Raw genomic sequence first — 144,179 nt, forward strand, 5'->3', positions numbered from 1 at the left:
GCTTCTGCCTCTTGTCCAGCCATCACACAGAGAAGTGGAGCATGACTTAGACACCCAGGAACACCAGCTGTACCTTCTAACACATCATTTCCCTAACAATGAGCTGGCAGTATGGTGCGCTGTGCAGGTCAGGGAAGCCAGCCCAGGATGACAAACTGCCACAGATGAGCTACTTGTCCGTGAGTTTCGTTAACTATCAGATAATACTGCTTTATGAAATAATGCCCTTAAAAATACAGGAACGCTTCATATGTTGCTAAAAGATTTAGTGTGAAGGAAAAGGCAGGCATAGAGAGAATATTTTCACAGAATATTTTTTATTACTCTACTCCTTGCACTATGTATGGAAACAGTACGGTTAATTTTTAAGTCCAAGAGAAGAGATAATTCACAGAGAGCCAGAATTCACTGACTGAAACATCCACCAGATTTCTTAATTTAAAATTAAAAAGTAATTTAACCGTAGGCAGCATCAGGTAGACTAGACTCCCATACTGGACCCCTACAAAACTAGGTTTTTGTCTATTAGAGAAGCCTCTTCTTGCCAGAACTGGTTTCCCTGCTCAGTAGGTTCCAGAGCGGGTCACCATATTGCTCGCTGGACCCCCGACAGCTGCCCGTGGTCTGCTAAGTGACGGAAGACAATACGACTAAGCCTCCAGCGCCGCTTTACACCACGTGGACGGGACGTCATAACACACCGATTTCGGATTCGAACAGGGCAGCTATCCCGGGGAAGGGCAGCAATTTCTCCATCGGCCACTTCCTAAGGGAAGTCACAACATTACTACACAGATCACATGCACACAGTTATTCCATATGCTTGAGTCAATGCTTAGAGTTAGGGAACAAAGGGCTAGATTCACTAATATAGCCAGTTTCCCCAAAGAACCTTAGACACAGTAGTGAACCTTAACCTCTGGGTAGAAACAAATAGACCGGAAAAAATGATAGAAATGTTTGGCATGCTCCCAAAACAATCTTTAAAAATTTTATAGAAATTTAACACAGATACACAAGAATCCACAAACCATTAAGTGTAAAGCTCATTCACTTTTAACAGGACATCTCTGTAATAAGCAACTGGAATGCAAACAAACATCAGCAGCACCCCAGGCCCCACGTGTGCCTCCTTTTAGACATTGACCACAGACACTGTTAGCCAGCAGCTCTCCTGATTACTAACATCACAGATGAGTTCTCCGTATTTAGATTTCATATAAATCTAACCATACAGTAGGCATTCTTTTTCATTCATTTCTCTTTGGCTTCTTTCATTCAATAATATGCTTGTGAGATTCATCCATACTATTGCATGTGTTGTAATCTGTTCATCCTCATTGGTGGTGATTTTCATCGTGTGAACATACCATAATTCATTTATCCATTCTACAGCTGATGGACATCTGGGTAGTTTCCAGTTTTGAGCTCTTATGAATAGGGCAGCTGCATCTTTTTTTTTTTTTTTTGAATCTTATTTCCATTGAAGTATAGTTGAAATATGGTTACATTAGTTTCAGGTGTGCAGCATAGTGATTTGCCAAGTCTCTACATGATGCTGTGCTCACCACATGTGTAGCTACCATCTACACATCTACCATGTGGTGAACATGGAAGTGTAGATGTCTTCTCAAATTACTATTTTCATTTTCTTCAGATACTCAGTAGACTGCTGCTGGACCATATGGATAGTTCACACCACACAACACTGTCACAGTACCATTGACTATATTCCCTGGGCTGCACCTTTCATCCCTATGACTTACTCATTCCATAACGGGAAGCCTGTACCTCCCACTCCCCTTCGCTCCTTGTGCCCATCTCTCCCCTCCAATCCCGGCAATCATCAGTTTCTTCTCTGTACATATGGGTCTGTTTCTGTATTTGTTTTGTTTTTTTTTTAGATTCCACATGTAAGTGAAATCTCATGGCATTTGTTTTTCTCTTATTTCACTTAGCATAATACTTTCTAGGTCCATCCATGCTGTTGCAAATGGCAAGATCTCATTTTTCTATGGCTGAATAATATTCCATTGTGCACACGCACGCACACCCCCCCACCCATCTTCTTTATCTATTTTTCTATTGATGGACACTTGTGTTGCTTCCATATCTTGGCTATTTGTAAATAATGCTGCAGTAAACCCTGGGGTGCATGTGTCTTTGAATTAGTGTTTTTGCTTACCATGGGTAAATACCCAGTAGTGGAATTACTGAATCATATGATAGTTCTATGTTTAATTACTTGCGCAGCCTCCATACTGTTTTCCACAGTGCCTATACCAATTTATATTCCCACTAACACACACGAAGTTTCCCTTTAATCCACATCCTTGCCCATACTTGTTGTCTTTTTACTTCTAACCATTCTGACAGGTGTGAGGTGACATCTCCTTGTAGTTTTGACTGGCATTTCCCTGATGATGACTGATGTGGAGAATCTTTTCATGTGTCTGTTGGCCACCTGGAAGTCTTCTTTGGAAAAACATCTATTCAGGTCCTCTGCCAACTTTTAAATTGGATTATTTGCTTTTTCGGGTGTTGAGTTGTAGAAGTTCTTTATGTATCTTGGCTACTAACCTCTTATCATTTGCAATGTTTCATTTGCAATATCTTCTCCTATTCAGTCGGATGTCTTCTTACTTTGTTGATGGTTTCCTTTGATGAGCAAAAGCTTTTATTGTGGTGTTAGTCCCAACAGTTTATTTGTGCTTTTGTTTCCCTTGCCTGAGGAGACATAGCTAGAAAAATGTTGATACAGTCGATGTCAAAAAAATTATTGCCTATATTTTCTTCTAAGAGTTTTATGCTCTCAGGTCTCACATTTATGTCTTTAACCCATTTTGAGTTTATTTTTACATATGGTATAAGTGGTCTTATAAGTTGTATTCTTTTGCATGTAGCTGTCCAGCTTCCCAACAGCATTTATTGAAGAGACTATCTTTTCCCCATTGTATATTCCTGCCTCTTTTGTTGTAGATTATTTCTGTGCTCTCTATTCTGTTCCAATGATCTATATGTCTATTTCAGTGTCAGTACTACACTGTTTTGATTATTATTGCTTTGTTGTATATCTTGAAATCTGGCACTGGGATACCTCCAGCTTTGTTACTTTGACTATCTGGGCTCTTATGCAGTTCCATAAAAATTTTAATATTATTTGTTCTAGTTCTGTGAAAAGTGCAGTTGGCATTTTGATAGGGATTGCACTGAATCTGTAGAATGCTTTGGGTAGTATGGATATTTTAACAATATTAATATTTCCAACCCATGAGCATGGAATATCTCTCCATTTATTTGTATTGTCTTCAATTTCTTTCGTTAGTGTTTATAGTTTTCAGAATACAGGTCTTTCATCTCCCTGGTTAAGTTTATTCCTAGGTATTTTATTGTTTTTGGTGCAACTGTAAATGAGACTGTTTTTTTAAATTTCTCTTTCTGCTACTTTGCCATGAGTGTATAGAAGTGTAAATAATTTCTGTATATTAATTTTATCTCCTGCAACTTTACTGAATTCATTTATTATCTCTAATAATTTTTTGGTGGAGTCTTTAGGGTTTTCTGTAGTATCATGTCACCTGCCAATAGTGACAGTTTAACTTCTTCCTTACCAATTTGGATGTCATTGATTCATTGTATGATTGCTGTGGCCAGGACTTCCAGTACTACGTAGAATAAAAGTGGCAAGAGTAGACATCCTTGTCTTGTTTTGGTTCTTACAGGAAAAGCCCCCAGTTTTTCACCACTATATACATTCTTGTTTAAGTCATTTGGAAAATATGTGAACATATTTCTGTTGTCTCCCCATGTTTTTTTCTCCAGCTTTATTGAGATATAACTGACATGTAACATCATGTAACACACTGTGATGATCTGATACATGTATACACTACAAAATAATTACCACAATAAGGCCTACTGAACACCTTCATCACCCCCAAATAATTACTTTTTTTGATGAGAACATTTAACATTTACTCTCTTAACAACTTTCAAACATACAATATTGTTAACTATAATTACCACTTTATATGTTAGATTCTCAGAACTTATTCATCTTATAGAGATAAGTTTGTACTCTTTGCCCGAGATCTCCCCATTTCCCCGACCTCCCAGCCACCAGTAACCACCATTCTAATCTGTTCCTATGAGTTCAACTAACTCCACATTCCATATGTAAGTGAAATCAAACAGTATTTGTCTTTCTCTGACTTATTTAACATAATACTCCCAAGGTATATTCAAGTTATTGCAAAAGGCAAAATACTATTACATATTGTGTGTGCCTGTGTGTACCACATTTTCTTTGAATAAGTATCACATTCATTTGCTAACACTTAGGTTGCTTCCATATCTTGGCTATTGTGAATAATGCTGTGGTGAACATGGAAGTGCAGATGTCTTCTCGAATTACTATTTTCATTTTCTTCAGATACTCAGAAGTAGACTGCTGCTGGACCATATGGATAGCTCTATTTTTAACTATTTGAGGAACCTCCAGTTTTCAATAATTAGTGCACCAATTTACATTCCCACCAACAGTGCACAAGGGTTCCCTTTTCCCCACATCCTCGCCAAAACTTATCCTTTGTCTTTTTGATAATAGTCATTCTAACAAGTATGAGGTGATATCTCATTGTGGTTTTGGTTTGCATTTCCCTGATCATAAGTGATATTGAGCATCTTTTCATGTACCTGTAGGGGACATTTGTAGGACTTCTTCGGAAATATGTCTATTTAGGTTCTCTGTTCATTTTTCAACTTAAGTGTTGATTTTTGGCTATTGAACTATAGGAGTTCCTTATATATTTTGGATATTACCCCTTTATCAGGTCTTTTATTGTGCAGAAGCATTTACTCTTATGTTTTGCTTTTTGTTGCTTGTGCTTTTGGTGTCATATCTAAACAATCACTGCCAAGACCAATGTCAAGGAGCTTTTCCCTTATGTTTTCTTCTAGAAGATTTATAGTTTCAGGTTTTAAAGTTTTCACACATTTTGAGTTAATTACTGTGAGGTGTAAGATAGGGGTCCGATTTCATTCTTTTGCACGTGAACATCCAGTTTCCCCAACACCATTTATTAAAGCAACTACTCTCTCTCCATTAAGTAGTTCGGGTTCCCTTGTTGAGTATTTGTTGACCATATATGAATGGGTTTATTCCTGGGCTCTTGGTTCTCTTCCATTGTTCTAGGTGTCTGTTTTTATGCAGTATACTACCTTGAATATTACAACTTTGTAATAAAGTTTTTTTCTTTAAAGATTTTATTTTTAAGTAATCTCAACACCCAACACAGGGCTTGAACTCATAACCCTAAGATCAAGAGTAGCATGCTCCACTGACTGAGCCAGCCAGGAGCCCCTATACTAAAGTTTTAAATTAGGAAGTGTGTTGCCTCCAGTTTTGTTCTTTCTCAGGACTGCTTTGGCTACTCAGGGCTCTTTTGTGATTCCATATGAATTTTAGGATTTTTTTTTTTTATTTCTGTGAAAAATGCCATTGGAATTTATCAAAAAGTCTATAAATGGCTTTGTGTAGTATGGACAGTTCCTTTTCTTTTCAAGACTTACTTATTTTAGAGAGAGAGAGAGAGAGGAGAGGCAGAGGGAGAGGGAGAGGGAAAGAGAGAATCCCAAGCAGATTCCCTGCAGAGCGTGGAGCCCAACATGGGTCTTGATCTCACGACCCTGAGATCATGACCTGAGTTGAAATCAAGAGTCAGACACTAAACAACTAAGCTATCCAGGTGCCCCAAGTATGGACATTTTAAAAATATTAATTCTTCTGACCCATGAACACAGGACATCTTTTCGTTTATGTCTCCTTCAATTTCTTTCATCAATGCCTTATAGTTTTCAGCATATGGATCTTTCCCCTCCTGAAGTTTATCCCTAAGTATTCTACTGATTTTGATGCTACTGTAACATGGGATTGTATTATTTCTTTTTCAGATATTTTGTTGTTAGTCTATACAAACACAACTGATTTTTATATCCTTCAACTTTACTGAATTCATTGGTCAGTTCTAACAGTATTTGGTGGAGTCCTTAGGATTTTCCATGTATAAGATCACATATGCAAACAGTTTTACCTCTTTTTTTTTTCCACACCCAATGTAGGACTTGAACTCATGACCTGAGAACAAGAGCACATGCTCCACCAACTGAGCCAGACAGGTGCCCCACTTCATTTCTGATTTGAATGCCTTTTTAAAAATTTTTCTTGCCTGAGTACTGTGGTGAATAGAAGAGCCAAGAGGGGGCATCCTTTCCCTGTTCCTGATCTTAAGGGAAAAGCTTTCAACCTTTCGCCACTGAGTATAATGTTAGCTCTGGGCTTATTATTTTGTTACACATTTCTTCTACACCCAATTTCTTGAGAGCTTTTATCATGAAATAATGTTGAATTCTGTCAAATGCTTTTTTGTATCTGTTGAGATGACCATATGATTTTTATATTTCATTCTATTAATGTGGTATATCATATTTGTTGATTTGCATATGTTGAACCATCTTTGCATCCCAGGGATACATCCCATTTGATCATGGTGGATGATACTGTTAATATGCTATTATATGATTTTGCTAGTATTTTGTTGAGAATTTTTACACCTACATATTTCAGGGATATTGGCCTATAGTCTTTTTCTTTCTTTTTTGAGAGGGAGGGAGGGTGGGGGGGAGAGAAGGAGAAAGGGGGAGGGAAGAAGAGAGAGAATCTTAAGCAGGCTCCTCACCCAGGGCGGAGCCCGACACGAGGCTCGATCTCACAACCGAGATGAAATCAAGAGTCAGAAGCTTAACCGAATGAGCCACCTAGGCACCCCTGTGTTTCTTTTCTTATAGTGTTCTTATCTGGCTTTGATAACAGGGTTATGCTGGCTTGATAAAATAAATCCGGAAGTGGTCCTTTGCCTCCAAGTTTTTGGAAGAGTTTGAGAAGTATTGGTATTAATCCACTTTTTTTTTTTAATGTTTCTAAAAAAAAAAATTTAGGAGAAGGGGGAGGGGTAGAGGAAGAGGGAGAGAATCCCAGCAGGCTCCACACCCTGAGATCATGACCCAAGCCAGAAATCAAGAGTCAGACACTTAACCAACTGAGCCACCCAGGCACCCTGGTATTAATTCACCTTTAAATGTTTGATGGAATTCACTCATGAAGCCATAGGGTCCTGGGTTTTTCTTTTCTGAAAGGTTTCTGATTACTAATTCAATAGCGTTATTCATTATTGGTCAGTTCAGATTTTCTATTTCTCCTCCAATTAGTCTTATTAGGCTGTATATTTCTAGGAATTTATCCATTTCTTCTAGGTTATCCAATCTGTTGGCATGTAATGGTTCATACCAGTTTTTTGTTTTTTTTTAAGATTTTATTTATTTGACAGAGAGCAAGAGAGCACTAGCAGGTGGAGCAGCAGAGGGAGAGGGAGAAGCAGGCTCCCCGCTAAGCAGGGAGCCCAATATGGGGCTCAATTGCAGGACCCTGGGATCATGACCTGAGCTGAAGGCAGACACTCAACTGACTGAGCCACCCAGGTGCCCCACCCAGTTCATATCAGTTTATGATACTTTGTATTTCTGTAATATCAGTTGTAATGTTTCCTTTTTCATTTGAGTTCTTGCTCTTTTTTACTTAGTTTAGCTAAAGATTTGCCAATTTTGTTTATCTTTTCAAAACATCAGCTCTTAGTTTCATTGGTCCTTAGTATGTTTCTGGTCTCTGTTTCATTTATTTCTGCTTTAATCCTTGATTTTTCTTTTTCTTTCCTTTTCTTCTTCTTTTTTTAATAGTAAGTTCTACACCCAATGTGGGGCTTGAATTCATGACCCCGAGATCAAGAGATGAATGTTCTACCGATTGAGCCAGCCAGGTGCCCGTTACTCCCTTTCTTTTGCTAACTTGGGCTTAGTTTACTCTCCTTTTTCTAGTTCCTTAAGGTATAAAGTTAGTTTATTTCCCATATGACTTATGAGTCATGAAAATTTGAAACCTCTGGGATGCAGATCAAATAAGAGGGAATGGGTTTGAGAGGAGGCTGGGAAAGGATAACAGAGCCCTGACACCTATGGTAAAGATTCTAACTGCTGGAGAAGCACAGATGAGGGATCAGATGAGATTTACATTTTTAAAAGATTATTTGCAATAGAGAGAATGAAGCTGGTAAGGGCAAAAGTGGTTGAGATGGAGGAAAAAGAAATTACTACAGAAGCTTGCATTAAGGATTTCTCAGTAGAGATTTATTCTTATATATGTGCATATTAGTGTGTGATTATATTCACTTAAATATGACAAGTATGATGGACCCTGTGCTAGACTGTGAGAAAGCACAGTAATTACTCTAACATATTATAAGTGCATAAATTAAATAAAATGCATATGAAAGCCACTAAATTAACACAAACTATTAAGCATTAAAGAATATTTCCTTGGTACTTCATTCTTTTTGGTGTAATTGTAAATGGATTGTTTTCTTAATTTCTCTTTTTGCTACTTCATTATTAATGTATAGAAATGCAATAGCTTTCTGTATATCAATTTTATAACTTGCATCTTTATTAAAATCATTTATCAGTTGTTAATAGTCTATGGTGGAGTCATTGGGTTTTTTTTTTAAGATTTTATTCATTTATTTTAGAGAGCGAGAGAGAACATGCACTGCATACAAGTGGGGGAAGGAGGAGAGGGGGAGGGAGAGCGAGAGAGGGAATCTCTGAAGCAGATCATGTGCTGAGCACCGAGCCTGACACGGGGCCCGATCTCATGATCCTGAGATCATGACCTGAGCCAAAACCAGGAGTGGAATGCTTAAGCAACTGAGCCACGCAGGTCCTCCTGGGTTTTCTCTATATAGTGTCAGGTCATCTGCAAACAGTGACAGTTTTTACTTTTTTTTTTTTTTTTTTAAAGATTTTAGTCATTTGACAAAGAGAGATAGCAAGAACAGGAACACAAGCAGGGGGAGTGGGAGAGGGAGAAGCAGGCTTCCTGCCGAGCAGGGAGCCCGATGCGGGGCTGGAACCCAGGACCGTGGAATCACGACCTGAGCCAAAGGCAGACGGCCAATGACTGAGCCACCCAGGCACCCCTTTACTACTTCTTTACCAATTTTGATGCCTCTTCTTTCTTTTCCTTGTGTGATTCCTGCAGTTGAGTACTATGTTGAATAAAAGTAGTGAAAGTGGACATCCTTGTCTTGTTTCCAAACTTAGTGCAAAAGCTTTCAATTTTTCACTGCTGAGTATGACGATGGCTGTAGATTTTTCATACATGGCTTTCATTATGTTGAGGTATGTTCCCTCTAAATCCACTTTGTTGAGTTTTGTCACGAATGGCTGTTATATTTTGTCAAATATATTTACTGAGATGATCACATGGTTTTTATCGTTTCCCTTGTTAAAGTATCATATTGATGGATTTGCCAAAAGTGAACTACCCTTGCATCCCTGAAAGAAATTCCTTTGACCGTGGTGAATGACCCTTTAATGTATGTTGACATTGCTTTGCTAATTTTTTTTTAACCTATGTTCATCAGAGATTTTGGTCTGTGGTTTTCTTTTTTTGTAGTGTCTCTGTCTGGTTTTTGTATCAGGTAATAGGGGCCATGTAGAATGAATCTGGAAGTTTCCCTTCCTCTTTTATTTACTGGAATAGTTTGAGAAGAATAGATATTAAGTCTTCTTCAAATGTTTGGTAGAATTCATCTGTGAAGACATCTGGTCCTGGAATTTTGTTTGTTGGGAGTTTTTTGATTACCAATTCATTTCTAGTAGTAAGTCTGTTCAAATTTTCTATCTTTTCCTGATTTGGTTGTGAGAAATTGCAGGTTTCTAGGAATTCATCCATTCCTTCTAGGTTGTCCAATTTGTTGGCATATAATTTTTCATATTCTCTTGTAATCAATTGTATTTCTGTAATGTCATTTGTTATTTCCTCTCATTTCTGATTTCATTCCTTCCTTTTTCTTGGTAAGTCTGGCTAAATGTCAATTTTATTTATCTTTAGAAAGAACTCAGCTCTATCATTGATCTTTTCTATTGTTTTTTTTTCCACGTCTGTTTCATTTATTTCTGTCCTGATCTTCATTATTTCCTCCCATTTACTAGCTTTGAGATTTGTTCTTTTTCTAGCTCCTTTAAGTGTTAGGTTAGGTTGTTTTGAGATTTTTGTTTCTTGGGGTAGGCCTGTATGACTTTAAACTTCCCTCTTAGAAATGCCTTTGCTGTGTCCTAAAGATTTTGGACTTCACTGTTTTCATTTATTATTTATTTGAGAGTGAGGGCAAGAGAGAGAGGAGAAGAGCAGGGAGAGGGAGGGAACCCTGAAGCACACTGTGAGCCCAACGATGCAGGGCTGGATCCCAGGACCCTGAGATCATGACCTGGGCTGAAATCAGGAGTCCGCTGCTTAATTGACTGAGCCACCCAGGAGCCCCAGTAAGACTCCTGAATGCAGGTATTCTATGTCACCAGGTAGGTGCAGGACCTTATGCTTAAGGAAGTCAAATAGGGTTGACATCCTCTTATTCAAGTTAAGGAGTACAAGAAAGTAAACCTAGAGGAAAGCCTCTCAGTACACAGAGGTGGGCAAAGGAGTTGAGAGAGGCAGGCTAGGAATTGCCCTGGGGGAGGAACAGTTTAGGCCACCTGGCTGGCCTCATGGATCAGCACAGCCTCCCAATGCCTTGATAGTTGAAAGAGTGGGAAGAATTTGGGGCGGGGGGAGATCTTAGGTCAAAATAACTGCCCAATTTGTGTGGTTACCATGCACCAGTCCTTTCTAAGGGTCATCTAGTGAAACAATTAAAAGGCTAGTTAGGAATGAATAGTTCTCTTTAGTCTGAAACTCACCAAAATCACTTCAAGGTTATTAATTTATATTGACTAGGGGGCGCTTGGGTGGCTCAGTTGGTTAAGCAACTGCCTTCGGCTCAGGTCATGATCTCAGGGTCCTGGGATCGAGGCCTGCATTGGGCTCCCTGCTCAGCGGGAAGCCTGCTTCTCCCTCTCCCACTCCCCCTGCTTGTGTTCCCTCTCTCGCTGTCTCTGTCAATTAAATAAATAAAATCTTTAAAAAAAAAAAATTATGTTGACTAGGATATCTTGATCATATTCTCCAGAAATTATATTGTTACTAAGTCACAACAGTATCAATTGTGCTCTGATTTGAGAATGATCTTGTGGTAGACAGGGTCTCATCTTAATTAGCTCACCTGAAGATCTTTTGGCAAAATGGTATTCTTCCTGAGTGAATTGATCCGTAGCCTCTCATCTGCATATTCATAGGCCATTTTTCGTCTCTTCACATCACGCAACATTTTCCAGTCTACGTAATAACCTCGAACTTGGCCTGAAGGTGATGAAGGAACCATCTAAAAAGATAAGGAACAAGGTGAAGGATCATCAGACCCAGGCTCTGCCAGTGTCTCTCATCCTGTGATACCTTTATTGACCATTTATGACCTAATAGTTTTTTTTCCTAGTAATTTTGGATCACTTTAATAGCTTAAACTAATAGACTCAATTCAAAATAAATAACTTCTACAAATGTACATTAATCCAAAATGGTGGTAACTAATAATGCCAATAAGGTGTGTTAGAGAATGAAATATTTTAAGATTTTTAAATATAATTGTTTGACCTTTACTTAGGCTAATAGCTATATGGTTCAAAAACCAAAAAATAAAAAGAAATAGTATAGACTCCCTCATCTCATCCCTTACCTGCCCAATGACCACCCCTCTACCTCCAAAGGTATCCACCATTACTAGATCCTGCGTATCCTTCCAGAGATCTTTGTCTATACAAATACATATACATACTTCCTCCCCCATATTTCATGCCCCCCCCTTTTCTCATTTAACAATATATCTTGAAGATCTTTCATATCCATATGTTAAAAAGTTTCTCCATTTTTTTTTAGGTTGCATATTCCACTGTCCATACAGTAGACTTGACAAGGTTCAGGGCACACGACCTCAAAATATGACACCTTGACATTATTGACTACATCAAGCACAAGGAATTTGAGAAACAGCAGGTGCAGGAAAGACTTTCTGACCTCCCCCTAAAGCAGGTGTTAAGACCTTCAGGTGAGAGGTGCCCTCCCTATACCTGACAGGGGTTTGGGAAGGGGGGTATGGGCAACGTTATCATTGAAGATGGAGGGACACCAAGAGGAATCAAAGAACAGGCCTTGCTGTTTGCGGAGTTTACCACACTTAGCTCATACTCTTATCACATTTCCCCACAACTTCCCACTTCACCAGACCTAGCATTAATATTCAGGTTTAACCCTTTGGTTATCACTTCCTTATAAAGGCTCATGTATCATGTAAAACTTACACATTTGTATGCTTTTCTTCTGTTCATGTATTTTGTTATAGGGGCCCCAGCTGAGAACTTAGAACAGAAGGAAATGATTTTTTCCTCCTCACAGATGCATCATTTATTTAATCTGGGACCTCCTGGCAGACATCTAGATCACACCTCACCATTTATCGTTAAAAACAACGCTGCACTGAGTAAACTCCTACATAAATTATTTCACATGCATTCCTATAGATCAGCAAGGTACATTCTTGGAAGCAGAATTGCTGGAGTAAAGGGTACTTTGAAATTATCACTGGACTAATATTTCTTAGCATAAGTTGTCTAGTAATAAGACAGTATGTTTCTCACTGTCACATGTTTACTTGGTAAAAAGAAAACCACAGGCCCCAAATGTCATCACTTAGGCTGGGTCCTCAAACAAGAACTTAATACCTAATCTACTTGCAGTTTCAACCTCCCCCAGAAAGTCTTAACTGATTAGGCAGGAATTTTCTGATGGGTGCCAATACGTGCCACCTAGGCCCCATCCCCCAAAGGAAGATGAGGCCGTCTGCGTTAAGACCCCCTGCTCCTCCCGCCAAGGGAAAGTGACCTTGTCTGAAGACAACTAATGATTTTCTTGCCCCACCCTTCCTATAAAAAAAACCCCTCCCATTCTGTACATTTCCTTAGAGCTCCCTTCTACTTGCTGCTGCCTGATAGTGAATCATTTAATAAAGCCAACTGGATCTCCAAATTTACTTGGTTAAATCTTGTTTTGTTTTAACAGATTTAGCCATAGCGTTGGGCTATGAATCGAACTTCTCATGGCATTCGGGGACAATGAGAAACCCATGGCACCCTGTGAACCCTTTTGAGTTTGGTTCTTCTTGCCATTTCTGAGAGCCACTGCTAAGCCCCCCTAGGTTTCAGCTTTGCTCCTCTTGCATTCGAGATACTTATCTAATATTGGCTTTCTAGTCCGGGGTTAATGGGTCCATTTAGACCAATGGGGATCCTAACCGAGTGCCTGTCCTTCTCACTTGGTTTAGTCTGCAATTCCACATTGGAATCCCTTCCCCAGTTCCAGTCTGCATTCCCCACTTACTGGGACTTACTGGTTTGGTCCTTTTCCCATTTCCTGTCAGCAGTCTCCCTGAATGGAGTCTGCTGGTTGGTTTAGTGCACATTGGTAACTGCTGATGGTGCACACGGTCTTCTGTTGGCCAGTCTGCAGTGACATGTTTTCATTAGTGCTGGTGTGGCGAGGTGCATGTTTGTTTATCTTGTTTTGTGTGTACCTAAAGGCTATAGCTAACAGGGATCTTGAAGACCAAAAAGCCACAAAAATTGGTGGGCACAAGTTGAGCATGTGAGAGCGTAGAGCGCTCGCCATCTAACTCAAAGACTCCTGTGTTAGGGGTAAGTGGTCACAGAAAGGGTTAGATGGACAGTAGGTCACCACCAACCTCAAGAAACTTCCATGCAATGAGATACTATGTAAAACACAGTTCCCAGCCCTGAAGCACACCCCTCCTACATAGGAGATTGGTTGAGAGACCCAAAGCGTAGCTAAAGCGGTCAATGTGCACATAAACAACAAAAACAAACCAACACTGGGTAGGGGTTTTCCTTTCTTCTTGTTCTCTGACCTAAGAGTTTGGCTTTGTGACTGATGAGAATATTCTCTGTGGTCTTCACCATCTGGAGGGTGCACTTACTGGGGTGCACATTTATGGCCAGTTGAACAGACTGGGGATCTGTTACAAGCAGCGCTCTCTTTGTTGGGCAGTGCTGGCTCTCAGGAGAGTTTGTCCTAAGAGGTCCCAGCCTATTAGGGGCCTTTGTCATAACCTGTGTTGCTTGTTAGTGCTAGAAAACCCATTCCAGACTACCTGCCTGGTATCACAGATTAGGCGGTTGTGACTAAAGGCGATTCACGTTTGTGGGAGACTGGAGACTGCGTGCACACATCATTCTTATCACCTGTGCAGTGAAGTCTTTGCCTTTTTTTTTTTTTTTTTAAGATTTTATTTATTTGACAGAGAAAGACACAGCGAGAGAGAGAACACAAGCAGGGGGAGTGGGAGAGGCAGAAGCAGGCTTCACGCCGAGCAGAGAGCCCGATGTGGGGCTCGATCCCAGGACCCTGGGACCACGACCTGAACCGAAGGCAAACGCTTAACGACTGAGCCACCCAGGCGCCCGAAGTCTTTGCTTTCTTAAACTATTCTTCGGAGTAAACTTTTGGATCAAGGTGGCTGCATTATCTATGCCCTCTGGATGCCCCTTGTCTTTGGGTAAGCCATAAAAGGCTTATTGGTATGAGTTGATATTAAAATGAATGAGACCCTACTTGTCAATGGCCAAATGATGGATCCTTTAAATTGGCTATATTTGGGGAAAAAAATATCTTTAGAAAGAGCTCTCAATTGCCTTATTAGTATAATGGCTGGCCCTAGGGACTCCCTTGACAAGAAAAAGAAAATAAGACAAATAATGTCCACATCCAATCAAAATTCCCCTCCTTAAAATCCAGCCCCATCTGCCAGTTTTAACTTCCCCTTTCCTACAAAATTTGCAGAGAGCACTCCAGCCTAATCTTTAGGTTCAAAGTATATATGCTACTTCTGTAAATGTGAAAAGCCAGAACGTGAATTTAGCAGAATCACTGGGAACTGTAGGGTTTGGTTTACTGTAACTAACCCCTCCCATCTTCACGCATTTTCACACAATGATCTTTGTAGATATAACCTAGACACTTCCTCCCCCAAAAGATTCATGTCCCCTGAAAAGCAGCAAATTTTTTAAGGTATAAAGCTAATACTTTATACAAATAGAAGTTAATAGATGCCAAGGTTGAATTGTATAACCAGAAAAAAAGGTCTCTATTGAATGGCTTTATTTTATACAGATTTTACAAAGACAGAAATCCTTTAGTTCTCATTTTAGTTAAAAATCTTCCTAATATGAAGAAAGAAATCTAGTTAAAAAGGTGGGCCGGTTCCTTGATATTCAGGCTGTAAATCCATTCCTTGGAGAATTAAAAACTGTCTCTGTCTTACAAATCTCTACAAAACCAGAAATGAAACTCCAGAAACAAGTCAAAACCCACCTATCTTTACCAATGCCCAAACCTCGCCTAATCCTCTCAAAATGTTGTAAAAGACCAGGATATTGAAACAAAATTGTCCTCTTAAGAAAAAGGGTAAATTTTAGGGGCCCCTGGGTGGCTCAGTCAGCTAAGTGTCTGCCTTGGGCTCAGGTCATGATCCCGGGGTCCTGGGATCAAGTCCTGAGTTGGGCTCCCCGCTGAGAGGGGAGGTGATAAATCTTATCACATCTCTGAAATGTAAGCACAGCCCATAATCACCTGAGACTGAAGGGGGAAAAAAGGGCCTTTTTTTTTTTTTTTTGAATGAGTGAGAGAGAGAGAGAGAGAGAGAGAGAGAGAGAGAGAGAGAGAATCCCAAGCAGACTTCCCACTGAGTGCAGAGCCCCTCGATGTGGGGCTTGAGCTCACCACCCAGAGATCATGACCTGAGCTGAAATCAAGGGTCTGATGCTTAACTGACTGAGCAGCCTGGGTGGGTGCTCCATGAGAGAGGTCCTTTCAAAATACAAACTGCTAAAAGGGTTCTTAGGCTCAGACTTCAGCACCTCTGATAACAGAGGGATAGACTCCAAATCTCCACCTTGAAGAAAATTTGGATACTTTCTCTGTAAATTTTCTACCCCTATCTTCTCCACGACCTAAGAGCAAATACAAAACTACAGGGAGAAGTTTTTCATCCAAAAAAACAAAAGAATACAGGGAGGTGTTTGGAAATCAGGCCTATATGTCCTCTCCACAAATATTAGTAAAAACAAATGCTATAAATTTTTGTTTACATCTTGTCTGTGTATTTGTGTCCATTTATGTTGTAAATATTAGATATTTTCTCTACCTCCACCTGGTACAGGTAAAATTATTTTGTAAAAGAGCTCTATTTAGTTGGTTTGAAGGCAAGTGCTTGTAAAATTTGTGCATTCTGAAACTCTAAGAAACTAACCCAAATGTGTTTTCGAGTTCATGTGATACGAAAAAATATTTGAAATCAAGACTAGTTTAAAACAGACATGTCTTGGGGCACCTGGATGGCTCAGTTGGTTAAGCAACTGCCTTCGGCTCAGGTCATGATCCCAGGGTCCTGGGATTGAGCCCTGCATTAGGCTCCCTGCTTTACAGGGGAGCCCGTTTCTCCTTATCCCTCTGCCTGCCACTCCCCATGCTTGTGCTCTGTCAAATAAATAAAATCTTAAAAAAAAGACACGTCTTTCAAGGTATCAACATTAAATATAAAACTTTATTCTACCTAAGCTATCTCTTACAACATCTGCCCACCAAAAAATAATACCTTAGGATAATGCTTTGTCTAATGTTTAATGAAGTTTTGGTAGGTAATCTAAACTTATTTAACAGACTAAATAGTTTTAAGTAAATTTTTAAAATAGTGTCCCCAAATCCTTTTGATAACTTGAAACCTTAAAGTTTTAAGTTAAATGAGTTAAGTTAAATTCATTAAATATCTAGATCATTTCCAAATAAGACAAAACACTAAAACATTAATTACTAAACATAGGTTTATCTACTTTTGGATTCTTATTACAGAAATCTAAAAGATATTTAGATGTGTTAATGGTACATGATAAAAATTAAAAAGGCATACATATGCTTCTACATAATATGAAATGTATCCATGAATTTGCAAATTTAAGGAATGCTGGTTAACAGACCATTCACAATTGCTTACCTTAGTTCTCACCACAAATTAAAGTTTCTAAAGTTAAAAACTTGAATTAATATTATGTAATTAAAGCTACTAAAAATAAGGGAAACATCTCCATATGCCAAAAAAGGGAGTAAAAAAAGTATGAGAAATAAAGATGAATTTTTTGTTAAGGGGAAAAAATTAATTTTGTCCTAAAATAAGGCTGGTTGTTTAAAGAAAAACAGGACAAAAATGGAATGTAGGGGGAAAAGAGTTATAAAAGGTTTGTGGAAAAGGAATCTTTGAAAAGGAATTTAAAATGTGGTCAAGCTGATTAAGATTAAAATGAATTTATTTAAAAAAATGAGTTTTGGGGTGCCTGGGTGAGACAGTCAGTTGAGCATCTGACCCTTGGTTTTGGCTCAGGTCGTGATCTCAGGGTTGTGAGATCAAGTGTGCTGGGCTCCATGCTCAGCGTAGAGTCTGTTTATTTTTTCTCCCTTCCCTCTGCCCCTCCCCTCTGTGCTCACATTCTCTCTAAAATAAATACATAAAAAAGGACACTCAACTGAACCACCCAGGTACCCCTGAATAAATAAAATCTTTAAAAAAAAAATGAGTTTTAAGGGGCACCTGGCTGGCTCAGTCCATACAGCATGTGACTCTTGATCTCGGGGTCATGAGTTCAAGCCGTTGGGTACAGAGCTTACTTTAAAAAAAAAAAAAAAAAAGAAAAAGAGGAGTGCCTGGGTGGCTCAGCTGGTTAAGTGTCCAACTCTTGATATCAGCTCAGGTCTGGATATCAGAGTCCTGAGTTCAAGCCCCACATTGGGCTCCATGCCCAGTGTGGAGCCTACTTAAAAAAAAAAAAAAAGTTTTAATATCAAAAGCTGATCCCGGGGGGTGTTTGGGTGGTTCGGCTGGTTAAGCATCAGACTCTTGATTTCAGCTCAGGTTATGATCTCAGGGTCTTGAGATTGAGCCCCGTGTGGGGATCCATGCTCAGCGGGGATTCTGCTTGAGATTCTCTCTCTCCCCTCTCTCATTCATACTCTCAATCTCTCTAATATGATCAAATAGCACCTGCATCACTCAGTTGGTTAAGCGTCTGCCTTTAAAAACAGTCTACCAGCAATGTCTGATCTGTTTGGGCCATAATCCTGGAAAAACTGTTTGTGCTCCCACAGGCTTCAGACCTCCTTATGTACCCTTTGAGCACCAGCAGCTGGACTTCATTTAACTGCTGCTTAGCATGGGTGATCAATGTTCTTGTTATTGTATGTGTGTTTTCTGAACGGGCTGAAGATTTCCCCCCTGCGGTATACTTTCCATGATCTCCAAAGACCAAAGCACCCACTTCACTGGGTAAATCATACAAACATTAACAAAAACCTTGTAAACCTTTTCGGATTCTATCAGAATATGATATTCTGCTGCTCTCTTGTTTTATCATGCTAGTATGACTAGCTACTGCAAATCGTTAATACCTTAAGCTAAACCCTATCATCAACAGGTAAATAAAGCTTTCTCTGAACCCCAGTTCAAAGGATCCTGTTGGTTACAGTCTGAAGCCTGAGGACTGGGCGTTTTAGAAACATCATCAGAGAAAAACAACTTTCAAGCCCCGCTGGAAAAGACCTTACCAAGTGCTCCTGACCAGTGACACTGCCGCAAAACTAAAAGGTATTAAGCCTTGGGTACCCACAGCTAAAAAAACACTCCACCTGACACCTGGTCCATACAGATGCTGCAGACCTCTAAACCGAACTGACAAGAGAAGTAACTGACACTGAGGTAGACTGCTTCCACTCAAGATGACAGATCAAGACTTCATACTATAAACATAAAGCCCATTCTCCTTTTCCTTTCCTTTAATCTGGCACTCCTTGGGAAGATTAACATCCTCAGGCCCTTGCTAAGAGGGGGTAACCTCTTTTACTTCAGGCTAGGAGAAAATCTAACTGTGCTCTTAACTTTTCACAAGTAAAGTAAGTCATCTAATTGGTCGCTTCCCCTGAATTCACACTGTTGAGTTAAAAAGGATCTACGAGGAGGCTTTCATGACTCAGGATTTATTCCTTTTGACAGGTCCGCATTTCTCTGGTTGGGGATAAACATAAATGAGGCTACGATCAAGAACTGCTCCTTAATTCTTAAAATTATTGCAAAATCTGGTGCTAAAGCAATTGCAGCCCAATAAAAATCCTTAAACTCTCTAGCCAAAGTTGCCCTTGATAGGAAAATAGCTCTTATCTTTTTTTTTCAGATTATATATTTATTTGACAGAGGGAGACACAGTGGGAGAGGGAGAAGCAGGCTTCCCACCGAGCAGGGAGCCCCATGCGGGGTTCCATCCCAGGACTCTGGGATCATGACCTGAGCCGAAGGCAGACACTTAACGACTGAGCCACCCAAGAGCCCTGCTCTTGATTATCTTTTATCTGAGCAAGATGTCTGTCCTTATGGCCCAACACCACCTGCTGTGCATGGGTTAACACTTCTGAGGAAGCTGAAACTCAGTTACGTTAAGATCATAGAACAGGTCACTTGGCTTAAAAAGATAGCTCCTTCCATGGGGTCTTTGACTTTTTAAATTTTGATTAGTTTGGGTCTTGGGGACTATAGCTCTATAGTACACTCCATACACTAGGAATTATCTTGCTTATATTAATCATAGTAATTCCCTGGTGCATTGTATTCTCTCAAAAGTTTTAAATGCATGTTCACAGCTGCTAACCATCTGGCAAATGATCTAAGACTTGAAACATCTGGGGGTGCCTGGCTGGCTCAGTCGGTACAGTGTGTGACTCTTGATCCTGGGGTTGTGAGTTTGAGCCCCACATCAGGCATAGAAATTACTTTAAAAATCTTTTTTAAAATTGAGAGAAGAGATTTCAAATCTAAGGAACAAAGAAAATGACCAACTTAAAAAACATGAACCTGAAGCCATGACCTGTGAATATCCCAGAGGTTAAGCCAAAATGTCATGACCTATGGATATCACACAAAGGAATAACAAAAAGTGCTATAACTTGAGGTTGGTCATTGAGTGGCGCTAAGGCCTTCAATTCAATTCAATTCACATTTGTTAAGCTGAGAGTTTGACCAAAAGGGGGTAATTGTAAAAAACAGAAAACCACAGACCCAAATGGCATTACTTAGGCCGAGTCCTCAAACCAGAGCTTAATACCTAATCTACTCAGTTTCAACTTCCCCCACAAAAGCAGTATTAACTGGTCAATCAGGAATTTTCTGATGGGCACCAGTAAGTGCCACATGGGCCCTCCATCCCCCAAATGAAGAGGAGGTAATTTGCATGATAAGACCCCCTGGCTCATCCCCCTAAGGGAAAGTGACCTTGCCTGGAACAATCCTTTTCTTTTGCTAATAACTTTCTTGCCCTACCCTCTTTCCTATAAAAACCTTCATTTTGTACAGTTCCTGGGAGTGCCCCTCTACTTGCTGGATGGGATGGTTCCTGATTCCAGAATCATTTAATGAAGCCAATTAGATCTTCAAATTTACGTAGCTCAGTTTTGTCTCTTAATATAGTGGAGGCATAGATTGTATAGGCCACTAAAACTCAAGTCTCTTTCAAACCAGAGCAAACATTCCATGTTAATTAAATTTCAGCTATGGAGGGACACCTGGGTGGCACAGTTGGTTAAGCATCCGACCCTTGGTTTGGGCGCAGGTTTTGATCTCAGGGTGAGATCAAGCCCTGAGTCGGGCTCTCTGCTCAGTGTGGAGTCCACTTGGGATTCTCTCTCCCTCTACCCCTTCACCCTTTCCCCACTCACTCACTGTCTCTTTCTAAAAGAAAGAAATCTTAAAAAAATTTTTCTGCTATGTAATGACTTCCAATAAAAGCTGTTTATAGAATATATATACAGCATTATAAAGAATATAAAACGAGATTACTAGAATGCCAAAATTTTTTCCATCTAATAAAAGATAAACTGAACACATTAAATGCTAAAAGTCTCATGGAGAAGGACAACACTTCTACAATCACCTTTGGAAATAAGACAAGCACAAATGGAATTTCAATACTGATTTGACACATGACTGAGTCAAATGAATACCATGGTCTCTGGGGCTGGAAACAAATGTTATGGAAGAGGGGGCTTCAGCAAAGCTTTGAAGGGACTGACAGGGTTTTGATACAGCTGGTGGGGGCAGGGGAGGGGAGAGAAGATGGTTTGTTCAAAGCAAACATGAACAAGGTAAGATTCATAAGACCAGGAGAGATCATTCTGGCTGAAAGAAACAATGTGTTGAGGGGCAACCCAAGGTTCACTTTTACCTATGAAACTGAAAGTTAGGGAGATTTAGAAAACAAAATTGCACATTTTCCTTCAATCCTTTTCCAAACTCTTCCTAATCAACTTCCTCTCTACCATCTCCTAACAGGTTTCTATTTATTTTTAAACATCTTTCATTCTTCTTTTGTATAACTTTTATGGTCAGAAAAAAAATACACTCTTAAAACATTTATTGCTCTATTACATTGTCTTCTGTGAATGTTTTATGTCCTTTGCCTACATTTAGACTGTCAATATTTTATCGGTTTCTAACAGTACTATATACATTAAGATTACAGTCTATTCTGTACACATCCTATCCCCCCCCTTAACCTGTCTTTACCTCCCAAAAAGCTTTCGGGGGGCCCTCTTCAACTCATGCTCTACAATCAAAATATTCTAAATCCTCAACTTCTTAACATCTTCAGATTTTTGCTCTAGCTGAATCCTGAATCCCTCCTGATGGCTTCCCCTGTAGTTTTTTCTACCGTGACTGGGCAAGGAGGTAGGGGAAGTGTATTCCTTGCTCTTCAGGGCAGCTCCCAAGTCTTTCTTCCTGAAAGGAAACTTTGACTCTCGTGCTTTTGGCTTCTATCTCCCATCACCCCTCACTCCTGCACTCATCTACCACAACCCCTCCCTTTCATTTGTCACTGAATCTAGATCCTGGCTCACTGTCACTCTCCAATATTCTTGTCCTAACTCCTGGTGATCTCAATGTACATGGAATTATCTCCTGATTTCTCTGTTCCTTGAACCCCTCTCCTCCAGGGATTTTTGTACTCCCTTCCATGCCCTAGGTCTTTTACTACCAGTAAGTGCAAGCTTTCTGTTATCTCAGTTTTGGTGCCTCGTTCTCTATCACTTCTTTCTGGCTTGCTCCTTCAAACACCCCAACAACAACCCGTGAGGTTTTTAATTCACTGATCCTACCACTTTTCACTCACAGCTTTTGATTTCCTGTCTCCCCCTTACCCAGCCTGAATTCCACAGGGGATAAATACAATGTTGTACTTCATACAATCTCAACTCCCTGGCCTCTCTCTCTCACATCACTGTATTTGCTCCAATTCTTGTCCCTAGTTTTCCTGTCTGCTCCTATTTCACACCATTTCCTCTTCCCTTAAATCCCTAACACCTGCTTCCACACCCTCACACTCCACTGATGACTTCTCTTTAATTAGAAAATTAGAAGCAATCAGGAGAGAATTTCCATAAACACCCACTACTACATCTACCCACTTACTAGTATCTGTAATCATATGCTGTACATTCTCTCCTGTTATTAAATATCCACTCTTATAGTAGCCGCTACCCACATATTGCTACTGAACATTTGAGATGTAACTAGTGCAACTGAGGAATGTAATTCCTAATGTTATTTAATTTTAATTCATTAAATAAACTGAAGCAGTTGTAAATATTAAACAACTTTACTGTTTTGGTGGGACATTTTCTATTTTAATGGTGGAAAATTTGACATCCAAACTGAGATGTGCTGTCAGTAAAATTCAAACGGGATCTTGAAGATCTAGTATGAAAAAAGAATGTAAATTTCTCACGTCATCTTCGTAGATTACATATTGAAATTAATTTGGATATGCTGGCTTCAAATATTTAAAATTAATTTCATGTTTCTTTTTACTTTTTTAACATGGCTACTAGAATATTTTATTTTTTTAAAAGATTTTATTTGTTTGAGAGCTAGTGAGAAAGAAAGCACGAACAGGGGCAGAGGCAAGGGGACAAGCAGACTGCCCTCTGATCAGGGAGCCCGACGTGGAGTTCGATCCCAGCAGCCCGGGATCATGACCCCAGCCAAAGGCAGACGCTTAACCGACTGAGCCACCCAGGTGCCCCTAGAATATGTTAAATTAACACACGCAGTTGGCATTATATTTCTGTTGGACAACACTACCACAGAGGATGAACTGTCCATGTTCTTAGACTAAACAATGGAACATGAGGTCCATCACCTCTTACCTACAAAAAGGTACAGCTCCACAATTATTCCTTGATTTTTCCCACGCTACAAGATCTTTCCCGTTAACATAAAAAGTTTTCTGACACGTGAAAAAACAAGGACACAAAACACCCACTCTTAACCCACCTCTCCTTCCAGCAGCTACCGACCCATTTTTCTGCTCCCCTTGCCTCAAAACATCAAAGCAAAGGTTTGTCTATACTCAGTCTCTCAATTTCTTTCCTCTCGTTCTCTCTCGAACGCTTTTGGCCCCCATCACGCCACTGAAACTGCTATGATGAAGACTCCCAACAACTTCCACGCTGCTAAAACCAACAGCCAATTCTCAGCCCTTTTAATTGGCCTGTCAACTTTGAGCACAGAGCTGACCACTCCCTGGTCCCTGAAATGCTGTCGTCGCCTGCGTCCGGGCCACCACACTCTCGGGGCTTTCCCTCTCCCTCGAGGAACTCCCGTCAAGTCTCCTTTGCTCGGCTCTCCTCGCTTAACATTGGAGTCCCTGGAGCCTCAATCCACGGACCCCCTTCTCTTCTCCATCTGCACTCACTTGTGTATAAATCGGCGGCAATCTGCAGCTTTCAATGCCTGTCAGAGGCTTACGAACATCAAATTTACATTTGCAGGTCAGACCTCCCTTGGGGCGGGTCCGCACTGGGTGCCACAGGTGGCCGAGTAGTAGAGGACCCGTAGGTTTGGGGATTCAGTGGGGAGGACGGGGCGTGGGGCTAAGGGCACGGGCCTGACCTGCCGGACGGTCCGCAGCAGAGAGCCCAGCATGGAGGCCGCCATGTTGTCCGCCGCAAACGCCGAACCGCGGGAATTTTATTGACTGCCGAATGCGGCGACGACGCGGGGGGCGGGGCCCGGGGCGCAGGGGGCGGGACGGAGGGCGGGTCTTTAGCCTACAGCTGGAGAGCTTACTTGCTGGCTTTGCGTTCTCGCGGTATTTCACGGAACATGAGCAAATTACAAGCCCGGGAGTTCGTCTTTGATACTGATGGTGCAGACTGGCGCTCCTCGCTTCTTGCTGCCGTTCCTTCAGCTTGAGATACTGTTAAACTACCTTCGTCCCTACCCACCTACTTTCCTTCCGCTCCCCTTCAGCTCTTCGTCACCAATTTCTCTTCCCCAGAGTCCTTCCCGGTCTCGCTCAACCTGCTCCTCCTCCTCCTGTGTCTTCCATCCAGTTTAGGGTGCTATTTGCCGTAAACCTAGAATTATTGCCAGCTCCTCCTTCTCTGTAATTACCCCTGTGGATTTTCGAATCTTTTCTGTCCACTAGAATGGCCATAATGATCGTATTGATGATTCCTGTTTATATGTCTAGGATTTTTATATACATTAAAACACTTGGGGTTTTGGAAGGGAGAGGAAGGAACATTGTCTTTTAAAAACTGCTTTTTTCAGGGGCGCCTGGCTGACTCAATTGGAAGAACATGCGACTTTTGATCTCCCAGTCATGAGTTTGAGCCCCACGTTTGGTGTAGAGATTACTTAAATATTTTTAAAAACTGCTGTTTTCAGTCTGTAGTACAGGGAACTTTTAGGTCATCTTCATAGCAAATGTCCTTGGTCTGGAATGAACACTTTGAGAGGCCCCTTTCCTTTGGATGTAAGGCTAGTACCAACTACCCACGGTTCTGGTAGAAGAGTATCAAGGAGTATGTATTAGCTTGGCACAGACCTGTATCTTAGATATGTTGATGGGCGAACTGAGGTGATGCCCATGTGCTATTTATAGTATCTTCTGGGAAGGAAGTTGAACGCAGACTCCTTTCTTTAAAGTTCCAAGTTTATTGGAACATATCTAATGGACAGGGGAGGAACTGACTGAGGTCAGCGGCAGCAAAGAACAACATGAGCCCCTGTCATGGTGGAATCAGAAAATTCCCGACCATGTCAGGTAAGCATCTATTCCTAATGTTAGCCCTTGCAATGCTTTTCTCTCCCCGCAATTGAGTCCTCTGTAATCAGCTCACAAAATGAGTGAGCCAGCTTTCTGTATGGTGGCCTTTTGCTTCCTTTCTGTAAAAATAGTTCTGAAAGCATCTTTAAACAGCATTAGTCACTTTAAAAAAATGTGGTAAAATATACACAATATAAAATTTCCCATCTTAATCATTTCTAAGTGTATAGTTACATGGTATTAAGTACATTCACATTATTGTACAACCACCACCACCATCCATCTCTAGAACTTTTTAATCCTCCCAAAACAAAATTCTATATCCATTAAACAGTAGCTCTCTATCTTCCCCCACCCCCATCCCCTGGCAACCACTCTTCTGCTTTTGGTCTTTATGAATTTAACTCCTCAACCTACCTCATGTAAGTGGAAGCATACAGTTGTCTTTTTGTGACGGGCTTCTTTCACTTAACATAATGTCTTCAAGTTTCATCCATGTTGTAGCATGTGTCTGTGCTTAATTACCTTCTATGGATGAATAATGCTCCATTGTATGGATAGACCACATTTGGTTTCTCTACTCCTCTGTTGATGGATATTTGCTTTGCTTCCACATGTTGGATATTGTGAATAATGCCACTCTGAACATGTATGTACAAATATCTTAAACAGCATTTGTATTTTATTAGGCTGTTTTTCACTTTAAGAAGTGATTAAAGCAATTTAATGGCTAGGAAGATAGGCAGCTCTCAGTAAGACTCCAGGGTCTTCTTTAATTAATAGTGTTGGTTTGGTAAAACAGCCTAAGATGTCTCCTCCAAGGCACTCTCCTCCATTAGTGTGTATGGAAGCTTGGCAAGGCTAAAGAAAGCTCATTTTACCTTGAGTTTTCCTAAGAAGTCTGTGATTCTCTGTGGCTATTTGACAGACGGTGGGGAAGGCTGTTGGCCATACTGTCCTGGAATTCTAGGATCAGAAGAACCATCATCATTCACACATTTATTCATCCAGTATATACATATGAAGTGCCTATTATGTACACCTGTTATGTATGTGTATGTGTGTGTAAGGTGGGGTAACAAGAGAATCCCTGAACTTCTGATGCTTATATTCAGCTGGAGATTACAGAGTTAGATAGAGGTGGAGGTAATTACCATTGTCAGGTATATTGCCTTTGCTTTTTCTGTATAGTCTTTCCTTTAGAGGCTAGAAGGTATTTTTTGGATGGATAGATAAAAATTTAATTGTTAAATATTTTGAGATTTGATTGGGAGAAAGTATTCTAGTCACCATGTTGATTCTGAGCCTAATGAAATAAGAACCATTGTATGGGTTATGAAATTGAGGCACAGAGTGGTTAGGTGACTTGCCAAGCTCACAGAGCTAGGCCCCAGACCAAGGCCCACACTCCTAAGCCTCACTCCACACTGTCCTCTGGAGGAGCAGCCACTCAAGGACAAAGGCCTGACTTCTGTTATGGAATCCTTGCTTATAAAACATATCCATTGGTTAATGTCCAGATTTCATGCCATTTCAATCAAAAATTCTAATGGGGAGGAAAAAACTTCCAATGAATTTTTTTTCTTAACAAAATAATTCTAAAATATATGTATAAGAATAACTTGGATGGGAATGGAATTTTTTTTTTTAAGATTTTATTTGTTTATTTGACAGAGAGAGAGACACAGCGAGAGAGGGAACACAGCAGGGGGAGTGGGAGAGGGAGAAGCAGGCTTCCCGCCGAGCAGGCAGTCCGCGGGGCTCGATCCAGGACCCTGGGATCATGACCTGAGCTGAAGGCAGACACTTAACAACTGAGCCACCCAGGCACCCTGGGAATGCAATTTTTGAAAAGGAAAAATAACAAATAGCCTTGCTTTACCTGATATTACAATGCCATATATTATAAAGCCATAGTGATTAAACTAGTGTGGTACTGGAACCAAAATCAGCAGACAGGTAAAGGAACTAAAGCAGGGAGGCCAAAAAGAAATCCCAACATAATTACAATTGCTTATATATTAAAGGAGGTGTAACAGTCATTGAACAAATGGTGGTAGAACAACTAGTTAAGGATTCAGGGGAAAAAAATTGTTTCTTTAAAGATTTTATTATTTTTTTTTAAGTAATCTCTACATCCAGGGTGGGGCTTGAACTCACAAACCCAAGATCAAGAGTCACATGCTCTACTGACTGAGCCAGCCAGGCACCCCAGGAAAGTGATGTTTAATTATATCTTTACCTCTTACCATAGGTAGATTAAGGAGTTAAATATTCACAAAGCTTAAAAAGAGAAACAGAAGAAAATATAGATGAATATCTTTTTATTTATTTTTAAAGATTTTATTTATTTATTTGACAGAGAGAGACACAGCGAGAGGGAACACAACTCGTGGGAGTGGGAGAAGCAGGCCTCCCGCCAAGCAGGGAGCCCGATGCGGGGCTCGATCCCAGGACCCTGGGATCATGACCTGAGCTGAAGGCAGACGCTCAACGACTGAGCCACCCAGGCGCCCCTCCCTATAATTTATGTTTTACCTTTAGACTCACAGAAATGTCGACATTGATTTAACAATATTAATCTGTCCTTTTCTTTTTATGCCTCTATTATTTCACCCAAAATATCCAAAATATGTGTTTCTCCAAGGACACAAAGGAAGGGGTCATGCCCTGGTCCCAGTCAATCTCCTCTGCTAATCCTTGGGGACACGTGCAGTCAGGACCCTGGACAAAGCAGGAGGAAATGAAGAAATCAGGGATGCTTGCTTCATTCATATTTAGTACTAAGTCATTCACTGTCCCTTTGGGCTTTGTTTCTCTGCTCCTCTGTGCCTACCATCAAAGTAGTAGTTCCTTTAGTGTCTAGTCTATAGCTAATAGAGGACTGATCATTTCCTTAACCTTTCTGCTTTGGGGGAGGATTAATTATTCCTTTCATTATTTTGTAACTGGTAAATACCGGGACTCCTTGGCTGCAGCCCCCGGAATCACAGAGGAAGAATATTTGTTTGGTGTGTGCCTATCCCTAGAGACCCTGTCTGGCCCAGGAGTCCAGACTGACTCATGCAGCTGATTCAGCAACTTCCTAGGACCTGAACACCCTCCTTGCTTTACCCCTGCAAAGCTTCTGGACCCTGGTGTTCTCCAGGAGGGACCTTGAGGGCCAGGCTGCCCACGTATGGAAAGCTGGATATGGTTTAACTCAAAGAACCAGAATTCTTGGGCTTTCAGTGGTCTGTGTGTTGGGACAGCTATGAGAGGGGGGAAAAGAAGAGGAAAGTAGGAGTGACGGAAAAGATCATATAGAAAGAAAGGCACAGGGAAGCACACGCATACACACACACACACACACACACACACACAAGTATTTTCAACCCTGGCTCTGAAATGGTGTGTATGGGTGATCTGCCTTCATTAAGCACCATCAGCTGAATAGTAACCCTATTGGTGTACTAGCTTGGCCGTAGAGTGTGGGTGGCCTGAGCACGCACTTGCAGGAAGCAGCTGCTGTGGTCCCCGCCTGGGAGTCTCCTTCTGGAGCTACGTGCTGTGCATTGATTGAACACAAGGTGGCAGTATTACCACGCGGAGCTCACATGCCCGCCAGGCCCTCCTCACCCCTTTCCCACACCCGGGGTCTGATGCAGACTGGAAACAAGGAAAACACACACGCACACGCGCGCGCGCGCGCGCACACACACACACACACACACACGTCCTCCAAATAAGATGATGACGTAATATGTTCAGGTAGGACCTGTGTTTAAAATTTTGTTTAAAATTTTACTTAAAATCAGGGGCGCCTGGGTGGCTCAGTCTGTTAAGCGTTGGACCTCAGCTCAGGTCTTGATCCCAGGGTCCTGGAATTGAACCCCGCATCGGGCTCCCTGCTCCGCGGGAAGCCTGCTTCTCCCTCCCCCACTCCCCCTGCTTGTGTTCCCTCTCTCGCTGTGTCTCTCTTTGTCAAATAAAATAAAATAAAATAAAAATTTATTTAAAACCAATTGACATACAGTGTATTATTAATTTCAGGGGTAGAATTTAGTGATTCATCAGTTGCATGTAACACCCAGTGCTCATTACGTCAGGTGCCCTCCTTAACGCCCATCACCCAGTTACCCCATCCCCCCAGCCACCTCCCAGGACCTGTGTTTTCAGTTGAGTTTGCCTCTTTTGTAGGCATCATAGGCAAGACAGGCTACATGACTAGTAGGGCCCAGTGCCAGATGAGAACGTAGGGCTCTTTGTTCAAAAAGCAGGAAAAAGTTGCTGTTAGAGGTTGTAAAATATAAGATTGAGCTCAGGCGCAGTGAGACAGTACCTCAAACTTACCTCAGGCACCTCTTGCTTACTGCTCTGTAGCTTCTCTGGGGTCAACATACAACACCTAAGGAAACGGGGGCCTGCTTCTCACTCACACAGACACAGTTACCAAGTGCAGGGCCGTGGATACCGGTGGGGACATCTCAAACCAATGGGGGTGGAAGCTTATGGAAGAGACATCTCCTGTGACTCCTTGTCCGGTGATTCCACAGGCTCAGCGATGTGGAGCTCCAGCCATGAATGGAAGGACACATCCTGACATTGTCTTTCCCTCCTTGCTCTTTCCACTTGCTCTGATACCTCACTCCTGCTCCCCAGGCTGGCTGTCCACATCTACTACTCGCACGTAAACCCCTGTCTTAGGGATTCTGCTTTTGGGGGTGATGGGGGAGTAGCAAGTAAATTCAGGCTAAGACAATAACGTCCCATCCAAACAGGTCATCTATGTCTTGTTGATTCTACTTCTTTTTAAACTTCTCCATTCCCACTCTGGCTCCTCTAGGTCAGACCCTCTTCATCTCTTGCCTGCATTAGTATCAGCTGGATTCCTAATTGAGCTTTTTCCCTACTCTCCTTGTATTTCTTTATTTAGTAATCTCTACACTCAACATGGGGCTCGAACTCACAACCCAGAGATCAAGAGTCACATGCTCTTCCAACTGAGCCAGTGAGGCACCCCTTGCTACTCCCCCCTTGTATTTACTTAACCTATCACTTTCCTCACAAAAACATCCCCTCTTTCCTGCTGCTAGAACACTACAACTCCTCATTCTTGGTAGCTCCCCATTGCCTACAGAATAAAGTCCAAACCAACCCCTTCTCTTGATACCCATGACTGTATCAGACCTCTGCACCATCTCCCTTCCCTGCCAAGCACCTCTGGCCACACTGGGTTCCCTGTCTTACAAGGTTCCCCTCCACGGTTCTTCCTTGTGAAGCCTTGATTTCAGACACCCTCTCCATTCAGTCCAGTTTAGTTCATCAGATGAGTAACTGAACACCAGATACACAGTCATTTCCACCATCCAAGAGGGCGAGGAGCAGGCGATGAGGTGGGTGGACCTGCTCGGTCTGCCAGGCCCCCCACTCCCTGGCTCACAGCTGCATTACTGTTCTATGATTCAGAGATGTCAAGTGAATTGGAGGTTGAGATACAAATGGTTTAGGATAGTCTTATTTATCAGTGAGGCAGTTCTGCAGATAATTCTCAACGCTTCTATCCAGCTCCCAGGGTTTATAATCTCAGACGTGGCCTTGGGATCGTCATTGGTCTGATCCTCTGAACTCAGGAAACTCCTAGAAACCTCTGCCTAACTATCAATTTTATCTTTTAGAAACTAATGAATTGCTGTGGCAAAAAGAAACATTTTGAGTAGGACCTGTAGGAGGATGCCTGCCCCCATGAATCATAAAGTGCCTGATGGTTCCCTAAGCTTCATTAAAATGTTAGAATCTCTGCCCAGGTTGGGGGGGTGGAATATAAGCATCACCTGCATAACATACAAAGTATGTATCGGCGTGTTTCTGAGTGTGCAGGTGCAACTTCATGCCTGCATATCACATGCCATGATGAGGGCTCCTTTTCTGAATATCCATCTGAAACTCTCACAAAAGGAGCCTACTCACCCCTTTATTTGGGGGGGGAGGGGTCATAGCTTTGGAGGTTATTCCCCGTATTCTCCTTATTTGCTGCACATAGGAGAACTATGTGAAGCAGCTCCACCTGGTTGTAGTCTGTCTGTAATCACCCAGGGAAGGGACCCCCGTTGGTTTGTAACGGTATCTGTGTGCAGAAGCTCATACTATGGACTCCTCTTTCCAACTGGGCTACCTAACCCCTTCCTCCAAGGCTGTTTGCTTTTCCTCATTGTATTCATTACCTGTGGTTGCTGCAACAAATTGCCACAAATTGGGTGACTTAAAACAACGGAAACGTGTCCTCTTACAGCTCTGGAGGCCACAGTCCAAAGTCAAGGTGTCGGCACAGTCACACTCCCTCCAGAGGCTCCAGGGGAGGCTCCTTCCCAGCCCCTTCCAGCTTCTGCTGGCTCCTGCATTCCTTGGCTTCTTGAGGCAGCGCCTTCCAATCTCTGCCTTTCCTCTTTCCCAGGCCTTCTCCCCCACCCGTGTCTTGGTGTTCAGACTCTTCTAAGAACACCTTCATTTGCATTTAGGCCGTCCTAAGCCAGAATGATTTCATCTCAATCCTTACCTTAATGACATTTGCAAACACTCCACTTTCAAATGCAGTCACACTCTGAGGCTGTGGGAGGACAGGAATTTGGGGAAAACTTTGGTCAGCCCACTGTGCTCATCTGCTTTCACTTTATTGAGTTGGCACCACCAGTGTCTCCACGTCTTCACCTCCTTTTCCGCTTCTTCCCTCCATCTTCCTCTTTTCCTACTTGACTCATTAGGGGTGACTCAAAATGTGTGTGCTCAGGACTCGGCCATCTACTTTCCAAAGAGATATACAAAGGCAAGTACATATTTATTAGAATCCTCATAGGGGAAGTCCAAGTCAGGGAGGGTGAGACTAATGTATTCACCTATACTCCCCCCTCCAAAGATTATTTATTTATTTATTTATTTATTTATTTATTTATTTATTTATTTAATTTGTCAGAGAGAGAGAGCACACAAACAGGGGGAGTGGTAGATAGGGGGAGAGGGAGAAGCAGACTCCCCTCTGAGCAGGGAGCCTGATGCAGGGCTCAGTCCCAGGCCCCTGGGATCATGACCTGAGCCGAAGGCAGATGCTTAATGACTGAGCCACCCAGGTGCCCCTCACCTTTACCTTCTTTCATAATGTACTTGTTTTACATGTTCCCCAAGCTGTCAAAAAAAAAATATATATATATATAGTTATATACTTGCTATATTGTTATATATTGTATATATTTATTATTATAAATATATATTACTATATATATTATTTGTATTAATTTCCTCAACTCATTTGAAAGTTCCTTAAGGCAATGTGTTGTTGTCAACTTCATACCCAAGTTCTTAGCAGAGCGTCTGGTGTATGTAGTAGCATAAATATTTATTGGATTGCAATAATTCAGACAATAATTCAGACTTTGTCCTTTGGCCATGTCCTAACCAGACACTGCCAATCTGAATGGGAGAGGACACAGACTGGCACAAAATTCTCTCCTCATCACTCATGGGCTTTTCCTTCAAGTCCAGCCTCTCTGGATACAACCTGCTGGCCTCGTATTTTAGAAAAAAAAGTGCCCTTCTGTCTCTCCCTTCCCAGGCATGACAGAGACCACACTCACAATGCTGGTGGGAATAATCGGAAACACTTTTGTCTTTTCCAGAGGAGAGGGCCTAGAGCTGCTTCGAGAGGATGCTGAGGGAGTGAAGGGCTCCGTGGGCCTCTCTGGAACATGGTCATAAAGTACGTGTTGTGGACTCCTGGAAAGAAAGTGAAGTCCATGGGGACAGAGATGAGGCTCAGCCTCTATATTCCTAGGATCAAGTATGGTGCCCTGCCCAGAGCCAGACCCAACAAACCCTGGATGATGATGACAATATTTATTCATCTGGCTGAAACCCAAGCAGATGTGGTCACTCTGCTCTTCCCTCGAATGCGAAAGAGAGCCTTGCCTGCTCCCTGGAGAGACACGGACCCCCAGGGCTACCTGGCCGTCCTGGGTTCCAGACCTCCGGCCTCAGCGGAATACTAGGAGAGCCACAGTGCTCGTGACCACTGGCCATGGTCCCCTGGGTTGTCAAGCGTATTCTGTTGCTTGTTCCTGCTCCTGCCCCTGCAGCTGTGTGGGTACCTCCCTCTTCCCTTACCAGAGGGAAGTTTACACTTATTCTGAGGGTTTGGACCCAACTCAGTGCTGTCCCAGGCGCTCTCCTCCAGCTGCTTGTGGCTCAGGCTGAAACAAAATGTTTCGTGTGGTTTCAGGGATGAGATCACACCCGTTTTCTGTTGCAATGTCCTTAATAGATTTTCACTTGGGGGGAATAAACAGTTGATAGGAAAGCAGCGTCTTCTTTCTTTGACATCCTTTCTCATTTTTCTTTCTTCTTTCTCCTCTTCCTAGTTTTTATAAATTCCAAACCCTGACAAAAAGGCAAAATGTTAGCATCTCATGAAAGTACATGGCTTTCAGTAGCTATGGGGACAAAAATATCAAAGAGCCAGAAGTTAATGGGACTCAAGCGTAGAAAACGTCTGCAAAGCCATAGGGTGAGTTCTCAAGGTGCCAGCACAAGGCAGAGGTGGGTTTTTCTGGAGAAGGCACATGGTCAGGTGACCCTGCAAGGCTGCCTAGCAGTCCTGGAACAGCAGAAATGTGTACCCCGTCCTTCTGTCCATAGTCCATGCTGGGGGTGGGTAGGAAGCAAGAGGAAAGCACACTCACTTTACATTCCATGTATGTCCGAGACTCTTCTCATTGGCTTTCTTCCAGAAACACAAGAATCCTTAAGTTCTACCCCATCAGCCCCGCCCCCACAAACACACACATAGACCCCTGCCACCATCTGCCAGCTGCCAGGCTAACTTGTATGAAAGAAAAATGTTCCTGGATGTGTCTTGTCTCCTGCTGAGTTTATTAGTTGTCAGTCAAACCAGGTGAATTTGAATTTTGTCCTGATTTATTGTAGAAAAGGAAATTAAAATTGTGTTCCTAGATTTTTTTTTAATCCTCTGCTCTTTGCTGTCATAAATAGCTGATACACTCTTTTGTGTTATTCACTAATTGTTTTGTGTCCTGTATCTGAGGTCACAACACTGTCTTGGATTTCTCGCAACGTACAGCACACAGTGGGCATTCTGTCCTCAGTAAACATCTTTTCATCAAGTAATTAAGTTGCCGGATTGAGTTTGATTTGCTAGACATCTGTTTTCAGGGATCCGTTTGGGGTTTTGTGTTTTTTTTCCTTCCTTGGATCTAATTCACAGGGAACAAGCACCCTCCGCTTCTCTGCTCAAGGAAGAGAAAGGGAAAAAAAGTGCAACAGTATCTACCTAAGTCACTGCATCGTCATGAAATGCAAGCTATAGGGTTATTAGTATCCTGTACAGCACGGGGAGATCTCGTGTGTATCCCCTGAAAGATACATGAAGAATACAAACTACCATTAATTCATTTACCTCTTTCATAGAGCTACAGGATGATACTTCATTAATATTGGTTCCCTTCTACTACAGGGAATGCTAGTCTCTCTTCCCCATAGAAATGTAAACTCTAGGAGGACAGTGATGATGATGATGCCAATGATCATTAGTCTGTTTTGTTCAATTGTATATCCCATCTCACAAAGCAGTGTCTGGCACACCGTAGACATTCAATAAGTATTTGAATCAATGGAGTTCAGGTTATATTCGGTATAACCTTATAGACTGTGGTAATCCACAAAGTAGAGATTAGACATGTCCTCTCATACATTTGAAATCTGTCCTTGAGGTTTGATGTCAGGCCAAGTGTCTCCCACTCTGAGTGGATCTGGGATTCTCTGAAAAACCTTAGCCTCATGCCTTCGATAACCATGACGGTCTGCTTCTGGAGTATTTGCAGTAAGGAAGAGGAATGGCAACCCGGTCGGAAAAGCTGATGTAATGAAGACAAGACACAGGCCCACACATGCGCATACTTCACCGCAGAATACATTCGTCTGTGTGGGATGTCCAGAGTGACCACAGAGGTCTTTGACAGGATTCTTTCTCCCTTTGGCTTCATTTAGTTATCCTTCACCCTTCTATGGTAATAGGTTGGGTTCTGACTAGTGTTGATTTTAATACTAGGGAAGAATCAGAGAGGATTGGCGAAAAATGGTCATTTGTGATGCTATTATTTGGAATCATAAATCTTGGTGATCATTGTTTCCTCTGAGAAGACCCGGAGTTCTCAGATACAGACATGAGTTTGTTAATCTTACAGTGCTTTCACGAGGCCGAGAGATCATTTGCTCCATTTTTCAGATGGTGAGACCAAACCATGGAAATTGACCTGAGGCCAACCATGCCTATCTCTTCTACCCTGGTCCCATATTGCCAGAAAACAGTAGGACCTTGACTTGCTGCTACTATCTGATGAAGAAAATGATGTGCTCCATGATTTCCAACATTATCATGTTTTTTTATGGCCTCTGTTTCTTACCACTGGAATAAAAGCCCAGACAAAAGTGATCGTCTATAAAGTCCTTTGAATTTAGGATCTGCCAATCCCTACAGGGAAACAGAGGGCATTAGGGGGAAATGAACTGGTGGATATTATATAACTAGAAAATTTTGAAATAATTACTGGTTTCTGGCCTGTACACTGGGATGTAAGCCCAAGATGTTTTGCCCTCAGTGTTCAGCCCCAAGGGTGGATTGCAGTAGAAGTTGCAGGCTCTGGAGCCAGACGGCTCCACCGTGTACTGGCTCTGGGAACTTGAGCAAGTTACATGACGTCTCTGTGCATCAGTTGAACTTCTCACTTGTAATAATACCCACCTCATTGGGTTATGGTGAGGATAAAATGATTTAGCACATTCCATACTTAAAGCCCTTAAAACAGCAATTGACACAGGGTGTGTGTTCAATAAATGCTCTCCAATGATTAAGATGATGGTGATTTTCCTTCTAACCATAGGCCACAGGTACCCTTTCCTTCAAATGACAATTTCTATATCTGATTGGCATCCAGTTTACTGGATCTTACCCCAAAATGAAACTCTTCTGGGTATTTCCAGCAAAGAAAAAGAAATAGAGTAAGATTTAGGAAGAAAGCAGAGGAATGGTTAGAGAGATACAAATAGAAAAACTGATTAATTCTTGTATTCACTCAACAATCTTTATTATGTACCTGCCATATTTAAAATAACATAGGACTGTGGGGACATATAGTAAATGCATGCATGCTCGTGCGTGCACACATGTGCACACACACACACAGTATTGTTTCTGCCCTCAGAGCACCCATACCCCTCTTCTTCAGGAGGCTTTCCCTGAAGGGACCCCAGGTAGGGCCAGGGCAGCTCCTCTGCACCCCATACCTCTGGTACTCATCATGTTAACAGATTTTTAATGGCTTGCTTGTCTGGAAAACTGTGTGCTTCCTGAATGCAGGAACCTTGTCTTTTTGTGTGTGTGTACCACTGAGCAGGGTGCTTGGTGCTGAGTGTTCTTGTTGGACTGGACAGTACTGGATGGAATGAGCAAAGGTTGCCTTTTTGGTGTGTGTCTTCCTCCCCACCCCCTTGCTTTGACGTCATACCTTAGCCTTAGACCTCATTTTTAAGCCCAGTTGTCATCCTTGACCTCTTCTTGGTCCCTCTTTGCCTGTGACTTTACCTCTGGCTTTTTTGCTTCCTTGATTCCACTGGACACATTGGAATCTCTTACCACTGAGCCAACAGAAAGAAGAGGTCTGTCTTCTCCAACAAGGTGCATGGTGAGGAAAGTTAGAGGGATCAACCAGAGGTATCTTGTGCTTCAGGGCATCAGCTACTTAAGTTCTGGCTTTTGCATCCCCCAGAGGCGGCATCTCTCTGCCTATTCACCCACGTTTCACTAGAAGAGAGGCCTGGCATAGAGTGAAACTGGAGGCTGAGGGTAGGGTTGGCCAAAGCTTAGATCAAAGAACCTGACATCCAACTGGGTTTACTTTGCTCTTTTCTTTCTTATTCTCCCCAACCAGGCTCCAGAGCACAGAGTTCTCAGGGCCAGCCCATTCCCCTGAGGGTAGCAGACATGTCCAGCTCATCTCCCAGTTGAGTCTTTGCAGCTTCTGGCTTCTGTCAGTGACTGGAAGCTTAGGGCTTTCTGCTTTCTGAAAGTAATGGCACAATGTGTATCTGCAAAGTGTTTATGCCAAGTGCAGTCTCATGCAGACATCCACAAACACGCTGCCAGTTACCAACCATCTCTGGTACTCTTTTGTTTTCTTAAGATTTTTATTTTTTTTTTTAAGTAATCTCTACACCCAACATGGGGCTTGAACCAAAAACCGCAGGATCAAGAGTTGCACACTCCACTGACTGAGCCAGTCAGGTGCCCCATTCCTGGTACTCTTTTCAACAGTCTGAATGGCCATTCATCTTTCCAGTCCACCCAGAGAGGCTCATCCTCCTGGGACACGCAGTCTCCCTAATACGTGCCACCCACCAAGGCATCTGCTGAGGTGCCTTACTAGACATTCAGGTTCACATACTCACCGCGCACCCTAATGCCTTCTGCAAAGACCCAGCTCACCTCCATCTCCCTCTGTGGTCATGTTTAGCCAGATTCTTCATTTGCAATTGTTTCTGAAGCTCAACCTTAAACTTCTCTTCAAACCACAGTGGTATGGTGGAAGGTGAGGCTGCCAGAGTTTAAAAGAAGGCACGTACTGAATGGAGTACTGGGTGTTATACGCAAACAATGAATCATGGAACACTACATCAAAAACTAATGATGTAATGTACGGTGATTAACATAACATAATAAAAAAATTCATAAAGTCTGTCTTCCCCTTGCCTCAGGCCATTTTCTTCTTCTTCTGGAACACTGTAATGGAAAGGCAGACAGACATTTTTCTACACTTGTCTGATGGCTCCTTCTGGAACATAAACTAACACATGGTCCATGTGGCGCTGAAGCTCTGCAACTGAGGCTCATCAGGGAGGCTATTGGATGACCTGCAGTTGGTTTTGGAGTTGGCTAAACCAAGAGGATTTCTGAAGGATGTTTTTTGGTCCTTTGTTATTGCTGAGGGGCTGTCTATAAGAACCAAGCACAAATAATGATGGCTTTTGAAATTCTGGGTTTTACCCTCCAGCTCCCTCAAGTCAGTAGTGACTTGGGTTAGACAATATATTTTTTGATGAGAAATATATTCTTAACAGGCCACTCTATACCTTCTATCTTCAAATCTTGATCTAAGCTTTGGCCAACCCTACCCTCAGAACTTAAGCCAGAACTTAAGTAGCTGATGCCCTTCGACTCACAGTGTTTCTCAATTCCCCTACAGGGCTGGGAGGCTCAACCAGGTACAATCAGTACATATATATATATATTTGTCATTCACCGCTTATCACGAAGGCCAAGGATCAAAAGTCAATTTCTTTGCCTTGTATTCAAGGACCTCCAAACTTTGGCTCCTTCTCACCACTTCAATGTATTATGCCCTTCTTTGAGCTCTTGCTTTGATCACAACAGCATTCCCTATTTCATGTAATCTGATATTCTTACTTACTCCTTTGACAGTTCCCTCTCAATCTCCTTTTAGGGCACCTCTTCCTCCATAAATATGGAGAGTTTTCCCAAGGTTTTGGTGTTGGTGTCTTTCTGCCCCTCTCATTCATACGTGTTCTCATTCACCTGATGGCTTCAACTACCCCCACTTAGTTCACATCTCTGTCTCTGTTCAGAAATTTCTCATGAATTCTAGACCCATATAATCTCACTGGATAACTTGGCTATCTCAGTGGATATGTCTAAAACTGAATTCGTATTTCTTTTTTTTTTTAAGATTTTATTTATTTATTTGACAGAGAGAGACACAGCGAGAGACGGAACACAAGCAGGTGGAGTGGGAGAGGGAGAAGCAGGTTTCCTGCTGAGCAGGGAGCCTGATGAGGAGCTCGATCCCAGGACCCTGGGATCATGACCTGCGCCGAGGGCAGACACTTAACCTACTGAGCCACCCAGGCGCCCCAAATTCATATTTCTTCTCAAGCTTAGTTCACCTTCTGTATTTTGTGCCTAAGAGAATGACCCCCAAGCCAAAATCTGACAATCACCCTATGTTTCACCCTCATCCTTGCTTCTCACCCCAAATTAGAACTCTTGATCCCACCCCCAACAAATGTTTCCTTCATGTCAGGAAATTATATCATGTATCCACCTGCTCAAGATAAAAACTCTCAAGGCCTTCTTGACAGCTCCCTTTCCATCATTCCCACATTTCGTCCATCAGCAAGTCCTATTAGTTCTATCTCCAAAATATCCCCCCAACCTCTGCTTCCTTGTTGAATGTATTCAAGAAGTCTCTAGGTTCTGTAGATTTGATACCATAACATCTTCCCTTCATCACTTTGCCCTTTTCCTAGGTATTCTTCCTCCTTTGTCCAGACTGTCATAATTCTCTCCTTGTTAGTCTGCCTGTCTTCAGTCTTACATCCTTTAAAGCCATGGTTGATTCATTCCAACAGGATTTATGGAATGGCCAATGTGCTTGGGAGACAGGTATGAACAAAGCAGACCTGATACCTGCCCTGTGGGACTGACATTCTGGTGAGGAAGACAAACATCAAACCCATACTTGTAGGTATGAACAGTGGTGGGAGAACCCCAGGGGCTGAGAATGTAGAAAGCGGAGACCTAGCCTAACCTTAGGGCTCAGGCAAGTCTTTTCAGTGAAGGAAAAGTTTCAACTGAAAACCAAGGAATGAACAGGAGACAACTAAGTGAAGGGGAAGAAGGTGAGGAGAAAGGAAGGGTATCCTACTCAGAAAAACATCACATGACAAATGTGTCATGAATTTCCACCACAGTTACCTGTTTAATCTTTCTATCTTCTTTCTTAAAACTTTTTTTTCTGATAAAAATTAATACACGTTCATTGCAGGGTATTTGGAAAATACTGAAAGATTTAGAAAGGAAAATAACCTTTATTCACAGCCTCACCAGCCAGAGACAAGCACTGTTTACCCTGAGGCGCATGTCCTTTAGGTTTGTTTATGCACACGTGCATTTCTGAAGTGATCTCCCCTCACTAAAAATCTCATCATATCATTTCCTTTCTGAGAAACAATTGGTAGGTTCTCCCAGTCTAGGAGCCCAAGTGCCTAGCTTACTGCTTACCAATAAATGTTTGTTGAATGGATGGCTAAACGCCTGAGTGAGCAAATAAATGTATGTGCACTCACCTCCATGTGCTCTTCCTCTTTTCCATTATCTGTTTGACAAAGTCTTGTCTTAGGGTATGACTCTATCCAGAGCCTTCCTCAAAGACTCCAACTCTCATGGCAATGCTTGTCTTCAAGCACCGATTGTGTTGCTTCTCAGATCCTTAGCAAAGGTTAACTGCCTTTGAATGTTATTTTTCTAAATTTACACTTTGAAGATTTTCAGGCTGAACTATCTGTTGATAACTGAACATCATTCTATTCTATCCCTTCTATATTCCACCCTTATTCAGGGGCTGGAACAACACTTCCCAGCATTCTTTGCTGGCAGCATTCCCAGCTAGAGTCCACCAAAGAAAGGCATTTGCCTGAAATATGGAATGTGAAAGAGAGGCAGAAATGTTAGTCCTCTGAGAATTTCTTACCTTGGTGCTTGAGGCAGTTGGGATCATCAACAGTGGATTACGGCAGCTCTGGAAGCTTCTGATTTTCTAAAAGGTAGAGGTGACCCTGAGAACCAACCTTTACTCTTCTGTCCTGCCCGGTCACCTTCTGTGTCAGTGCTTCTGTTTTCCTGACCAAAGCCTTGCTGAACATCTCCATGGGCAAGGCTGGTGGCCTGTGGCTGTTTGTACCTTCTGACCTGCACTGTACATTGCCTGGTTTAATCCCTTACTACATGTTTGCTGCTGCAGAGAACGACGGTAACACCTGAGACTTCATCCCTGTAGGCAAAACATCTATTTAATAGGCAGAGCTGTGTTTGTTTAGTGATTTCTCCTCTGCAACAGTTTATTGCGGATGTGTGCACTTGCACAAATATAACAGAAGAATATTACAAGTAAAGACAGGGACTCAGCTCACCAAGGTCAACACCGATGTTGTGGCCCAATGACTGCAATGACCACAATGAATATTGATGGGTGGCCATCAATATTCATTAACTCTCTATTGTGTGTCCAGAGCCTGCATGAGGCCTTACTGGGGCTGGGTACCAGGGAAAACTCCGATAGATTCGTGTCTATTTGTTGACTGCCTAGTTTGGGCCAGGCATGGTGCTGGGTGTTGGGATTGCCTGCTGAACAGGAATAGCAGCTCTCTGCCCTCCCACAGGTCACAGCCCAGCCATCTCATTGCTTGATGGGCATCACTGAGAAGAAATGAGGCCAGTCATTCACTCTTCCTACCTTAACCCCTGTGACCCTGGCATGAATGTCTTCAAGCTCACAGACCTACTGAGCCCCCAAGATAGCACTGGACTTTTTAAGAGATGGGGCTGCAAACCAGGGACTCCCCCAGCGTGCTGGCATATCTATGGCCAGGTTCAGGATTGCTTGCTTCTGGCTCAGCATTCCATTCATTGTGGAAAGCTGACCTGGAAGCTAGGGGCATCCAACCCTAAATACTAGGAAAAAAACAAGTTGAGTAGTAATGTGATTGTTGACAGGCAGGGTTGGATAAACTCATACAAATGAACTAGAGCTGTATCCTGTGCCAGGCCGCTGGGTGGAACATATGGGGGATAGAGTAACATTTAAATAGCATATTCTGGGACTTTAAGGAAAAATAAAAGAAATGTCAAAGCCCACTAAGTAACTGAAAGGCAATGCAAAGGTGGCCATCCCTTGGCATAACTAATGTTTATCAAGTGTTTATTGTGTACCAGGCACTGTTCCCAATGAGTTGCATGAATGATTCACTTAATCCCAGTCATGAGTAGGTGCTACTGTAATCCTTATTGGACAGGTCAGGCAACTGAGGCAGGAGAGTGGAAGCACCTTGCCCTAGGCCATAGAAGTACGTGGTGCAACTGGGGTGTGAACCTAAGTGGTTTGATAAAATTAAGGGGACATTTCAAGTCCCCATCCTTTGGAATTTCTCCTGGTTCCATCTGAGCTAGTCTGATCTGAACACTCAGATAGCAAGTGCCAGGAGTGCTATTTTTAAGAGGGAGCTGTAAAGGAGGCCTGTGGATGTTTTTCATTACTGTTGGGATCTGAGGAGATGTTCATGCTCAAGCCCCAACAGTCACGTTTATTCCTTTGGGCTAGACTTTTGTCCTAACATGTGAATGCGCCATCTGATCACCGATCAGCCCTCAGCATCTTAGGGTAAATTGCCACATTAATTCACTTAACTAACTTACTTACTTTCTTTCTTTCTTTCTTTCTTTCTTTTTTCTTTCTTTCTTTCTTTCTCTCTTTTTTTCTTTCTCTCTTCCTTTCTTCCTTTCTTCCTTTCTTCCTTTCAAGATTTTATTTGTTCATTTGAGAGAGAGAGAGAAAGCACACAGCAGGGGAAGTGGCATAAATTTGACCAAATTAAAATTTAAAAGTTCTACATATAAAAATGTCAGAAAGAAGGTTAATAGGCAAACACAATATCTGTTGTGCAATAACACAAAGAATTAGGAACCAGGACACATAACAAACTACAAATAGATAAGAAAAATACAGACAAACAAACAAAAATAAAACTACAAACAGTCCACGGCAGTTTCCAGAAAGAGAAACAACAATAACATATGAAAAGGTACTCATTACCTTTTACCAACCTCATTAGTAATTCCAGAAATAAAAATTAGAACCAGGAGATACCATTTCATAGCTCTCTGATTGCCCACAATATAAAAATATTAAAATAATTCTGTCAATTTCAAGAGTAGGAAACTATGTAGAATTGTGAGGAAGTCACACACTCGCTGGTGGAGTAGAAGTAGGCCATAACTGCTCTGGAGAGTAATTTAACCACATCTAGTAAAGCTGAAGACTTTTGGTGTGCTTTAGGGCCTAGAAACTTCCTGGCATGTATAGAAAAGGTCTGTAAAGACTATTAAACATGACATTGTTTATAATAGGAGAAGTTGGAATCATACTAACATAATCATTAACAGCAAAATGGCTAGACTTTGTGACATATTATACAATGTAATAGTACATAACAACAGAAATAAATGAACGAGAGTAACATGTATCAACATTGTGGCAGATAGGCCTGAGGTAGACCAACAGATCCCAATAATTCCCATCTACTGGTGTCTGTACATTTGTGAAATTCTCTCCCTTGAGTGCAGAGACACTCAAAATCGATGAGGTAAATCTTATAACCTCATTTTAGCAGATTAGAATGAGACATTCTGCTGGTCTTACAGGAGCAAGCTGCTATGATGTGAACTTAGGGAGAGGGCCACGGGGCAGGGAAGTGGGTATCCTTTAGGAGTTAGGGCTCTCAGCTGTACAAACTCAAGGAAATGAATTATGCCAACATCCTGAATGGGCTTAGAAGTGGATTCTTCCCTCGTCAGGCCTCCAGATGAGAATGCAGTCCGACCAACACTTTCATTGCAGCCTGTGAGACCCTGAGCAGAGGATCCAGTTAAGGCACACCTGGAGTCCTGACCCACAGAAATTATGAGATAATAAATGTGTGTCATTTTAAACCACTGCACTGGTGGCTGTTAAGTGGTGATAGAACACTAATACAAGCATTAATAAAAACATAATATTGATTGAAATAAAGCAAGGTGGAGTAAGAGACTTACAATATATATACCATTTACATAAAGCTCAAAAGACTTCAAATCAATTTTATATACTGCAGAGGCTTATATATAGACACATGTAGTAAAAGTGTAAAGACATGCACTGGAATAATAGTCCCAATTTCAGGAAAATATTTCTCTCCTGAAGAAATGGGAATAGGATCAAAGAGGCATATGCAGGGACGTTAATAGTGTTAATAATGATTTATTTCCTAAGCTGGGTAGAGATTAAAGAGTGTTTATAATGCTCTTTTCTATGCCTTTTGGTATATCTGAACTATTCCATAATTTTTCCCAGACCTGCAATTGGCAAGAGGGAATGGGAAAAAGAACCTGTAAAGCCTGGCTGGCTATGGAATATGGGATAGGGGATATAGAGTAATAGAGGTGGAAGGAGATGGGAAGACAGAGGAACAGAAGTCTGCAGAGGTACGTTGTGCCCCTCAGTCACTCAGGGAACCACCCATAAACTAATCTCCCAGATACCACAGATAGCCTCAAATGGGCGACCTCAGCAGTTCCACAGTAAGACCTTGTCATTACCATGGCTTTGCCCTTTCATGCAATGGAAGAGTTACCACACAGCAGCCTTGCTGTAACCTTACTCTCTGAAAAAAACAACAATCAAACAAAACAAAACAAAACAAAACAACCACCAAAACCCATAATGTTGGTAGTTAGGCTATTAGGGAGAATCAAAGTTGTGTGTGTATGTGTGTGTGTGTGTGTGTGTGTGTGTGTGTGTGTGTGTGTGTATGTGTTTTTAAACAAAAAATAAAAGCCTGAGCAGCCTGGCTTTAGGGGGAAAATTTGAGATGGGAGGCTGTGACTCAGTTTGTAAAGAAAAGGATTGTATTTTCCTCTCAGTTTTTAGCAGTTAGTCATCTCCAGGGAAAGACAGTGGGGTCTTTCTTCTCTTTGATTTACAGCCATGAAGTTTGGGAGATGTCATGATACCTCTATTGTTTAAGATAGACCAAAAGAGGAACCCCCAGTAACATTTAATGACTGTTTCTCCAGAGAGAAAAAACTCTTTCCTGATTTCCTTTCTACTCTCACAATGACTGATTTTTAAGCTACCCATGTGACATCACTGAGTGTAGGGCTGGGAACTTAGGGAGAGAGGCACATACTTGGCTCTCTGAAACCCATACACGCTGGCTTCAACATACAACTGAAATTTCCCTCCTACCAGGGTGGTGAGCTTTGCTGGCTGGAGGTCTCAGCCAGGTGTCAGGGAGGAGGCTCCCACATCTGTGGCTTCTCTGGCTCCCTCTCAATCCAAAGATGTTGAGATTACATCATTCTACTTAGAATGTAAAAGCACTTTCTTCATAGCCATATATTTCTAGAGGATAAGAATATATGAAACACATTAATACCAAAACTCGATTCCTTTTTTAGAAAAGCAATAGAGATGAGCTGTCCTCTCTGAAGAAGCAGGGACTTAGTGTTGGTGATGGAGGTCAACTTATGTATCATACTTTTCCATCATTATCAGCCTTGAGGGCAGGTCTCCTTATAGATCTCAGGGAAGCTTCATCTGGGGCTAAGTTTGGAAAATCCCCTTGGAGAATTTCAAATCTCTGGGTTACTGTGCTCAGTCTTACAGTCTCCTTAATGTTTTTCAATCTGAAGGGCATTTTCTGAGAAAAGTCAGAGGCCTATATTGTTTAGGATAATATGAGTACAAGTAACAAAGCACTCTAACCCAATTGGATTAAGTAACGAAGAAATGTATTATCTCAGATAATGAGAAGTCCCAAGGTAGGAAGGCAACAAGGTTAGTTAATTCAGGGGTTCAAGAATGTCATTAGGGACCCAGAATCCTCCCATATTTCTGCTCTGTCATCTTTTGTCCTGTTTGGCTCCCCTCATGGTTGTAAATATGGTTGCCACATTCCAGGCAGGCATGGCAATAGCCATTGGAAGGAGAAGGACCAGCTCTTCTGATATAAAAAAAAAACAAAACTTTTCCAGAAGCCACATTTGACAAAAGTGGGTCAGATATCCTTTCCTAAAGCAAACCATATTGAAGAAAATGGAATTACAATGATTAGTTTAGAATAAATCAGGATTTAACTATGAGTCACATAGGGGAGAGGTAAACACCCAGACAGAATTGTGGTCTTGGTTAGTAGGCAACTGTCACCCCAAGGATTCTTCCACTATTCTGACTGTTGACTTGTACAGGCCAGTTTGGTCTTTTTGGCCGATCAGAGAGATCTTCTTGAATCACACCAATCAATTTGATCAGAAACCAATTATGCTATGTTTACTAAATTGATTAACCTCGAGATTAACTTATCAAAAAGTATCTTTTAAGAACCTAGTAGTAGGTCCTTAAAAGTCACAACATTAAAAGTCACAACTTAAAGTAGGTCCTTAAAGTCACAACTATTAAAGTCACACTTAAAAGTCAGAACTATTAGGCACTGGACCTACTGATATGTAGAGATGGCCAATTGACTTAGAGCTCCTAATCAGCTGGGTAAAAATTTCTTCCATCTGAGCATAGATAAATATTTTTTAAAAATACCTATGATTTTCAGCAAGGATGCCAAGACTGCTCAGTGAGACAAAGAAGAGTATTTCTAATAAATGGTGCTAGGACAACTGGATATCCACTTGCAAAAGAATGGAGTTGGACCCTTACCTCACACCACTTACCAAGATAAATTCAAAATGGATTATTGACCTAAATATAAGTGCTAAAACTATAAAAAACTTAGAAAGAAACTTGTAAATCTTGTGACCTTAGATTAGTCAATGGTTTCTTATATATGACACCTAAAGCACAAGCAGCAAAAGAAAAAAAATAAATTTGATTTCATCAAAATTAAAAATTTTTGTGCTTCAAAGGATGCTTTCAAGAAAGTGAAAAGAAAATCCAAAGAATGGGAAAAATATTTGCAATCATATGTTTATTAAGAGTTTAATATCCAGAATATATAAAGAACACTTACAACTCAACAATAAGAATCCAAATAATCCAATTAAAAAGTGCAAAGGATTTGAATAGACATTTCTCCAAAGAAGATATACAAATGGCCAGTAAGCACATGAAAAGATGCTCAACATCATTAATCATTAATGGAGTACAAATCAAAATCTCAAGATTACTACTTCACACTCACTAGGATGACTATGACAAAAAAGGCCAGATGATAACGGTGTTGGAGAAGACATGGAGAAATTGGATCACTTATACATTGCTGATGGGAAAATAGTTAAACATAAAGTAATCACATGGCCCAGCAATCAATTCCACTCCTAGGTGAATACCAAGAGAAATGAAAACATATATCCACAGAAAAACTTGTACACAAATGCTCATAGCAGGAACATTTATAATAGACAAAAGGTGGAAACAACCAAGTTTCCAACAATGGATGAATGGATAAACAAAATATAGTATATTCATATGATAAAATATTATTTGGCCATGAAAAAGAATGAATACATAGCACTGATACGTGCTACAACATGGAGGAATCTTAAAAACACCATGTTAAGTGAAAGAAGCCAGTCACTAAAGGTCATATAGTATATGATTCTATGTAATGAATATGAATTATATGAAATGTCCAGAGTAGGCAAATTCATACAGACAGCAAGTAGATCCATGGTTTTCACAGGCTCGGGGAGGGGGAAATTGGAAGTGACTATTAACACAGGTGTGGGGTTTGTTCTTAGGTTGAAAAAACATGTTCTCAAAGTAAAGAATAGTGATGCCGTACAAGCTTGTGAATACATTAAGAGCCATTGAATTGTAGACTTTAAAAGGATGAGTTCTATGTTATGTGAATTATGTTGCAATAAAAATATTTATATGACTATCTCATATAAATATCTCAAGGGGGGATATAGGACAAAAAATCAGTGGGCTAATAAATGTTTAGTTTGCAAAATTTATAAAACTCTTTTAGGATTCTGAAATGTACACATCCCATTTTATCACCTCTTATCTCCTTGGTCCAAATGACTTATTGTGCAAATCAGTGGTTCTCAACACTGGCTGCATATTTTAGAATCACCATGGGAGCTTTCAGGAAATATGATGCCTTGGCCTGATCCCATGGCCAATTAAATCAGAGTCTCTGGGGCCCCTTCCCTCAACCCTGGCATCTTATTTTATTAAATATGCCCAGGTGATTTCCATGTATTGTCAAGCCTGAGAAATTAAATAGTAGATCAAGATCTGGGCAGCACCAGGACATATTATGAGGTGATTATTTAGCTAAGTATTTTCCCCCCTCTAGTCAGGTTTATTGAGATATAATTTGTACACATTAAAATTTACCCCATTAAAGCACACAGTTCAGTGAATTTTGACAAATGTATAAGGTCCTATGACAACTATCACAATCCAGAAAAAGAACATTTCCATTACTCCTGCGATGCCTTCATGTCCTTTTGTAATGAATCCCTTCCCCCGTGTATTAAAATGCACATATTAGAATACTATACAACACTAAAAAGCATATCCTTTAAAGAATTTATAAGAAAATGGAGAAAAAAATTCTATGTAAAGTTAAGAGCAAAGAGCAGAAGAAAAATCTCTGTGTAATATGATCCTAATTGTTTAATCTTTTTTTAAAAATACATGTGCACAGATACACACATCTCTCCATATATGTATACACTTGTAGAAAAAAATCAGTGGTTATCTCTGGTTGTGAGAATTCCAGGAAACGTTAATTTTCTTCTTTACATTTTTCTGCATGTTGCAGTTAGTCTACAATAATAAGTGGCTTTTAAAATAAGAATATTAATGATTATCTATAAAACCATGATCTATGGGTAGGTGATGAATGAAGAGCCTCCTAAAAACCGAACTGAGGCTTTCTACTAGGTTCTAGGTCCCTTGCAGAAAAATCCGGAGTTCTGATCCCACATAGACTTCAGATTACTGGCTCATAGCAACTCTTACCACCCAAAGAGATTAATAAGAAGATATTGGCTTCTACTGAGATGGATATCAAAAAATACTGACCCAAGAGAATAAAATATTGATGGAAGAAGAATCAAGGTCTTTCAATGCCTTGAAGGAAATAATAATTTTTCCTTTGGTGAAAGCCTTTTGCTGAATGCCGTGTTCTGTTGTCTATTTTTGCAGGTACTTGCACATTTAAAGTCAAATATGGCACATCCTTGCAAGTGCTAACAAAGAATCTACCACAGAATCTACCATAAGAGAAAGATGACCTTATGGGTACAAACTGTATATAGTTTATAGCAGAGTGAGTGAGCGAGCTGAAATGATGGTGGCAGTGGAGTTCTGCTCAGGTTTGGTTTCAGTTCCTTTAGATTCAGCAGAATCCTAACTAAAAATACTAAGACATATCTTCCAACCAGCTCAAACAGACCCAAACCAGCTGAGGCCAGCTCCAGATCTTCAAACGAGACACAACTGATTCAAGCTCCCTCAGAGCCAGTGCATTGGGTTTTGGGTGACTTCTTAGGATGAATAAAATTGGAGATGACGGGAGTTGGAATGCTTTTTCCTACATTTTTCTCAAATAAAAGAAGATGATATAATAACATGTTGGTTGAACCATCATTTGAACCAGCAACTTTGTTTTTTTCCAGGTTGTTCTGGAATGGGTTACAGTATTTGGACAAAATAATGAGTTGAAATAAGCTTCAAGTTAAATTGTTCCCCTAGTTTGGAAATAGGTTCTGTATCATTTTTCCATTGTTGCATAGCAAACCTCTCCAAAATATGGTGACTTAAAAAAATTAGTTATTTGCTCATAATTTTTGTGGGTTGGTCATTTGGATTAGACTGTGCTGGGATATCTCACATAATATTGACTACACTTATTCGTATGTCTGGGGCCTCAGCTAGGATGGCCAGGTCTCTCACCTTGTGCTCTTTTATCCTCCAGAAGCCACTTGTATTCCAAGAGGGTGATAGCAGAAACTGTAAGGCCACTTGAGACCCAAACTCAGAATCATAATGTCACTTAGCCACATTCTATTGGGCAAAGGAAATCACAAAGGGAGGCCAGGTTCAAGTAGTGGGGAAATAGACTCAACCTCTCGTGTGGAAGAGCTGCAAAGCATCTGTGGCTATTTTAAGTCTACCATGAACTCCCAACCTAAAGGCAACAAACACAGAGGAGTCAATAGAACTGAAAGCTTCGTAAACTGATTTCCCAATCTCCAAGCCATAGCCTGTGTGAGCTGTGACTATTTCCTGGTAGGAATTCCCTACATATCCCTTTCTACGTTCTCAACAGAATGTCAATAAATTACTTGGCTACTAAGACATTAACCGAGCAATGTTGACTTCCTTAGATTTTTTTAGCTCTTAGAAATAAAACCCTGACTCAGGAAAGTTCTGAAGTAAAACTCAGGGGGTGGTCAATTCATCAGCTTAGCAGTGTCATAAAAAACTCCAGATTCCTTCCATCTTTCCATCCTGCCATCCTTGATAGGTTTCATCTTTGACTAGTATTCCTTATGTTTGGTTCCAAAGTGTCTGACACAGTTTTAGCCCTTGTATAAAGATGTGACAATGTCTGTCTCTTCTTTGGGTCATTTATTTATCTTTTGAGTGAAGGAAACTTTCTTTGAAGCCTTGCCAGCAGGCTTTCCCTACATCTTACTGACACCAAATGAATTGCATGATCTTGTCTGAATCAGTCAGTGGCAGTGGGATTACCTGGGTTGGCTTAGATCAGTCAGAACCCACCTCATGGAGCAGGGAATGGGCCCAGACTTCCCTGAAGCCTAAGATCATATCTAAATAAAATTAGGGTTCTCTTGGGAAAAAGGAAGGATGAGGCTGTTGGGAGGCAGATAGAACAGTACCTGATAGCACAGGGTAAACCTGATATGTTTGGGGAATTTGCTTTGTTCTTGGGCATTTTGAGGAATAAATCTGTCATGATGGAATTTCAGGTAATGTATTATGTACTTTGCAATACTATAGGTGGTGAGGGGAAAAAAAGAAAACAAAGTCCTCATTCTCCAGAAGTTCATACTGAACTCTGCGTGAGGATGCCTGGGTGGCACAGTTGGTTGAGCCACCGACTCTTGGTTTTGGCTTGGGTCGTGATCCCAGGGTCATGAGATTGAGCCTGGTGTTGGGCTCTGCACTCAGTGGGGAATCTGCTGCAGATTCTCTCTCCTTTCCCTCTGCCCCTCCCACTTGTGCTCTCTCTCTCTCAAATCAATAAATAAATCTTAAAAAATAATGGAGCCTCTGTGTGGATACATAGAAAAGCCAACCAGCACCACTGGTCTTGAAATGAGGGGTACAGGGAAGACATTCTGCAACTCAGGTGCCAAGTGAAGTCACCTTTCTTAGGGAGTTAAACACAATCAGGTCCAACCTCCAACTTGTGGAAAATCCAAAGCACCTCTGTTCCCATCACCAATTTCTGTGAATTCTGTCCTGGACAGGGTACAGGGGTTTATGGCCTATGGACATGTCTGGCTCTGGATTCTTGCTTCCTCTGAACTCCGTTGCATGGTGTCTTAATCTTCTGGCTGTTTCCTTTTGTGCAGCACTGACCCAGATGTGTGACCTAATCCTTTCCTTTGGTTTTTCTTCTCACCTTTCAAACTAGTCAAAAAAACATCTGTGTGTGTGGAAGACTCAACCTGAGACTGAGTCTTGGGGGCCATGAAGGAGGGTTGATATAAGCAAAGCAAACACTTTAATATTGCATAGACATTCTTGTTCTTAAAAGTAATTCATCTTCTAAGGATTATCTCACTGGTCCCAGTCTTCCCTAGGCCCCAGCCTCTGCCCTCATGCCTCACTACCTCCATAATCTTTTCTGTTTCCCTGTGCCAATACCTATTCATCCCATGAAGGGCAGTTTGGCCTTTATTGGTTTGTTTCCTAGTTTCACTGTAAGCCTGACCTTAGGATCCCAAGTATTTTCCTACATGAAGAGAGTTACCTCCCTAAGAGAAACTCTGGGGCCACCTGTTAGAAAAGTAAAGATTTCACCTTGGTTCAGGCGATTATAGTAGGGAAATCAGAGAAGACTCATGGAGTGGAAGTGATCTTGGCCTCAAGAAGAGGGGGCACAGGTGAGAGGAGCATCATGTGTACCAGGATCAGGGAAGGCTGAGTGGTTGAAGCTGACCATTTGTATTTGCAAACGGTGGGAGATGAGTTTGGAATTGAGGATGTGATGTGGCCATTACAGAGAGCTTCAGAAGCTTGGCTCTGTAGGTAATGAGAGCTTCTGAAAGATTCGGGCACATGAGTGACATGAGAACTCATGGTTCAAAGAGAGCATTTACCAGTGGTGTTTGGATGGGCTCTGTGGCAGAAGTCAAGCTGTCCATCAGTGTCTATTCTCCCTTTTTAAACTAACACTGCTTCTGAGCTCTCATTGGACACATGACCACTTATCTGAAGATATGCCAGGCTCTCTGGCAGCTCTGTGTGATCATGTGACCAAATTATACCCAAAGGGATGCTATGGAAAAAATGTGTGCCGCTCCAGGCTGTGCTCTTATCCAAAAATGTACATCATTCTCCATTAGAAGGAAACAGGGCTTTTTGGAAAAATAACTGATTCTAAGTTTGGGGCAGAAGAAGTGCAAGGTGAGCCTGACCATTTTGCTATCCAGAAAGTAAGGAAATGCTCTAAGAGTGGCAGGGTATGTTAAAAGGACACAGGAATCAGCTGAAAAGGCTCTCCCTGGTCAAATCTGGAATAATTTGAGCAACAAAATAAATAATGAGAGTAAAGGAAATATAACGCATAGAATAAAAAGAATACATGAATCAGTTTGGATATAGATAAATAAAATAATAAAGTGGGAGGAGGGGAAGGAAAATCTCTGTAGTAGTATTCCATCTATCAACACGGAAGGAGTGATGGAATTAGAAAAATCACCATTTGACAGCCACTATTGTAGTAAGTGTTTTAGGCAAGATTCAACAATGGGTGCTTAACTAGCGGGTGAAAGTAGAAAACCAAGCAGGATATATACATGGTCTCAAAACATCTTCCCACAAGACACCTATCAATTACAAAGGGGACACCTATTTCAGTGGAGAAACCTGGCAGACCCCACCTTAACCAAATGATCCAAGGTCATATCACCAACATTGGGGCAGTTGGATATTAAGTGCCTCCTGATAAGATATGATGAGGACACACCACTTCTGCTGTATTCCTGCCCAGAATGCATAACCTAAATCTAGTTGTGTAGAAGCATCAGACAAACCCAAACTGAGGATGTTCTGCAAAATAACTGACCTTCATTCTTCAAAAATGTCAGGATCATGAAAGACAAAGAGTGATGAAGTGTCCCAGGTTTAAAGAGACTCAAAAGTCAGGACAATTAGATGCAATGAGTTATACTGGACTGGATCCTGGATCAAGAAAACAATTTTTATTTTGCTATAAATGACATTAGAGAAATAAATGATGGACTTTGAATACAGTCCACAAATTAGACAGTAGTGTTATACCATGTTAATTTCCTTACTTTGATCATTGTATTGAGCTTATATAAGAATACATCCCAGTTTGGGGGAAATATGGAAGTTAGGGGAGACAAAGTGGTAAGGGGGTAAAGAGGTACATCATGTCTTTGACTCTCAAATGTTTTAGAAAAAAAAATTTATAGGAAGAATGAGTGATTAAGCCAATATGGTTAAATGTTAACATTTGGAAAATGTGGGTGAAAGTTTATTGTAGATTCTTTGTAATATTTTTGCAATTTTTTAGCAAGTCTGAAACAATGATAGAATAAAAAGGTTTTGTTTTTGTTTTAAGCACTGTGGATGGTGGTGCTGCCCTACCAGCCCCAGGTGGCCTCTGTTATGTGAGAGGGAAATCATCTTCCATCTTGTTGAGCTATTTGCATTGGGTGGGAGAGCTCTTTGTTATAGCTACTCATCCTGCATCTAACTCATACAAACTAGAGGAGGGAAAGGCTGGAGGAAGGTGGCCTCTTAGGAGCCTGTTGCATTGGTTTAGTTATTCCTATTTAAGGCATGGAAGATGGGGTAATGGAGAGAGTTGGTGAAGATCACTCATTTGAGGAGAATTAACAAAAGGAAATTAAGAGACTAGGAGAGCAACGTGAGCAGACTGCAGGGTCTTAGGAGCCTCTAGGGGATACTTTGTTATTTAAGAAGCAGAGAAAAAATATCCAGGGGAGAAGAGAAATGTTTGGGGGCAAGGGGATTTTCTGGTGACCCCTAACTCACACCACAATGAATATACCACCTCTGTGTATTGCTGGTCTCGATTCCAAGGGCAGAGAGTAGGGCTACTTATGGTTTTGAGTAAAGGAGTTCAGAGAACTCTGAACCCATCTAGATTGAGGTGGGGATTATCAAAGACTACTTAGTGAGGTATGAAAGAAGAATCTTTAAAATGATAATAACGACAACAACAATAACAACTAACATTTATTGAGTCCTCATTTTGTCCCTGGGATTTACTCAAAATTCTCTACACATATTCATTCCTTTAATTCTCACCATAACCGTATTATTCTTTGAGAGATGAGTAAACCCAGGCAAGGAGAGATTAAGTAAAAGATCACTTGCAAGTAGCAGACACAAACTTCAGATATAGGCAACCTGACTCTGGACACACCCTCACACTTCTGGGGCAACTCCTCCATCCCCTGTCTCTCCTGTTCTCCTTCTTTCCTTCCAGCAACATTCAATGCCAATACAGGAAAGCTGAAACATATCAGCTCCTTCCACTGTGTTGTAGATCTGCATTCTAGAACCTTCTTCAGGCCATGCAGAAGTGGGGTAGAGGGTAGAAAGGACAGTGAGTGTCAGCCATGACCCATTGGAATAGCTCTGGTTCACAGAAAGAATTAAGATCTGTCCATCTGATGGCAGAAGAGGAAGGGGCGGCAGGAAAGGACCACCACTTTGCCTTCCTGGTGATGGAGCTCTTCTGTGGCTGGTGTGGGGGAGGCTTCTGGAAAGGGGTGGGCCAGAGCTGGCAGTGGAGTTGAATGCCCTGGACCTACTGTTCTTGCTCCTGGAGTACTCAGAGCCCTGCCATTCAGAGCTGTGAATTGATGGAAGGAGGAGATAGGAGGTTGCAAGAGGTTCCGTCCCTGAGGGTCTCTGCTCATTTCTTTCGGTGCCAAAGGTCTTCTCCTATTTAAAAAATGGTAGGCAATTAAGCCCCAGGGTGCTTTAGACAGAAAAAAAGAGAAAGAGACTTTATAAAATCTCCTTCAAACCCAAAGACCCAGCTCCTGGCCAGGAGACATGCAAACTCTTTTAATAACCGTATTCTGGATCCACTTAAATGGAAACAGTCTCCAGTATTTTTAGCTGCTGCGTAATGGATGTAAAAAAGAAGGGGGAAATGTGTACGGTTTTTCTTCCCTAGTTAGAATAAGAAGGAATTGCTCATTATCTCTTAACTGAGTCTCTGCCGGGGAGTGGGGGGGGGAGGGAAACACCCAAGAGTCTCCATTGGCTCTTCCTCTGGCCTGGACTGGATTTAAACCCAGGGAGGGAAGCTGAGGAGGGGAGAGAAGGCTGGACAGAGCAGCACCGCGTTCTGCAGCCCAAGGGGCCCAGTTCCTGGGTGACAGAAGTGTTGGAAGCGGTGCCCAGCAGCCTCTGAGGTAAGAGCACCAGTCCTGAAGGCTTTACCTGCGACAGGGAGGAAGGTGGCCAGGTGGGAATAAGCTCCTGAGCCTGAAAATCCAGGCAGTGTAACCGGTGTCCTATCACCTCCAGCAGGAGGGAAAACCTAATTAGGAAATATTTCCCAGGACCCAGGTAACATGTCCTTAGCTAGCAATATCCTCGACACTCCGACGGGACTGAGTGCAATCATCTTCTTACCTGGCCACACTCAGTCTGTGTTGTAGGAAATTTCTGCCTGGAGTAAAACCAGATTTTTACATATGATGTTTCCTTTAAGTTTGGCATGTCCTTCTCAGTGCTATTTCTTTGTTGGCTTTTAAAAATTATTATTACAATGTCAAAGTCCTCCTTTTTTTTTTTTGGTAATTTTTCTTACATCTCACTTTAAAAAAAAATCCTAAAATGAAACTTTGATTTTAGATGTGATCAGGAAACTGTTCTAACTTTCCCCTTTTCTGGATTTTGCATATGCCAAGTCAGATGATGTTTGCAAATGCCCTTAAAGAGCTTTGAAGTTTTTTCAAACACTTAATTTCATAGGTTTTGTCTTTTATTTGTAAGAGAACAACTTCTTTCCCCCAAACTCCTAGCCACGACCCTTGTAATGCCTCAAGAACACCCACTGGGAAACATTTCAAGAAACGATGCTGTAGACTAGCTCTTGGGCATCTTTTTATTTACTTATCTATTTATTTTTTGGTCGGGAGAGGGCTGAGGGAATGGAGAGAGAAAGAATGAGTGAGAATAGTCACCTAAAAACACGAAACTGGTGTTGCAAATCCTAGTGTGAAAATAACAAACTAGGTTAGCCGCAGTGCCTAATGTCCATGGGCTCTTTGAGGAGCCATAGTATCACCGCTGTGATATCAGAGTATCACAGCAGGTGACACCGCTCAGCCAGGACTACAGACTGATGACCGCTGAGCACAGGATCTGCATGGGAAGAATCAGTGTTTTTTGGCATTTAAGTGTGTGTTGGAGACTCAGAGTCAAGGTGATGATGCTGGGCAGACTCTGGAGGGAATAGAAAGTATTAACATCAGTTACCACTTTTCCCAGGGGAGGAGGGAACTCCCCTTCTCCCCCAAACCAGACATTCTTTCATGCAACTTTGAGTCCTGCTATGTCCCCAAGTTTGTGGCTATAGCCGAGTCTTTAAGGAGGGAAAATTGGGCAGGATGACTTCAGATCATCTTGTGGCTTCTGGTTTCTATTCCAGCACTGTTTTGTGGTTTGAAATGTAGGGTAGACTGAGAAGATGCCTGTAGAAATCATGCCAGTGGAAACTCTTGTCCATCCACTGCTCATTCCAGAGCCTTGGCTCCTGTAGGGTCTGGATACAGACATGAGATCGTGGTTTAGGTTCTGGAGCAGCATCTGGAGCCACCAGTCTCTGAACTGATGACTCTAAGATGTGAAGCCTGGCCCCTGAATGGGTAGGGGCTTTGTAGGGTTTCACCACAGTAGACTCATTGCTAATGTCAACCAGCCACCATCTGAATATGTACTGTTGGTCTCAAGGAGAGACCCAGAGAGTGCAGATGGGACCCAGACTCTTTGGAAGAAGGCTGGAACTTTAAAATTATTTCAATATGTGGAAAACCACACATTAAACTAAGGAAAGGAAATGCAACATTTTCATCATATGCCTCTCTTCATTATCATTCAGCTGAAACAGAGGTTGTCATCAGAAGCCCCCCACACCTGTGTGTCTAAAGTGATGCTTTAAAGTCATTCTGGAGATTGGGTATGTGGTTGGATGTGGGGAAGGGGGAAGGCAGGTCCTGAATTTATGCCCTGTGCCCGTTTTATCTTCTCACTGTGCATGAGCCCATGTATTCCCATGAAAGCAAAAGGAAGGGCTTTTTGTGAGAAGGGGTTTCATTCCCATGGTGTAAATGGACATCTTTGCCTGATGCTCAGGAAAAGCTTTAAAAGAGCTTAGCACAGAGCCTGACACATCATAAGAGCTGAGAAAATGGGAACTACCATTGTCATCGCCCATTTGAGCCCCCATTAGGTAAATCAATATTTGGTTGATGGAACAAAACAGCCACACCAGCTTGTGACCACCCATGAAAAGGTGAATGAGTGCTGAGGCTGGACCAGAGACACCATTGTGTTAGCTTTTCTAGCTTGTGCTGCTTGGGCGGATGTAGTAGAAAGAGCTCTTCAGGAAAAGAGGTCTTGCATGGCAGTGTGAGTCATCTATAAGTACTTCTTGGGTACTCACTGGGTGTGGTCCACTAGACCTAGAAAAAGAGGGACTGAATGATGCCTGAGATGTCCCTGTATTAAGTCTTATCACACGAAGCCAATTTTTCATTCTCACCTACCCTTGGTGTCTCATATCCTGTATGGTATACCTGTGTGGAGGGTTCAGTGTCACAGGGACCAGAAATAAAAATCTTCCTGTGTATTTGGTTTGTCTGGAGTGTGACCTAGCTGAAAGACGACTGGTTTGTGCATCTCCCATGCTTGCATTACTACAAGAGAAAAAGATCCAGAGGCAAAATCAGCAGGCTGAGGTGTCCAACCCAGGAAGAGTTGAGCCAGGCACCCAAGAACTTGCTCTCCTGGACCAAGTACTTGGGTCAGAAGACCTTGGGGTCACCCAGGGCCTGTGTTGTAGATCACTGGCAGAATATGCCCAAGAGAGTTTGGGGAAGGAGTGACAAGTTTGCCAGGTGACATTTGTGACATCAGTGCATCCCTAGCCACCATCTGCCCCACTTTCCTTCATAGCTCAATGACGTCCACCCTGTCATTTGGGGGCAGAATATTAAAAAATATCTTTTTAACTCTACTGGAAATGGATGATACATTTTTTCTAAAACCCAAAGCAGTGCTCTCATTTGCTTGTGGTTAATTGTAAAGGCAGGATGAGGTAATGAGGGAACCAAAGAAAGCCCTGAATTTAAGTAGAAAGATCTGTAATGGTGGCTAGAAATTGGCTGCCACTCTTCGTTGTAAGTGGTGTTTTTTATTTCTGACCAGGGTGTGTGTCCTCCTTTGGGGAAAATGAGGTGACGTGGAGACCATCTGCTCTAGGATAGGAGAGGACTATCTGGGACTCAGGGTCCACCCTTCTTCCCTGGCCCAGCCTTGGTTGACATCTGCCCCTCCAGACAGAAGTCTTGGTCTACTTTGTGTCTCTTGGGAAGGCACTTCTCCATATCTCATGAGAAGCGAGCAGGATTTAACCTCCTTGTTGGGGGAAAACTAATTATCTTTCTAGGAGATCATCCTTGGCACTGCTCAGAGGAAGTACAGGCATAAGATTTAGTTACAGAGCAATTCAGATTGAATTGAGCACCCAGTAAGCCTTGAGTTTATTTTATTTTCAGAAGAACCCCTCTCTTAAATATGATAGGCAAGAGGACACTGGTTTCTTGTTCACATGTAGTAATCTCACTGGCTTTTTTTATCTGGGGCAGTACCTATAGCAGAGAGATAAGAACACAGAAAGGGAGAATGGACAGACCTGGCATTTGGTCTCAGCTCTGTTGCTTATTAACTGTGTGCCCTTGGGCAAGCTCCTTAACCTCTCTGAACACCTGTAACAACGAATGATATCGATGGACTCCCAGGATTGTGAGGACTAAGGGAGAATACCATTTATAAAGTGCCTGACACAGTCCCCATCATCAGATAAACACACGCGCGAAAATCCTAGGTGCTATTATTAATGCCCCAAATATTACCTTGGCCAGGATTGTGCTATGAGACTGGAGACACAGAGGGGATCCACATATTCACGGCCGCTGCCATGCCTGAGATGACAGGGATGTCTGGGTGAGGAACCCGCCTATAGATTCTGGGGCCCTCAGTGTGTGGCTGGAAATTGAAGCCACAGGGGTGGATATGGCCATCAAGAGAGAATGAATAGAGCACCGATGTAGAGCCCTGTGACATCAGTGTGTCTCTCAGGGCAGAACCAGGGGGACCAGCCATCCAGCTGAGGATCAGCAGCACACACCTCAAAGAGCCTTTCTTGAAAAGGCCATGCCAGGCAGCCTTTGTCCTGAGTCTTTTTTTTTTTTTTTTTAAAGATTTATTTATTTATTTGAGAGAGCAAGAATGAGAGAGAGAGAGCACATGAGAGGGGAGAGGGTCAGAGGGAGAAGCAGGCTCCTTGCTGAGCAGGGAGCCTGATGCGGGACTCGATCCGGGGACTCCGGGATCATGACCTGAGCCGAAGGCAGTCGCTTAACCAACTGAGCCACCCAGGCGCCCTGTCCTGAGTCTTAATATGCCTCTGCCCCCCACCTCCCCACAACTCCTTCTTGCAGTCAGAATTAGACAAGATCGGAGTCAATGAGACTGCTTCTGGGGGACACCTGGTTTCCTGTGGCTTCCCACAGGCACATTCCACGCCAGTAAATACCCTTTGTCTCAAACATTCCTACAGCATTTACTAAGTGATTCCTCAAGAGAAAAATCATGCCCGCTTGGAAAGTTATCCTGCATTTTCCTGGGTGACATTTATTGTCCTGTCTGCCCTCTCTGTGACGGAGCTCTGTCTGTGGTCAGACGGCTGTGCGTCCCAGCGGCATTGCTGAGGTCATCCCTTCCCTATGCTCTTCCACCAGGCACGTCTCTCCTGCCACGTGTTGAAAGGAAAGCCAGCAGGCTTCTCCTCTCGCTCATTACACTTGACAGAAGTGCTAGGTTGAGGATGCCTCCCTCCCATCTTCTCTCGAACAATCACCCTGCCCAAGGAAATCTGAGCTCAACTCGGGGAATCCACGAGGCTGCAATTAGCGAGGACATCTTGTTACTAGCGACAGGCGGCAGAAGGACGGGCGACACCGAGGGCTCCTACGAGGGCTTCTGGGGTTTCTTATATTCCAGGCTTCCAAAAACAAACACAGTGAGACTGGGCTTCGCACAGCCTTCCTGCGGTTTATGGCAGGAGTCTGTGGCTGTTTTGCATTCGTGCAGAACTTCTTCAAAAAGCCATCTGTACTCCATTTGCGTCTCAGAAGAGAGGGAGCCATAGGGTGGGGGCGGGGTTTGGATGGCAGGAGTGGGCAGAGAAGTCCCAACCCACTTTCCTAGCTCTACTGTTGCCTGGGAAGGGGATTTGGGACAGTGAAAACTCCATACAAAGAGGTTGCCTTTGAGATCAGTGTGTGTGGCTGTTGGGGGTGACAGAAGTGCTGGGGTGGGGGGAGGTTAAGGGCTCAGTTAGTGGACACTGTGCAGACTGAGTCTGCAGCTTTGTACTTTTGCTGCATAACCAAGGACATATTGCTTGATGCCCCTGAGTCTCAGTTCCTGCTTTGGGGAAGGAACAGAGCTATGTGTGACTGTGTTATCATGGGGTTGAACTTCTGAGGACAACAGTTGTGAAATATCACTATTTTTACCCTATACCTGTGTTCCAATTCGCTCTACTGGCCCTCCTCAATCTCCCTCCGCTCGCTACCCCCCACTCCTCTGACAAAAATCCCAAGCAGATTCTAGAGCTTCCTGGTCAGTTTTAGTATTGGAAGAGAACCCTTCTGTGAAGGGCAGGTCTATCCCAATAGGAGAGCCTCAGTCTTCTATTCCGGCCCCATGTTTTCTTCCCACCCAGCTCAGGCCTGATCTGGGATCAGGGATCTGCAGGTGAGCTGGAGGGCAGGGGCCCTAGTGGGCCTGGTGCCTTCCTTCCCTCATTGCCTCCCTCAACTTGCCTGGCTGCTTCTGGCTTCCCCAGGTTGTTGACTGAGGCAGGTAGGGGAGTCAGAAGGGAAGGGAAAAGGGATTTTTATCTAATTAGAGCTATTATAGTTCCTTCTAGTTATCGGATGCCCTTGTTTCATTAGCTGCTCCCATTGCTGGCTCCACCCGCCCCCTCTTGTGGGAATCTGTTGTGGGTTTTTCAGACGGTCTGCTTTCTACCCCCTGGGGACTTCCTCCCATGGGTTGTCCACTGGGGAAGCACACTCCTGCTGAGCCACGGGGCTGCACTTCAACTCTGGCCCCCAGCTGCCTTATATATGAGGCATTGACCTCATATGGCAGGACTTCCATATTCTTGTCTCTCCAAACTCTGGGGTGCACAATGCCCTCCCTCCAATCTCTGCTATGCAGGCTGTTCCAGGCAAACTCCCACCTCTGAATTCCTCTGGGCAAGAGGCAGGTACTGGTCTCTTTGCCCTCCACCTTCTATTCAAACCAACCTGCTCCCAGAAAAGCTTCAGTAAAGCATCTCTCTTTAGAATGTGTGGGCCCTTATTACCCACTGTCCAAATCCCATGATAAGAAATGGCTCACTGACCATTCCATTATATCTGCAAGATGTTGAGTCCAGTTCCTGGGACATAGTAAGTGCTCAGAAAAGGTGAGATATAATTTTTTTTTAAAAAAAGATTGATTTATTGATCTATTGTGGGTGAACGGTGGGGAGCGGCAGAGGGGGAGGGAGAAGGAAAGAACCTCGAGCCAACTCCACACTGAGTGTGGAGGCTGACCTGGGGCTCCTTCTCATGACTCTGAGATCATGACCTGAACCAAAATTAAGACTCAGCTGCTTAACAGACTGAGCCACCCAGGCGCCCCAGTTATTATCATCAATAATGCATGCTTTGGATTATAGGAAGAACTAAGAAGGAGTGAGTGGGGCAAAGGGGTAATCTGAAGAATTCTCCTTGGGTGCTGCATGGTTTAGTTCAGAGTGGTAGCGCATCCCTTGGGTAAAACACCCAGGGTGTCTGCCCAAAGGAGGGAATTACATAGGGAAGGTATATATACTATGCTCCTGTGTTATTTGTGTCAGAAGGTCATATGGATGCAGAGCCAGCACAGGCTTGCAATCAGTCGGACCTAGTTTTAAATCCCGACTGTGCCACTTACTAGTTGGACAGTCCCTGGTAAGTGACTTTGCCTTGCACATCTGGTTGCTCACCCAGGATAAGCAAAGTAGCACTAATCTCACTTGGCAGCGGTGAAGATTAATTATGAGGGTTAACGCCCCTGGGCAATGCCTGGCACAAAGCAGCAACTTGATAAATAACAGGTAATATTATAATAATGCTATTATTGTTATCTTTAATGATAATTCTGCCAGGGGCCTTCATCCTCTACTTCTTCATACTAAATAAACCATGACTCTTAGAAATCAAAGATTTTACAAAATATTAAAACTGGGTTTAATGATGCTTTCTTCCTTTTCATGACCAACAGAGTTATCTGCTCGGGTCCACTCCTTTTGATGGTGTTCTGCTGACTCTGACTACCAAGTTGGAAAAGAGGCAGCATCATATGAGGGCCTGTGGAGGCTTTTAGGATGTTGGCAACATTCTAGTTCTGAAGCTGGGTGGTGGTTCCATGGCGGTTGCCTTTATAACAATTCACGAAAATGATACCATTTTTGTCGTGTGCTCTTTTCAGGATAAATATCATCCTTCACAATAAAAAAAATGAGAATGAAAAGGAAGGCATACTCAGTAGTTGATTAAAACCCAAACCTCAAGCATTTAGTGAGCACTTCCTGTGTGCCTGGCATGGTATGAAGTGCTCTCCACATATAATGCGGTGAAATAGGTGTGACCATTCCCACTTGACCAGAGGAGGCTAACGCCAGAATAAGCAGCCTTTGCAAGGCTAGACACCTAGGACCTGACTTGTCTTTCCAGCACATTGTCACTGCCTCTCACAGTGGGGAGGTCTCTATGTGCAGCTGTTCTCTAGGTGGTCTTGATGGGGTAATATTAGGAGTGTGGTATAGATTAGGGGTGGGGGGATGGAAGCCCAGTCACAGTAGGCCTTTCATAGGAGACAATTGTTTTCCTTGTTATTATTAGTCAGGTGAGTATAGAATTAGAGGTGAAGAGGCGGGTCTCCCAGGTACTGAACAGTGTAAGCAAAGACAGGAGGCAGGAATGGGCAATGTGTGAGAAGGAACAAAACATTTGGTTTGGATCCTCAGGACCTATAGGATGAAATATTTCTGCTCATTTCTCAGGCTCCTGTGCGCTCCTAGAATCCATTCAAAAGGCCAGCTTCCATCAGCAAATCCCCATGGCTTGTCTTTTGCATCTTTTCTGGATACAGGTCTCCTACAGAGTCTGCTCCCTGTCTCTCCGAGGATGGGTCTTCAGGGGACATTGTGCTTCCCCCTGGGGCTCCTATTGGGCTCTGTGCTTTTGGTGGCATCAGCCCCAGCCACCCTTGAACCTCACGGCTGCAGCGACAAAGAGCAACAGGTCACTGTCAGCCACACCTACAAGATTGACATGCCCAAGTCCGCCCTGGTCCAGGTGGAGACTGACCCTCAGCCCCTTAGTGATGACAGGGCCTCGCTCCTGGCCCCAGGGGAGGCTGAGGAACAGAACATCATCTTCAGGCACAACATCCGCCTGCAGACGCCACAGAAGGACTGTGAGCTAGCAGGCAGCATTCAAGAGCTCCTGGCCCGGGTGAAGAAGCTGGAGGAGGAGATGGCGGAGGTGAAGGACAAGTGTGATGTCCAGCGCTGCTGCCAAGTTGCTGCTGGTGAGCTTGCCACTTGTTATTCATTCAACAAACCATGAACGGACACCTGCTACGTGCCAGGTGCTCTCTGTGAGTCTGGTGCGCTCCCACCTCACTCTTGGGGTGGGTGGGGGGTCTTGTCCTTGGCACTAGCTCCAGGCAGTATCTGCAAGTCTCGGTAGAGAAGGCCCGGCAACGCTTACCGTGAGTCCGGACTCCTGGGTTTATGCTCCTGGGTGCTCTTTGATCTGTGAATCCAATCTCCATGGGAAGGGAAAGCAGTGGGAAGGAGAGGAAAGATGGTTGGCCTTGGAGCTAGACGAGACTGGGCACAAATGCCCCAGTTTCGTCACTATTTAGTGGTGTTACTCTGGGTAAATTCTTGAAGTTTTCTAAATGGCCCAATGAGGATAATTCTATCAATTTGTCCAGTTCTGAGGACTACAGGCGCTGTACAGAAGTTTCCAGGCCCGTAGTAGATATTTAGCAAAGCGGATCCAAATCATAATGAGGGGTATGCTGGAGGAAGTGCTACCGTTGAGAGCATCTCCTGTACACCAGAGGGACAACTGGGCACCAGGGCCACGGCCATGAATGACACAGCACAGACTGCTGCAAGGAGCCTCCAGGGCAAAAATGTCTAGGAAGGAAAGAGGGTGTTCTGAGAAGCAGTAGCTGGGCTGCTGAGGGCCAGGGGGTTAGAGAGGGGAGCCTGGGGGATCCCTTTTCCCACCCTTCAACCCCATAGTGCGACTGGGCTATTGGGTATCTTCTGCAGGCCCACTTTTCCAGGATCCAGCTTGGGCTCATTTCCCAAGGACCCAGCCTTGCTAAGGTCCAGGCTGCTCCCAGGCAGCCTGGATCTCACCTGCCTGCCCCCCACCCCTACCCACCCTCCGGAGCCCTGCCCTTCAGCATAAGCTGGCACGCTGACCCCAGGCTGGAGCAGTCCAGGCGTCTTCATAGTTAGGTCCTAAATACTTACCTCCATTTAGAACGGAGGGAACCAGAATTCACCTGAGCGCTTGGATGAGAAGGGAAAGGGGAGGGACTTCACGTGGCGTTTGGGGGCGTAAAAGCAGGATACGTTTGTAGCTGTCACAGGTCAGAGTCTGGCCCAGGTTGGAAAGGGCAGACCTCTGTCTTCGTCCTGGGCCCTGCCCTCCTTCGAAGAACGCGCCGTGCGGGGCCCAGGCCGGGCCAGCCGGCTCGCCGGCTCTCACCACCAGCCTGCTTTCCTGTTGCTGGTAGGTGGGAGCCTCCACTGCAGCGGCCACGGGACCTTCTCGCTGGAGACCTGCACCTGCCGTTGCGAGCAGGGCTGGGAGGGCGCGGCGTGCGAGCGGCCCGCCTGCCCCGGGGCGTGCAGTGGCCACGGGCGCTGCGCTGCCGGTCGCTGCGAGTGCGAGCCGCCCTACGAGGGTGCCGACTGCGCCTACCCCGCCTGCCCCGACGACTGCAGCGGGCATGGCGCGTGCGTGCGCGGCGTCTGCCAGTGCCACGAGGACTTCACGTCCGAGGACTGCAGCGAGCGCCGCTGCCCAGGCGACTGCAGCGGCCACGGCTTCTGCGACACGGGCGAGTGTTACTGCGAGGAGGGCTTCAGAGGCCTCGACTGCGCCCAGGGTGAGCCGAGAGGCCCGACTCCCTCCTTTCCCTGCCCCGCCCCGGCGCCATTTAGCCATCAAGACGCCCGGTCCTGCGCGGGGACGCGGCCTCTAGTCCACCTCGGAAGCCCAGGGGGGCTTGTGAAACACAGATTGCTGGGTCAGCCGGAGTTTCTGAGGCAGGGGATCTGGGGTGAGGCCCGAGGATTTGCATTAATAACCAGTTCCAGGTGATCCTGATGCTGCTGGTTTGAGAACCAGTGGTCTGTGATCTGATGGCGCTGTGTGTGTGTGAGTGTGTGTGAGTCGGTGTTAACTCCCAACTATGTAACTTCCCGCGGGGGTGGTGGTGGTGGGGGGGTCCAGAGTGGTGCTCTACACAGGCGCTGTGTGCTCTAACCTGCCGCCAGTGTTAAGGATATAGTAGGTGCTCGGTGACCAGACGTTGGTTATGCATTTCCACCCGTTTCCTCACCCTCTCCTCTCCTCTCCCTGTTCTGCATAGTGGTGGCTCCCCAGGGCCTACAGCTGCTCAAGAGCACGGAGGATTCCCTACTGGTGAGCTGGGAGCCCTCTAGCGAGGTGGACCACTACCTCCTCAGCTACTACCCTCTGGGGCAGGAGCTCTCTGGGAAGCAGATCCAAGTGCCCAAGGAGCAGCACACCTATGACATCGTTGGTTTGCAGCCTGGAACCAAGTACATAGTTACCCTGCGCAACGTGAAGAAAGAGGTTTCCAGCAGCCCACAGCATCTACTTGCTACCACAGGTGAGGAAGCAGTGGGATGCCTCAGGTTTCCCAGGAAAGGCCCCATTTTAAATGTTTTCTTCCATTGTCCCCACAAATACCCTTCTACTACTCAGAACATTGCCCTCATTTGGCAGTTGAAAAACGTAGCTGTTGCAATCCTGGTTTCTGAAGAAAAATCTCAGTTCTTGCTCCTTTTTCTGGGCTCCTGCAACTCAGTAATAGAGCCTGCTGGATTGGGGCTCAAGGAGTCTTCTCCGTCCCTAAGATTAGTAAGGTCTGATTGCCCTGCAGCCACACACAAGCAGCCAAGGAGTATACCTGTATACCCAAGCCCTCACTGAGGCTTTGAGGCCATTCAGCAAGTTGGAGTTGGGATGATGGCTGGAGATTTGCTGAAGCCACCTGTATCAGATTCATCTTAGCAGGAAAGAGAGAGAGTAAACCATATAATTGAAGACAGTTTAGTGAAGAGGCATGGATGGGTAGGATTTGGCTGGTGAAGCACTCTAGGACTAGCATCAGTGGGGAATCCACCCCATTCTGAAGGGGGAGGGATGGAAATTGGTAGTGGGACACAAAAAGAGCTGTAGGAGAGAGTTGCCTGCGGAGGCACTTCTGGGTAGAGATGCAGGTGGTCCACCATGGCCTCACTGGGAGTGAGGGAGGAGATCAGTTGCCTGAACTCTCTATCCTGCCCTCTGATATTCTGGTAACTTACTGGCTGAATGTAACAAGAAGCCAGAGGGCAAGGGGATCTGACTAACACAATTCATACAGGTCATAATCTGAGATACACAGCAGGACAAAAGATGGATCTGGAGGGACAGAGTCTCCAGTGTACCACCAAATGTTACCAAAATGTTTGGAGAGACAAGCCTCACTGCTTACTGTTTAGAAATTCTTGTTTTCTCATGAAAGTTCTTAAAGCAACTTAGATCTTCAAGAGCTTGGGAAAACCTAGTTATTTGAGTGATTCTGATCCTTTCATTCACTCATCTTATTTTACTGAACATCTGCTGTGTACCAGGCACTGTTCTAGATGCTGATAAAAATCAGCTGCCTCCACCCTTCACTAAACTCCTGGGGAGAGATCCAGGGACACCCAGATGGCTGGGCTTTTGGGCACATGGTTGTCTCTGCAGAAAGATCAGGCTGCCTGTCCTATTCAGTGGTGAGGAATAGGCTCATGATGGCTCCATGTTGGAAAGGGCCATGAGGGACCTGTCATCCTGGGAGTATAATTTGTGATTGCCTTTATCAATCCCCTCCAACCATCGACTCCTCAGGACACCGCTGGAGTTGAGCAGGTTGGGTTTATTGACCGCTGGAGTGTGGGACAACACAGGACAGGAGTTGTGGGTGTCTCAGTAAGAGCATTAGGAAGGACTGGGATAGAATTGGGGCTTGTGTTGGGTGATTTGGGGGAAGTTGAAGGCAGCAGGGGTTTGCTTTGGCTTGCATGCTGTCATCAAGGGGAGTTAACTCCATGACTGGTAACTTAGTGAACCTTATCTAGAAAGAGCAGACTAGAGCGAGGCTGAAGCCATCATCAGTGAAGAAGGGTAGTCACTCATATTAGTCAGGGGAGAGAATATTGGGTTGTTTGTGTGGTTTGGACAGTGTTATTGTTTTTGCCTGTATTCAGACATGATTACGGAATGGCCTTGTTTTGTCTTCAGCTATCATGGCCACACAGTGGCCTGCCTGATGTTGATGTTCTGTGAAATTGTTTATGCTCAGTGGGAGCATACCCAAGCCTACCTGTGAGAACCAGGCCAGCTCCCCCTTTTTGTCTGTGGCTGCCTCTGTCTCTAGACAGGCCAGTGCCCAAAGCTTCCCAATGAAGAGCAGAGACAGCTGTTCTGAAAGTCTTAGTAACCCCTCTTGGCTTCTGCGCTAAGGGCTTGGAAAATCTTGCAACTGTAAAGCTTGTCTTTCTGTCTAATCTGATTCATGTTAAACCCATTCTGTTTGCTCCTCAGGGGAGCCTCGGTCCGAGAGACACTTATCCCCATAATAATCTTGAATATTTGCATTAAGTCTCTGCTTTTTCGCTTGTGAGCTGTAGAGGACCCTTCTATGGTCCTTGAGTCACTTTCATTACTGACCTCTTGACCTGTTCCCTCAAGGAATTCCCATCTTTGAAGGAAGAACCTGGAGCCTGGCAGATGGAAGCCAGTAGGTGGGAGGAAATTCTTCAGAGAAAAGCCTCTGTGAGGTTCTCTGTTCATAAGAGAGTGAATCAGAAACATTCAGACCCAAGGGACCTTAAGAATACCAAGTTCACCCCCTGCCTGATGCATAAATTCTCTGTGCCATGTCCTTGACAAGTGGTCAGCCAGCCTAGGGAGCATCTAGGGAGCACCACCAAGGTGGTGAAGGTGGGCATGTGACCAAGGAAGGGGCAAGGCTGAGAGCCTAGGGGCTTCAAACTTTGGGTCAGATGACATCCAGTGGGTATGTCCATTGGATATGGCCCTTGGAACTCACGGTGCTCTCAAAAAACCAGTCCCCTCCCCAGCCACCACCTGAAAGTTCTTCCCTTGGAACCACATCAGCGATCCATTCCTTTGCATGAATCATTATAATTTCATTTTTTTCCAAGTGGTGGGATAAACATTTAGCCATTAATACTTGACTATGAATAAATGGGTACAATAACTTTCCTCTGCAGGTTGGACAGGTTGGGCAGCTGAGGTCACCAGGTCTAAACTGTGGTAGAAGGCACAGGAAAGATACTCAGAAGGACCAAGTTAAAATTCACCTATTTTATAGTTTTCCCTAGGGTTAGTCTTTGTAGGAGAATTTGAGTGGCAAGGAAGGAGCTGTAATTTGGGAGATGGAGGAAGACACTGGTTGTATTATCAGTATTATACTCCAGAAAATTTTAAATGCATTCCCTGCACTTTAGCTTCTCCTCCTGGGATTGAGTCTTTGAGGGCAGGGTTCTGTAGCTTAAGGGTGTGTTTCATTCAGGACAGTCTGACCCCTGGGTCTGGCGGTTTGGATGGCTGGTTGGAGAAGTGTGGTCCAGGGCTTGGCCCATGGCGGCTTGGATAGGGAGGGCAGCATGGCATCCGATGGGATGGGAGAGAGGAGGCTTTCCCAGAAGATAGTCTGTCCTCCATGAATAATATGAGAGCCAACAGTTTATTTGCTACTTTGGTGGTTTTAAGACACCTGTTAAGGATTGTGCCCTGGGCTGAAGCATGCTCTCAATGTGTCAAGGAAGGGCACTGACCTGGTAGCCAACGTTCTGCTCCAGACCTGCCCGAGCTCTGCTCTTCACTGCTTTCTCCTGTCTTCCCTGACCCCTGCCCTAGATCTTGCCGTGCTTGGCACCGCGTGGGTGACGGATGAGACTGAGAACTCACTTGATGTGGAGTGGGAGAACCCCCCGATTGAGGTGGACTACTACAAGCTGCAGTATGGCCCCCTTACAGGGCAGGAGGTGGCTGAGGTCACCGTGCCCAAGAGCAGTGACCCTAAGAGCCGATATGACATCACAGGTAAGAGCCAACACTGGGGATGTGGGATGTTTGCTGTGATGCTGAGGTGGGGACAGTGTGCACAGAGGGTCCTGGGGCCCTAGGAATCACTTTGAACTCTGACCCTGGAAACTCCCAGACAAGAGCCCAATCTGTAGGCCTGCAGACCTGTGCTCTAGCATCCCAGAGCTGACTCTGGCATCTCAGAGCACCTGGTTGACAGATTATAGGCCCAATGTCCTCTTGAAAACCCTGTCTATATCTCAGGGTGGATATGCTGGTACAGACATTCCTTTTCGAAGAACGGTGTGTGTGTGTGTGTGTGTGTGTGTGTGTGTGTGTGTGTGTGTGTGTGTACTGTGTGTGTACTGTGTGTGTGTGAGAGAGAGAGAAGAAGTGAGAGAGAGAGAGAGGAAGTGAGAGAGAGATTGGTTTATTAGGCATGCTGCATGGAAGGAGTGATGCTGGGAGGCCTGGGTGGGGAGGTCCTTGTCCCAGCTGACCTAGTTTATCTGCTGAGCGCTGGAAATCTGATGGCCACTAAGGAAACAGGGCCATGCAGGGCTGGATCACATTTTGTGACTCCTGAAGCTTAGAGAATTTTCAGGGCTCTCTTTAAGGAAAACAATACACAATCATGAATACCCAAGTGAATACCCTTGGAGGTGGCCCATGCAGGGAAGGGGGGCCCTGAGGCTTATTAGCTCCATGGTTAAGTCCTCCTCTGCTGTCCACTCTGTGAGCTCCATCTTGGAAGGACCTCTTGGGGTTCCCAGGGTCCGCGGAGCGGAGAGCAGTGTGTGGGCTTCCCACACGCTGCTCTCTGCCTGTACTTTGCCACAGTCTGGATATCTGTGCCACAGAGAACAGTTATTCAAACCACTGCTGCAGAGAAATAACAAACAAAAAAAAGGGAAAGCAAAGAAGAAAATAATGGAATAAAATTAGGCTAATTATTACAATGAGGCAGAAGGAAACTTTTGAGGGAATAGGATTGTTGGGGGCAGAAAGCCACTTGGGCTATAAATAAAATTGGGAAATCAGTGCTTGGCAGCCCAACAAAGGAGCTCCGTTACCTTCACCTTATCCACTCTGGCCCCCCGCACCCCTGTAAGCCCCTCGACGACGCCTTGTATTCCACGGGCCCCACCACTCTTTCTCTGCCTTAGATTTATCTTTGGGTAAGAAGCATAGCCCCTCACCTCCCCTCACGAGGGAAATCTGGGGGAGAGCAGGGTTGGGGGTGAGGGTCTGGAGCCTGAACTCACCGAACCCTGGATGCTTGTTGGCAGGTCTGCAGCCCGGGACAGAATATAAGATCACCGTTGTTCCCATGAAAGGAGAACTGGAGGGCAAACCGATTCTCCTGAATGGCAGGACAGGTAGGAGCTATTTAGAAGCACTGTGAACATTTCTCCAGTATGCTTTCTGATATTTTTCTTGGCTGACTCCTCTCTGGATAAAAACTCTGGGATTTGTATGTAGAGAGATTCTCTTTGTGTACTGACATCTGTGTTGTGGGGCTGGGGAAGGGAAGGAAACTTTTCCTATTTGAAATGTGTTTTACCATTGAAAATTTCCCCTAGGATCTTGGAGTCAAGGGGAAAGGCCATTTCTGACATCTTTCTTCTTATTTTATTAGCTCTTATCACTGTATTATTTTTATTCATTATTTTGGACCTAGGCACACAACTCCCTATTACCTAAGACAGGTGATCTGTAATTTTTTTCCCATTATTCTTGTGTTTTTTTCCTTGATGATCACACTCAAGCACTCTGCTTTAAAATGTCAAAAGATTTTAAAGACTCTCACATGGGAGCAGTGGTATATTGAACATCTGTGGACTGAGAAAACATACATAATGATAGACATTATAAATCAGTAACACTTGATGATAGATTTGTAATTTATGAATCAGAAGAGAATCTGAAATCCCTGTAGTCATATATGTAAGCTAGTCCATGTAGCTTTGAGTTTTGAGCCAATGCTTGAGTCTGTGTGGAATGGTGCATCTCCTGCAATGGCGGAGCTCTTGCCAACCCAAGTTGGGAACCGGTGAGCTAGACTATAATGCCACTGGGGGAAGGCTAGTCCTTGAAGCTGGCCAAGAAGGGATCTTTGAATTTTGAGACTTCCTTGAAACGTGTTTTAGTTCTTTACACGATTCTGTCCTGGCAGGAGCTAGCCAGGGTGGTGAGATGGTGCAGGAATGGAATTCGCTATTTCGGTTGCCTAACAGATCGCATTATCTATACTGTGAAAGTTCGAGTCAGACAGTTGTGAAAGGAAAGCTATAACTTCATTTAGGAATGAGACAATACAGACTGTGCAGCCTGCCTGAGTGGTGGACTGGTAAAAACTTTTAGTGGGGTGGAAAATGGCAAGGACTTCCTTGCTTCCGTTGGCTTTCTTGTTAGCTGTGAGTTCATTGAGAGCCTCCTATGCATCAGGCGTTATGCTAACTGAGTACTTCTCATAAATGATCTCATTTAGTTTTCACCGTAACTGTGTGGTAGGTCCTACTATTATTTCTAAGTCACATTAAAACAACAACAACAACAACAACAAAAACTGGGAAGTTAAACTCAGAATTGCCTAGCTAAGAAATGACAGAGCTGGGCTTTGAACCTAGGCTATCCGCTTTGGTGGACACAAAACTAAAGTTCCACCCACTTTTACCTTTTCACCCATTGTTTCTGGCTAATTCTCCTACTGTTTACCTCCTAACTAGAAAAATTTCTGTGACTCCTCATTGATTTCGGACTGGATCTGACCATCCTGGGCTGTTGTTCTCCTCACTCCTACTTCCCAATGGAAAACCTTCCTGATGCTGGACTGTTCTTGGGGTTTCTTTTCTTTTTCTTTTTTTATTTATTTATTCATGAGAAAGAGAGAGAGAGAGAGAGAGAAGCAGAGGGAGAAGCAGGCTCCCAAGGAGCAGGTAGCCCGATGTGGGACTCGATCCCAGGACCCTGGGATCATGACCTGAGCCGAAGGCAGACGCTTAACCATCTGAGCCACCCAGGCACCCTCTTTTTCTTTTTTAGTAGACTCCACACTCAGCATGGAGCGTTTGAACTCACAACCTTGAAATCAAGACCTGAGCTGCGATCAAGAGTCAGGTGCTTAACCAACTGAGCCACCCAGGTGTCTCTGTTTCTTGGTTTCTTAACACAGAAGGCTTATCTCTGCATTATGGGTTTTTCATGTTACACCAGCCTAGGAAACCCTCCACGGTTATCTCTAGCTATCCATTAATTCAATCAGGAATTCAATTAATTCAAGCTATCAATTAATTAAACAAAAACTAATTGCAGAGTACTGCTGGGCACTAGAGACATCGTCCCTTTAGATTCTTCCAAAGATGAAAAGTCCTGGTCCTTGCCCTTCAGGGGCTCATAGCAATAAGATCACTCATCCTTCCAGGATCAGCTCCAACCTTAGCCTCTCCACCGAGGCCTTGTGGGACCACATTAAAGAGCAACCGTTTTTGCCTCTGAGTTTTTAGAGCATTCAATCACACATGGCCTTGAATTGCTACTTAACCTTTCAAGTATGTTATCCCAACTAGAATGTGAGCACTGAAGAAGCATTTTTATTGTCAATTATATTCTAAAAGTGGGATGGGATATTTTATTGGGTAGCAAATAAATTTGTGTCATGTGTCCAACAAAAAAAAAGACATAATCATTTCTGAGGTCAGGAAACACTTTCAAACCTGGCTAGACTGTTCATTCATTTAAGGGGGGAAAAAAGAATCTCTCTTTTTTCCAAATCTTTTGCATTGCCTGAGATGGAAAAAGACATTGGAATCTAAGAACAGCATAACCATGTGCAGGGAAGAAATGACACAGTTCAGGTATTTTCCATTTAATAAGTCACTCAGTGGAACTAATCCACGAAAGGGAAGGGGTCAATTGAAAATTCTCACCCTGTTAAGACACTCAGAGTGCACTGAAGCATCTTCCAGAAGCAGGTCAACTTCAGAGCAGCGAGCATCAGCCAGGCCAGTGTCTTTAGGGGAAAGGGCCCTGAACTTCGCTGCCAGACTCGCCCGGCCACCCCATATCCAAAGACAGGAGGGGCAGGCCACTAAGAGGTGATGCTACCCCTTTGTCCTCAGTTTCTTCATCTGTAAAAGGAAAGGTTGGACTAAATGAGCTTAAAGTCCCTCTTTTTTTTTTTTTTTACATTATTATAAGTGTTTTCATAACTTCCATGATTCATACTTTTCTGTGGTGAGTCCAGGACAAAGGCCTGCTTGCTTTGTTATAATCCCACTAGCTCCCATGCCCAGCAGAACGTACAGCTTCGCATAGTCACGTGTTAACAATTTTCTTAGAACTTTTCCCTTTGACAGTGCCATGAAATAGCAATTTTGCCTCTCTTTGGATCTTTTTCTCTTTTTACTGCCTTCCAAACATACTGCTGCATTTGCAGTGGCCCAGCCCCTAAAACTTTCCTTCTTAAACTCCTTCATGTTGCAAGATGAACTCCTGTCAACATTCAGAGCTCCTGCCTCCCGCACAGCCACCCATGTGCACCCAGTGGCTGAAAAATAATAATGATCTTCATCATTTGAGTATCCCTTATATTCTAGGTACTCAGGGCTCCGTACACATTATCTTTGTCATTATAATAGCATTACAGGCATTATTATTCCCACTTTACAGGTGAGAAAAATGGAAGCCCCCACAGTTAAGGAGATCAGGGTGAACTAGTGAACGGCGGCGTTTGAACGGAGGTTTGCTTGAGGTCAAATCACAACCTTTCCAGAAGCAAAGCTAGAGGAGAGCAGGAAGAGAGGTTGATCTCTGAGCACATTCTCTACAAGTGAGGTCTTTGGGATAATTTTATTGCCACAGTGAAAGCAGTCGGGGAGGCCCGAGGAAGCAAGGTGAGGGGACGCATGGCTGCTGTCTTCCGAAGGAAGGCCTCACCTTCCAGGAACTCACTTTCAAACCAGGGGCATAAGGCCCTATCCTCCGTCTTTGCCCCCAAGCCCATATCCCTGTAGATTTTAGATCCTGGCTGTGCCATTTTCCACTATGCCAACTGGGTGATTTAGAAGTAGCCACTGGGAATGGAGAAAGCTATTCTGAATGCCTGAGGCCATGGGCTGGAACAGGGGCATGTGAGGCTGGTGTTCTAGCAGACCTAGGACAGCTGTACCCTACCCAGCCCGGTGGCAAATCTCATTATAAAGTGGAATAAACTTTCCCGATGTGCCCAGAGCCCTTAATTAGCCTCTTCTGTCCACTCAGTTTTGTAAATTAGATCTTCTGAAGTGGGGATGCTCTTTATTCTAACACATGCAACTCAAAGGTCTACTTACCAAGTCTTATCTTAAGTCTTTGACCTTGAATGGCCCCAAGAAAGGTCCCATCAGGGCTGCTAGTGTCCAGCAGGTGAGAAGGAAGGAAGTTAAGGCCTGGGAAGGAGAGCCTGTCTCCTCATTGAGGTTCCCGCTGTGACTCATCTGTGATTCAGCCAGCCGTCTGCAGCTACTGGAAGGCTGTGTTCCATGGAAGAACTGTTTATGATCCCCTCACCCCTTCTTGGCAGACAGAGAGGCTTTGGTCTTGCTCAGCTGGCTTCTTCCAGCCATGTGGCCCATCATCGGGATCCCATCACTGAGGCTGTCCTGCTTCTGTGTCTTGGTGTCTGGTTCCCATCCTCAGATTTATCACAGAGAGGAGTAGCTCCATGAAGACCCTCCTTCTGGCTCAGGGTGGTTGGTTAGGGGATTGAGGGAAAGGGCAGAGTCCCGAGTTCCAGGCTGGCCAGGCCTCTAACTGGCTTTATGACCGGGAAAAGTCACATCTGTCTGGGCTAGGTCTCTAGAACCCTGGCATGGGAGGATTCTGTTTTTCCTTCCTACCTTATTACTCTTCATGGCCAAGAAGCCTTTCCTGGCTCTCCATCCCTCGAGTGCTCTGGGACTGTTAAGGGAACAAGATGCATCAGGGCTGGTTACACTCACGTGGGCATGGTGGATCCTGAGAGGGCTGCACACACAGAGGTCCCTGACCCCACAAGGCAGAGGCCTGTGCTGGGGGTCCTGCAGCTACGGTGCCAAGTGCTGATCTGGGCCAGGGAGGGGTGGTGAGGGGCACTGCTGGGACCATGGGTTGTACAGATGTGGTTCACTTTGGAGGGATGAGGACCAGGAACTTTAAGAGGCAGGACTGTGGGGTGTTCTTGCCCTCTTTTTCCCCATCCTCACTTCCCATTCTAAATGTCCCCATTCCCAAGTCAGGACTGGTTTCCCAGATTGACATTATTACCTTTGGAGGCTCTCTTCATTCCCTCCCTGTCCTCTGCAGAATGCTTTGCGCAGAAAGGGGAGCAGGGTGGGAAAGAGTTCTCTCTCCTGTGTACACCGGCCCCTGAGCATCCTCTGAGAGCCTGCTCCAGCCTCCAGAGGCCTAGGCTGTGGCCCTGTTGTTGTTTGCTCCCGATTGCACTGCCCACTCTGCCCAGCCTGTCTCCCAAAAGCAACAGTGTAAGACTGTTTCCCTGTTCCAGTTGTCGTGATAAGCTCCAGTTCCCTGCTGCTGCTGGATTCAGATTGCAGGAAGCTTTCAGATCACACTTGATTTTATTTATTTATAGTTCTATTTCCATAAGAAAAGGCTGGTGATAGTGCTGCTTGGGGGACATAGAAAGTGGAGGTGCATTGACAGATAGGAATGGTTCACATCTTGGCCCTAGCACTTTTAAGTGTCCAGGTACAAATTCTTGGTCCCATTCTCCCCACCTTCTTTTGCAAACTCTGCCCTCCCTCAGATCTCTCCATCATCTCTGTAAAGGTTCACCCCCTTCTGCAAATCGCTCAGGCCTCAAAATAACATGGATGGATGGACGGATGGATTTGTGTCCCATATGAACTCTGTCAGCAGATTCTGACAAGTGTACATTTGAAATCTCCCCAGTCCAACCTTTCTCATGACTTTCATCCCTGCCACACTGGTCCACATTCCTGTCTTCTCCCACTGTTGGGGCAGCCTCCCAGGTGACCTCTACTCTCGACCTACTACACCCCTACTCTCTCTGGCAGCCAGAGGGATCTTTTGGTAGCGCAGGTCAGATCATGCCATTCTTCTGTGCCAACCCCTAGAAGCTTCTTATCTCATTCAGGGCAAAAGCCACAGTTGTTGGAGGCCGCCCACAATCCACTTCACCCCTCACCTCCCTGGTCTCACCTCCAGCTACTCAGCTCCCTCACTGACTCTGTCCAGATGCTCTGGCCTCTTGCTGTTCCCTGAATATGTGGAGCGGAGCCTTTACACATGCTGCTCCTTCTGCCTGGAATGAGGTTCCCAGACTGTATGTGGCCCACTGCCTCATTTCATTTCAGTCTCTGTTCAGATGTTCCCTTCCCAGTGAGCCAGTTCTTTCCTGACCTCCCTGTCTAAGCTCACAGATGTCTTTTGTTCAGCATTTTCTATTCCTGTATCTTGCCTTATTGAGCTTCCTAATGCCATCACTACTTGTTTATCGTCTGTCTCCCTCAGGAAAATGTAAATTCTATAGCAGAGAGTCTTTATTCTGTTCATTGCTTATACAGTTGACCCTTACACAACATGGGTTGGAACTGCTAGGTCCACTCATGTGCAGATTATTCTCAATAAATACACTGGAATTTTTTTTGAGATTTGTGACAATTGAGAAAAACTCATAGACAAACCATAGCCTGGAAATCCTGAAAAAACTAAGAAGAAGGAGGTATTATTGTAAGAATACAGTCTATGACACATATAACATACAAGATATGTGTCACCCGAATGTTTATTATCGGTGAGGCTTCTGGTCAACGGTAGGTTATGAGTCAAGTTTTTAGCAAGTCAAAAGTTACAGGTGGATTTTCGGCTGAGCAGAATTGAGGGGCCTAATTCCTGCATTGTTCCAGGGCCAACTGTATTAGTGTCCTAGGGCTGCTATAGCAATGTACCAAAAACTGGGCAGTTTAAAACAATAGAAATGTATTGTCTCCCAGTTGTGGAGGCTGGAAGCCTGAAATCAAGGTGTCTGCAGGGCCGTGCTCTCTCTGACAGTTTTAGGGGAAAATCATTCCTCATCTCCTCTAGCTTCTGCAATTTATTGGCAATCCTTGGCATTCTTTGCCCTATAGATGCAGCGTTCCTGCCACATGGCTGGCTTCTCCCTGAGTGTCTCCATATCTTCTTCCCTGTTTGTGTGTCAGGCTCTGTGTCCAAACTCCCTCTTCCATCAGGACAACAGGCTTATTGGATTAGGCTCACTCTAATGACCTCACTTTAACCTGCTCATCTCTAGAAAGACCCTATTTCCAAATAAGGTCACATTCTGAGATACCAAGGGTTAGCATTTTGACGTATCTTTTTTTTGGGGGGGGCACACTTTAATTTATAACTGAGTTAAACTGAATTCCCAGCTCCAACTAGGCATTCAGGGAAGGTGTGTAGAATGTGTAAGTGACTATCATTTACTAGCCAAGTGACCTTGGCTAAGTCATCTAACCTCTCTGAGCCTGGTATACAATTAGTGCTCTAAAAATGATCACTATTATTAATTTTCCAAACTAGTACGTGGGGAATCTGATAAATGCCTTGAGTTATTACTACGAGGTTTGATAAAGTAATATGTGAAAAGCACCTTGAATTTAGTATATGCTCAATCAATGACAGTTGATTTATTAAATAAAATATGCACAGCCTCTGGTGATGGAACATATTTCTTTGCACACACATAAGATACTGCCATTGTGCTCCAGGAAGGTGGTTCTAGTCGATGTGAAAAAAACGCAGCTATGTAAAGTCGTTTCTTCTCTGCTGGAGAATCCTGGGCCAGGAGAACTAGAACAGGATGGTGAGAAGCAAAACTGCTTGAATTTCTGAGAGTAAGGAGCTGTTTTGTGTGTCTTTACCCAAAAGGATATAGATCTGCACATAGGCAGGGTTCTCAGGGCATGCCTCAGCTTTGTTCTGTGAGGCACGTTCGTCTGTGACCTTGATGGCTGCCGAGCTCAGATGGCTTACTTATTAGGTTTGTAAATGATAAGCTAGAAAGGAAAATCAGCATGTTAAGTGAAGGACTAAATTATGATTGAAGTCCATAAGATAAAATATAACAAGAATAAACATTGGGTTTAGGAAATATATTTTGTATGCTGAAGTAGGAAAGATGTGGTTTAACGTGGAGGTTCTCAACCCTTGATGTACATCAGAATCACCTGCTGAGTTTTGCATTTTTTTTTTTTTTTTAGCAGAGATGCCAGCACATATCTGAGACCTTCTGAAATGAACTCTCTGTAGGTGATACCTAGTAGGTGCCCAGTGTTGACAAAGGTCGAGAACCCCTGGGTTAACAGGGACACGTGTGAAAAAGCATAGGGATTTTCTGAGGCTGTGGTCTGAGGATATGTTATTGAGGAGCACGGTGTCCAGGACACAGAGGACATGTTGTTCTGGGTTGGTCCTTCTAGAACATCAGTCTTGCATAGGCAGGGATTTCTGGTGGTTTTGTTCATTGGTGACTCCTGAGTGCCATTATATTCCCTGGCATGGAATGAATGCTCAGCGAATTGCTGAATGAATGGACTGAGTTTTGGGGATTTTTTCCCTGATCAGGGAGAGAAAGGGGGCCAATCTAAATGTGCCAGTTCTAGAAACTACAATTTGGAAGTATAATATGATACTATACGGTATGGCAGGATATGATCTAACAATGTAAAAACTAGTAACTTGCAAGTGCATGGTTGGAGAGGTGAAGGTGTTTTGATCATAGGAGAATTAGGAAGGAGAGTGGTAACTATTCTTGAACACCTGCTGGAGGGTCTCCCAGAAGAGCATGAGGTGTATTCTATGTGACTCTGGAAGGACTTCCACTTCAAGTGGCTACATTTGTGGGAACTAATGTCTAGCATGCTCAGCGGTCTCAAAATGGAAGGGATTGTTTGATCCCTCGGGGTGGGGGTGGTTCCTCAGCCGAGGGTTCAAGCAGAGGCCAGTTGTCCACCTGTCACAGAGGACGGAGAGACCCTCTTGCATTGTGTGCACTGTAGAACTAGGTCACCTGGATGAACTAGAGCTTGAAGCCGCTGTGATCTTGACCAACCAAATGTCTTTCTCTAATTTTTCTTTCTCATATTTTCATGAAGAAATTGATAGCCCAACCAACGTGGTCACTGACCGAGTGACAGAAGACACAGCAGTGGTCTCCTGGGTCCCCGTCCAGGCTGTCATAGATAAGTACGTGGTACGCTACACCTCTGCTGATGGGGACACAAAGGACACAGCGGTCCCCAGGGAGCAGAACAGCACCGTCCTGATGGGCCTAAAGCCAGGAGAGGCGTACAAAGTCTTCGTGTGGGCCGAGAGGGGCAACCAGGAGAGCAAGAAGGCCGACACCAGTGCCCTCACAGGTAACGGAGGGATGGGAGCCTAAACGGGTTTCCTCATGGCAGGGAGAAGGCGGATTCGTGAATCAGGAGGCCAATGCCCACCCAACATCAGCTCTTCTGCTTGCAGAGGTGGGGAAGGGGGTTGCAAAAGCAATTTAAAATTTCACAATTATGATTTTTCCCATTTTAACCTTGAACAAAAGAAACCGGCCTTTTTATTTTACACAGAAAGTCATACTTATTTGGGTTAGAATTCCATGTGCAGTTCTCTCAGAGCAGAGTAACACTTCCTAATTTTCATTTTTTTGGACGTTAAAACTTAAAACATTTGGCTGACAGTGAATTTGAATGCTTATCTCCATTTGCAGAGGCTGTACAGGCACTTGGCTTATAATCAGAAACTCTCTTTCAGACCACGGAAATGGTCTGCATCCTGAGTCAACAGTCATCAAATGTACTGATTCTGCCTCGAAGCTTCCAGAAACCAGAAGGGTCCGTCCCCAGACTTCACCTAGCTGTTCTGCTCAGCTTGGGCTTGTAGATGTCCTGAGACGGCAGGGGGGGCACATCCCAGACATTGTTTATGCTTAAAGCTTCGTCTGCTCCTGTCCCTGAATTCAGAGCAATCTCATCCCAGAGCCCACTTGAGGTTCCAGACACTTGACAGGAAATCATAGAAAAGGATTCACTTATAGATCGGTCTCTGTTCTGGACAGTCAGTTAGTATAGAGACGCTTAGAGAAGCCGATACTAAGTTAGGAATGTGGTTTCAGAAGCTTGACTGTCCACGTTTTAATCCCAGCTCTGCCGTTTACTAGTGGAGTGGCTTTGGGTAAGTCACTTTGCCTCTGTTCCTCAGTCTATAAAAGAGGTTATATGAGTATTTGCTTCATAGGGTTATTGGGAGGGTTACATGAGTTAATTCATGGAAGTGCCCAACACCCAGCCAAGCGCTATGTAGGTGACAGTCATGATTATTTCTTACAAGGTGTCTCAGTCAGCTCGGGCTGCTCTAACAGAATACCATAGACTGAGGGCCTTCAACAAAAGAAATTTAGTTCTCACAATTCTGGAGGCTGGAAAGCCCCATGATCTGGGTGCTGGCTGATTTGGTTCCTGGTGAGAGGCCTCTTCTTGGCTTTTAGGTGGCCACCTTCCTCCTACACCCTTATGTGGTGGAGAGAGGAAGCTCACGTCTCTTATTAGGCATGGATGCCATCATGGGAGACCTACCCTCATGACCTCATCAAACCTAATTATCTCCCAAAGGTCTCACCTCCAAATACCATCAAATTGGGAGTTAGGGCTCCAACATAGGAGTTGGGGGAGGTGGGACACACAAACATTCAGTCCATAGCAAATGTTAATCAGCATTCAGCCCTTGATGGATTTCACGGCTTGGAGCTTCCTGGGTCAGGGTAGGCCTTATCTCCTCCAGGGGAAGGAGAAGCTGCCAGTAAGGATGGTGAGATCTAGATTGGTTTAAAGGCAGGGTCAGCACTTTCTGTGAGGGGCCAGAGAGTGCATATTTTCAGCTTTCCAGCCCTGTAGTCCCTGTTGCAACTATTCAGGTCTGCCATTGAGATGCGAAAACAGCCACAGATAATATGTAAATGAACCAGTAGGACTGTGTTCAGTAAAACCTTATAAAAGAAGGCAGCGGGTCAGATTTGGCCCATGGGCTGTAGATTGCCACCTCCTGGGTTATATTACACAAGGCTTTCCATTTAGTAGGATTTTGAGTGTTGTGAAAAGGAAGCACGTGGGTCAGTCTTTTTAAGATGGTAGAAGTTGGAATAGAGAAGAGTCTTCCCCTCTGTCAGGTAGGGGTGCTGTGAGTTAGCACCCCAGATTACTGGGGGCCACTGGGATATGGTGTTGCTGGTGCTGTCAGGCACAGAGCTAGGCTCTGCGGGTACCGAGATGAAAGACATAGTCCGTGCCCACGGCATCCGCACCTGTGTGGGTAGAGAAGACAAGGAAAAAAGATAAAGTGCAGTGAGTTATGTTATTTCCAGAGTCAACAAGTGTCCCTGGAAACTGTGGGAACCAGAAAAAAGGGTACTTAACACAGACTGGGATGGGAGAGGGGGTCATGGCAGGCTGTAGGAGGAGGTGACAAGAGAGTAGAGTCTAGACCCTTGGGTGGGCATCAGCCGTGGGAGCAGCATATGCAAAGGTGTAGGGTATAAGAATAGGACAGGGGTTTTTTTTTTCTGTCTTATCTTAACATGCAATTATCTTAATAATCTTAAGTGGTGTTGATGGTGGCTGGGTCTATGAGAGTGGAATAATGAAAGATGAGAATCCCAGAGGGAAACTCCTCCTTCTATGTCCCTTGTCCCTAGCGCTTTCGGAACTCTGTGCTCCCCCAGGCAAGCTGTCTCCCTTGGCTGTGTGTTCCGCCCACCTGGCCTGGCTGTGATGTCCAGCAATGGTGCATAGGTTGGAAATGCAGTTGCTGTCACAGAAAGCTCAGACATTTGAGGACGTGGTTTTTGAAACAGGAATGTAAAGGCATGTTAGTCATGCACCACACTACTTGGATTTCCGACTCAAGGGGTTCACGTTTTAAGGAGAAAGGGGTATTTCATGCCTCAAATGGCACTTGTAATAACAAAGAGCTTATATTTAAGCATTTACCATATGAATATCTCACTTGTGATTTGCCCTAACCTGTGAGGTAGGTACTGCTCTTTCCTCCTTCCTGGAGGTGAGGGGACCAAGAGTTAAGGTTTACAGTCTGCCCAAGGTAGCAAGTAGGGAACAGTGGAACCCAGATTCCAACCCAATTTAACTGCATAGAAACCCAGACAGATTCTGCAGGTAAGATTATTTTTATCCGCCCAGACCTCAAATACCATCAGTTTAAGTCTTCTAGTTCTCTGGCCGCAGACATAATGTTTTATGTGGAAAGAACTGACAGCTCTCTACTTCAGGATATTTTTCTTCCCAAAGAAAATATTAGAGCTGATGTAGAGATTTATTGAAGTATAATTGCTTTCAGGTACAAGGAGTCAGGAACTGAAAGAGTATATTGTATAAATCCAGGGTAAAGGAGAAATTTGCATATGAAGACCAAATCCAAAGGCTACTTTTGGGTAAAGTTTATAGAGCTGAGATTATTTTCGCTTTGTCTGAAGACCCTACATCTCATTAAATGCTGTTAGCTCATTCTTGGAATTTCAGATCATTTGCTTAATTAAACCCTTAAGTTATCCCAATCACTGGCATAGAACAGACTCTGAAATTTGCCGAGATCATCATTTTGTCTGTGTATGTGCTGGCCTTTCAGGAACTAGAGAGTTAGTAAACGCTACATTCTTTCATCTCTCTTAAAGAAATTGACAGCCCAACAAACCTGGCCGCCGACCGGGTGACAGAGGACACGGCCACTGTCTCCTGGGACCCGGTGCAAGCTGTCATTGACAAATACATGGTACGCTACACCTCTGCTGATGGGGACACCAGGGAGGTGTCCGTGGGGAAGGAGCAGAACAGCACCGTCCTGACGGGCCTGAGGCCAGGCATGGAGTACACAGTCCAGGTGTGGGCCCAGAAGGGAGCCCGGGAGAGCAAGAAGGCCGACACCAAGGCCCCGACAGGTAACAAGAGAAAGGTGGTCAATCAGAATTGAATTTTGAGCATGTGGATTTGAGTGTGCATGGTACGAAAGATATGATCTGAGATGAGAGACTTTGTAAAGAAAGTCCTAAAGATCAAAAAAGACAGTGAGTTCTACTAGTGATCTCAGTGGGCTCATAGCTGGTAGCCATCACTCTGCCTGATAGTGATGAGCTGCTCACAAAACCACTCAACCCACTAGAAGGGAGAAGTAAAGTTGTGCAGTGGCCATGTTTTCAGCAGACTCAGCAAAGATGTTATAGGCCCTGACCATTTCAATGCTGGTGATAATGCTTTTAGAATGATTGCCCCTGAAGTAGCCCTTGAGAAAACGATAAATTGGGTACCTGAACATTGTGGCAGATGTTTAATGATTGTTTTGATGTGCCATAATGTTGCTAGGAAGATATGATTTCTCCCACATTCCAGGGAGCTGAAAGCCAAGAAAATATGTTAAGTTTGCAATGAGTAGTCTTTTGAAATTGGGAGCCAGGGGTTACTTTCTCCCTTGACTCCCAGCAGACTCTGGATGGGAAGACCATTGCCTTGTGCGGAGAGAGTCCTAGAAGATGAACATGACAATGATGGGGTGGTGGGTATCTCTTCATGGCTTCAAAGCTTAGGCTTTTCCAAATATTTTTTAAAAGAAATTGACAGCCCCCAAAACCTGGTGACCAACCGGGTGACAGAGGACACGGCCACCATCTCCTGGGACCCGGTGCAAGCTGTCATCGACAAGTACATGGTGCGCTACACCTCTGCTGATGGGGACACCAGGGAGGTGTCCGTGGGGAAGGAGCAGAGCAGTGCCATCCTGATGGGCCTGAGGCCAGGTGTGGAGTACACGGTCCAGGTGTGGGCCCAGAAGGGGGCCCGGGAGAGCAAGAAGGCTGACACTAAGGCCCCGACAGGTAAGGGAGCATGCATCGTCACTGTGTCACTCCTGAACTCTTGGTCTGTTTTAGTTGGTTTTCCTTCTGTGACCTTGGCAGAAAGGGAGGTTTTCTAGAACTGCAGGTTGGTGTCCTTGCAGAGTCCACTGTGTACCCCTTAGTTTGACTTCATAGCTTCGCTTAGAATGCATAGTTCATCTTGTCTTCAAACTTTGGTCTTTAAAGATTGATATTATTACTCGTAATCCTTTGTTGTCTGCTTGTGCATCTTCTGTGTTGTTAAACCACTAAATGCTTCCCCTGATAAGGAATAAATGTGATGGAAAGCCCAAGAGCCCGTCCTGTGGAGGGAGCCTGACTGTGATCCCAAACCTGCTTTGTTTTCCCTCCTTACTTGTTCAAACCCTTTCTGTGGAGCTTGTTCTTTCTTTCCACCCTTTGGATGACTGTTTTAGGCAGAAATAATAAAATGTTTTATTAGCTAAAAATAAGCAAATAACTGATCACTTTTAGTCCCCAACATGTATCATTTTAGTAATTATCCATACTTCATTTAAAGTTAAAGCTTCTCCCCACCATCCGCTTGGGCCGTTGGCAGGCTAACTGCCTGCCCTGGGAAGGAGACGTGCTCAAGCTTCTCTAGTATTTCCCTTCTGGTACTTCAGGCCCCCTCCTTCCAGGACGATAACTGGGATTTCTGACTTGTGTATGTTTGACACAGCTTGGAGAGAGGGCAGGGGGTCAGGAGGAGGAGAAGTAAGGAGTCTTACTTGATGGTAACAGTCACAGCTGCCCCAGGCCTGGCGGGTGTTAAAGCTAACGTTTTCCCTCATGGAGCACTTCTGCATGTTCTTCAGCCACCCTCCTACACTCCAGTCTTTCATCGTCGTGATCCTGTTGGCAGATGCATCTCTCCTGCTGGTCACCCACTCCCTTTCTTCCATCTGCACATGTGGGTGCACTCCAGTGCCCTTCTGGTGGGGGTCACCTCCTCCGTCTGGGTGAGCCTCTTGGACAGCTTCTAAAACCATCCCAAGTGGGCCTTTCCTTCCTTTCCTTGGGTCCACAGGGAACAGCATGCACCTTTTGTCCATTCAACTGGATATACGGTCCTTTTGCAATGCTGCAGCCTCCAATCATTCTGCATCAGAGCAAACAGCCGTTTTCTTGCCTCTTAGGTATTTTAGGCCCATTTCACCAGCCACCAGACACCAGCCCACGGTGTTTCCCAAGCCATGGGCAGAGTTTCTCAACGTTGACACTATTGAAATTTTTGGCTGGATAATTCTTTATTGCCAGGGTCGGTCTTGTGTACTGTAGGCTGTTTAGCAGGATTCCTGGCCTCTACCCATTAGACAGCAGGAGCCTCCCCATCTTACACTGAATTGTGACAACCACGTTGGTCTCGAGACCTTGCCAGTCATTCCTGGTTGAGAACACTTGCTCCAGGGTATGTGTAACCAGCTCTGTAAGGGATCCCATTGCAAGTGCTTATTCGAGGTTAGGATCTCACCCATGAAGCTCACAGTGTAATTCTGCCCAAAGAAATCCACTCTTTTTTTTTTTTTACTTTAAATTTTTTATTGTTATGTTAATCACCATACATTACATCATTAGTTTTTGATGTAGTGTTCCATGATTCATTGTTTGTGCATAACACCCAGTGCTCCACGCAGAACGTGCCCTCTTTAATACCCGTCACCAGGCTAACCCATCCCCCCACCCCCCCTCTAGAACCCTCAGTTTATTTTTCAGAGTCCATCCTCTCTCATGGTTCGTCTCCCCCTCCAATTTACTCCCCTTCATTCTTTCCCCCCTGCTATCTTCTTCTTTTTTTTTTTCTTAACATATATTGCATTATTTGTTTCAGAGGTACAGATTTGTGATTGAACAGTCTTGCACAATTCACAGTGCTCACCATAGCACATACCCTACCCAATGTCTATCACCCAGCCACCCCATCCCTCCCACCCCCCACCACTCCAGCAACCTTTAGTTTGTTTCCTGAGATTAAGAATTCCTCATATCAGTGAGGTCATATGATACATGTCTTTCTCTGATTGACTTATTTCACTCAGCATAACACCCTCCAGTTCCATCCATGTCGTCGCAAATGGCAAGATCTCATTCCTTTTGATGGCTGCATAATATTCCATTGTGTATATATACCACATCTCAAAGAAATCCACTCTTGAAGTCCCATCTCTTTGGCCTCTTGAACCTCTTTTTTTTTTTTTTTTAAGATTTTATTTATTTATTTCCCAGAGAGGGACAGTGAGCACAGGCAGGGGGAGTGGCAGGCAGAGGGAGAAGCAGGCTCCCTGCTAAGCAAGGATCCCGATTCGGGACTCCATCCCAGGACCTTGGGATCATGACCTGAGCCGAAGGCAGATGCTTAACCAACTGAGCCACACAGGTGTCCCTCCAACCTCTTTCATAGTCTGGAGATGGTAGTCAGCCAAGGGTCACAAGACTGTTGGTCCTGCCTTGGCTGTGGGCTCTCAGGTTGGAATGTAGATACCAGTTTTCTTGGGTTCACAGCCCAAACCAGGGTAAGAGAGTCCTGCTTGATCATACCATTGCACATCTGTGACAGAACCTAGAAGCAAGGACTTTAGGGGAATGACTTTTGCAATGAACTATTTGGAACAAAGACATGCTGTTATTTTCTTGGTGACTCCATTTTTTAATACCTTCTGCGTGCATAATATGGAGGAGCATAATTTTCTTCAGTCATAAAATATCAACAAGGTGATATCATTAATAATAGCTTATGGTCATTGGGCATCTAGTCTGTGCCAAGAATTGTCATAAAGGGCATATTATTATTAACTCAATATGGCAAGTATCCAGGATATACACTAATATTATCTTGCTCTGCCTTTTTTTTTCTATGGACACTAATATTCAATATTTTCAAGGCCCCTTTTTACATGATATTTTTTGTCTTGGTTTTCAGAGCCACTCAGGAAGATATGTACAATAGCTATTAAACCTATTTTATAAATATAGAGAAGTGAGGTGACTTACCCAAGGTCATGAAACAAATTAGTAATATATGAAATTAGATGTGTGTATGGAACATTGGCACTCAAAGGAACTTTAAAGTCTGTGCAACCTCAACCCCAGGATTATAGATGATGAGGCTGAGGCCCAGCCAGAGGCAGCTGAGATGTGCAGGGCCATAGATTTTCTGACTCTGGATCTAGTGCTCATTCTACTGTCCTGTGCTGCCTCCTTGAGGATCCAAGAGTCCAACCATGGAGAGAAGATCTACGTCAATGAAACAACTGAAAACTGACATAAGAGATGGGAAAAACATAAGAACAGGAAACTGCTTCCCTCCATGCAGCATGGTCTAACTCTTTGGTGCTTGTTAATAGTGCACTTTAACTTTCCTTTCAGACATTGACAGCCCAACAAATTTGGTGACTGACCGGGTGACAGAGAACACGGCCACCATCTCGTGGGACCCAGTGCAAGCTGTCATTGACAAATACATGGTGCGCTACACCTCTGCTGATGGAGACACCAGGGAGGTTCCCGTGGGGAAGGAGAAGAGCAGCACTGTCCTGACGGGCCTGAGGCCAGGCGTGGAGTACACTGTCCAGGTGTGGGCCCAGAAGGGGGCCCAGGAGAGCAAGAAGGCTGACACTAAGGCCCCAACAGGTAATGGAGCATTGTTCTTTGAGAATGTAAAACCTAAGCCTATGGCTGGTCAAGTTTTGTTTTCTTGCTTTGACACTGGCAGACTAGATGATCTATGAAAGGGCAGGATGGTGTCTCTTCATAAGAGACTGCACACACCATCCTTCATCTCCCTTTTACACATGATCTCAAACTAAGGAGCTCACCCTTGGCCTCATACTTTGGTCTTAGAAAGATAAATGGTGATTGGTCCCATCTACTCACCATTCCTCTGATTTGTGTTCAATCATTGAAATGTTTCTTTTTGAAAAGGAAAAGATAGGAAGAAACCATATATGTTAGCATCTGTGAGCCTAATACTTTAGGGAAATTGTTTTTGCTCTGATCTCTTTGGGACAAGGAAGGGTTATTGTTTTCTTAGTGGATAAGTCCTCTTGGGAGCACTGTGTGCTCCATTCTGAAAATCCTAAGGTTGCACTTACATACTGTATTAGTTTATAATTTTTAAAACTCTTTCATCTCACTTTACTCATTTTTAAAAAAGATTTTATTTATTTTAGAGAGAGAGGTGGTGGGGAGGGACAGAGGGAGAGGGAAAGAATCTCAAGTAGACTCCATGCTTAGCACGGAGCCTGATGCGGGGCTCCATCTCACAAACCTGAGATCAGAACCTGAGCCAAAATCAAGAGTTGGACACAACCAACTGAGCCACCCAGGTGCCCCTTCTCATTTTTTAAAGAACAAATTTATTGAGATATAATTTATTTTCCATAAAATGTAGTCTTTTAAAGCATATAATTCAGTGGTTTTTAGTATATTTACAGTTATGCAACTATCACTAGTATATCACTAGTATCTAATTCAGAAGGTTTTCCTTACTCTGAAAAGAAACTCCTTGCCCATTAGCAGTCACTCCCCATCCTAACCTCCCCCAGCCCTAGGAAACTATTACTTTCTGTCTCTATAGAGTTCCTTATTTTGGACATTTCATATAAATGTATCCATACAACCTGTGGCCTTTCATGACTGGCTTTATTCACTATACATAATATTTTCAAGGTTCATCCATGTTGTAGCATGTGTCAGTACTTTATTTTCTTGCCAAATAATATTCCTTTGTATGGATGTAACACATTGTGTTTATCCATTTGTCACTGATGAGCTTTTGGATTGTTTCCACTTTTTGGCTATTGTGAATAGGGATACTATGAGCATTTGTGTACAGATTTTTGTGTGGACGTGTTTTCAGTTCTTTGAGGTTTATACCCAGGAGGGGAATTGCTGGGTCACATGGTAACTCTATGTTTAAACTTTTCAGCAATGGCTAAATTGTTTCCAGAGTGGTGGCGTTATTTTATATACACACCAGCAACAAATGAGGGTTGTATTCCTCATTTACTTGGTCCTCAGAGGCATTTGGTGAGGTGGGTAGCTCAGGGATCAATATCCCCATTTTATAGTTCAGAAACCGCAAGTACAGAGAAGTGAATAATTTTTATTTTTATTTTTATTTATTTATTTATTTTTAAAAGATTTTATTTATTTATTTGAGAGAGAGAGAATGAGAGATAGAGAGTATGAGAGGGAAGAGGGTCAGAGGGAGAAGCAGACTCCCTGCTGAGCAGGGAGCCCGATGCGGGACTCGATCCCAGGACTCCAGGATCATGACCTGAGCTGAAGGCAGTCGCTTAACCAACTGAGCCACCCAGGCGCCCCGTGAAGTGAATAATTTTTATAAGTCATGAAATTAGCTGATGATTCATGGAGTCAGATTTGTGGAATATTCATGGAATATTATGGTACCTTAATATCTAGATAGCAAGGCGCACATTGTACAAAGAAAGAACTGAGGCTCAGCTAGAGGCAACAGAGCTAACTGTCCAGAGCCACAGCTGGCTGATAACAGAGCTGGGCCTAGATCCCTGGTCTGTTGGCTCTGCTCTGGGCTTTTCCTGCCCCTCTGCTCTGCATCTCTGGGCTGGAACAGAACCTCGTTCTTCAGACTCTGGATCTAGTGCTCATTCTACTGTCCTGTGCTGCCTCCTTGAGGATCCAAGAGTCCAGCCATGGAGAGAAGGTCTACGTCCATGAAACAACTGAAAACTGACATAAGAGATGGGAAAAACATAAGAACAGGAAACTGCCTCCCTCTAAGCAACATGGTCTAACTCTTTGGTGCTTGTTAATAGTACACTTTAACTTTCCTTTCAGACATTGACAGCCCAACAAATCTGGTGACTGACCGGGTGACAGAGGACACAGCCACCATTTCCTGGAATTCTGTGCAGGCTGTTATCGACAAGTACATAGTACGCTACACCTCTGCTGATGGAGACACCAGGGAGGTTCCTGTGGGGAAGGAGCAGAGCAGCGCCATCCTGACGGGCCTGAGGCCAGGTGTGGAGTACAAGGTCCAGGTGTGGGCCCAGAAGGGGGCCCGGGAGAGCAAGAAGGCCAACATGAAAGCTCCAACAGGTAACAAGAGAAAGATGGTCAATCGGAATTGAATTTTGAGCATGTGGATTTGAGTGTGCATGGTACCTAAGATGTGGTCTGGGATGAGAGACTTTGTAAAGAAAGTCCTAAAGATCAAAAAAGACAGTGAGTTCTACTAGTGATCTCAGTGGGCTCATAACTGGTAACCATCAATCTGCCTGATAGTAATGAGCTGCTCCCGAAACCACTCAACCCACTAGAAGGGAGAAGTAAAGTTGTGCAGTGGCCATGTTTTCAGCAGACTCAGCAAAGATGTTATAGGCCCTGACCATTKCAATGCTGGTGATAATGCTTTTAGAATGATTGCCCMTGARGTAGCCCTTGAGAAAACGATARATTGGGTACCCTGAACATYGTGRCAGATGTTTAATGATTGTTTTGATGTGCCATAATGTTGCTARGAAGATRTSATTTCTCCCACATTCCAGGGAGCTGAAAGCCAAGAAAATATGTTAAGTTTGCAATGAGTAGTCTTTTGAAATTGGGAGCCAGGGGTTACTTTCTCCCTTGACTCCCAGCAGACTCTGGATGGGGAGACCATTGCCTTGTGCAGAGAGAGTCCTAGAAGATGAACATGACAGTGATGGGGTGGTGGGTATCTCTTCATGGCTTCAAAGCTTAGGCTTTTCCAAATATTTTTTTTAAAAGAAATTGACAGCCCCCAAAACCTGGTGACCGACCGGGTGACAGAGGACACGGCCACCATCTCCTGGGACCCGGTGCAAGCTGTCATCGACAAGTACATGGTGCGCTACACCTCTGCTGATGGGGACACCAGGGAGGTGTCTGTGGGGAAGGAGCAGAACAGCACCGTCCTGACGGGCCTGAGGCCAGGCGTGGAGTACACGGTCCAGGTGTGGGCCCAGAAGGGGGCCCGGGAGAGCAAGAAGGCCGACACCAAGGCCCCAACAGGTAACAAGAGAAAGATGGTCAATTGGAATTGAATTTTGAGCATGTGGATTTGAGTGTGCATGGTACCTAAGATGTGGTCTGGGATGAGAGACTTTGTAAAGAAAGTCCTAAAGATCAAAAAAGACAGTGAGTTCTGCTAGTGATCTCAGTGGGCTCATAGCTGGTAGCCATCACTCTGCCTGATAGTGATGAGCTGCTCACAAAACCACTCAACCCACTAAAAGGGAGAAGTAAAGTTGTGCAGTGGCCATGTTTTCAGCAGACTCAGCAAAGACGTTATAGGCCCTGACCATTGCAATGCTGGTGATAATGCTTTTAGAATGATTGCCCCTGAAGTAGCCCTTGAGAAAAATGAAAAACTGGGTACCTGAACATCGTGGCAGATGTTTAGTGATTGTTTTGATGTACCATAATGTTGCTAAGAAGATGTCATTTCTCCCACATTCCAGGGAGCTGAAAGCCAAGAAAATATGTTAAGTTTGCAATGAGTAGTCTTTTGAAATTGGGAGCCAGGGGTTACTTTCTCCCTTGACTCCCAGCAGACTCTGGATGGGGAGACCATTGCCTTGTGCAGAGAGAGTCCTAGAAGATGAACATGACAGTGATGGGGTGGTGGGTATCTCTTCATGGCTTCAAAGCTTAGGCTTTTCCAAATATTTTTTTAAAAGAAATTGACAGCCCCCAAAACCTGGTGACCAACCAGGTGACAGAGGACACGGCCACCATCTCCTGGGACCCGGTGCAAGCTGTCATCGACAGGTACATGGTGCGCTACACCTCTGCTGATGGGGACACCAGGGAGGTGTCCGTGGGGAAGGAGCAGAACAGCACCGTCCTGACGGGCCTGAGGCCAGGCTTGGAGTACACGGTCCAGGTGTGGGCCCAGAAGGGGGCCCGAGAGGGCAAGAAGGCCGACACCAAGGCCCCGACAGGTAAGGGAGCATTGTTCTTTGAGAATGTAAACCTAAGCCTATGGCTGGTCCAATTTGTTTTCTTGCTTTGACACTGGCCGACTAGATGATCAATGAAAGGGCAGGATGGTGTCCCTTCATAAGAGACTGCACACACTGTCCCTCACCTCCCTTTAACTCGTTTCCTTACAAGTTAGGTCCAAGTGGCATTTCCAAGCTACAGTTTTGCCATGTTGGATGGTCATGTCCAGTGCCTCCTCCTCTGAGTGCATGAATATTTCATTGTGGACAGTATTAAGGGTCTCTTATTGTGTTTTGAGTGGGGACAGAAAATTAAAATCAAATGTTGTTAATAATAACATGTTGAAAATTCATCTTTGAAAAATTGACTTTACATCTACCAGAGCCAGTAGATATACGTTGGGTGCTTTAGCATGAGTGAATCATGGTAATTCTGGTTTTAAGGGTAAGGATAACTTTTATGTTCTAGTTTGTTTGTGAAAGAGTTGTATGGCCATATTTCTCTAGTGATTTAACCAGCTAACCAGCATTATAAGTGTATCTACAGTATGTAAAGCATATTCAAACTGTTTTTTTAAATTTTATTTTATTATGTTATGTTAATCACCATGCATTCCATCATTAGTTTTTGATGTAGTGTTCCATGATTCATTGTTTGTGCATAACACCCAGTGCTCCACACAGAACGTGCCCTCCTTAATACCCATCACCAGGCTAACCCATCCCCCCACCCCCCTCCCCTCTAGAACCCTCAGTTTGTTTCTCAGAGTCCACAGTCTCTCATGGTTCATCTCCCCCTCCAATTTCCCCCTCTTCATTTTTCCCTTCCTACTATCTTCTTTTTCTTTTCTTTTTTTTTTTTAACTTATACTGTATTATTTTTTAAAACTGGTTTTTAATTGGCTGATTCATTTAACAAGGTACGTTGAACATTTACCATGTGCTCTGTTCTCTATGAGGCTGTGGGAACCCTGAGGGGTTAGGAGGTAGCCCTCTGCCTCTAGGAGCTGACATTTGCATCTGGCTATTAGAATCATCTTGTATGCAATCAGAGGTCTTCGTTGACAAGATGCTAGAAGCAAAATTATTACTGCTTGTGAGCATGGGCTGTGTCTTCAGCTGGGCCCTGCGTGCTACCTAACACCATGCCTTGTACCTAGTGGGAGTTTGACATTCGCTTACTAAGTAAATAATGAGACTTGTTTTATTATTAAACTCTTAGTGGAGGTAATAGTATAGATTTGTAGCTTTTGGTCTACTGTGCTTTCTTCTTGGGGAGTCAAAGTCTGTCTGGGGAGAGAAGATGCATCTCAATTAAGCAGTTAGAGCATAGGTGAGGGAGGAACCACAAAACATGAAAGGATCTCACCCCAAGCAAAATGACCCTGAGATTCTGTACTCTGAGGCCTATTAATAGTGTATGTTGAGCAGTACTTTTCCTTCTAGATATTGACAGCCCCAAAAACCTGGTGACCAACCAGGTGACAGAGAACACGGCCACCATCTCCTGGGACCCAGTGCAAGCTGTCATTGACAAGTACATGGTGCGTTACACCTCTGCCAATGGGGACACCAGGGAGGTTCCTGTGGGGAAGGAGCAGAGCAGCGCCATCCTGACGAACCTGAGGCCAGGTGTGGAGTACACGGTCCAGGTGTGGGCCCAGAAGGGGACCCGGGAGAGCAAGAAGGCCGACACCAAGGCCCCGACAGGTAACAGGAGGGAGGAGAAAAGAAACTCAGGTCATCACCGTGGGCTAACCTGTTGCTGAATTATACCACTGCTGCTTTTGGGGTCTGTGACCAGGAACTGTGTTAGGAAAGTTTGCTGTAAAAAACTTCATTCACCTAAAAAAAAAATCAAAGTGTAGTCATGGACTCAGTACTGAGCAGTCCTGTGATGGTCTTAAAACCCTTTCCCCAAGCCTGTGCGGCTTTAACCGCTCTGCCTCTCAGTGAAAAACCATGGGTTAGGGAATTGTTTTCTGACAGGCTGTTTTACGTAGGTTTGACTTAATAGTGGTGTGTAGTTTAGAGGAGCAAGTGTTACCTTGGCAGGTTGCAGCTCTGTGTTCATTTCAACACACAGTTAAGTTTTGATGAGCATCTTCTAAAGGCCAGGCCTGGGATACAGTGGCAAAAACAAATATGATTCCTGCTTTCTTAAAGTCCGGTGGGAAAGATAGACAATCAACAAGCAAACAAACTATAACTGTAAACTATGGTCAGTTCTATGAAGGAGATGAACATGGTGCAGGTATAAAGAATAACAGGGTAGGGATGTTTCTTAGAAGGGATAGAATGAGTAATAGTTAAGATCCACATTGACAGGAACATCCACATAGCACTTGCTTACACAAGAAAGAAGTTTATTCTTGTCTTGTGGGATGGTCAGAGGATAGGTGGGCCAGGCTGGTACGGTAGTTCCATGGCACGAGAGAGCCAGGCTCCTTCTGTAATGCTGTTCGGTCATCCCTAGGGAGTTGCCTCCATCTCAAGTCATCCTCCACCCTCATTCCAGCAGTGGAAAGGGAAGGGCAGGGCTGGAACATTGCACACGTTCTTCACTTCTTCCCCCGTTCCACGGGCCAGATCCAAGACACAGTGCCAGACCTCATGACAGGAGAGGCTGGGGAAATGAAGTCTTTAGCGGGATGATGACGTGCCCAGCCGACACTTCTGTTCTACTGTCACATCCAACAGAGTGGCCACTGGCTGCATGGGACTCCTTAAATGTTAACGAATTAGAAGTAATTAAATGATTTTCAAAGTTGTGCATTTCAAGCGGTCAATAGCCACATTGGTTAATGGCTACCGTATTGGACACTACACAATATTACCATCATTACAGAGAGATCCATTGGACAATATGCTCATGGAAGAAGGGGAGAATGGATAGTGGGAAAAACCCGCCATTTGTGGCAGAGGGAAGGGTGTGCGTGACGGCCACTGGGGCACGGCTAAGATGGCAGCAGAACTGTGAGGGGGGCTGGTGTGGCTGGAGCACAGAGCGGGAGAGAGGGAAGTGGCATGGGGTGAGGTGGGAAGGAGGCAGGGTCACTCAAACAGGACCACATGGCGCCTGCAAGAGGGAGCGTGTTACATTTATCAGAAGAAGAGCAACATGATGTGATGTTTGTTTAAAAAAGGTTGTTCGGGCCACAGTGAGGAGGATCCACAGAGGACATGACAGGAGTAGCATGAGGAGGGTTAGTGAAGAGTCCAGTGTAAAATCCGGGAGAGAGGGGGCAAAGGCCATTGGGAAAGAGGGGGAGCAACATGGAAGGTTAGGGCAGCATTGTCTGAGAGGGGAGACTGAGAGATAAATAGGCTCAGGGAGGAAGGTGAAGACTTTTAGACATTTAAACTGGAGAAACTTGTGAGATTCCTTGGTTGATTGAATGATTTACTTATTGATTCCACAAATATCGGTCGAGTGTCCAGTACATGCGAGGCACTGTGGTGGATAGGCGGTTGTAGGTGCAAGCCGGGGAGCTCACATGTTGGGAAGCAGAGAGCATTGGTTGGTTTTCAAAGCCATGGACATGGATGAGGTCACTAAGGGAGGAGTGTAGAGAGAGGAAAAGGGGGAGCCTCCGGTGCTCCAACATTTCCAGGTTGCTGACAGAGGAGACCAAGGAAGGGTCAGGCCATTAGGAGAAAACCAGGGAAGGGTGTGGTCATGGAAGTTAAGAGCTGAGAGAGTTTTAAGACAGAGGGAGGGGATCAGCTCTGCCAAATGCTGCTCAAAAGTCCAGTAAGGTGAGGATGGCTAGTGTCTATCGGATTTGGCGAAGTTGGGGGTGCCGTATTCTAGGGGTTTTACTGGCGTGCTATGGAAAAGTGCCAAACTTCATTGAATCAAGGAGTGAATTGGAGGGGAGGAGTGAAGTGAAGGTGAACCCTGTTCTCTTGAGAAGTCTGTCAGCTAAGGGGTGCAGAGGGGCAGGAGGTCCTAGAGCTTGTAGTCTGGGAATGATGACAGTAGAGAAGGAGAGACCAGGGGTGCCGGAGAGAGTGCAGATGAAAAGGAGACACGTCCTTTAGAAGATGGGAGGCTTCACAACTCAGAGCAAAGACGGGCTCATTTGGGTTTTAACACAAGAAAACAGCAGGATCTTGAGCAAGACTTTTCATTCCTCTGGGCCTCCATGCTCCCCTTTGATAAAAGACAAGACATTTGGAAGATCTAACTTCTCAGCTCTAAGATTCTGTGAACAAAATAACCAGATACCATGGAGATAATGAAGAGGTCGTTTCGACAGCCATTGAGGTGGCTTATCTTGTTGCGCAGGAGACTTTTTTTGTTACTTCTGTGGAAACTAGAGAGACAGAAAATTTCCATATCGATGAACTTGCAGAAGATCTAATTCCTCCCAGTTGTAATATCCAATGGTTTGTTTCCCTGGAAAATGGAAACCAGGGGCCTTTCACTCCTGTGTTCAATAGAATTATATCATTATTAAAGATAACTTGAATGGAGGGCTCCTGGTGGTGGGGTGGTGGGATGGCTTCCTTTAGCTCTAAAATTTGACCTTTCCTTTTCAAAAAGAAATTGACAGCCCCCAAAACCTGGTGACCAACCGGGTGACAGAGGACACGGCCACCATCTCCTGGGACCCGGTGCAAGCCATCATCGACAAGTACATGGTGCGCTACACCTCTGCTGATGGGGACACCAGGGAGGTGTCCGTGGGGAAGGAGCAGAGCAGCGCCATCCTGATGGGCCTGAGGCCAGGCGTGGAGTACACGGTCCAGGTGTGGGCCCAGAAGGGGGCCCGGGAGAGCAAGAAGGCCGACACCAAGGCCCTGACAGGTACTGTAAGGGCCTGGGACAAGGAACCGTGTACATCCATCAGGACAGTCTTCCTCCATCCCTGGGGGTGCGGAGAGGGGCAGGGAGGGCAGCTCTTTTGCCTGAGGCCATTCCTCAGAGGGGTTCCCTCTTTCCCTTTCTGAGGTACTATGTGGGCGAGACTGCTCTGCTTAAGAAGAGTGTAGAGGAGACAGAGTGAAAGTAAACCCGTGCGGCTCTTCCAGGGGCTTGTGCAAACGTAGCCTCCCTCACTGTCCACCCCGCTCAGCTCTCAGGCTCTCTGCTTGGGTGTTCGAACCTGCTTGGCCTCAGCTCCAGTTCGGAGAAGAGAGAGAGGCAAGGAAGCCCTTCTGTCTCCATCTCCCTCACTGGGACCTGGGAAGGTCACTGGGCCCTCTCTGACATCCTCAAGCCTCTGTGGACAGTCTGGGCAAGGCCTGGCCTTCCCCTCTGTGGCCGGTACACCGTGTGTGGCCCCTGGACTTAGAGGTGCCTTGAATTTCTTTATCAGTTACAAATAGCAGGGGTTTTTATTTTTATTTTTTTTTTTAAAGATTTTATTTATTTACTTGACAGAGAGAGACACAGCGAGAGAGGGAACACAAGCAGGGGGAGCGGGAGAGGGAGAAGCAGGCTTCCCGCCGAGTGGGGTTTTTAAATAAAAAAAAGTAAAGTATACTTACAGTAAAAATTTTCAAACTAAACAAAAGTATATAGAAAGAAAAACTCCGTAATGCCCAGTTGAGGTTCTCCAGAGACAACCAGTCTCTCTTTCCCTCCCTCTCTCTGTCTCCCGTGTTCCTTCATTGTCTTCTCTTTGCTTCACTCTTGCCATTTTTAAAGATGACTGTATTACCATCTTTTTGCCTCACAGAAATGTGGTAGTAACCAAGACAGACCTCTCAAGCCTGTAACCAGGGGATTGGTGGGCAGAGAAGTAGCAGAGACCAGCTTAAGATACTCAAATAGTTAAGGTTTTTGCTTTAACTTCTGAAGGCAGGAAATTCAGTTTTGCAGGGGATGGAAAGAATAAAATCCGTACCAGATGTTACACTTTAGAGAGTCAGACCAAGCTGATATTACCGAAACTCAAAATTTGTCAAAACATCCTAATTCAAAACAGCAGCTGCCTGATTTCTATTAAAATATCGCAATTCCGTTCTCAGCTGAAATGCTACTGGGGAGAACATAGCCTCGAGACATCTTTTTTGGGAACCTCTAAATTAACATCATCTTCTGTGATGATTTTTCAAAATGGAAATTTTCATTCAGTATCTTATTTGGTTTAAAAAAATGAGCCATCTGACCAATTAATGTGGTGTTGACTGGGGTTTTTGCTGAGACTGAGTTTCCCTGGTCTCCCGCGTGCACGTACACAGCCCCGCGTTCAGAGTCAGAGGAAATGCTCTGCGTTCCCTCCACCTCTTGTTCCCTTTCTCTTTCTCTCCTTCACACAAGCACCCAGGGTAAGCATCTAAGACCACATATTTCGTGATGTAAGAGATAGAACTTTATATTTCTATGCCAACTTAATGTTTATCACATTCTGCTTGTTGGTCAGAATCTCAGTAAATTTAGGATCATGCTCCCTCCCCCGGGCTGTATGTAACGTCTTGGTTAGTTTCTCAGTTGCCGGGCAGGGGGAGGTGGGCATCCAGGGGTTCGGTCATCTTTCCAGGTAGGTGCTTGCTGAGCCCCCGGTTTCTGCGCACCGGGCCTTCTCAGATCTGCACTGTCTCAGCCTCCCACGGCACCTTGGGAGCCCCGCCATCCCTGAGAACCCATCTGCTAATCTAGATTGCTTATACCCACCACTCTTGGAGAATCTGCGTGGGGGGGTGGGTGTGGGAGCACAGATTCACTCTGTCTGCCACCCACCCAACCCCCAACTTCCTTAATCCCCTTGTCCTCAGTAGGTGGGTGCTTTTGGAAACAGAGGTCATAAGGAGCTGGTGGCAAGGAAGAGCAGAGACTGCTACTTGCTGGAAGGGAGGAAAAGAAATGGGAGGAGAAGTAGGGAGAAATATGTTAACACGTCAAAAATTATCTTGCCCCGGTTACTATAATACTTAGTAATCATAATTACTTGACTTTATATACAGACATTGACCCTCCCAGAAACCTTCATCCATCTGCTGTAACCCAGTCCGGAGGGGTGCTGACCTGGACAGCCCCCTCTGCTCAGATCGACGGCTACATTCTCACCTACCAGTTCCCCGATGGCACTGTTAAGGTACTGGAAACTTCTTGTTTGTTCTCTTGGTGCCCATGGCCCCCCTCCATATGAAGCACCTGACTTGGGCCCACCAGCTCGATTGCTGGTATGATGGTGACCTGCTGAGAAATGAGTTGATCCTTAGTGATCATCTGCTGTGGTAAGGGAAGGTGCTACGCAGGGTTATTTGTCGACATCATCCTACATGTGGTCTCATTTCACAGGACTCACTTGTATGTCTGTTCCTAGCTGACCACTGTGTATTCACTGGCCACACATCTGTCCCATGTTATTGTGTTTATTGTTTGTCTTTCCCAATTCATGCTAGCCCAATGAGGGCAGGGGCTTTTTGTCTGTGTTACTATCACTGTATCTAAAGTGCTTAGAACCTGGCACATGAGGGGCACTTAGTAAATATTTATCGAATGAATCAATTAACCCTGACTTCAAGAGTTATGCCTCCCACCTGGAATCTGAGGACCAGCAAATTTGGTAACTTGTTCTGATGGAAAATTCTTCTTTCTTCTTGGCAAGAAAGAGGGAGGAAGGGGAGAAGGAAGGGCACTTTGATTTATTCATGATCTCAATGATTACTTACAATAGCCCTTCAAGGGAAGTTAGCCCTCTCTTCACAGAGGGAATAAGATAGGTTCAGAAGGAAGTGTTGAAAGGCCAACTATGGCCCCGCCTCACAGATATCAGCGGTCACTTTTTTCCCCCTTATTAGCTTGTCAGCCCAGTGTCGCCAGCCTTGGTGGCTGTAGTTGGTGTCCTGGCATACGTCTGGAGGCCGAGTTGGCCAGGAGACCTGGAGGGTGCTCGCCCAGGGGCAGGACCTGGTACTGGCTCTCTGTGAGGGCTCCCAGCAGGGCTGAGTCTCCATGGCACCACCCTCCAGGGAAGCTGCTGGGACCCACCGGGACTCTGGGGGCCACCAAGCCCTCAAAGAAACCAAACATTGTCTTCTCAGAGAACTCCTGTCACTGGCACCAGGGAATGCTGTCGACACCTTGGGCATGGGGGATGACACACTGACTGTCTCCTGTCTCTTGTCTCCTTTGTTTGGTAGGAGGTACAGCTTGGAAGAGGGGATGAGAGGCTTGAATTGCGAGGCCTTGAGCAGGGCATCACCTACCCTGTCTCCTTGGTCGCCTTTAAGGGTGATCGCCGGAGCAGGAATGTGTCTACCACCCTTTCCACAGGTAATGTGGACCCCTGCACTCTGAACGAGAACATGGTAGAGGACAAGCGTCGGAGAGCTCAGAAGAGGTGTCCAAGGAGGAGCGAGTAGACAGAGTGATGGATTTCTCTGGAAATGGGGCAATAGAAATATGGTTATGGGTTCAGATGAAATCCATCTCATGGTAGAAAGACTAAAGGGGGAGCAGAACAGAATGTTATTTTGTGGGACTTAGGGCAGGAGGTGATTTCTAGTACATTTGAAGGGTTTGATGAGAGCGGGTGCATGAGAAAAATAAGATCTTAGTGAAGAGTTGGAAGAAGCAACATAGTAGGAGGTTAAAACAAAATAAATTATCTTAAATAGCCCCCCTCCTTCTTCCTCGCCCTTCTCCTAACGACACCATCTCTCCGCTTGACTCCTAGTTGGTGCGCGTTTTCCACACCCTTCAGACTGCAGTCAAGTTCAGCAGAACAGCAATGTCGCCAGTGGTCTGTACACCATCTACTTGCATGGTGACACCAGCCGGCCCCTGCAGGTGTACTGTGACATGGACACCGACGGAGGCGGCTGGATTGTGAGTCTAGGAGCGTTGGTGGCTTGTGCTTGTTTTTAGAGCGATCCCAGCCCCAGCCCCACCCCCACCCCACCCTCCCTGGAAGTACTTCACACCTGGGATAGAGCGGCCTTTGTTGAACGAAGGTTAATGATTTGTGGAGGCTGTGGGTTAATCAGCATCTAATAATGCCCTCTGTGTATGCATCACCTCCATTTTCTTCTCTTCCAAGCCCTGTCATAAACATGACTCTCCCACAGAAGCTTTCAAGTAAGTGACAGAGGTTATTCTTTCCCTTTTATAGTTAGGTAAATTGAGGCCCGCAGGGAGAAGTGCCTTGGCACGTTACAAGAGTTAATGACAAAAGGTGGGACCAGATTTCAGGACCCCTGCCTCCCAGATCGTTGGTTTTCCCTGTGGGTCTTCTCTGGCCATCCAGGATGGAAACGCATGACCTCTCTGGGCCTCGGGCCTCTGAGCTGAAGCCCTTTGTCCAGGTTCTTCATCCTGCTCTGAGGATCAGAAGCAAAACTTTGGTTTGAAGGGCTGAAGCCTGAAAGAGGGAAACTTGGCAATGTGCTGATGGCCCTGCTTCCATGTGGAGGTTTTATTCCCTTGGGTCATTGTCTGCTTATACCCTGTGGCACCTACTTGGATTGCTGTGGCCTGATCCAGTTATATGATGAGCTGCCTTTGAGGGTTGCCATCTGCCTCCCTGCCGCCTCCTACCCACGCCTGAAGAGATAGAGGCTCTCACCACCCCAAACCAGCCTGCAGCCTTACTGCTGTGCATCCGCCAGCTCACTGTTGTGAGGAGAAATCATGAGCCCCTAGTGCTCAAACTACATTCATTTACACGTTCTCTCAGGGGTCTGCAAAAGCAAAGACACTTGAGCAACCGTGGATAAAATGATCCCATCAGGAAGCAGTAGTGAAGAAAACTTATTATCCGCACAGCTGCATCTGGTGGCTGAAAGGCAGTAACTGGATTGGATGGGTGGAGGGAAATTCCTGATTGATTTATACAAATAACCGAACAGAATGGAACGTGGGAGGGTCTTGCACCTGAGCAGACCCATAAGGCTGTACCTGCTGCTTTTCATCAGCACCGTTGTAAGCGTTCAGTCTCTTCAGGCTCGAAGCCAGTTTCCTGCCTTGTGCCCGTAATTGACCACTGGCAGAATGTTTGGGTTGTCTCCTGTGGCCTTTTTGAAAACCAGGCTTCCCTGGGGAAGGAGACATTTGTCCAGGGCAACCTCTAGAAAGATACCTGCCAGTCTGTCTGTCTGGGAATACCCCTGATTTTTTCCACAAGTATTTATTGAGTGCCTACTATGTGTCAAGCACTGTTTTATATACTCAAGAACCAGCCGTGAACCAAACAGACCCAAATCCCTGCCCTCAAGGAGCTTGCCTTCTACAGCTTGCTCATGCAAATGACACTTACTTACCAGGACGCTGAGGTCAGTTCCAGAAATAATCAAATCACTCTGCGTTCTAACCAACACCGGTCCCTCACCCCCCTGCCAAGTCTTGTTTTCTGACCCAAACTCCTGAAGGTAATACAGGAACTGAGATTCTATGGGGGTCTCCTCAAAGCTACCACAGTCCCAAAAACACCTGAGTCCTGAAAACTTCTACACCAGATCTTTTACTGACAGTTTCCATGGTTTTGGGCTCGAGAATCTTTTGTCACTGAGAGATGACCTTAGTACACTACTCTTTTATTTTCTAAAAAGATTTTATTTATTTAAAGGGAGAGAGTGCACATGAGTGGGGGGAGGGGCAGAGGGGGAGAATCTTAAGCAGACACCCCGCTGAGCACGGAGCCCCACAAGAGGGGCTCAGTCTCACAACCCTGAGATCATGACCTGAGCTGAAACCAAGAGTCAGACACTTGACTGAGTCACCCAGGCGCCCCAGTACATTGCTCTTTTAAATGGAGCTTCCAAAATCCTTTTAAGGAAATTTTTCTCCATGTGGCAGGAACCCAATGTGATTAAGAGGCTGGGAAAACCCTACCCCGAGGTAATTGGTCTCACAGAAGGCAGGCTGGATTGAGAACCAGACGGGAACACTTCTGTGCCTCAAACATTTCTATCTTTGTTTTCTGTCTTGCAAGCCTTAAGGACTACATTAGAAGTTCTTTCCACAGGCATTTAAATGACATTTTCATTTTTTTCTCCCCAGGCAATCAGTCAGACCATTGAGTAAGTTCTGGAGTGCAATGACAGCTCTGGAGTGTAGAACTCTGCCCACCTTGAGACGGACCTGCTAAGGGGCTTCTGTTACCCCAAACAATTCATTGTAAGGTGTTTTCACCCCATAGAATGGGAATGGCCTAGATTCCGAGGGAGTCAAATCAGGCTCCCTGATTGAGAGGTACAGATGGTCATGGTGGGTCAGTTCATTTGGAATCTGACATAATAAAATGCAAACATTTATTGAGATATAATAATAACTTATTATATGTGAATGTGCCAGTCTCTGGTCTTCACACTTTTATGATTTATCATGATTAATGATCTTACTGAAGCCTGGATTTACGAGCGTGACAAATGGGCTATTAATATCTTGATCTCATAGTTTAGAAAAGCAAAGCTTGTCAAGGTTAACTAACTTGCCCAAGGACACAGCTAGTAAGTGTGGAGCTGGGTCTCAGTAATGATGCAGAGAGCATCAGAACCATTGTTCAGAGTTTTCCTAGCTGAGCTGAAGCATTTAAAAAAAATATCAGGGAGGGGCACCTGGGTGGCTCAGTTGGTTAAGCTTCCGACTCTTGGTTTCAGCTCAGGTCATGATCTGGGGATCCTGGGATCGAGCTCCATGTCAGGCTCTTGTGTTCAGCGGGGAGTCTGCTTCTCCCTCTCCCTCTGCCCCTCACCCTGCTTGTGCACTCTCTCTAAAATAAATAAATAAATCTTTAAAAAAAAATCAGGTGGACAAACCCGTACCATGCTTGGGCACTCTGTTCATTGATTGGAGAATGCCTTTGTAATGACAGGATCAGATTTGAGCCTGACCTTGCACCGTAACTAATTATGTTAGTGGGAATGTAATTGGACTTGATGTATGAGGAACATTGGTACGGCGTCTGCCCTGGGATCCCACCGTCCGCGGCACAGGGAGAGTCCCGGGGAAGGGACTGGAACGGGCAGCATGCTAGGAAATGAACAGTTAACCCCAGAATCTAAAGAAATGGGTTTTGGAAAATAAACTCAGTGAAACTGGTATTTTTAAACTTTCTGATGAAAAGGTGAAGAGATTGTGTTTTATCCTTGCATCCGCCACTAGGTATCAGCGGACTATGATTTAATCTGGCTAATCAAGCGATTACTTGAACTTTCCCGTCTGTAAAATGGCATCATAAGTCCTTGCCCTGCAGCCGGCACTGAACATGCTGCTCAGTAACAATGGTTACATGAGTGGATAAGCCAACGAAGAAATGAAGGAAGCCAAGAGAGGAGTGAGAGTCTCTGAAATGAAGGACAAAGGGGAAAGCAGACTCCCCGCTGAACACAAGAGCCTGACATTAATGCCGTATGGAATGATTTGCCCGATCATTCCCTCAGTTCTGCTTGGCAGCTCGGTAGCTTTGGAGAACATTTTTACCCTTAACCCTCTCCTTGAGTTCTCCTAGCACCTCTGAGCTGGAGCTTCCTTCCTGCTTCTAACCCTGTGTGTCACGCAGCTGACCGAGGCTCAGTAACAGAGATGACTGGCTCACCAGCTGCTGGCCAGGTAGTGGCCCTGGTCAGCCTTAGAGCCCCGGGCTCTCCCCGCCCGCTGTAGATCGATGCCCCAGTCCAGGGCCTCCTGGGCCAGCAAAGGTGGGTTGGTGCTTCAAAAGGAGTGACATGTGAGCTCCCACATGAGGCTCTCAGCACTGTTGCAGGCAACCTGTTCTCCCCTCCCTCCCTGTCTCTTCCCAGAAAAAATACAAAGAATGCACAAATATTGGGAGGTTTACCTTACCAAATTTGAGATAACATGTTTTACTCCAAGGCACCTGCTGTGAAGCATGGTAGAAAGGAGGGAGATGGGGTTTTGTGGTGGGGCTTCTGCATCTGAACGAGTACCAAGGAAAGTAGGTGGAGACAAAGATGCCATCCCAGCCTTCCAGAATCCCAGAGTCATTTCTGTGATTAGCCAGGACGGTGTTAAGGGTGGCTTTCAAGGTCACGGGGAATGACAGCCATTACTATCCATTCCAATAGTACACACAGGTGTGTTTAGCTTGTAGGTATTCAGGTTTACTTCATGTGAAAGAATCCAATTTACTCTGACTGGCACTGCCTTCCTTCCCCAAATAGAGGAGCTTTTGAAAAGGAGGCAGCTCATACTTTCATGAAATAGTGGTACCCAAGTCTGTGTCTGTTTTCTCACTTCTCACTCACTCTTCAGGCCATTCCATGTTGGCTTCTGCCCCCTGTCTCTCTGCAACACAGCCTTTGCTGGAGTCATTCGTGACTTCTGTGTCACTAAATTCTATGGACACATTCCTTAGGCCTGGAGTTCCTTGACGCTGACCTGTCTTTGATGCTATTGGCCACACCTTTCTCTCTGTGGTCTTTTCCTCGTTGTCCTCCTACCTGCCCAGGTCCTCCTCTTTCTCCTTCATGAGCACATCCTTCTGCACCTGGCTGTTGTATAGTGCAGGTCCCCGAGTCTTGATTCTAGCCCATTTTCTCTTTTTAGTTCCCACTCTCTTCCCAAGTGGTCTCATCCTGTTCAGCGGCTTCGCTCTACTCTCTGTGTCCCAGTGGCTTTCTACATTCCTTAGGATGGAGTGGGCTACGCAGTAGTAACATGCCAACACCAAGCCCCAAAATGACTGAAGACATGGAAAGTCTCTTCTCATGTGTGCAAAGCCTCCTGTGGGTTTGGCAGTCACTTCTCAGTGGTGACTCAGGGACTCGGGATGATTCCAACTCGTGGCTGTGCCCTGTGGACACGTGGCCTTCACCGAGGCCCCGAGGCACAGGGCAGTGGAAGACAAAGCATGGAGAGAGAGAGCCCCCCGGCCCTCCTGCACTCCCACTTACAGCCCTTTGGCTAGAATGAGTCACATGGCTCCAGCTTAACTGCCAGGGAGCCCGAAAAAGAAGCATTCCTGCCCGTATTCCTGGGAATAGGAAACTGAAATGGGCGAACACTGAGCATTGTCTCAGCCACACCCTTACCTTTGCAAGTCTGGCCCAGATCTCTCTTCAGAACCTTAGCCCTTATGCTCAGCTGCTGCTATGGCATCTTCATTGGCCAGGGGACCTCAGGAGTGGCTCGCACTTCCCTTGTCCCGGGTGAGTTCACACCGGCAGCCCCTACCTTCTCTCAGAGCCCCCATCTCAGCGAAGAGCCGAGTGAACAGCCATCCAGCGCCGCAAGCCTAAAGCACAAGAATTGCTCCCGATCTCGCCCTCTCTTTCAGTCCCACTTTCAATCTGTCACCACATCGGTCAGTTTGACCTTCTCTCTGCTTCTTTCTAACCTCAGGGCAGCCCCCAGTCCAGGCTACTGTGCTCTTTCACTCAGTCATGTCTGTTCAAGTGTGTCAGAGTGAAAGGTCTGTCTCCTTTGCAGGTCTTCCAGAGACGCAACACTGGGCAGCTGGACTTCTTCAAGCGCTGGCGGACCTACGTGGAAGGCTTTGGGGATCCCATGAAGGAGTTCTGGCTTGGTATGATCTCTTAAGATTCCAGGAGGGCTGTGGGGGAGGGGCTGTTTCACCCTCAGAGGCTGCCTGGGCAGCTTGAGAGGGCTCCCCACGTTCAGGAAGATATCCCAGTGACCGGGATAGGACACTCTGAGGAGCCAACCCACCAGAGTGTTGGTGGGGCCATGTTGCTGGGAAGGTTCTCATGCACTGGGCTTGTGACAGGGTGGGCCCGTCACAGGGGGTCTTCATGCTGTATGTAAGCCCCACAGGATCCACCTGGAGCTGGCATGTCTTAGAAAAGTAGTTGAGCCATTGGGGTTCGGGGCTCTTCCTAGGAGGTCATGTCCAGAGTCCCTTTGCAGCTCTTCTAGTAATGCCAACCATCATGGGGATGGGGTTTTCCCTTTTCCTTCTGTTCTAATCAGGAGCAGATATTCATGGAGAGTGAAATAGCCAAAAACATCCATAGGGAAACGAAGAATTAAAAAAGCATAATCTGGAGACTCAGTGTCTGATAGAGTGGATGATGGTTGTGGTCTGCGTGGTGCAGAATTCCTTCAGAGACCTTGGAGTGGTGGTTGATGTCCTCTTCTCCTTGGCGAGATACGGGGGTGAGGGGGGAGGGGCTTCCACTTTAGACAGAAGGAGTCGGGGGCAGATTCACCACCCCATTGCCCTCCATGGCCCCTTCCCAGAGGACACGGTTTCCACACTCATAAACACAGCCGTGCCCAAGAAATAATAGGATGAGAAAACGGGTCCCCCCCCCCAACAGAGACAGTGTGAGAGCGCCCCCATTAGCAGAGGAGGTAAAGGCCACGGTGACTTTCAGCGCTGGAAATCGCAGATGCTAGTGGCGTGTACCTACACACACCAGTCGACCGGTTATTGGAATTCCCTTCCTTATTTTCAGGACTTGACAAGCTACACAATCTCACTACCGGAACCCCTACCCGCTACGAGGTGAGAGCGGACCTGCAGACTGCGAACGAATCTGCCTATGCTGTGTATGATTCCTTCCAGGTGGCCTCCAGCAAGGAGAGGTACAGGCTCACGGTTGGGAAATACAGAGGCACAGCAGGTAGGAGAACACATTTCCTCCTGGCTGGGGTCTCTGGCTCCCTGTGGTCTGTGGGTCAGACCTCCTGACCTGCTGGCCGGGGACCCGCTGGGGCCACCCACCCTCCTCTCTTCTCTTGTGTGCGTGTAACCTGTTCCAAGGCCTGTCTTAAAATAACCGGGAAATGAACTGATGCTAATGGGAAAATGAGTGCAAAGGAGTCAGTGTATTCACGAATTAATGGGATTCTCCTCCCAGGGACTCTGTTTGCATTTTAATGGTGATTAGGGGATAATTCCCATTCTGAGGTTGTTCAGGCCCGCAGTGCTGGTTAGTGGAGCATGTGTTTTTTCATAGGAAGCCTTGGGAGACCTTCAGATCACACACCTCTAGCCAGCGATCTGGTCTCCCCGTATGTGCCACCGTTCCTACTGGGAAACTCTGACATTGCATGGTGGGCTTCGTGGCATTTTAGCTTTCCTTATATATAGTGATTGGTCCCCAGGAGGGTTTTGCAATTTAGGAAGCTTCTGGTTCCTCGTGTCCTAAGTGATGAGGTACTGTTTAGAGGAGGTGGTATTCAAAGAGAAGGTGAACAGTTTGATGTCTCTGTGCACGTGCCAGTTGCCCTCATTAGAGCTCTGATTAGAATCGCACGTGCGTGGCCCTGGGGGAAACATGGTAGCAAGGATCACCGCTACTCACGCTGTCTAGGTCGACCCTCAACTCCTGCTGCCACTGAAGTCCTATCAGAGAGCCCCTGATTCCTCCACGAAGAAACCCCAGCAAGGCAGTGCTGGGTAAATTTAGTTTCTGATTCTGAATCTTGGAGTGGGGCAGGGAGGACATGGAATGAGCTCTACCTTCAAGATGCTATTCAACTCTTGAGAAGTTATCATGAAAACATAAACAGCTGTTTGGAGTGGTGCAGAGTGGCTTCTACGGGCTAACCTACCATTTACAGCTGGTTTCAAGGCCCACCTCCAGGAGACTCAGTGATGCCCAACCACACCCTGGGGTACACTTGGAAGCGCAACTGAGGAACTCCACCACCGTTTGGTGGGCTGGGGCCAGGGAGGCCAAATATCCACAGCAAAGGACTGCTCTATGCAAAAGTGCCTTCCTCGCTTTGAAATGGATTTTTAAATACTGGTGCTTAAAAGGAAGGGAAAAAATTTTTTTGGGTCCATGGACAAGAAGGAAAGCCCCAAAGGGTACACATCACTCTTCCATTGGCCCGTTCCTGGTCCCAGGGTTCAAGGTCCAGACACATGGTCCTGTGTGACTCCTGGGGGATACGATGTGGATGGCTCCTTCGGGTCTGAGGTGGCTCAGCCACCTGGGCCTGCCTTCCCACCTCAGGAGGTGATGGTGGAGTAGTGGTAGATGAAATAGGAGATGAGCAGCTCAGTGGCCCCACCCTGGGCTTTTCTGGGCTTGCCGCCAACCCCTCCAACCCACCAGCCGAGGAGAGCCAGCTGCCCACCCAAAGCCATTATACCAGAAGTTAGGGGTGCTTGTTTCTCATCCAGGGTTTTCTCCTAAAACCCTGAGAGAAGAGAGAGGGTCTGACCACCACCAGCTTTTCTACTCTATCTTACTTAGGGAGATAAGCTTAATAAATCAGAATGCCTCGTTGGCTGGGGGCCTGACAACCAGAGAAAAGTGATTTTTCGATTCATGGGTACACCCACTGTCTGTGCTCTGAACGTCAGCACGCCTTCAGTTTCTGGAAGCGAGAAAATCCGTCTGTGGAATAAACTGCCACACTAAGCCCGGAACCTGCTTCACTTCTCGTGATCCCAGCGCCCAAGGTTAGAGAACCACAGACAAATTGTTAAAGAAAGAGCCTTTGCACATACTCTTAGAAAACAGCTCTGGGAACTTTAGATGCAAGTTAGGTAAGCTGTGCTCATTGGAAGGGTCACCAGGGGGGCCATGGCGTGTTTTTTAAGCTGTAGTTAACTGTCTGCCGGAAAGCCGAAGGGGAGAGGAGATGCGTGCGAGAGCCACCGTATGCCTTTCCTCAACTGGAGGAAATGAATGGGGATGGAGCCCGTCAACTGTCTTAGCAGGAGTGGCTGCCTTGCCCCCCCACTACCCGCTGCCCTGCCTCCCCCACCCCTTTTGCTGGGTAAGGTCGGGCAGGACCCATTGTTTGAGCTGCCAAGTCAGAGGGACAATCTGGGACCTTCCCTTTTCGCAACATGTTGTTAATTCTTTCCATAGATCTGCCCCTTACCACCCCCAGCAAAGTCCTTGAGAGCAGGGGCCCCCTCTGTCTGTATTCCCAGAGCCTAGCGTGGTGCTGGGCCCTGGTGGGCGGGGGAGGGGGGGGTCTGAGGTTTCCTGAATAAATGAAGTTGCAGACTACAGTTCTCCGACTTCAGCTTGCACCTCAGGGGCTTGTCATCCCAAGGGCTTGTGAAAACGCAGATTGCAGGTGGGTACTACCTTGGGGGTTTCTGCGTCTGTAGATCCAGGGTGGGGCCCGAGAATGTGCATTTCTCACAAGTTCTCAGCTGCTGCTGCTGCTGCTGGTCCAGGGACCACACTTGTAGAACCAGAGCCAGCTTGATCTTGTTAGCATAACTCACCTGTGGAAAGGGGGAAGCCACCAGAGGGAAGAGCCCTGGACTTGGAATCTGAGGCCTGAGGTTTGAGTCCCCCGGCCTTGCTGTTTGTGGCCAGTGGGGTCTTGACAAGTCCCCAGAGTCTAACCTCTGTGAGTCCGTTTCCTCCTGGGACTGAGAGCTGCCCGCCCCACCTCGTAGGCTATCATGAGGGGGTCAGAGGAGGGTACCCAAGGTGAAGAGAGTCGGTAGCTCAGAGATCCGAGGAAAACTAAGTGTTATTGTAGGAACATGACTTGATTTAGCTTGGGATTGATACAGGCCCTTATTGCCTCTTATGAGCTGAATTAAGAAATAAACTGATAAAAAAGATGACAAGGACGGTGGGGAAATAGGAGAGATACAGGCCAAATGATGTGAGCGGATTTCCAGACAGGATGTCAGGAAGCTCTAAACTGTACCTATGTGCCAGGAAGGCTCGGGAAGCTCAGGTGTGTGTGTGCAAGGAGCACGTGTACGAGGATTATTAAGGAGACTGGTGCTTCCTCGGGACTGGGGTCCAGCTGGCCTTTGAGGAATGGTTAGGATTTGGACCGAGGCGGGAAGAGAGACTCCGGGAGCAGAAGCACGGGGGCAGACCCGTCCACTGCGCACAAGCAGCGCGTGCCTGTGGGGACAGTGAGCTCAGAGATTGTGCGAAGGCTACAGCCAAGCTCTAGGCCTGCAGAGCCAAGCAAGGAGGAGCAGCTCCCTCCAGGTGCTGGGCAGGAGGACATGAAGTCTGAGAGCATGGAAGTGGGTGTGTGTGCTTCAGGGAAGGCCGGGAGGGCTGTTGTGTTGAGATGGGTGCAAAGAGAGATGCATAGGCTGGGGTGAGGGCATCTGTGAGTGGTCTGCAGGAGGGAGGGCTCCGCAGAGGGGTGCAACGGGTGTGTCACATGTGGCTCGGGGCTCCAGGTGGGGTGGCTGGGAGGATGGTTGAGCAGACAGGGAAGACGGGCAAGGGGTTACCTCGTGGGAGGGGCGGTCAGGCACTGTGAGGAGAGCCGGTGGGTTTGGTTTTGGAAGTTTGGTTACTTCACATGACTGCAGGGCCTCAAAGTGAGAATGCTGTCAAGGCTTTTCAGGGGAGACAGGCCCGAAGTTTGGGTGACAGGCCGGGAAGGAGAATCTGTTCATCTGTATCATGTTCTCGTCTTGGCGGTTTTGAGAGACGAGTGATTCCCTGTGACGTAATTGGCCAGATCCTTGGCATTTTTGTGCCCAAAGATTGTCCTGCTGAGTCCAGAGCACAATCACCATCTCAGTGGCAAAACTTAGACACTCACCTCTCATCTTTCCTCTCCCGCAGGGGACGCTCTTACTTACCACAATGGATGGAAGTTCACAACTTTTGACAGAGACAATGATATTGCCCTTAGCAACTGTGCCCTGACCCATCACGGTGGCTGGTGGTATAAGAACTGCCACTTGGCCAACCCCAATGGCAGATATGGGGAGACCAAACACAGTGAGGTAGGTGACAGGTGAACTTTTCTGTCTCACGTTCTGCTCAAAGCTTACAGGGGACACTCTCCAAGCTGGTTTGGCTATCCCTCTCCTTCTGATGCCTCCAGTCAGGACAGGAGGGCTTCTTCTCTAGGTTCTATGGCCTTGAGGTCAAGGTCTTCCCTGCCCATCTGCTGCAGCCCCATTCCCTGCCCTGCATTCCCACCAGGACTGCACACTTACTTAGCTTAGGTGGGTGGGAACTCAGGCTGTCCACTGCTGGATAGAGACAGATAACATGGAGGATGCACCATCTCTGTTTACTGGTTCACATATGGACACTGTCTTAGTAATGAAATACTAAGACAGATTGGCTGACTTGAACAACACACATTTATTTCTCATAGTTCTGGAGGCTAGGAGGTCCAGGATCAAGTTATCAGCAGATTCAGTTCCTGGTGGAAGCTCTCTTTCTGTCTTATGGATGGTGGTCTTTTCACTGTGTCCTCATGTAGTGGAGAGAGAGAGAGAGAGCGCGAGCTCTGGTCTCTTTTCCTTTTCTTATAATGGAACTGATCCCGGGGCGCCTGGGTGGCTCAGTTGGTTGGGTGTCTGACTCTTGGTTTCAGCTCAGGTCATAATCTCGGGGTCGTGAGATTGAACCCCATGTCGGGCTCTGTGCACTCAGCATGGAGTCTGCTTGAGATTCTCTCTCCCTCTCCCTGTGCTCCTCCTCCTGCTCATTCTCCCTCTCTCTCAATGAATAAATAAATAGATAAATAAATAAATAAACAAATAAATAAAATCTTTAAAAAAAGGCACTAATCCCATCTTGGGGGACCCACCCTTATGATCTCACTAACCCTAATTACCTCCCCAAGGTCCCACCCCCAACTGCTATCACACTGGGGGTTAGGGTTTTAACATACACATTGGGGACAGGGCACGAACGTTCCATTCTTAACAGACACTTCATAATTCCTTCTAGTTGTTCTCCCAATGAAACCAGAGCTATTTCTCTCAAATCCTTTGATCACCAGGAAAACAAAGTCTTTTCTGCCTTTGATCAGACCCACCTTTGGATCCACTTCCTCCAGAGCCGCTCAGGGTCTACCCAGAGTGTTACGCTAAGTGCTGTTTCAGAAGGTGCACACAGGGCTGAGAGTTCCCGATGGCTCCTCTCCCCTTCCTTGCTCTGAAACTTTGCTACCGATGATTTCTCGAACCTCTCTAACCTGTGGGCGTCATCTTGACTCCTTGCCAGCTGTGGGGCATCTCCTGGCTGCTCCCACACAGCTCCGTGAACGTGGCATCTTTATTCCTGCTCATCATGAATCCATCCCTTCCACCAGCTCCTCCCCATCTTGGGTTTCTAATTTCCCATCCTGGGTCTATTCTAGCCTTCAGGAAGCCACCTCTCCCCAGAACTCACCTCATCACTGATAGTACCATAAATATTAGCACATCTCAAGTCCGGGTACAGTTTGATTACTTTGGCCCTGACCAGGCAGCGGGGACTCCCAGTCCTTATGCGATGTTTCAAAGGGAAGAAGAAATTTCACCCCAGGGAGGCCAAGGAGGGTGGGTCCATGAATCATGGTGGCAGCATGTGGGCTGACGCAGGGAAGCCTGTGATCAGAGATCAAATATTTGAAATGAGCAGCCAGCATGCCCTAAACCATTCCCATATTTGCTAATAAAAGACATTCATCTAGTTAATGTGCTTTTCACAGTCTCCAAGGCATTTAGCTTCTTGTTTATTATTTACCTCACAAATTAAAATACATAAAATTGGTCACTTGGGCTCTTTATTGGCCAGGTTGCAAGGTTATTAAGTGAATTAAATATTATTGCGCTCACCAGTCAAAAGACATAAAATGAAATTTGGTTTTCAGCAGGCTATTCGTTACTCCAGAGCTAGTATCTAAACAGTCTAAATTGAAAATGATTTTACATGATTGACCAATTAATATGTTTATTTTTGCCTTTAATTTTTTGGAAAGGAAAAGAGCGAGGCAAGGATAATGTGTGTGTTGCTGGCCAGGTTGACCCTGTGTTAGCTTTGTTGCTGTGGTCTCCCCTGCTCCCCTGGGCTCACACCCCATCTTTCCAACCACTGGGATGGGGGTGGGGGTGGGGGTCTTCCAAGTCACCAGCCTGTCAAACCTCAGCTGCCCAGCAGAGGGCGCATGTTTCTAGCTTCGGCCCTACTTCCCTTAACATAAGGACCCCAGTCACCGCTGGTCTCACTTTTTCTCTCCCCTAAGCAGAGAGGGAGTGGTTTTCCTGGCAAAGAAGCATTCCTTTGTACCATAACCCACCACTCCTTCCTCCCATGTTGCCTCTTCTTGATGCTGGCTTTTTTTTTTTTTTTTTTTTTTTTGGTAGGGGGTGAACTGGGAGCCGTGGAAAGGACATGAATTCTCCATTCCTTATGTGGAGTTGAAAATACGCCCTCATGGCTATAGCGGGGAGCATGTCCTGGACAGAAAGAAGCGGACACTAGGAGAAAATTCGAGAACATTCTGATGGTCTCTCGGAGCAGTCGTCACACAAGACTGGCCCGGGGTTGGGGCTGTGTAGGCTTGGGCAGGGTGGGTGGTGGTGACTGGTTCATGGAAGTTTGGGGGATGCTCCTGGCCTCTGGTTTCTGAGTTGGCTGGATAACCTTCAAGACAAAGCACGTGACCAAGCTTCAGACCATACAGGTTACTTCCCTTGGTTACCTGCGTTTTTGCCCATCTATATACTGGGGTCCCGAAAATCAACCAATGGTACAATATGAGAAAGACGACTCCTGACTGCAAGGTTTTTCAGTCTATCTTCAGTAACAAATATACAGGATGTGGGGCGGGGGAAGGAAAAAAAGAATCAGTTAGTACTTCACCAGTTGGAAATCTCTGGAAATTGGTATATATATATATATATATATGTAAAGCTCTGCTACTAGAAATCTCTTCCTTACAAAGAAGCACCAAGGAAGGGTTCGCTTTGATGACCAAGGGGCTAAAGTCTGATGCTTGTTACCTCCCATTACCACTGGGTTTTGAGAAAAAAGCTATAAATCTTTCGCCGTTTAAAAAATGCTAGTGTTAGGAGGAAGAACAAAGGAAGAACCATGAGGGACCAAGATGGATTCCCATCTAGCTAAGTTAGGACCAGTGTCCACCATGCTGGAAACCAAGCTTCTGTGTTACTGCTCTTCTCAAGGGCCCCCTTCCCACCCATTTGCATATTCACTTGCATAGATCTGCATATGTTGTGAATAAATTCTCACTCATTTCAACTTTAAATAATTTGTTTTGATGATTGATTCCTCCCAAAGACTCTTCTGTGACTCCCGTTCATGCCCTCCAGTCCTCAGCCCCCCTCCCTTCCCTGGCCCCCCACACGGTCGGACCCTTAGGTTTCCTGAAGCTGCTCTGAGATGGAGGCATACTGTTTGAATGGGCACTTGGCCAGTCGGATCCTTGGGGCTTATTTTCCTGTGACTCTGGAAGGTTTTTCTGTAGTGAAGTCCGTGATCATTATTAAAGTAACTTAAATTCCTATTCAAGAAAGAAAAAATAATAAACCACCTGATTTAAAAAAAAATGTGCCTTGTGTTACTGAACTCACATGAGTGCACTTGAATTCTAAATTTAACCTAAGTACACTCAAAGGTACAGTTTGTGCATTGTAATGGAATTTGGTCGGCCTGGGGTCTCACACTTGGGAGACGATGAACAATGGGGTTTGGAACCAGAAGAGAAGCTCATTTTTAAAGGATATTTATCTGACTGAGGAGAACATTCCAGCCCTAAATGTCTGTGCCAGACCTCACTGTAAGGGGACCAGCTCTGGCAACCCCCACCCTGGTAGCTGAGTGTAGGCCCTGGGGATGGGTGTCTGGACACCTGCTTTTCAGAGGGCCACTTTCCTGGGAGTCAGATTATGAGCCATCGGGGGTTTGAAGCTGCAGGGGCAGTCCCTCCCCGTGAGGACAGACCAAAGAGAACAACAGGTGTCACAGAAGGTAAGGGCTGTGAGCCAGGCAGGAGGGCAGAGGCAAGGACAGAAGCAGCACAAGCAACTGCTGAAAGGTTCTGAGCCATTTTCTGTTCCACGCAAGATGCTAGCCAAGCAGTCATGGACAGAGCACAGGCCCTGCCCTTGAGCGGCTTTGGATGTGGTGCGGACGGACAGCTGTGAGCAGAAACTGTGACAGCAGGTAGCACGTCGGGGAGAGAGAGTCAACAGGAGTGTGGACTGACACTGCGAGCAAGCGTCATGGACGTGATGGTCAGCATTAGGTCTGGAAGGAAGAGTCTGAGTCTGTCAGGGAGGGAGGGCACCTTGGAGAAAGGGCACATGGTGGCAAAGATGCGAAAGGGCGGAGTGTGGCGTGGGTGAGGGAGGAACGTGGTTTCTTGGTGGGATGAGGAGTGCTTGGTGGGGAGCCACACCAGAGACCAGCGGTGAGTTCTCGGCTCGCACGGTGCATCCGAATCAGCTCAGCTGTAGGTATACGGAACCTGCTTCACCTTCAGGGACTCTGCCTCAAGGGGTCTCAGCTGAGTCCTGTGCCTTGGAGCTTTTCAAAGCCAACATGCAACCAGCCCTGAGGACCTCTGCCAGGATGGACGAGTTGGGCAGCAGAGGACGCTCACAGGTGTTTGAATCTTGCAGTGACACTGGCAGTCAGGCTGGCATTTTGGAAATCTCCGTCTCGTGGGAGGTTAGAGAATGGTGGGGAGCTGCTGAGGGGAGTTTTGGGGAGAGGGTGGAGATGCCCAGACAGGTTAAGGGCTATTGCAGTAGACCACAGCTCCTGGGTCTGTGGCAGAAATGGTGGGAAAGGGGAGAGGGCACAGATTAAGGAGATATTTAGGAGGAAGGATCGGCAGGAATTGAGGGGGCTGGGTAGTAAAGGGAAGGGTCCTTTCATGGTACACTTTAAAGCTGGTTGTCCTGACAGCAGCTTCCTCTGGGAAAAGGGCCCCAGAGTTTATGTTTGTCACATGACATGACAAGCTCTGCTTTTCAACTTAAAATTCTCAGGAATTCAAGGATCATTAAAGCCAGAACATGCTGAATGAGCCAGGAAGAAAGAGTAAGAATGACTCAAGGCATTGTGAGCAAGGAGATGTCAGGAAGGACAAGCACCAGGTGTGGTGTGGGAAAAGAGAATACGTGGCGGGGGAGACATGCAAACGGACCCACAGCAGGGCAGGAAGAAAAAAGTCTAAGTGATGAAAAGCTCTGGGCAAAACATAGTCATTTGCTGGAGGAGGTCCTCTGCTAACAAAATTTCCAAATCATTCCGGGGGCGGTGAAGAGGATCAGGAAGGAGTTTCTGTCAATAAAGAGTGCAGATCAATATGGTCAGGGCCAGCCGACCCCACGGAGTAGACATGCTGTACCCAGACAGGCCAGGAGATGGCAGTGTTGTCCCATTGGGAGCATCTCCCTTCAAGGCCACTTTCCAATCCTCTATAAAGGGGAGTTCTGGGGGCCCTCAATTTTCTTCCTTCCTGAGTAACATGGCCTGGAGAATCAGCTTAGTAGGGATGGCTCAGCATCCAGCCCATGCCTGGTGGTGGTGCAGGTAATGTTACTGCTGGACTAACACACAAAACAGGAAACTGGGAAATACATAGAAGAAATTGCCTAGTGAAACCAGGACTCTAATCCCCCCACTTGGTCTCCCGGGCTGGTGCTGAGACAGCAGATGGGTCCACTGGCATGATGAAAAGTGAAGGGGGCACCCCCAGAAGAAATTTCAGGCAGCTCCTAATGTGTAAATGAATCCACTTCCCAAAGTCCTTCTGTTTAGTTGGTTGTTTCTATGGGGGGAGGGGAGGCGGAAATGGGGAATGGGTAGAATTCCACTTCCAATGTTATATAAAGAAGTCAGGTTCCCAGGTTAGCCCATAAATGCCTGTTTATTCTCTAATGCCCATGAATTGCAGTGCATGTATAATGACAGAAATAGAAAATGACAGCATTGCAGTATCGTAATTTAAATAAAGGAAGGAAACAAGATGGAGTGGAAATGGTTCTTTATTTGGGTAAGTGAAGAAAATTAGGTTTAATTAGACAAGGATAAGGAGGTGGGTGAGGCTTGCTATAGAACATCTGAAGGAGTCATCTAAGTACTCTGACGTCTTAGGGGCAGAGCCCTTTACTGTTTTCAAAAGGTTCTGACTCAAAGGAGGTACTGCAAGCTAACAGTCTTTGAGGAGCCCAGATCTGCAGATTAGCCTGGACCACGAATGCCCGGTGTGTGGAAAGGGCGCTAGGATAGCATCCTGAAGACTTTGGTTTCCATTCCAGGTCTGGGTGAGTTGCTCACCTTCTCTGGGCCTCATATTCTTCATTTATAAGATGGGAATGACCTCAGTCCCTGATGTACTCCCTGCAAGAATCAAATGAGATCCTGAAAACACTCTTATGTAATAGGTGGTAAGAGGGCTTGGATCTTTAGTGCTTATAACTTCAATCAAAACGTTTGCATTTTCTTTCTTCTTTTTCCTCTTCTTTTTTTTTCCTTGATAGCCGTGTATCTCTAGCCAATTCTAGGGTGTATGTGCTATGGATCGCCACCAATGGGATTGTTACAGCTCACAAATGGAAGAAAGATAAAAGGCAGAGTGAGAAAGAATCAGACTGGGATTCCTTGGGGGATGATATGAATTGAGCTGTACATGAACCCTCCATGGCAGCGTTTCCCCAGTGGTGTTCCTTGGGACACTTGCCCCTCCAGATCTGCCAAAAAAAGAGGTTTCATGGCCAAATAAGCTTGGGAAAACTCTGAGTTAAGGGGAGTTACACTAGTTTCTTTACTATAGTACCTGTTAGAACCTTTAATGTGAGGCATGACTGCAGATCTCATGGGGTAGAGAGGGGAAGTCATGTTATATAGTATTTTGCAAACTTATTTGACCATAGAATTTTTGTTGTTGTTGCTTTCTGAGTAGATAATATTTCTCAAGGTGTGGTTCAGGGACCACTGGCAATTACCTAGAGTGCTTGTTAGTAGAACAGGTGGTCCGGACCCACCCTAGACTTAGTAGATCTATCCGAAAGGCAGAGGGTTGGGGAATCTGCACATGTAAGAAACACTCCAGTCATCCCTTTTCTTTTTTCCCCCTAATCAATACATTATTTAGCGTATGGTATGTACTTAGCTCCATTCTCGTTATTGGAAATAAAGTGGTGAGTAAGATAGTTACTCTTCAGGCCTCACAAAGGCTACTTCTAATGAGGATGGGATGGGAGGGGAGAGCAGGAAGACAGGAACATACACAGTGCAGCATAGTCTGATTTTGCTGTGATCCAGAAGACTTGTGTGGTTAGGGAAGCTTTCTTGGAGGCCATGATGTAAACTATGAAATACTTCACCAAAAATATGTAATGACAATTAAGACTTAAGGTTATGAAAATCCCTCATATGTCAGGTGAGCATGGCAGTCTTGACCCTGAAGGATTCGTGAACATCACATAAAACCCAGTGTGTCCTTAGCACATTTAGTTCAAAGCCCAGCCATCTAGCTGGACTGACGCTCTAAGGGAAACACCATAGGAAGTGTAGATGTTGACTCAGTCTTTCTTGATCTGGCCACCAGGGTGCACTGTCACACAGGGTGGTTTGGTTGTGCGCAGGAGGGGCAGAGGCAGGGGTGAGTAGGTACCCTACCCATCACATACGGCAAATTGGCAGTATCGGTACTATTATAGGCTGTGCAGTGTGTGGTGAAATTATGGAACATATCACGCCAAGAGGAATAGAAAATGCACATTATTTTCATCCCCTATCTCATTTGATCTGTCTGCATCATCTGACTCTATGGACTTGCTTTCTTCTTGAAAGTTTCTTCTCCTTTGGCTTCAAGGATACAACTCTCTCATTATCTTCCTTCTACCCTTAATTACAACAACCAACGTTTGCAAAGGCTCTATGCTGAACGCTTTATATGCTTTATCTTATTTATTGCTCTGTCCCTGTGAGAGAGGGACTATCATTCACTCTCCTATACAGGTTAATCTTTACAGAGATTAAGTCATGGCCTAAATTCCATAACCAGTGGGAGGTGGAGTTAGCATCAAAATCAGGACACCCTTAGTCCTGAGTCCTAGCCCAATGTGGAAGCAGTGACCACATTGGGCTGTAATGATCGATTAGCTTGTCTGCCTCCCCCCCCCTGCCCCCAGCCAGGCTGTGAGCCCCTCCAGGACCACTCTGTGTCGTTGGCATCTAGTAAAGAGCCAAAAATGGTAATGGAATAAGTAATCTCAAAGAGGGAGTTAGATATATGCATGCTGCATGCATGGCCATTCCCGAATGAAGTATCACAGGTATTTGTCCCCATGATGGGGACAGATAGCTGTATTGAAGGAACTTTTTTTTTCTAGTCCTGTAATCCTGTGACTTTGAATTTGGGAAAAATGCTAAAATCAAAGGGCAAGGGGCCAGCACAGAGAGTTCTGGTGAGTTGAGAGTGCTCAAAGCATTGTCCAGATCCATATGCTCAGCATTGCGGGCAGGGCTGAGCCTGGGCAGGTGGGGCTGGTGGCATTTAGCCCTGGCGTCCCCTCAGGTATGCAGCAGCTGTTCCCTACCTGTGGTTTCTGGACAACAGTCTCTGCTCTATCCTGGAAAGTTTTGGAAGTCCTGGAGGAAAGAACAGAGAGCTGAATAAAGACTGTCTCCTTGGGCTGTCGTGGAGTGTGTGGCAATGGGGAAGGGAGCCTAGGAATCAACTAAAACTACAGGAATGTCAGCCTGCCTTGGGGGAAAGAAGACATAGGGGGCGCCGGTGCCATAGATCTGTCTTCCTAAGCCTTAACTGAAATGTAATGAACACAGAGTTTTGTCGGCCTGTTTGACCACTCTGCCACTCCTGTCCCCACCAAGCATCTGGTAGCTGCTAGCCACACATAGCTGTCGAGCACTTGAACTATGGCTGGTATAACTCAGCTACTGGACCTTTAATTTTATTTAATTTTAATTAATTTAAATAGCTACACTTAGCGAATGGTACCATATTGGACCGTGTAGATAGAGAACATTTCCATCTTCTCTACTTCTATTGGACAGCACTGCTCTAGAGGGCTTCTGCTTAATGGCCGGCTTAGTATCATCAGGGGAGGACTTTGGAGCATTGACATTATCCCATTTCTCAACCAGGGCAAAGGTGTGGTCCCCTTGGAAAAAAGATGGGCATTTACACATACATGTGTGTGTCTTCCTGTCTGGCTGACTATCTATGTATCTAAGTACCTATGTCTCTAACTATGAATGTATGTATCTGTGTATGTATCTATCTGTGCATCTAACTATGTATGTATCTATCTCCCCAGCAGCTACTGTAGAGACTTTGGATCTCCCCCTTTCCCAGCACCGGATTTAATTTAGAGGTCTATTTTTTACTTGGTTTTTGCTATTTTCCTCTTTCTCCTTTAAGAAGACCTTGATTGACCTCACTGAAGGGAATGCTAAGAGTCACCAGGGAGCATCAGTCAGTGTTTTCCCTGCAGTTGGCGCCTCTCAGGTGCCTGGTCTCTGAGGTGTCTGCTCTGCAGGCAGGGATGCGAGAGCATGGTCTTGGTCCTTTGACCTATAACTCTGTCAGGGGGAAGACAGAGCCCTGGGACAGCTGGGTCTTTTGTGTCCTAGTGGGAGTCGCTGCCTTTGTCATTTCTGAGTGATGTCTGGGAGAGGGCAATATTGGATGTCAAGAAAGTAACTGATGCCAACAGGTAAGGAAACCAGGCATGGCCTTTTATTTTCAAAGTCTTTTATTTAAATAAATTTTTCTTTTGCATGTGTTTGAATTTTCCAGAAAAAAAAAATACTGACAAATACTATACAGCTTGGACCATTTATACTCTTTTCCAAAAGGTGACTGCCCTTTTTCTACATTTTCCCCTCCTCCAAGAAATAAAAAGGCAAATACATTGAACAGAGGGGAGAAGGCCTCCTCTGACGGTGGTGGCCGAGTTTGGCAGGAGCTGTTCCGATCTCAGCCTGGGGGCTCCTCCCCAAGCCTGTGCTGGTTTAGGAAACCTGTTCTTTATCAGTCTTCTTGCCTCCATTAGCTTAAACTCTCCAAGATGGGCCAAGCAGTCTCGGGTCCCGAGGCACCCTTGGCTGCCGGTGGCAGTTCTGGGGTAGAGGCTGGGGAGAAGGAGTAAAAGCGAAGAGGAATAAAGAAAGGGCTGGACCTGGGATGGTGGTGCTGGGAGGAACAGGAATAATAGAAGATAAAACAGGGCAGAAAGATGAGGATGAGTGGGGATGACAGGGAATGGCTCTGATGATTGCCTTGGGCCCCTCGCACAGACCCAGGTATTCAACAGAAGTTTGGGGGCCAAGGGCACCCCGGGCAGTGTTGGAGGGACCCTGGTGGAGGTTGTCAGGGGAGGCTGGGGAGGAGAAAACATAAGCCTCACTCAGCATCTGGGTCTCCTGAGTCCTAGGCTATGGAAGCAACAGAGAAGTGGGTTTCTGGGTGTTTCGCGCCTGGAGGTAGTTCAAGTCCATTTGATTAGGAGACAGCAGGGCGGTGCCCCTGGAGACAGAGGCCTTGTCATGGCAATGACAACCAACTGCGGTCTTAATTCAAACTAGCAGCCAGTTGCCATGACAACCGTGTTACTTGTGTGGTCCCTGATCTGAGGGATCCTCTCTCCTAGATCACATCTGACACCCAGCCTCAGCCGTCAGCTCTGCGTCTCCCTAAGTCATCCATCTTAGGGGGCTTGAGAATTGGAGGCAGGAAGGGCAGCCGGTCCCAGTGGGCAGTGGCCGACGCGGGGAGGCACGTGCATTTGGTGTGGGGTGATGAGCGGTCATCCTGTGATGGGAAGGGGACAGCTAGATGCTCCCTGACAGGCTGTCCATGTACAGGGGGGACAGAGAAGCAGAGAGTGCTTCTTTCTCTGCTCAAAGGGGTTAAGGAGTAGGGGGTCTGAGTGCCCAGGGCATTTGGGGCCCCTTGGTATGAGAAGGTGGGTGTGACTGGTTCTAAAATACATGAAGGCCTGAATTATGACCCACAGGGCGGCCCATTAGAAGACCTTGGTGCAACGGTCACCACCAGACGCCTGCCCTCCTCAAGCCTGGAGTCTACCTGCAGGGCACGTAAACACCAGGCAGCCTAGCAGAGCGAACAGCGCGTACATTTGTCCATGAACACAATCTTGCAGAACAGCTATCAAAGTTTAGCTACATTGTTAATTAAATTGCAATTTTACTGCCATTTAGAACAGCTTTTGTGGGGAAATATTTCAAGAGAGCTACCCAGCAGATTTGCAAGTGACCTTTCAGAGCACAACCCGCTCTCAATTTGGGAAGTCTCCATCTTTGTAATACGGTCACAATACAATCAGAATACCAACCAGTTTGTCATGTAAATGGATTAACTCAGCCTCCCAACCTCAGCCTGCTGGGGAGACAGACACTCTCCTCAACTCCCTGTGGATCTAGTCTACCTGTCATCATGGGTCTCAGGGCATCCACGTCAACCTGACTGTTGGTTCTGCATGCAGCCTCTGGGGAGCATTCAATGCCCACCTTCCATCCTTTGCAACAATTAGTGGTCTCAGAAAAGAAGGTCACTTGGGGGGATCAGCGAGGTATCACACATTTACCCTTAACATCATTGCATATCCAACAGCAACCACAGACAGTTCTAAGTATCTACTGTGTGCAAGGCACTTGCCTGAGCTTTGAGATAAATATGACTAAACCTCTATATAGCTTTCTTCTACTTTCATTTACACTCTATAACTTCTGTATCCCATCTGCAGCATACCATGCATTTATTACAACCTTATGAAAGTGTTTCCAGTGGGCCTTCTGGGAGACTGTACCAGAAATTTTCTTAATTCCTTCCCTGCTGAAAAGCTTTGGTTACACAGGAGATCCCTAGCTCGGGTGTAACATCCCTTTCCTATCTGTAAAACAGACACTGCCCAGGTCCACAGCTGCAGTTCACTGAAGTGGATGGAGTATGCCTGGTTTCCAGAGAATTCTAGAAGTCACTTCCAAGAGCTGTTTGTGTTTGGATAAGGGCACCTTGTTGAGTGGTTCTGGGGGTAGCATCTCAAAGAGAGGTCTTAGACAACATTAGATACCTATCAGTGGAAATGGGAACCTTGTCATGAGTTGCAAGATGGTGCTTTCAATGAATTTTGATCCTTCTCACTTTAAGCTTTGCCTCCCAGATGAGAAACATGGGAACTTTGTGTGTCTGTATCAATACACAGGGATGGGAACTGTACCAGGTTGCTGGAATGTCCAAATATGAGGATTTCCAGTAAAACGTTATGGAGGAATAGGAACAAGAAAGCACATATCTCTAACCTGAGTGGTAGATGGGTAGACAGTGCAGAGGTACCTTGCCTGGTTATATAATTGTGCATGTGTGCTAGAATCTGGCCAGGCCTTCCTATGAGACATTTTTGGGAGAGCAGATAATGTACTTGCACAAAGTAGATATTCAATGGATATTTGATGAACAGAATATATTTGCCCAGGTACCTGTTGCCTGAATGTGTGTGTGTGTGTGTGTGCATGTGTGCACATTTGGGAGACATGTCAAGATGTATGGACAAACATTCTTTGTGCTTTTGCATATGGAGCTTGCTAGAGATAGGTGGAAGGCATGCCTGAGTCTGTGGCAAAGAGCACTGCTATTGGACACATAGCTGCCAAGACAGTACCCAAGAATTGTCCGTGTTCTTCCCGGGCTGTCCTCCGGTGGGGCATCCAGCCTGAGGTTTGTCCCTTGGTTAGTTCCTCTGTGGACATGAGCGCGTCACTTTAGGGATTGCTGCTCTCTAGCCTGTGTGTACTTAGAAGGTGGCTTAGCCCCCGAAAAAGGACGCCTATGCTTCCTGCCTAACTAGACAGGCAGTGATGGCCTCTTTTCCATCTGGAGAAGCTTGGGCTGAGCAGAGATCCAGAGGTCTTCTTCAGCCTTCTTCTTCTTCTTCCTCTTCTTCCCCTTGTTTCGCTCTGGCTGTTGGCCATTCTTGCCTGGCCGGCTCCAGCAGCAATGACAACAGATGAAGAGGAACGTGATGACCACTAGCAGTGGCAGCCCCAGAAGGATGCCCAGGCAGATGGTGTTGAAGAGGCCCTCTTGGTGTTTGGTCAAGATGGTATCCCAAATGAGACTGAAGAAGGAGCTGATTTTCTCCATGGTGCTTGGCTAGACTGGGGCCAAAGGAAACTCTCAGCTCACTAGCAAGTCCTGGGCTCAAGAGGACGCAGCCTTGTCCACTTGTAAGTTTTTCCTCTTCCAGCTTTGGGTTTGGGCATGCCAATGTTAGCAGCTGAAGAGAGCAAAACAGACAATTCAAGAGAAACGCAGCAGGAATGGTCTATGATTTTTAACAACATCATATTTTTTAAGCTTGGGAAAAGGGAGGGAATTGGAGATTTCCAGAGTTCACTGAAATGGTATTGAAATTCAATAAATAAAATAAATGCATGCATTTAAGTAGGTACTAACGAATTCTTATACACACTGTATAGGGCTTAGTGTACAAGAATTAATAGTATGTCAGACCCAGCATGTAGCAGGTGCTCAGCATTTGCTGGATAAATGAATCAAGTGTAGATTCAGTGTTCTGGGTAGGGGTTGGTGCCTCTACAAGAGCAGCTCTCAATCTTTTCTCCCTGCAGCTCACCTGATAGATGCCGAACACATACTACTCATGGGAGAGCTGTATGTGACTTTCTATGAATGCAACTTGCCATTTTCAGTACTTACTAAAGCTTAAGCACAAGGTGAAATGTCTAAATCTTGCTGCCTGTCATAGGGGGCTTCGATCTCCACCAGGCTGTGGTTCTTGTCCTGTCTCACCCCTGCCTTCATGCTCTCTTCTCTGCTCCATCTCCTCCCTCCTTACATCCCACTCCTGTGCCCAAAGAGGACTCACCGAGCCTTGCAGTGGGAGACCATTTGCTGGTTCCCTCTGTTTCTACCATCCTCTCCCTCATTGTCCTCATCTCTGCTTCCTGTCCCTCAACCAAATATTCCCAAGTCTCCTTCTCTGCCTGTTCCTGTTCTTTGCAGTGGAAAAGGAGTCTTGCAGGCTGCTCAGCAATGGTGTTTGGAAACTGGGATGGGATCCCTACTGCCATCCTGAGCTCAACTTACAGCCAGGGCTGTTCTGGTCGCTTGTACAGAGTGGCCCTTCTTCCACTGGTACCCCTTTCACCTCTCCACATACATCTTAGGCCTCAGCTCTTGAGTAGGAAGTCTTAACAGGCTCCTTTGGTTCTGGAATCCACAGATTCTTGTGTCTAAAGACTTGGAGGGCAGCATGTTTCAAGGAAATTCAAAAGACCTTTTGGTACAGACACGGCCTGGGACCCAAAGATCAAAGACTCATCGATTTTCAGGCTGGAGACCTTAGAGGTCATCCCAACCAATGCTCTCGCTTAAAGATTAAGAATCTGAGGCCCAGTATGGGGGAGGTGATATGTCTAAGGCCACGCAGAGATGCACCGAACACCCAGAGTTCGGGACGATGACATTACTTTATATTTGCATTTTACTCGCTACTTTTCTAATCACTTTCATATGAATTATATTTTTTAAAGAGAGCAACAGGATGGTGCATTGTCTATGCAGAAAAGCGCTGGGGGACCTGGGTTCACAATCAGCATGAAGTCCAGGCTTCATTCTGTTGTCCTGCACTGGGACACACATGTGTGTCCCCTCCTGGGTAGTGTGTTATACTCGGGGGTTGTCTTCAGAAGCCTGATTCCTTGGATAGCACTCTGTAAGTGTCCCGTGTACCCGTGTGTCCTTCCAAGTCCACCTGAACCCAGTCCTAGTCTGCTGGCATTTAGACTCACACATTGTGTATACAAATCATTCAATTGTATAAATTGGTACCTACTCCCTTGCCGTCTGGTCCATGAAAATGAAGTAATGCTAAGCAATGGCACTGAGATCCCAGTCACCATTCTAGGCACTTCTCCCCAACTGACTCATTTCATTTCATCACAACTTAATGGAGGAGGTACAGTTATTTCCCTCATCTTGCAGGTGAACAGGCAGAGGCACAGATCACACACCAAGTGACTGGCAGAGCTGGCTTTACTGATTCTGGAAAGTTTGGCTCCAGATCCCCGAGGGGTGAGCTCCTCACAGGTGTTGCTCTGAGCCTCCTATTCCTTTGTGTGGAATTAACACATTTTGGCAAGTAGCCCAGGATTTATAGACTCTTACAATACGTGGCCATTCCCCGGATTGACTTCAATGTTTATCCCAATCTGTTGTGGAAAAAGACTACAGAGTGATTTATTTCCCATTGTCAGATACTTCACAAATGCAGAAGATACATACAATAAAAATCCAGTCCTGCTCAAGTGGAGGTTTATAGAAAGCATATGACTGCCTGAACTTAAACTCAACATGCAACAAAGAAAAACGTTCTGAGAAGTCACATCCCCTTGCCAGAAGCTCTGCCTGAGCCCCTTTGAGGCCCTGGGAATATCACATGCCATGGATCTGCCCACACACCATCAAGCCCACAGCCTCTTTGTTGAGAAAACACACCCTTGAGCATCCTCTAACTGCCCCCATCCCCCATCAAGGCCACTCCACGGTCTTGCTCCTTCTCACCCACTTGTCTCTCTGGCCTTTCCTTCTTGCTTTGCCATCACCTTAGCTTTTACTCCAGCCCTTGTTTGGCCCCAGAGTTTTTTGGCCCATCTGGAGGGAATGTCCTGCTCTGTTGAGGGAAGACTCTGGGTATTTTTCACTAATTTGATTCACACGTATACTTTTCTGGGACCAAATGCGCCTTGTACTGCATGTCTATGACTCAGATTAGACACCACCACCATATTTGTTGACAAACTCTTCTTGCCAGATGTCACACTGGTCCCTGCAGGGAGCATCATGCATCAGGGGCCCACTTTTGGATTCAACCAGGGAGAAAGAGGAAGGGCTTTGAGCCCTTGAAGAATATCAGGGCATTTTTTCATGAAGATAGAGCCATCTGAGGAGGACCTGGAAAGAGGAGCCGGATCTTGACAGAGAAACATGGGTAAAAGGATGTGCACAGATTCTAGGCAGAGAAACTTTTAGAACATGGCAGGAGAACAGGGTGCCTTCTGGTGAGCCTGGGGCTCAGAGTGTGAGAGAGGAGGACTGTAGGTTGTGGCCAGGATAGAGAGGGCCTCCATGGGGTGTGTGTTTATTTGGGGGCTTTGTAATAGGAGGATGCCCTTCAAGAAAAGATAACGGGGTGAGAACAGCCCTGGAAAATGTCTTAAGAGAGCTCTTTATCCATTTAATGAACATTTATTGAACACCTAATACGTGCCACACACTGTGTTAGCTGTTAGGATTCAGTGATGAAGGACAAAGACACGGGGACTTGTATTTTCCAGGAGAGTTACTATTATTCAGGGATCATGTTGTAAAAGACAAATATAATAAGCAAATTTCAACTTAGGTTGCTTAGTTGGCCGAAATAGAAGCATGCATTTGAATTATGTGTTTATCTCAGTGTCCCAGGCCCTCCTACCACTCCCAACCTTTGTCTCAAATTCGTCTATCCGATGACACCTAAAATAGCCTTTGAATAAATAGATTTCTTTTCAAGCTAAAGCTAAGTCAATAATTCACTTTTGGACTCCTGAAGGTACTTATTTGAGTCTACTCTCCATATAGCCAAGGAGAGTATTCATTAACATTTGGGAGCCCAGTCTGGGGAAAATTCAATTAAAAAGGTATTCTTTGTATTTTTTAATCTAAGAATTCTCTTCTAGGCTCCCCCAGTTTACTTGCTGAGCTCTGCTAATCTATACTGTTTCGTTAGTGTTTATGAGCCTCACATTGTTAGCATTTCCAGGAAACAATCAAATATCTCCTTGGTGGTATGAATTAAAAGTTAAAGCTTCCACAGAATGTTTTGTAAAAGGAGCCACACTTTGGGCCTTAGGAATGCTCTCTGGGAGACTCCATCATTTTGCTGGATCTCAAGTATTGCTGACACTGTTTGAAAGGTAATTAGTCTACTCCTCCAAAACCACAATAGGTGCCAACAAACTTGATTGTGTGATTGTTGTTATGGGGGAGGGTGTGTGGAGAAAGAGGAGGGGAAATGTTACTTTTAGTTTCCTTAAAACCAGAAATGACTCATCCTTATATCCTCTGTGGTATCTCGCTGGGGAGAGAGTCATTCATTCATTCTTTCTTCCAAGAGGCTTCAATCTGTCCGTATGTAAGGTGTTGATTGGTAATAATGATCGCAGAGCCAGAAGACCTGGGCCAATCTGTGCAACCTTGGTGAGTTACCGAACCTCAGCTACAAAATGAAGCTAATGAGCTTCCCTCTTAACGATGTGAGGATTAAAAGAGCTCAATATATTTAATGCATTTTGTAAAGTGTAAAATGCTATAAAACAATCTATGAAATAGTGAGTTATCTCCAGATAACAATGGACTAATTCTAGCCTTTCTTTCTCCCTCCCTTACCTCCAAGCCCAATTCTCACCACCAAAGCACCATGGGCCCCCATCCCATTCAAATGAAAAGAACTTCACAGGTAACCTTGCTGCTTATGGCTGGTCTGAGGGCCTGTGGCTGTAATTCTAGACTCTGGCATCCAGCAACAGAGTTGCTTGGGGACATCTGTTGGTGTCTGGAGGATTGTTGAGCTCATAAAGTAAGGCCTGGGGAGAACACTTAGCCCTCTGTGGGCCGAGGCTCCCTCCCAGCCTTTGGAATCCCTGAAAGTGTACATGGATCATCCTTCCCCAGAGAGGTCTGATCCATCCTTGAGAGACAAGAGCTGCTCCAGAGTTGGCAGGAGTTGGCCAGGCTGGCCCTTGGGCTGGTTTTCCTTCTGGAGCCCCCAGGCAGGGGGCAGGGCATGCTACTTTGCATTGTCTCTCTTTGATCCTGTTTATTCGATGAAATAATACATGTAAAGCTGTAAAGTAGTGTCTGTGGGATAGGAAATGCTTTCTAGAAAGGCTAATGATAAAGATCATGATGGTACCCAGTTAAAATCCCTAAGAGCAACTCCACAGTGACCTCCACATGGTCTAAATCTTTTGCCTTCTAATGGGGGGTGGGCTGAGGTGGGAGGTTCGGGTCTCCCTTTGACCCTTCAAAGACTCCTCTACTGCAGCTGCAGGCTCCAGGCTATGCATGGGTGGCCTTGAGGGGGTGGGGCAGCATCTTATAATTGAAAGTTGGCAGCAAAGACCTCCCTTGGCCTTTCCTCAAGTGATTTCATTGAGTTTTCTACCTTACGCTGTGGTTATCACTCTGCTGCTTTATCCCTTCACCCAAGGAGGGACTTCTGGCCAGGCTGGCTGCTAAAAGTCACCTAGGGAGTTAGTTAAATTCAGATTCCTGAGCCCCGCTCCTGGAGACCCTGATGCAGTGGGTCTAGGGTGGGCCCTGGAATTTATGTTTGTAACAAACAGCGCAAGTGTTTCTGGACAATTGTCAGGTATAAAAACCGTGGTATGAGCAAGCTGTTGAGTAAGCATAGGAGGCTTGTGTTGAATGAGGGAATGGTCATGGGTGAGGGGAGGTGGGGAAGAGGTCTGTCTTCGTGCCCTGCAGCATGGTGGCATTACTTCTCGCTCTTGTGTAGTCAGGGCATCTGGGCCAAGACTACTGTCCTGGAGGTCACAATTCAATGCAGCAAACATGCACTGAACACCCAAGATGTCACCAGCCCTGAGCACTTTCCAGTTGAGCGAAGAGGAGAGGGAAGAAAAAAAAAAAAAAGCAAAAGTATAGTGTGATGAGTCCTGCAGTCAAGTTCTGTGTAAAGGGACATGAGAATAGCCTAGGGGAAAGAGTAAGCAGTTTGGCCTGGAGAAAGTCACAGGAAAGAAATGAAAAGGAAATTATAATCAGGACAGGTGTCTGTTCAGTCACTCCTTCAGTGACTTTCTACGGAGCACCTTTTATAGTCTGAGAACGGTGTCGGGTCCTGGGTATCCAGGAACAAGCAGACCAGGTCCCAGTTCTTTTGTTGCTCCAAGTCTAGTGTGGGAAGCAGATTCATCAGAGAGTCCCACAGACAGGTGTGAAAGTATAATATGGAAAGTGTGACAGAAGTGATGCTGAGTAATGCCCACCATGGAGGTGGGGGCAGGCTCTGGGTGGGGCTGACTTAACTGAGATCTGAATTACAAAAACGTGGTCAATTACAAAAACAAAGACATGGTCAGAGCGCCTGAAAAGTCTCCAAACATAGAATAAACCTATTTAAAGCATTTTCAAGTAATTTGCTTGATAGGTTTTTTGTCAACGCTCAGATACCTTTTCAGCTGAAGTGCCTCTAAATTGAAAACAATGAGTTCGGTTGCTGATATGTTATAAAGTGTCCCCCAAAAGTCTAGGAACACAGGGAAATGTGTGTTTTGTGCCTTTTCTCAGACAAACGGTTGGACCCACTGCTTCTTCTGAAAAGGATGTGAAGGACAGTGTGGTTGAACTCAGTGGCAGCGAGTGGGGGTGACAGTGGGGTGATGTGAGGCCCATGAGGCAGGTGGCCCCACCCCCCGTAGGGCTTGTAAGCCCTGTTAATGGTCAGTGTGGGCTGCAGGAGCCATAAGCAACAAGGGGACATCATCGGTCCGTGTTCTGTAAAGAACAGTGTCACAGAGGTGAGAGAGGACCAGTTGGTGGGGGCAAGAGTGGGAAGCAGGATTACAGTTGTTCAGGGGAAATGGCAGCAGGGGTGAGGGTGAGGGTGGGGGCAGAGGGTGGTACAAATGGCCAGACTTGGGTGTTCTCCAGAGGATGTGGTGGGAGAGCTCTTGGGCAGAGGGGCATGAGGGGGTGTCCCTGGGCTGTGCTCTGCTCTTCCTCTTCCAGCCCTGGTCCCTGGGCAGGTCTCCGAGTCTGGCATATTTTATTTTTTCTAGGCTAGGAATCTCATCAGTCTCTACCTGACTCCCTGCCCTTTCTCCTGGAGGTTTGGAGCATCTCATTCAGCCCCAGGCCTCTCCAACCCTGCCTGCCCAAACCTTACCCCTGCAGGCCTTGCAAAATCCCGATGGTGACAATTATGTCACGCGCTTCAGAGACCAAGGTGTTCTGGCGGTGGGAGCACGGAGAGGAATCTCAGTCAGTAGTCATGAACTCTGCTGTTCCGGATATATATTTTCTTGATGGTTCTCACCTTGCTCACCTGGCATGCTCAGATGCCCTCTAATAGATGTAAGTACTGTTTTGTACAAAAATGGCCAGATCACAGCAATAATCTGTTTGTGGAGTACTGTGTTTATAATGTGGTTCCAGGCATGATGAAATAGATATCTGTATTTTCCCCAGTGTAAGTAATTGCTTCAAGTAACTAGTTCTGATGCAAAGTTGGAGGCTCTTTTCCTCCCCCAGCGTATACATTTGTGGTGTGTAACTAGATATTGAGTATTAGAAGAAAGCAGCTAGGATTTTCCCTCAGAATCAATGTTATAATTATGGTTGCAATTTTGAACAAAGGCACACAGAGGTCATCAATATAAAAATGATTAAGGCACCGTGATTATTAAAAATGAGAAAACGGTGCATTATTGTATAGACATTCTGAATTGGAAGAATCCAGATATGGGTCATTTGGTGGGTACCCTCACTTTATTGATAAGAAATCTGGAACCAAAAGAGGTTATTATTTGCTGGAGGTCACCCAGCTGACAGTTGTTGGGGTCAGGGCCAGAACAAATGTCTTCTGACTCCCAGCACCCCCTTCCACCAAGATATCCCTTATAAAAGTCTTTAAAAATAAAGCACTGAGCCAGGTCTTGGCAAGATGCCCACAGTATCCTTATCCTGGGCATAGGCTAGACCACCCTTCTCAGTCCCCTTAAATCTTTGTGGGGCCATGTGACTGAGTTCTGGCCATAGGAACATGGGCCTGGCTCCCGAAATCTGTCCCAAGATCCTCCATGTTCGCTCTGCTTGCTCACTGCTGGCCAGACGCTGAGGACCCAGTGGAGGACTCCAAGGCCCCCGGGGTTGGCCAAGAAGAAGGTGTTCCTGAATGACTGCTAGCAGGATACCCTTACAGACCACAGTGAACAGGCGTGAGTGAGAAATAAGCCTTTGGTGGGTAAAACCACTGATTTTGAGGATTATTTGCTAAAGCAGTTAGCCCATCCTGACTAATACAAGTGACAAAAAGGTAGTGTTGGTAATGATTATAACACATATACAATGAGGTTGACAACTCTCCTAGAGAGTTTGCAGTTCCGACCTGAAACCTGAAAGGGGTTCAGGCAACTGCTTCAGAGTGCTGTGTTGGAATCCCAGCTCTGCTACTCACTGACTACATCACACTGGGCAGGTCACTTCACCTCTCTCCCCGGGGCTCAGTTTTCTCATCTGTTAAATGGGACTTGCTAATAGGAGGAGGTTGTAAAAACTAAGTGCGTCAGTATGTGTAGAGCTTCTCAGACCCGAGCCTGGCCCTACATGTGAGCCCTTATTATCTGACCCCAAACAAACAGGCTGGCTCGAAGAAACATCCCTCAGCTCCTGAGCTCATAATGATTTTGTTTGCCATTTTAGAATTGGGATGGTTCTGAAGTCATGACTTTGACTATATAGGTCTCCTTTAAAAGGCATTTTTTCCCTCTCCTTTCTCTAGTTTTCCTGTAGTAAGGAGATTCTTTCTAAATTATGCCACTTGTCATTCTTTTTCAAAGCAACCATTTCAGAATTAACATAGGTACAGGTGTCAGTGCGAAGCAGTATTATGAGGATTTGGATGCAGGCTATTTACCTTTTCTCCATGGATCCCCCCTCACCGGGCAGAGCGGGACACAAGCCTCCTCCCTCACCCCCACCCCACACCGCCTTTCCTCGGCTCGCTCCCTCTTTCTTTCCTTCTGCCAGTGTCTTAATGAACTCCCAGCATGCGTCATTCCTGTCCTAGGTACTGCGGACACAGTCATGCGTAACACAGATGTGGTCAAGCTACTTACGGGGAGAAGGTAGATAACAAACAAGGATACAAACAAATAAACCAAGATATATTGTTAGTGCTCTAAGGAATTAACTGGCCTGGCCTGTGTGGAGATGACTTTGAATGGAGGTCCGAGGAAGGGCGAGGATCCGGTTGTGTGCCGAGCTTAGGGAAGGGCCTTCTAGGGGGCAGGACAGCAGGGTGAAGACTCTGAAGGGGGAAAGAGCTCGGCTGACCCTAGGAGAGGAGGCGGCCAGGGCCTGGGAGCCTGGGAGCCCCCAAGGTGAAGCGTGGTTTAACCTGGGCAGCTCTGGCCATGAGTACAGAGGGCAGAGGGTAGAAGGAGAGGCAAAGAAAGGGGCCTGGGTAGGACAGAGGCCCTTTTTTTTGTCCCCATTGGATCACATTTGTCTGAGCCCTCAAACTGGTTCCGAGTTCCTCTTTCCTCCCATTCAACTTTCTAAAGTCTGCAAGTGGTCACAACTCCCTGCTCAGCCCCTCTTCGGCTCTTCATCACTTACCTGATAGTCACAACTCCTTAGCAAGGAGGACATATCACTCAGGAGTTCGTCTCTCCTATCATCCCAGCCTCATCTCCCACCAGCACTATCCTTATGACCACATCTTCCAGAATTCTCCGGAATGTTCCTGCGCTCTCCCTTTGTCATGCTGTGCCACATGCTGTTCCATCTGCCTGGAATGTCTTCTTACCTTCTTCCCTCGGCCCATTCACGGGAGAACTCTGTCCCTCATCATCCTCTGAGAGGTCTTCTGGGACTCCCAGCCCCCCAGGCCCAAGCTCCCCCCCATTGATTTCTTGCTCTTCTGAGCTCTCATAGAGCCAATAACCTCCCACAGTCCTTATCTTACGGTATTACAATGATTTGTTTTCTCTGACAAATGATAAGAATACAGAAAAGTACAAAGTCACATAGATTAATATTTTATATACATATATTAATATACATAGGACTTGTTGACTTGTTTCTCTCACACTCAGCTGCAAGCTCCTACATGGCAGTGATTCTTACTCATCTGCTGAACTTGACACCCTCATTCAATGCCTGTCACACAATAGGTGCTAATACATAATTGATGAATGGATGATTTCTTTCAATGCTCGGACTAAGCAGAAGACGGACTGTAACCTTGGTTTCCCCAGTTAAGGGTGGAATGGTGTCACCTCCCCCACTTTTTTAGGTTGAAGTCCTAAGCCCTAGTACCTCAGAATGTGACCTTACTTGGACACAGCATTGTTGAAGATGTGATTAGTTAAGACAAGGTCATGCTGGAGCGAAGTGGGCCCAGAATCTAATATGACTGATGTCCTTCATAGAAAGGGGAAGTTTGGACATTGAGATAGATGTGCACAGAGGGAAGACCAAGGGAAGAGACAGAGAGAGAAGATGGCCATTTACAAGCCAAGGAGAGAGGCCTGGAACAGGTCCTTCCTTCATGGCCTTCAGAAGCAACTGACCTTGCCAACCTCTTGATTTCAGATTTCTAGCCTCCAGAACAATGTGAGACGGATACATTTCTGCTCTTTAGGGCATCCAGCTTGTGCTTGGCTATGGTAGCCCCAGGAAATTAAGAGTTCCCTTTTGCTTCACCCCTACTCCCACCTCATCAGCAGGTCCTATCAGCTCTGTCTCCAGAATAGATCCCCAATCCATTCAGGTCTCTCCATTCCAAGGCTAGGTCACCATCATCTCTCACCAGGATTACTGAGATAGCTTCTTACCCAGGATCTGCTTCCCTGCTTCCCTCTATTTAGGCTGTTCTCCCCATACAAGCCAGGCGATGTTGCCCTTACCCCCACACCTCCACTCACCACCATTCCCGCATGGTTTCCCAAGGCCTATAAAGTGAAGTCTAAGCCCTTAACAGATCCCACAAGTGACCTCCTTCGTCTGGCCCTGCCTCCTTTAATCTCATCTTGTACCCCCTTCTCACTCACCGTGTCCTGGACACACCTGACTTCAGGACTGTCCACCCCCTCCGGACCTTGTTTGTCCCTTTGGTACATTTATTCTCAGATCTTGGTGTGACTGACCACTGCATCACAGTCAGGGCTCAGCTCAAATGCATTCCCACTCAAATGGAACCTCACCAAGAGGCATTTTTAACTAAGAAGCCCAACCCCCCAGTCAACCTCTCCCCCGTCATCCCGCCCTTCTAGTGTTTTCCACCACTAAATTTCCCATTTGAAGATAATGTTCTGGTAACTTCAGTTTACACTTGTATTCACTGCCTTCCTGCACTGGAGCTGAGCTCCACGAGAACACGGCCCTGGTCTGTCTTGTTCCGTTTGGATGCCCAGAGTCTGGCATGTAGCTGGATCAATGAATGAAGTCATGCCAGCTAACCCAACGGTCCTGGACGAAAAGAGATCTTGAAAAAAAATGTTGTTCAGTCAGCCCAGGTCATTAGGGAGAGAGAGCTGGGGCAATGAAAAGTACAGAAACGTGACCATCAGTCATATCTGTGGCCAGACTTGGATGACAATGACCCACCATTTAGCCCATGGTCCAGCCATATCCTCCAGCCAACTCACTCGTTTCAGGAGGAAATAATGATCAAGAAAATTCCATATCACTGAAAGCAGTAGGGGGTGGGGGTGTGCTTTATCAGCTCCTATATTATCACCTACCTTCCTTTTGCTCAGTTACAAAGAGCTCATTGTAGCTGGGACTTTCTGATAACAAGGGATCTTTTCCTAATTACTATATGCTCTATTTCAGGTTCAGCAGAAAAGAAAATTAAAAAGCTCCATTTCACTCCAGGTTCAAGTGAGTTAATCTTTCAATCAATCATTAATTAAGCTATGCCAGGAAATACAGGGGAGGTAGAAGACATCCTCGCTCTACTCAAAGATGATCCAGGGGAAATAATTAGAAAATAATTTAAGAACAATGAAAAGAGTTTAAAAAGGTTTTCATTTGGGCTTTCTCTGGCTTTCTGTGACAGAATGCCTGGAATCGCTAGCCCGTTTGTTCCCCTTTGCTCTTTCTCTTCCTTCTTTCCTTCCTTTTCTCTCTTCTCATCTTTAATTACACTGCCTCCGAAGGGTCCGTGTTGTACACTCATAATTAGCCTTTTCCAGTCACCCCTTGGGATCAGACATCCTGTCTCTCTGCTTTTCTGAAAATTCCAACAGTGCTAAATGTGATTGAATATCGTATCTGCAGCCTGTCAGCAGGTGGACAAATTCCCCTTACTTATGTCCTTGAGATCATAAGGAAATTTCCCGATTTTCCTACCCCTAAACTAGAAAACGTCCAGGGAAGAACTTGGCCTCCTCTGCTCACACTGTTGTGGAGTCTGGACAGTATTCACTTAAGCATTTTGAGTTTAGAATTTCTCTTCTGTAGATAGAGATATTAGCACATTTCTCAGAGGGTTAGGCATTTTTTATCCACTGTGCCACATCATTTTCTCCTCAATACCTAGCACAGTGCCTGGTTGAAAGTGGGTTGGCAAGTAGTACTTGTGGGGTGGATGAATGAGTGAATGAGTGAATGAATGCCTTGCTGGGAACAATAAGAGATAATGTGCACCAAGCATGTAACCTAAGTTCATTTCACACAGCGGGTACCTTGATTTTATTTATTTATTTGAGAAAGCAAGAGAGATAGAGCGCAGCAGAGGCAGAGGGAGAAGCAGGCTCCCCGCTGAGCAGGGAGCCTGATGCGGGGCTCGACCCCAGGATCCTGGGATCATGACCTGGGCTGAAGGCAGATGCTTAACTGACTAAACCAACCAGGTGCCCCTGTTCTAATCAGAGTTTGATCAATTTTTCCCTGAACTGGTTTAAGAAGTGGGTTAGCCAACTCCTAAGGAATCAGGGCAGATGCATTTGTCTTTCTCCTGCTTTCTTGCTAACTTAATTTCTGTTCCTTTCCAGCTGTGTCTCCTTCTTTCAGGCCTTCTGACCTCCAGGATCTAGTTTCTCTGGGGTACCTTGTTTTGTCTGCTACGATCAACTTTCTCCTCTCCGTTCAGCTAGAATGCTCACTTGTTTTCTTTGACTGGCCTCTTTTGACAAAGATACTTCAGGAGACCAAAGCCTCAAAACAGAGGGTTGGCAAAATGTCTTATCACCTTTCACAGACACAGGGAATAATCTGCTGAATCAAAAAGTCACCATTTGTTGCATTCTAAGCGCCGAAACTCTGCGTGTATAGTCAAGGCTTTATAGACATGGCCTCGTTCAACAGCTCGGAAGGTGGGTCTTTTTTATCCCCATTACACAGGGGAGGAAACTGAGTCTATCGGCGATTAAGTAATTTGCCTGAGGCTGCAGAGCTACTAAAGTCAGAAGAGGTTTGGCTCTGGTCTGATCTGAGTTCGAGGATCCTGCCGTGACCACTATACTCGCTACATAGCGGCCATGCTCAGGAAGCTGACGACTCCATCTCTGGACCTTCTCTTCTAGATGACGTGGGGTGTTGACCACATCCGTCACCCATCAGACGTCTGAAAGCCTGCCACGTGTGCCACAACCTAGGGATACACTCTTGACTGATGAAGGTGTCCTCTGTGACCTCAAGGAGCTCCCATTTTAATAGGACCAAAAATGTAAGAAGAGAAATACAATATCACATATGACAGCAGGTATCGGGGACCCAAAAGCGTGAAATCCCTGTGAATGCCCATGGGTGGTCCAAGAGCTATATCCAACCCATAGGCACTTTTATTCTATTTTATTTTCCTACTTTATTTTTTCCCTCCTCTAACTTCATGTAAAATTATCAACTTTTAGCTAGCCCCCAAATTTGGCCACCAACCTAAACTCCTACCCAGCCACAGTCTGCTGGGGCTTTACAAGGTCCTGTGTTCCCTCCTTAACCCTCATCTGACACCCTGTCCCACCCTGCTAGCCTCACCCAGTCCTATCCCCTACCTTGTACCTGGACACATTGAAAGCCTGCAGCCCCCGGGTTACAAACGTCGTGGGGAGTAAGGGACTACATTCCCTATTCTTTGCGCTGTAATGTATGTCGGGGAGAGCAAGGCCGGGGGCTTGAAAAGGAGAAATGAGGACGAAAAGCAAAAGGCAAAAGCTGTACTCTCCAGTCATAATCTCCACCTTGATTGACTGATCTTGATCTTTGGCTAATCATACAAATAATAAGGATGAAGGATGTCTGCAAGAGGAATGAATGTGGATCAAAATGTCCCAAGCACAACACAAAAGGCTGGCAGAGGGGTGCAGCAGAGAGAATATGAAGCTCGGAGTCAGAGGATCCAGTTCCAGGCCTGGTTCGGTTGTCCTCCAACCCTCTGACCTCGGGCAAACCAGGCAAGCTCTCCCAGCCCTCTCCTCGTCTGAGGAACAAGGCCATTCGCTGTCCCAGATCTCTCTCAAGATTGTTGTGAAGAACAGCAAGACACGAAAGATCACTGAGAAGGGAAAATTGCGATCGAAAGGCAAGGTAGTGGTGTTAGAGGATTATGCTGAAGAGCTGAATTAAAGCTAAAATTAGAACCCCGAGCTTCTCTTCGGGATGCGGCCCTCCACCCTCTGAACCCCTGCTCCCCACCCTGTCCTCTATGAATCACAGTCATTAGGAGCTAGGTTTCCAGTTTGGAGAATTTCTGGGCACACACACTGACACCACTCACATTCGTGTTCGCTGCCGGTATATATCTGATCTGACCACATCCTGGTATTAGTGCAATAAAACCCGTAGCCATGGTTACCGTGAATTACCTGGCTTACAACAGCTCTCATTTTCACTTTCAAAATTATTTGGTAAAACAGTTTGGAGCCAATTTTTGTGGGTGTGGTGAAGCGCCTAGGTGCCGTTTTATTTTTGGAAAGTGTGAGCTTGGGGTCTGAGGTCATCTTTAAGTTAGGAGCTGTTTTGGAGGGGTGGTGCCTTCTCTGTGGCTGAGCCGGCCCACGGACACTTAAGTCCTCAAATGTCATCTCCTCTCAGAGGGAAAGAGTGTTTTTTGGAAAAGCAAGAAGACAATTAAGCGCTTGTGTGAATCAGGGTCTCCCACACAGGTGGTCATTAAAAAAATAGGCCTTAAACCGAAAGTCGTGTAATTCTCTTTAATACTAGAGAACTTCCTGTTCTCACACTTCGCAGCCAGGCCTGAATGATTGGCTTTTTATTTTTATTTTTATTTTTCTTAGTGGTGGTGGAAGAGAATTTTATAGGCTGGAATAGTTGAAAACTAATGGGGTGGCAAAAATATACAATTATGCAACTCAAAAGCAATACAGATATGATTTTCTTTTCTCTTCCATTTCCTCCTTCCATTTGATGTTCACAAACGTTCAGGGCAATTACAAGCCAAAAGCTACGTTACTATAATATTAAGGCTGGAAACATAAAGGCCGAATCATAGAGGGAGTAAGCAGAAATACTCTCATTCCAATCATAACTCACCCCTGCGGAATGCACAATGTGGAATATTTCAGACTCGCCAGGCTTTGGGCCACACGCTCCGGAGGGTGGGGTGTGCAGGAGTTCATGCTTCTGGAAGATGGACCCTCACTTCCTGTCTGCATGGGTTTTCATCTGCATCCCTAATGTTACATGGAGAGTTTTGTGGGTTTTTTTTTTTTAAACAGTTTCGATAAATAATTGTCGGTGAATGTGGAGGACACAGGAGTCTGCAAACAGCACCCTCTTCCTTTGATACAGATGACATTGTTTCAGTTTCATCAAATGCAGCTTAGGTGCTTTTGTGCAGATAGATTGTTATTCCTAAACTCCTGTTATAGAGAAATTCTGGAACTGTGGGGGCTTCACCCCACTCTTAATCTTCTTCATTTGCCTGCTCTCGCCCCCAAATGTCTTCCTCTTGGCCCCTGGAATGCCCTTCCCAAAGGAGGCTACAGGTACCGCAAATATGTGATTTGGGAGTAAGAGTCCAAGAAACTGCTTGAGCTGGGGATTGTTTGGGGGGTGGGGAGGCGTAGATACTACTATACACACACACACACACACACACACACACACACACACAGACACCCTTCCCTCAACCCCCCTCCTCGCTCCCCCCCACCCACCACCTCTGCTCCATCCTTGCCTGGAGACCTCAGAGCTTTCGGGAAGACCCTCTAGAAAGCACATGGGGCATCTGGGAGTGCAGGGATGGTGGGCGAGGCCGTGGAGCTGAGCTCTCCATGGGTGGCCCAGGGGCTGGGCTGCTTTCAGGCTCTGCACCATCTTTTAAGCTTTACCTCCCATAAGCAGCCCAGAATACATTTTTTTTTTTTTTTTAACTCAGACCAACTCAGTATCAGGGTCTTGAAGAAATAGGACATTGTGTGGAAACACTTTGATAGAGCAAAGGGTCCTGAAGGTGTGGTCCTGTCTCTGCTGGTAAGAAGGGAGGTGGGGTGGGGGGTCCCAGGGAGGGAGTTGGCTTAGAGCAGCCAGAGAGGGAGGCAGGTGTCCTTGTAGGGTCCTCATAGGGGAGGCAGTTCTGCTCCTCAGGGGAGAGCCTGTGGGGCTCCAGTTCTGGCTTTGACTTTTGTCTGGCTTTATTTGTTTATGCTCCTGTAGGTTTTCATAGGAGCTGAATTCTTGGCAAAAAGACAGGCTGAGAGCCGTGAGTAGAGGGGAAGCTCATAGACTGTGGGAGGAGAAGTCAGCTCAAATTCTCACCTGTGACTCAGTGTGCATCCTTGGGAGGTAATTCACTCACTTTGGGCCTCAGTTTCTCCATCTCTAAAATGGGGGAAAATCCAGACAAATACTCAAGAAAGTGATAAAAATACGTGTTGCCTCGATGGAAGGACACTGGGGCCAGGGATGGAAGAGTGCCTTTTCTCTAATTCCTTTGGTACCGAAGGTTTGATCACATGAACACACCTTCTGAAGGAAACAAATAGCTGGTAGTGAATACCTGTCTCACAGGTCCTTAGGTCAAAACAGACAATGTATGTGAGCGTGCTCCTAGGTTGTTAGGAACTGTACAAATATTTAGGGTCATAATCGGTATCATTCCAGGCAGATGTTGGGACATAGCAAAAAATACCATGCCTCAATTCTGCCAGGTAGTCAAAGTGGCCTGAAATTCTTGGGACATTGGCTCCTATGCTGGGAGGTCTTCCTGCCTCCACCCCACCCTGGATGGATGGATAGCAACCCACCCCACTCCCACCTGGGTGGCTCTTGCACCTGGCTGTGCAGTGGTGCTGGGCAATCGGGATCCCCTTTCTGCCCAAATGACCCCTGGTTTTTAAGGGCTGGCTGAGCATGTCCGCCCTGCTGAGCAAGTTCTGACAAGCACATTCCATCCTTTGCCAGGAGGCCTTGGGGCCCCCCGCTGCTTGGTGGGAGCAGAGGGAATGGTACTTGTATCTGTGACTGCCCTTGGATTGACCCCGGGTGGGGGTGGGGAGGTTTGGATGGAATGTGTGCGAGTCTCCCTTGGGTTGTTTACGGGGTCATCATAATAAAAGCAAGGCTGCAGGCATATTGTTCTTTGTATCTGAAGAAGCCGACAGAACTTACAGCAGCTATTGCCATCAATAAAATTTGCTATTTGAATTACTTTCCCTGAAGTTGCATATGGATTTCATTTCAAGACATGTTAGTTAAGTAACTACTAGGTGATCAACTTGGTGCTGGGGGGGAAGAGCACACAGAGGTGTATGGAGGTTCCTACCCTGGGAGAGGTCAGGGACCAGAGACTTGCCGTGCAAGTCTCTGCCCACCCCCAACTGCGGGCCCCTCCCTTCACAGTTGGGAAGGTAATAATCCCACGGACTTCATCCCCCTCCCAGCCTCGCTTGCTATGAAAGCCAAACAATAATATGCATAGCTCTTTTATAAACTGAAAATGCTCTTCCAAGTATAATTTTCAAAAATAATAAAGGCAGTTGAAGGCTAAAGTAAATATCAGAAAATGCCAAAGTGCACACACCATTAGGAGGGAGAGGGATCAATGCTGGCTTGGATCTGAAAGGGGGCCCCCTGCACCCTGGAGTCAGAGGCTGAGGTGACTCCTCTGTGAGGATGGGATATCCTGGTCACAGAGAGGGTCGGACGGTTGGGTGGGGAAAGAGAAGTTGGGGTGAGCTGGCTAGAAGGGGGAACAAGAGTGCAGGTGAGAGACCAGCACATACAGAACCCCCCCCCCCCCGGGGAAGAGCGGGGGAACGAGGTGGGACTGCAGAGGCCTTTGAAGCTGAACATAGTTTCGCTGTAATGGGTGCCAGGGAGGCCCAGAAAGTTGGGGAACAGAGAAGACACAGCAGTGTCAGGGTTTCAGAGGCCATAGGCTCTTAACCCGGTCCCTCTCGTCATTGGACGTGTGCCGTGGCTAGAGCCGGGGATGACGCGGGAGTCAGCCCCCACCCCTGGGCTCGCGGGCAGCCTGCCCTCACCAGCCAGACTCAGTCATCACAAACATTACAATTAAAAAAAAGTTTTATTAATAGCCTACTTTCCTTCTTGCACAAAATCCGATTATGAACTGAAATGAAATATCACCAAACCCATCGGAAAGAAACTACTATTTATCTCGGGATCCCTTGGGAATGCGGGCGGGGGGGGGGTGGGGGTAAAACCCTAATGCGAGTCTGAGAACTGATGCCCAAATGGGCTTGCATTTATTTATGACTGGAGGAAGTCCTATCAAAGACCTTGCACTTAGAGCTCATTTTAATTTCTTAAGGGCTTCTGCAAACATTTCTTTACTCAATCTACAGTAATGTGAGGAGAGGAGGAATTTCTTGCCCTATTTCACAGATGAATGAACTAAGGAGCAGGAATTTGGTCAAAATTTGTTGAAAATTGCAAAGCCGGTTAGCGGCCAAGGGCAGACAGGGCCACAGTCTTCTAGTTTCCGGGTGTAATGTTGTCTTCACTGCACCAACTCCTACAAAGCCACAAGAGAGGAGCAAACGATGGTAACCTGTCACTTCTGCAGTTTACTCTCTCAGACTC

The 144,179-nt window shown here is 45.3% G+C and overlaps 3 protein-coding genes across 3 annotated transcripts in view; 1 reads left to right on the forward strand and 2 right to left on the reverse strand.

Moving 5' to 3' along the window:
• Positions 1-298: 298 nt before the first annotated feature.
• MRPS14 (mitochondrial ribosomal protein S14) lies at positions 299-24,233 on the reverse strand. The gene is made up of 3 exons (XM_025878138.2): positions 24,093-24,233; positions 11,211-11,369; positions 299-766 (listed from the first exon to the last, which is right to left on the reverse strand). The coding sequence occupies exons 1-3, from the start codon at positions 24,135-24,137 to the stop codon at positions 584-586; spliced, it is 387 nt and encodes a 128-aa protein (XP_025733923.1). The 5' UTR covers positions 24,138-24,233; the 3' UTR covers positions 299-583.
• Positions 24,234-63,652: 39,419 nt separating this feature from the next.
• Positions 63,653-114,849, forward strand: TNN (tenascin N). Its single transcript, XM_025877472.2, has 18 exons — positions 63,653-64,058; positions 65,289-65,663; positions 66,150-66,413; positions 69,719-69,904; positions 71,176-71,265; positions 80,026-80,289; positions 84,540-84,803; positions 88,191-88,454; positions 91,578-91,841; positions 92,510-92,773; positions 94,220-94,483; positions 99,689-99,819; positions 100,871-101,003; positions 101,407-101,558; positions 107,118-107,214; positions 108,107-108,274; positions 112,178-112,341; positions 114,703-114,849. The coding sequence occupies exons 1-18, from the start codon at positions 63,653-63,655 to the stop codon at positions 114,841-114,843; spliced, it is 3,891 nt and encodes a 1,296-aa protein (XP_025733257.1). The 3' UTR covers positions 114,844-114,849.
• A 7,227-nt stretch (positions 114,850-122,076) lies between these two features.
• KIAA0040 (KIAA0040 ortholog) overlaps positions 122,077-144,179 on the reverse strand; it is a 35,515-nt gene continuing 13,412 nt past the window's right edge. The window contains exon 2 of the mRNA XM_025877473.2: positions 122,077-125,637. Within this exon, the coding sequence (XP_025733258.1) occupies positions 125,205-125,504 (300 nt within the window). The 5' untranslated portion in view covers positions 125,505-125,637 and the 3' untranslated portion in view covers positions 122,077-125,204. The remainder of the gene's footprint in view (positions 125,638-144,179) is intronic.

This window comes from Callorhinus ursinus, unplaced genomic scaffold, assembly GCF_003265705.2.
Source record: "Callorhinus ursinus isolate GAN/ISIS: 27379988/994484 unplaced genomic scaffold, GSC_fseal_2.0 scaffold13, whole genome shotgun sequence".
Lineage (NCBI taxonomy): Eukaryota > Metazoa > Chordata > Mammalia > Carnivora > Otariidae > Callorhinus > Callorhinus ursinus.

Bases quoted from the DNA above. Each gene is read 5' to 3' on its own strand.
- TNN (XM_025877472.2), top strand. From the start codon at position 63,653: ATGGGTCTTCAGGGGACATTGTGCTTCCCCCTGGGGCTCCTATTGGGC. The intron at 84,804-88,190 runs GTAAGGGAGCAT...CTTTCCTTTCAG, and splicing joins TGACACTAAGGCCCCGACAG to ACATTGACAGCCCAACAAAT. The intron at 107,215-108,106 runs GTATGATCTCTT...CCTTATTTTCAG, and splicing joins CATGAAGGAGTTCTGGCTTG to GACTTGACAAGCTACACAAT.
- MRPS14 (XM_025878138.2), bottom strand. From the start codon at position 24,137: ATGGCGGCCTCCATGCTGGGCTCTCTGCTGCGGACCGTCCGGCAG. The intron at 11,370-24,092 runs GTCAGGCCCGTG...TTATCTTTTTAG, and splicing joins TGCTGCGGACCGTCCGGCAG to ATGGTTCCTTCATCACCTTC. The intron at 767-11,210 runs GTGAGCTAATTA...GACTTCCCTTAG, and splicing joins TTTTGCCAAAAGATCTTCAG to GAAGTGGCCGATGGAGAAAT.